This window comes from Nicotiana sylvestris, chromosome 11, assembly GCF_000393655.2.
Source record: "Nicotiana sylvestris chromosome 11, ASM39365v2, whole genome shotgun sequence".
NCBI lineage: Eukaryota > Viridiplantae > Streptophyta > Magnoliopsida > Solanales > Solanaceae > Nicotiana > Nicotiana sylvestris.
Window position 1 is genome coordinate 4,416,541 of NC_091067.1, and position 144,179 is coordinate 4,560,719.

Sequence of the window (144,179 nt, forward strand, 5' to 3'; positions counted from 1 at the left end):
TCCAAACATAACTCTAATTTTCAAATACGATTTTCATTTGAATTTCTTTTTAACTTTTCTTTTTTAAATTTTACAACTTTTATGTCCAAACGCCCACTAACATCGAGTTTGGATGGTTGTTACGCATCGTTTCATAATGTATCGGATCGTATTGTATATGTATCGTTTGGTAAATATAATGTTTGGATAGATTGTGTCGTTTGTCATCGTTTCATGATATCATGCACTAGCAATATGAAGAATAAACTTGCAATATTATAAAAGAAAAATTATGATACAGAGTAAAATTACTATTTAAAAAGGTAGGGTAAATGATAAAATAAAATAATTTAATAATAATAAATGGTGAGATTGAGAGAAAAAGACAAGATAATGACGCGACCACACCAAATCGGTCGTTGCATAAAGTGGCACATTTCGTCGTTATGTAACGACGGATTTAACGATACGATACAATAAAATTTAAGTAACAATCAAAACAAATATTGTATTTAAAGTAACAATACGATACGATACGATACAATACAATGGATAACAACCATCCAAACAAGCTATAATAGTTACGGTAAATTCAATAGTTTTGGTCAAGACTATGTATTGTGCTAAGAAATTTATTTAATATGTATAAATACATTATTCGGAATCTAATAAAGTATTTTTCTATAATCGAGAATCCATAAACTCAAAATTTGAATCCCATAATTTATCACTGGGAAAGCCATGCAAATTGTGTGTTAAAAGTTGAAATTGATTGTGTAAACCCCATTTCACACGTAAAACGCATTGCTTCTCCAATCAATGAAGCTCAATTGGAAAGCAGGTTATAATTGAAGTCATTAATTACTTGTCATTATCATTTTTATTTATCATTTTTTGTGTTACTTTTCTCATAGGAAAAATATTAAAGAGGGAGGAGGAAAAAAAATTACCCAACACTTTTATCATCAAGTTAAGAATAATTTTCATATATATATGACCCACCACATATATAAAAACTTAGGGCTGGTTTGGTACAAGGGATAAGGAATAATTAGTTCCGAGATTAAATTTAAGAAGAGTTTATCCCATGTTTGGTTGGTAGAAAACTGCAGTAGAATTAATCCCAGGATTGTAGTTTTTTTATCCACATAGAAAGATGGAATAACAAATCCCGAAATAACTAATCTCGAATTAATTAATTGTAGGATAACTTCTTTCCAACCAAACAACCCCTTACAGTCTAGTTGTACCGATAAAAAAAATGATAAAATTCCATTTTTTTTTTTGGCCTCCCTTAAAACTCTTGGCCACAAAATAAAGTTTTTATTTTTTTGTAAAGAAGATTTGCGAAAAGAATGTTCTTCCTCAACCAGAGTAGATTATATTTTGTGGGAAATATTCTTGAACTCGTGATATACAAAATCCTAACTAGAGGACTCGGCTTCGAGCTTCACGAAGTAAAATACATATCTGTAGAAAGTGCTTTACTAATTTTCAACATGAATTTGAATTAATCGGACTTATAACTTTTAAGAACCGGATGATTTGAAAAACGAGTTCCCCCTCCCCCCCCCCCCCCTTTTTTTTTGAAAATACTTGGTAGTACAAATACTAAAAAAAATGTTGTTGGATTACAAATCTTTAACGAATAAATTCCTCAAAAGAGGACCATGGTTTTAGAATCTTTACTCTTATAGGGAGAGTTTAGGATCTAATATTCTTATTTCAATTGTCAACTATTCTTTATCCACCACTCCTTTTCCTCCTCTTTAGAAGATCTTTTTTGTTTCTCAATCCGTGTGTGGTATTCGTATTGAGGCTCGATTAAATTTGAATTTCCTCTTAAAATCCCAGACGTTTTAATACCCATGACTCGAATAAAAAACCTTCAGTTAAAGACGAAGAAATACTTATCGCTCTACCAAAATAGTTCTTAGTTTAGAAATATTGATTATATGAAGTTCGGAGACTGCAGGTACTATGGATCTTCGGGCATCCAATCGGGTTGCCTTCCCGGATCTCGCCGCTGTTACATGTAAGTCGTGATGTGCCTTGAGATGACCTCTATATTTGATCATAATAAAACTAGAAAAATCCCTTTGAAATTCATGTAGTTTGACACTCACAAATCTTATTCAAGTACAAAGACCTTTCGAGAGAATCATTTTTTGTTGGTAGTTTTTAAAATTGCGACATCATATTCGATTCTCACCAAAATGTCCTTTCCAATCCATTCTCACTATATCATGGGCTCCCTTTCCTCTCCCAAAATTGGTAGTTTGACTCTATATTTTATCGTTTGATGAATATAATGTTTGCATAGATTGTATCGTTTGCCGTTGTTTCATGATATCACGCACCATTACTATGAAGAATAAACTTGCAATATTATAAAGAAAAATTATGTACGGGATAAAATAATTATATAAAAAAGGTAGAGTAAATGATAAAATAAAATTATTTAATAATAATGAAAGGTGAGATGAGAGAAAGAGACAAGGTAACGACGCGACTATACCAAATCGGTCATTCCATGAAGTAGCACATTTTGTCGTCACGTAACAACGAATTTAACAATACGATACAATAAAATTTAAGTTACAATCAAAACAAAAATTGAAATTAAAATAACAATGTGATACAATAGGTAACAATCCACCAAACAAGTTATAAATAGAACAACTAAACTTTTGCATGTAATATATTAGGGTGTTGGAGAGGAGTGATCCTTCATAGAATAATGCTATTTTTTATTGAGGGTGGAAGTTTGGAACTTTAGAATATTGACTTGAATATAATAAGGTGATGAAAACTAAATGGACAAGTATATATCTAAAGAAACCAATCAAAATCCAATAATTAGAGCATTATAAAATTAAACCAATCTCTTTGGTTCTTATAAAGTCACAAAGTTTGTAAAGTTGTGGCTCAAAGTTATATTCTGTCACCATTTTATTTCATAAAGATTGTAGGAATATTCCATAACTCTTCAACTAGAACAATTCCTATCTTTTAATCTTTCCTTCCCTTTAGTCAAGCGCGCTAGCTGCAATAAAAAATAGCGCTAACCAGCAAGAAATCGGATGCGCTAATTAGGCACAACTTCTTTATGTATATATTTTGATTTTTTTTATCCTCGTTGGGTATTCGTTGTTGTATTGAAACCTCAACTAATTCGACTTTGTGTCGCATAAAACCTACTAAAAGAGAAAACGCTCCCCATCAAATATTTTTCTTTCCTTAAGCTCGAGCCCGAAGCTTCTAGTTAATATCAAAGAAATTTTATTCATCCTTTGATGGTTATGTCCTTTGACTTCAGCTATTAGTAAATAATTATAACTCTCTATGTATTCTCAGGAGTCTATTACTCAAATGATCATTCAACTATCCCAAATTATCTCCTAAAGTCACTTTACTTTCGTTTGTAACAACAAAGTCATTGAACTATGCATATTGCATTCAGAAGGTCACTCAACTAGATTTTTCAAATTTTGGATTTCAAATACCCATTTTGCCCTCTAAATTATAAATATTTATCTTCTTTTTATTTTTTTAAACTTTTTAATATTATGATTTTTTCCTTTTTTTTTTACATTATGGAATTACCTATAGAATAAATAAATATTATTTATAAATTAAAAAAATAAAAAATATTTAAGCATATATAATGCTGGAAAATGAGCATAGCAAAAAAAAATTAATTAGAATAATTTGTTAGTAATAATTATCATAGTAATAACAACAAAAATTTAAAAATTATTTACGCAATTCAGAATGAAAGAAAATAAAGGTTGTAAAATATATATTCCATGCACGTAATATAAAATAATTATTTAAATAAAGGTATTTTTATAATATACATTATATATTCTTGAAAATTATGCTCAATTATATTATATATATTCCATGCACGACCTAACATAGCATATTTTACCCTATACATATAGTTTCCCTGCTTTCCGGTGACATTACTTTGTATCGTCGTAAAGTTGGTAGAAATATAATAATAATAATAATAAATACATGAGTGAGTGATTTTTTTTACATTTCTAAAACCCAAAGCTTTTATTGAAAAGTGTGTGCAAACAATAAATTACTAGTAGCATAAACTTTGCAAAAGTACACAAAAATAAAATAACAATAATTATGGGAATTGCTAATAATCCAAATCTTTGTTGGAATTCGTTTATTCTTCTTCTTCTTCTATTCTAATCCATTAATAGGAATTGATTCTTCCACGTTGGATCTTTGCTTTATCAATAGTCCAAAATGTGAGGGGCCACTTTGAAATATAATAAACTTTAAAAAATTAAAGGGGCTAAAATATAAAGCCATAAAGTTAATTGGGAATAGTGGTGAAAAAGAAAAAGGTATTCACCCGTGCCTTCACATTTTCAGTCCTTTGCAGTTTGCCCCCACCTTTTTTTAATACATATCCTTTAACAATTATTGATAGTATCCAATTTATTTTTCATAAATATTGTATTTTTTACCAAAGTGTTGTCTTTTTAACTTTTTCCCACTTTTTCTTGTTTTCGGAGAAGAATATAAAAGACACTATGCAAATTGCCTTTTCCTTACCTTTGGCAAAAAGAGAATGTGCCAATTCCCCATTTAGAAAAGGAAAGAAAAGAAAAGTAAAGAAAAGAAAAAAGGAAATTTTAAACCGAGTTCTAGTAAGAGTAATGTTGATATTTTTCCAAAGTATAAGTGAAAAAAAAATTAAGAAATAAAATCTAGTATTATGGTGTTTCTACTCACTACAAAAAAAAATATAATTAGCTACGAACGTCATCGCTCATCTGTCGCTAAATCGTCGTTAAGTAGGATTAGTGATGGATTTTTCTGTTTAGTTACAGAATCTGTCCGTCGCTAATTTCTGTTTTTTCCATAGTGACTTTACTTTTTGACAAGATAACTATTTTCCTTGCGATACAATAAACCCTTTTTTGCCCTAGTAATGTGTATTAGGAAGATTGGCTCTTTAGGAATAAGGAATAAGAGGTGGAGTTTTCAACTTTCGCTATGTATAGAGCAGTAGCGTACGCATGATTTTGTTCAAGTCAGATGCCACAACTTGGTTGAATGTATCTTCATCATTGGTTGTGAGTTTCCACTCAACATCATTTATATTAAAGCTTGAACTCCATCATCTTTTTTACTTCATCGTTTCTCTGAGATTTATCGAGGGAAAAAAAAATGCCAATTATTTTATTAAAATTATAAATAAGTTTGTTTTCCCTTTAAATTGATGATTGTAGGTAGTGAACTTAATCTTATGTTTACCAAAGTCCAATTTTAAACTAGGGTTAAGTACCAAGTTATACCACATGAGCTTATCATTACTTACTGCCAAAGATAAAAACCAATTAGCATGTAATAGATTACGTAAATGCATGTACTACTCTTCAATGATGAAAAAGGAAGTTGATAAATTCAAAATTATGAGATTGTGCTAGTCAAACATTAATTCAAACGTGCTATGATTGTTTTATTTAATGTCTTACTATCATATATTAACTTATTTATTTTTTCTAAGCATATTTGTTTGTTCAAGCTAATGTTCTAATAGTTTTGATTTTTAGAGTGGAGGCACAAACACTACGTAATTTCTTCTCATCCATCTAAGTTTCAGTTCTTGTGCTGGTAGGAGGTAGCAAGTAAAAGTTGTAATCTAGTGCATAAAGTATCTCACATTCACGCAGGTGCACGGGAAAGAGCCGCATCATAAGGGATGTGATGTAGACAACCTACCCTAAACATTAGTGGTTGCTTTCACGGCTAAAACTCGTGACTTATAGGTCTCACGGAAATTATATTACCGTTGCACCAAAGCTCTCCTTTTGATATGAGGTAGCATGTATCACGTGGAATTAGTGCGTCCAAATTGGTCTGAATATCATGGTTATAAAGAATCAAAGAATTTTGATGGAAAAAACTACACAAGATGAAAAAAGAAAAAGAAAAAAAACCAACAAATCTTGAAATTCCGTTTCCTTTGTTCTCACTCGAGTGGTTTAGGATATTAATTCCCTTTATTTTTGCTTTGTGATTATTTATCATACTTTGGCCAATGATAATGCTCCTAATTTCTTCCTAGATGGTAGGGTGTATATACTTGTCATAGTATTTTACAATATATAGAGATGGCAGCGGGCGGGGCGGGGCGGTTGCGGTGTGGGTTAAATCTTAACCCGCAAAGATTTCAACCCGTCCCGCCTCGCCCTGCATAACAAAATTTTCAGTTTTCAACCCACGCCAGCCCCGCCACGACCCGCATAAACCCGCCCCGTCCCTCCCGCATAACAAAAGTTTTCTCTTTTTTTTTTTTCAATTTTAATGAGTAATTTTTGCCCTATTATTATATTACTAGTGGTGCCATTTTCCCTTGGCAAGAGTAAGAAATCAACGTATTAGTATGTAATTTTTTTTCTGTATATGGTCAGCTTTTAAAATTTTGTTGTACCGTTTTCCTCGATTAGTATTTGAATATTCGTCTATGATTATACAAATGTCTAAAGCTTCTTATTCTTATTTATATACATCAAAAGATCACTGCAATCCACTACGAGATCTATACTATCTAAGAATTTTTGGTGAATTGCAGAGTTTTTTTTATACAAAAAAATGAGATTTTGGTGGGAGAAATTCAAAAATAGTCTGATTTACAACTGGTCGTTCAAAAATAGCTCAGTTTCAAAAGTAATCAAAATTTAGCCACTTTTCATGTAAAAATAAATCTGAGCGAAAACACAGTTCAAAATCCGGAAAATACGCCAGTATATTATACTGGAGTTCCAGCATAGTATGCTTGAACTCCAGCATATTATAGTGGAGTTCCAGGATAAGTATGCTGGAACTCCAGCACAATATGATGGAGTTCCAGCATAAGTACACTAGAACTCCAGTATAATATACTGGAGTTCCAGCAAGTATAATTATCCAGTATAATATACTGGAGTTTGGAGCACCGGTACTCCAGTCTCCAGTATATTATAGTGGAGTCAGCAAAGTATACCGGTCCAACATAATATGCTGGAGTTCATACACAGGTGCACCGAACTCCAGTATATTATGCTGGCCCGGTCTCTGTTGCAACAAAATAGTGGCTATTTTTCATTGACTTCGTAAACGCTGACTATTTTTGAATGACAAATCAAAAATTTGGCTATACCGTGCTATTTTTACAATTTTGGTGGCAGCTGAACAAAAACAAGATTTTGTTCATGAAAGTCTATTAATCATCTTTCAAAATTTTAAGTCTTTCTTGTCAAATTAACATTTTTATTATTAAAAACAGTCAATTATATATGACTGATAGCCAATGGAAGAACCATAATTTTGTGAGAAAAGCAGCAAATTCACGATGGTATTTGTCAAAAGTACCTCACCCACAATCGCCCCGCAACCGTATCAAGATTTTAAAAAATGTTTGCACCCGCCCCGCACCAGCATAAGTCTAAACCCGCCCCGCCTCGCATAAGTTTAAACCCGCCCCGCCCCATTGCCGTTCCTGTCAATATATAATTTTGCAAAATAAACTTAACGTAAATTCTGAATTATAAACTTTACCCATTTCTCTTGAACCTAATATATTGTTTGATATTTCAATCTTCCTTCTAATTTGCACGGTCATGGGCCAATTGTGTGCTTTTCTGCAGAAACGGCCCACGTACTTTACTGGGCCCTGATCCTCTCAGAATAAATCGGGGCATTTACATTTATACCCGTTTTTTGTGTCACATTTTAACTTGTGCCCGCTTTGTAAAAAAGATTGCAAGTGTACCCGCTTTTTCACATAACTTCAGCATACGGGACTGAAGTAGCAAAGGCAATCACGCAAAACTTCAGCATTCTAGTAGCCGGCTCTGAAGTTCAGCTCTAGAGCTGAAGTTTTTGTGTTGTAACTGGAAACTTCAGCTCTAGAGCTGAAGTTTTATTTTATAAGTTTTTGTTAGTAACCGAGAAACTTCAGCTCTAGAGCTGAAGTTTGCCAGTTATAAAATAAAAACTTCAGCTCTAGAGCTGAAGTTTTTGGCATATAGGGATTTGCCTTTTTTTTTTTTGGTTTTTCTTTTTCCCTCACCTTTACGTATGCCCTGCAATATCTAGTCTAGTACGCAAACACTGTAAAGTTCCTCCCCAGCTCATATTTCGAAAAAATAAGCTACGTACTCTTTATATTAATGTATGAAAATGTACTGTATTTCCGTGCTTAAGTCAATCCATTAATAATTTAAATAGATGTGCAGTTGAAACAACACGTAAATTCAAGTGGTCATAAAATAACAGAGGCATTGATGAGTTTAAAAAGTAAAGTTACGGGTATGGATTCGATGGAATCAGATAGTAGAAGAAGAAAAAAGAAAATGAAGGAGGAGAAGGGGAGGAGAAAGGGAGCTGAAGTTTTTTAACAAGTGGGTACAAGTTAAAAAATTTTAAAAAAATGGGTATAGATTAAATGGGGGCGACCAAATAGGGTTCCCGTGCAATTATATAGAACAAATCCAGGCCCATTTACATCTTCTTGCCTAATATAGGCCCATCTTGTTTTAAGAACGCAGAAGCCGTTCTTTGAGTAATTAATTTAATGACATTTTTTCGTTCCTATAAAATATTTGAAACTTATTTAATAAAATTAACCAAATTTTACATATTAACCGCCCTAAATAAGATGTGCTTACAATTTGTATATAATCTATTATTAGTGTCTTAAATTAGGGGATTCAGTTACACTTTTTTTCTTTTTTCTCTCCTGTCCTCTTTCCCTGTTCTCTACCGCCTCTTTTCATGTACAATCCTTTATTAATGCCTTAAATTAGAAAATTTTATTATGCCCTAAAATTTCACCAGGAATAATGCTCTCCTCTAGACAAGAATTTAATATATGAGAAATCATCTTCCTGATTTACTGGGTAGGGGTAAGGTCTCTCGGAAATAGCCACTCTATTCCCTTGGGGTAGGGGTAAGGTCTGAGTACAGACTATCATCCAGACTCCACTAGAGAGATTTTACTGGGCGGTTATTGTTGTTGTTGTTGTTGCATCTTCCTGATTTAAGAGAAAATGCCAGCATCTGTTATGGTGGAATTACCCTCATTTGAGACTACACAACATGTTTTCTTGCACATATAAATAATTTTTTTTATACAATTAATTATATAGTATACAACTTATTATAACTTATTTATAATTTTTATACATCATTTTTATCCAGTTAAATACAATCAGAACATCATATAACTTAAATACAATTTTCATAAAAATGTTATACAATATGTATTTTGTATATGATTTGTATATATTTTGTATATGGTGTATTCTTCTTCGTTTCTGAAATTCCAATCAAAACTTTCTCTCTTAATACAATTTTGATACATATCAATAATTTTATGTAAAAAAAATAATATTTATAACTCAAACACAAATTTCATACAATGATTTATATATTATACAATTATTTTTCAACTTTCATACAATATTCAAATAAAAAAATATAACTATAACAAAATACAACCTAAGTATTATTTACATACAACGTTAATATAATTTTGTATGTATATTGTATGTCATGTCTTCTTCTTCTTCTTCTTCTTCTTCTTCTTCTTCTTCTTCTTCTTCTTCGAGTTTCAATCTGATATATAGCCAAAATCAAGTCTAATCTTCACCAAATACCCTCAAAATTAAAATATAAACTCCAAAAAATATTCCAAATTATTTGCAACAACACCCAATCCAAACAAATAATATTTTTTAAAAATTCAAATTCGATTTCAAAGCTTCGACGCTCTTTAATGGCTGTCAATGGTGGAGAGTTAAACACCTTCAAATTTTATTGACTGACAATTTCAATTCGAATACCAATTGTACAACATGAAAGGAAATTGCTAAGTTAAAACTCTGTAGTAAAATGATTGAAATCCATTGATGAATTTCATTAAAACTCTATACAACATGAAAGGATAAAAAGCAGAGATAATCGAAGGAAAAAAATTGGGGAAAGAATAGAGAGAGAGAGAGACTAATTAATATTAATTTATATATAATTGGTAAATTATATATCAACTTATAATTAAGTTAAAACCTAAACAGCGAGAGTAAATAAATTTCCAATATAGTACATATAGAAAAAAAATCTCTAATATATTGTGCAAAAAAAGGTTCGGTTGAATTCTTTTGTCTGAAAATTTTATATATACTAATTACGCGGTACGCATGTTGTATATGTACCCTATATTTTCTATGAACAAAGAATGACAATCAAATATTGGGCAAGTACGTCAAGAAACAATATGTTCATAATCTATATGTTAAATATTTTATTATTATATTTAAGAAAAAGATAATTTAATTTATTTTCGGAGGCAAATCTGAGCTTTGGTGTTGAGTCATTAAATTAACACAACAACAACAACAACAACAACCCAGTATAATCCCACTTAGTGGGGTTTGGGGAGGGTAGTGTGTACGCAGACCTTACCCCTACCCTAGGGTAGAGAGACTGTTTCCAAATAGACCCCCGGCATCCTTCCCTCCAAGAACTTCCCACCTTGCTCTTGGGGAGACTCGAACTCACAACCTCTCGGTTGGAAGTGGGGGTTGCTTACCATCAGAGCAACCCCTCTTGTCGAGTCATTAAATTAAGGCGAGCAAATTTTCTTACTAGACATGCACTAATCTGTTAAATAACTTAACACAATTCACCTTCTCATCTGAAATGTAACAACACATTTAGGAACCTTTTACTTGTGGTGTAATAAAATTTTGACATTTTGCATAAGTTTACTCTGAGGAACCTTTTAATATCACTTTAATACTCTGTTTGGTTAGCAAACTAGGTATAAGTTATCCCGGTATTGATTTTAACACCGGAATAACTTATACCTTATAGAGTGTGAGATAATTAGCGCCGATATAAGTTATTGCATTCAAAATCTGAACCTAACTTCAGTCTAATTGCATTGAATCTAGATATTTTAAGAATTCAATAAAGTGAAAGATTTTCTTTTACTAAAGAAATATTGACATTGGATAACAACATGCAAGAGGAATTGGTAAATTATTGGTCATAAATTATTTTGGATAAGATAAGCCCAAAACAATTGACATTATATAGCCAAGTTTTAAAAAAACATACTTCCTATTTATTCTCTCTGTATAATCGTCCCCACCCCCACTCTCTAACCTACGTATTTTTTCCTTTTCCCTCTCCTTTTCTCTCATTATATTTCTTCTTCTATCTCTTCTCTTTCGCTCTCATAATTTAGCATAAATTCTCGTAAAACTATGCAAAAAAATCAGTGGGATGAAAAGGCAAGGTTGATCTCACATCAGAGAAAATCAGAAGCAAAAACTAAGAGAGAAAAGTACATTTCAACTTTGTTTTTCTTCTCGCTTCTTTTTTTTTTTTGTGTGTGGATGGATTGAATGAGTGGGTTGATTAAAATTGGTTGAAAATCGAGTCTATATACAAAATTTTAAGCAAGATTAGAAGTGATTTAGACTAGTTTCAGGTAAAAAAAAGTCAAACCTAAAAATCCAATTGCGACATGTGTATATCGCATTGTATATCGTGTATATCACACACATGTTTTTATGGACGTCTGTATATATCACTTTGTATATCGTGTATACAACACAAATTGTTTATGCATGCCTGTGTATATCACATTGTATATCGTGTATATAACACAAATTTTAATGAATATACACAGATACACATGATATACATGAGATATCATTGATGTACATAGAGATATACATGGGAAACAATTGGGGATACACATGTGGAATCGTCTTGAAATTGAGTTTTCAATCTGAAATGTGTTATACAAAGAAGGAAAATAAAATTTTTATATGCACATTATTATTATGTTATACACTGTGATATACAAATAATATAATTATTATTGTGTTATATATATTTAGATATACAGATAAATAAACTAGAAAAATAATTAAAAAAATATTTGGGAGTTTTTTTGGATACTACAGCAAGAAATGGAACCTAATTTCTAGGATGATGATTGCTACGAGAAGAGAGAGAGAGAGGGTTTTAAATATTGTTTGCTATTTTTAAGGAAAATAATTTTGATGGGCTTATTTTTGGGATGATGGTTAGAACTATTAGAAGAGAGAGAATAACTTTAGGTTACCATATGCCAAATCCTAAAACGTTGGCTTTTTTTATGCCAATTATTGGACTTAGTTGTCATGTCATGCCAAATCTCCTTACTAAAACCAAAGTTTGTAGCAATGAAATTCAACAACGTTCTTGATAGGGGTGACAATTTGAGCCCAAACCCATCCAAACCACCCAACCCGCCCAGAGATTAATGGGTTGTGGTACAAATATTTTAGCTTATGGATCTATTTGGGCTGAGCCCAAGTTAACCCATCATTTTTGTAGCCCATTCTGACCCATGAAGTAGCTCAAATACAACCCATGAAGTTCATCCAAAAAGGGAACTCAACCCAACTGAAAGCGTGTTTGAAAATTTACTTAGTTGCCCCATCATTAATTTCTTAATCTAAGTTTAAAAATGAGAATCAAGGAATTTAGTCTTAATATAAATATGAATAGTTTTGTAATTGAGTTGTGGTAAAATTTACTTATTTAGAAATAACATAAAAGATATTTTCAAACTTACAAATTTTAAATACTAATTTATTATTTAAGAAAATATATTTTGATTCTCAAAATACTAATATTATTGTTTTTTATCTATGTATAAAAGGTAAAAGGTTTTGTTTATGTAAGATAAGCATGGTTCTAAAATATGGGTCAAGTTGGATGGGTTGAGCTATGACCCGTTGTTTAGCCCATCTTGACCCAGCCCAAATACACTATGGACTGAGTTGGGTAATGACCCATTTATTGACCTAACCTATTTTGACCTGCCCAAATTCAGCCCAACCAGCTCATTTGCCACCATTAGTTCCTGATTACTACTCTCATAGATTTGACAATACAAAGGCTTGAAAAATTGCCAATGCATAAAGTACTCTGATGAAGGGTTAGTGTTCGAGCAGTTGGCAATCATCAGGGGCGGCCCGACCAATTTCGTGGCCTAAAGCCAAACTTTATGAGGAGCCTTAACTTTTTATTAATAAAAAATATTTTATTTTTATTTGAAGTCTATTTTTCTACTTTTTTTAGATGCAAAGCTATTATTAATTTTTTATAATTAATTTCTCCTAATAAGTCTTTCTCAATTGACAATATAGCTAATTCATTTAATGTCTTTAAGACACTGTTAATCTTAGGTAGGGGTGTGTGAGCACGTGATTTTTGCCCTAAATATGATTATTCCCAAAATCCCAAACAAAATAAATTTTATTTATTTATTTATTTATTTTTTAATTTTTTTTACAATTGTTGTGCATTTTGGTGTCATTTTCTGATGATTGTTGCATTCTATTTGCGCATGTTAATTCTTATAAAAAACGGAATATGCATTTGCATTTAGGTTTTAATTTTCATATTTAGTACCAATTAAGGGATAATTGGTTTAGAACAAAGCATGAAAAATCACAAAATTAGCCCACTTTTGCATTTTAATGATTTTTATTGTGAATTTGTCATGAAATAGCTTTTGAACAATTTTAGGAATTAATTAGTCTTTGTTTTGAAATAACTAGGATTTCATGTTAGTTTTACATCTCCATAAAAATTAGAAAAATTATAAAAATTGTAAAAGTAAGAAAATAAAATAAAAAGAAAATAAGAATAGAAATTTGGTCTTAATAGAAGACCCAAATTTGGGCCAATTTGTTGGATTTTTCATGCCCAAGCGCCTTAAATCCGTTCCAAATCAGTCCAGCCCAAACCCCCAACCCGGTCCGGTCCCTAGTAAGTCCAAACGACGTCGTTTCCCCAGCATTCAACCACGACCGTTGGATCTCATCAATCCAACGGTCCGGATCTAACTAGGTTGTTTGTATATAAATGTCCGAAAACTCCCCCTACCCCATTTGCCTCATCTTCCTCACCCTACCTATCCTCAGCGAACCCTAATCCGCGCCGCCATCAAACCCCTCGCCGGCGGTGAACGTCACCTGCACCGTTTAAGCCCAAAATTACACTACTCGTCCTCCTCACTCCCCTCTTTCTGTTCCACCCACTGGTTCCCTTCGAATAAGGCCGGAGCTCGTCGAATCTTCGACTAAAGTTTCCGATCAGATCACAGGTTGATCCAAACCAGCCCAAAGTCATACCACACAATCCCCGGTCTTCCCTCAACACTAATCCATGATTATTTTCCTTCAAATCTCTGTGAAACGGCTCGAATCTTAGATCTAAGAATTTCTGGCCAAAACCCTAAACCAAAATCTTTGTGATTTCGAACCGTAGTATCCTTAACCATGTGTTCTCTTGTAAGAACACATGGTTAGGGATGTTACGCGTCAAAAATCTGAAAGGATTCAGACGTTAGTGATTGGCCGGAGTTCCTCGTGCTTCTGTGAGTTTTTCTTGTTTCTTTTATTCGCATGGTTGAAGTTTTAGTTACAGTTTTTGTTTCATTAAGTGTTCTGTTAATTTTATGATTTATTTGTATTAGTATAGTTCTGTCAATTACTGTTAGTTCTGAGTTTGATATTTGAATGGTCGATTGTGAGTTTATTGGCTAAGAATTAGTTTAACTTCGATTAACGTTGATCATGTTAGCTTAAGCCCTGCTTTGATTGATCCTAGCTTCTGGTTTGTCTTAGTTTGATTAAGTGAGTGTATTTGAGCAATTAGGATTGGTTAGTTTAATTAGTTGATTTCTGAGTGCTAATTAATCAATTTCAGTTAGTTTTAGATTAAATTAGGGGATTGGTTATAGCTGTTAAGGATGAGGGTAGGATCAGTAACTTAGAGAAGCCTTCAGGGGTAGTCTGGGTATGGAAAAGGGTAGTTCTGATAGGAATAGTAATTTCAAAGCATATGAAAGGGCAGTATAGGTATTGTATGGGTAGAAGAATACCCTAGGGCCTTCTAGAATAGGATTTTAGTGCACATTTCAGCACAATATGGGTGTTTACTTGTTTAGTAAGTCAAGAATAGAGGGACTAAATTGAAATAAGGGAGGGACTAAAAAAGAAGGCCTAAAATCTGATCTATTCTCTTTGGTTGCCTATATAAGGGCATGAAATGCCTTGGAAAAGGGGGTTCTTCTTCTTCCTTCAGCTCCAAGCTCGAAAATCCCCACAAAAGGCTCTCCTCCCTGCTTTCCATTCCAGTTAGTAGGTCCAGTCCAGTATTCAAAAAAAAAACATCAAAAAATGAAGAAATCAAAAACAATCTTACAGTTTCATTATTAGTTTTGGATTTCAGTTGGGTTTTGGGTTTAGCAGTATTACATAGGTGCTTAGGTTCAGCTGTGAGGGCTAGGAGTGCATTTGAAGTGTGTGTTGAATTGATCTGTGGAGGCTGTTTGTATTTCTGGTTTTCAAAAGCAGTTCCTGGCATGTTCTGTGGTATATATTGTTGAGTTTGTTATTGTTGCTATTCAAAGTAGTTGACTCCTTTCCTTCTCATATTTTCATTTATCCAGGTACACAATTGTACCCCTAATGAATGTGAGCTCAAATAGGCAGAAATAAATTATTTGAAGAATGAATGTACATGCAGAACTGAGTTCTGATTTAGCTAACTTCCAGATCTAAGTATTCAGTGTTCAATTCATGGATATTGCTTAAAGTTTTGCTTGCTTTAGTGCTAAATGGACTATATGAACTGTTATATTTTAGAGTCATGTGAATACTATAAAGTGAACACCAGTGTTAGTTGATTACATGATAGATTGATAGCAATGTTGGCATGAATTGATTCAGAAAAAGCTCATTTGCTTCATGTTATTGAAATTGTGTTTATAGCTTGGTTTTACCTTGATGATGTCTAAGAAACTCACCAGAATGTCATTAGATGAATTAACATGTATATGAAGTGGGAATTCAATTGATTAACTTCCTTCTAAGTTAAGTAGATATGTACTATTTCCCCTTGGCTGATTATTGAATACTTGCAATGGCTTAGAGATAATTTCAAAGGGTTGTCGGGGTAAGCAAATCAAAGCCTCGCCGGGCTCAACGATAAGCCATCTCAGGCTGTTACGCGAACAACCTTCATGAGTTTGGGCTTCTCAAGGGATTCGATCTCAGGTGCTGAAGTCTGTCGCTTGGGCCTCCCTTTCGTTTGCCTGACCCAAATTTTGGGCCATTTCTGAGGCCCATCAGTGGTCCAGTCCATTGTAGAAGTTGGGCCACTGAACTTTTTTAGTTTACATATAATTAAGTTCTATTTTTAGGGATATTTGATCATTAGAAAATTGTAAGTTACTTTCAAAATGGTTTTTTTTAATGTTAGAAATGAACTTCGCTCAACACAAATCACGTATGCGGGTTGTCAACAATTGGTTATTAAAATGATTAGAATTTGGGATGGCCATTTAGCAAATTCCACGGTCTTCCCCAAAATAATGTTACGTTAAAATCTTTAGGCGCGATTTTAATTAAAGTACCTTCTTAAACTCGGGTGCGCATTGATGCGACCCAAATCCAAATCTCGACGAAGTCGAAATGTGTTGACAACCACGGGTGCATTGATTGCGACGTGGATCGAAACGCGTTTTCACGACGTTGTAATTCTTTTAAAATAAATAACAATAAAAGCGGTTTACGAATAAAAGGCACATGAGCTAGCATGTATTAAGATTAGATACAATTAAATACAATAGTTAAGCGACCGTGCTAGAACCACGGAACCCGGGAATGCCTAACACCTTCTCCCGGGTTAACAGAATTCCTTACTTGGATTTCTGGTTCGCGGACTGTTAACAGAGTCATAAATTTTCTCGGTTCGGGATTCAACCGGTGACTTGGGACACCACTAATCTTTCAAGTGGCGACTCTAAAATTTTAATAATCAAATCCTGTTCTGATTGTCCTTTAAATGGAAAAACTCCTTTACGCCCTTACGGGTGTAGGTATAAAAGGAGGTGTGACAGGGTGTTCATAAAAACCTGAACCGACCAAAAAAATCGATATTTTTTTGTTTGGTTTGGTTTTGGTTTTGAATTTTAAAAACCGATCAAATTTAGTTTGATTTTGGTTTTAATTAGAAAAAAACCAAAAAAAATCGAACCAAACAGACTATAGGAGTAGCTATTTCAAATTTATTATTGTATGTATATTTTTATACAAAATTTTAAAAATTTAATGGTAAATGTTAATAGTTTGCACTTTTAGTATAATACTTTACCTTTACATTCTAGTTTGATTGGTAGTTTTCTTTTGTTAAGTGTAAGAATCCATTTCATGTTAAAAATAATATATTTTTAATTGAGCCATTAAATTAGTCATCATTATTTGATTCAATTATCATTAATATATCTTGGTAAATAATAGATTTCTCAATGGACAATTAATTTGATAGTGTTACGTTGAAAATGTGGTCGCCTGAATATGTGTTTGATAGTGTATGTTTTATATTTAAGAAAAAACAACAAATAACCGAAAAAACCGAAAACCGACAAAATTCGACACAAACCGTATCGAGAAAAAACCGACTTAATTGGTTTGGTTTGGTTCTAATATTTGAAAAACCGACTTACTTGATTTGGTTTCTTTTTAGGGAAAAACCGATCCAAACCGAACCATGAACAACCCTAATCTCAGGTAAAATTTTATCAATTTTAATTTTGAAACACTTTTTTCCGCAGAAGCAACGGTAATAGGAGTTATTAACATTATTCTATAAGTAATATAGGCATTTGAAAAATAATCAAATCTTTTTATTAGATTGAGTATATCAATTAAATTGTTATCTTCTAATTGTAATATTTTCCTTAATATTTTTTAATTCAGAAAATAAATCTAAACTATCAATATCTGGTTGATTATTATGATTTAAGGAACATTCAAGATGAAGGCAATATTTTTTCAAATTTCCATCATCTAGTGCTCTCAGTTTTTACCGTTAAATAGAAAATCAAAAATATTTTCATATGTCTCTAATTGTTTAAATCTATTTTAAAGTGAAAAAATAACCTTGTCTACTACTCTCTCCGGGTCTATAATAAGTGACTTTTCGGCTTTTATTTTGGTCCAAAATAAGTATCTTTTATATAATCGAGAAGGAATTAACTTTATTTTTCCAAAATTTGCCCTTATTTACATATCTCAATGTGTCAAGTTAACAACATATAAATTTTAATTAAGGATAATCAGTCAAAATACATTTTTGTTCTAGGAGGCAGTATTTTTTTAAGGGGCATAGCAAAGGATAAAAACTCTATTTATTATGGACGAGAGGGAGTATGTATAAAAAGTAATCAATTCTAAAGGACTCTTCTAGAGATTTTGAGATTTTACTATTAACATTCTCCTCAAATTGTTTCTTCCTATATATTACACCTTTCTTATGAAATTCGGGTTCAATATTAATTTCAAATGCAATTTCCTTGGTCGGAATCAAAGCAGTTGCAAATCCTTCATCTCTTTCTTTTTAAATAAAGAAACCAAACCTTTTCAATTCACATAACTTTTTTTAAAAATATTTATATATAATCTATTAAGTGTAAAAAAAAATGGGGCCTACTTTATGGACGGGTCGCCCCCGGCAATCATATATAAGTCTAGGGCCTATATGACCAATCATAACACAGCCTAAAAAAAGCCAATAAAACCTCATGCAGAATAATCCGAAGAAAATCTAACATATACAAATTTACTACGTATTTATTTATCATAAACCGGAACATAACAAAAAGAAAACAAAATGAGAAAAATATAGAAGAAGAAACAAGGATTATCCAATAAAAAGAAATGAAGAGCATAGGGTAGAAAAGTCCATTCTCACTTATCTTAATGAAAAAATGGCTATTTTTCAACTAATTTTCAAATGGCGATTAAATAGTAATTAGCGCCACAAAAACTAGCTAGCCTACGCTATTTTTACAATTTTATCCGTCCGAAAAGAAGATGTAAAAGCAAAAACATAATTTATATATGGAAGCAAAAACACTTGAAAGCATAGTTTATTACTTATGGAAATTATTTCTTGAATTTATTTTGTTTATTTCACTTTGATCTTAATTCTTAAGTTGTTAGTTCTATTCCATTAAAGGGTGTATTTAGCATCCACAATTGGCCTTTTCCATTTCTTTTCTTTTTCTCACGCTTTTTTTTTAAAATATATTTTATTTTCAATAATTAATTGTAGGATCAATGCCTATAATTCTATCCATACACCTAGTAAGCAACACGTCTGATTTCTTAGTGACTTCTATCCTCATATATTTGTGAAAATGACCAATTATACTATTTAAAACCGTCATTATTCTCGAATAATTCATTATTATAGGGAAAAAGAATTTAGGGTGGGGAAACTTTTATTTTATTTGATAAAAAGAACGAGAACATATTTAAAGGGAAAAAAGGGTTTTTGCATCTATACCCGATTTTGGGGTCACAATTGAACCTATACCTATTTTGCAAAAAAGTTTGTAAGCGTACCCACTTTACGATCAACTTCAGACTTATCGGGTTTGAAGTTAAAAAAAAATGCCTGAAGTGAAAAAATTGCACTTAAGGCTAAATAGGTTTGAAGTGTAACCAATGATTTCATGCACTTAAGAGTTAAGACCAATAAGTCTGAAGTGAAAAATTGCACTTCAGATACACTTAAGAACAAAAGGTCTGAAGTATAACAAACGTCTTGCTACACTTAAGGCTAATAAGTCTGAAGTGCAATTGCACTTCAAATGCACTTAAGGCCAAAAGGTCTGAAGTGCAACAAACGTTTTGCTACACTTAAGGCCAATAAGTCTGAAGTGAAAAATTGCGCTTCAGATGCACTTAAGGCCAAAAGTCTGAAGTGTAACAAACGTTTTCTTTCACTTAAGGCTAATAAGCTTGAAGTGAAAATTGCCCAGAAACGGAAATTTGTTCCACGAATTATGACAATCCAATATATGATTTAGTACCTAAATCTGCTCCAAATGAGCTCAAATTTAAAACATAACCTCCAAATATCATCAGGAACAAACCCCAATCTTCAATCTGTCAAAATAACAATAAATCTAATGAACCCATTTTGCAATTAAGAAAAATAAGAAGAAGAAATCCTAAGCAATAGTAAAAAATAAAGCGTCATAACATCTCACCATTGTAAAACATCATAAATTACATTAAAATATATTCGCAACCACAATATAAAATTATTATCACCCGAAGAAGGAGAAGGAGAAGGAGAAGGAGAAGAAGAAAACGTAGGAGGAGAAAGAGGCATAGAGTTGTTTAAAAAGTGATTATAAATTAAATTTTTTTAAAAATTGGATATAAATTAAATAGGGACGACCAAATAAGGTGTCCATGCAATTTTTACAGAAAAAAGAACGATGAACACATGAAAAGATTGTTGCTTAAGCATGCATAATAAAGTAAAATCAACGCTAACTATAATGAAGCACGTGCCGGACAACGTCCGCTACCAATATTAAGGCTCGACTGATTTTAGATTCGCGCCGGAAAATTTCATATTTAGGATCAGTAGCGGATTTAAAATTTTGTGCAAACAGGTTCAATCTTAGAAGTACATAACTTTAGTCGTAAAATAGTAGTTGTCAAGTGGGTTCAATAAAATATTTATGCAAAATTTACGCAGCTTTAATCGTAATTTATACATATACACAATATTATTTTTTGATGAAGCGCGTTCAATCTTGCCACCACGTGCGTCCACCACTGTTTAGGGTTAAAGCGATTTTTAACAAAGACGACTTCATATATACTCAGGGCTCAAACACGAAATCTCCGATAAACCAAATTCTCTTCACTAAATACAATACTAAAATTCTAATGAATTGCTGCCTTTGATCCAATATGTATAATTTGAATTGATTATTAACAAAATTTGGATATTTTTAGCTTTTGGTGTTAGCCAATTGGCACCATTCTTTGTGAGTTTATAGAATTGTTTCCAGACTAGTGACTACTTGCCAATAAATATAATCTTTTCTCATATTGGAGATTAAAGTCCAAACAATTATTATGACAGCTCCATATTCTTGAATTAGATAAACTGATTTTAAAATATTAAATTCCCTATTGTTTGCAAACTTGTGCAATATTACCTAAGTGATTATGTCATAGTTAAATGGAAAATTACCAGTTATGTCCATTTATAGGTAGCTTATTACAAAAATTGGCTAATTGATAAAATATTACTAATATAAGCCAAATTAGCCAATTAGCTATTTGTAGCAAAAAAATATCAAAATTTTGCTTTGTTTTGAGTGGGTGTTATTAGAATAGATTGGGCACAACTCAAGGAGCTTGAATCTCAGTTTTGGGATGATTTGGTGAAGTTTTGAGGTGGTTTGAATTGAAAATTCGGTAAAAACTGAACATGAAAAAAATGATATGTGTATCACACTGTGTATCATTTGTGTATCACATATGTATCATATTTGTATCTATTGTGTATCACATGTATATCCATGTATACCTGTGTGTGAGATACATGTGTCGCAAAAGACTTTTTTGAACTCGATTTAATTACGAATTTTGATACAAAACCAGTCCAAATCACCTCCAATCTTCCTCAAATTTTGTATATTGACTTATCTATATATTTTAAATGAATTCCAACTATACCCGTAGAAAAAGTTCTTTTTTTGTTTAGATTTTTGGAATATTGTATATATTTTTTATATTTCATCACCTTATTTGCTACCTCATCCATAAAATTTCATTTTCGTCTTGTATCTAGTGTTGCTAATCACGCTTAAAAATATGGAAGATGATTTTTGCATGTGATTCTTTGAGAGAAAGAACCCTATTATTTGGTTTTTTAATTTTTATTGGCAAGTTTTGGTAATCTATGATTAATGGCTAGAAGTTGATAAGTTGAGATTTATTTGGGAAATTTGTGTAAATTTTCCTAGTTAAAATTCTATTTTCTGATTTGTGCATTATTTCATTAAAAAAGAAGCTGAAAAAGATTTTATAAATCAATTCATATTCACACTGACTCGATTAATTAGGGGTATTATTTGAATAAAGGATTAACGATGAGAGCAAATTATTTCGAAAAGTATAACGAAGGTTAAATGTAAATTATTTTAAAGGTACAAAGATAAATTAGACTATTTTCCCTATTTAGAAAATAAAGGGGATAATATCACTAACCCATAAGTTGGGAAAAAAAATAATTAATTTTTCAATATTTTAGAAAAGTAAAATATACTTGCTAAATTAAAGAGGAAGGGAAAAAAAAATAGACAACTTTTCAAAGAAATGTACAAATTAACCAATCAAATCTTAATGATTAGAAATATATAGTGGAAGATGAGTTTGTGCCTAGGAGGATGCACAATATAGAACATGAGTGCTAAAAATTATAAAGAATTACATTATATTAACTTAGTGGTCAATAAAAAAATTATGAGATTTCATGTTAGAATTCAGTATATATAGAGACAAAAATACTAGGTGATTTCATTTCATCTATTCAAGCCTTAGTATACTTAGTAACTCGGTATTTATCGCGCTGGTGGGAGATAGCAGGTACCTCGTAGAATTAGTCGAGGTGCACATAAGCTGGCTCGAATACCACGTTTATCAGTGAAATATTTGAAACTATATTAACTGCATAGACCATGCGATTAGGTTATTAACTTATTATTAGGGGACACAATTAGCTATGGTTGACTTCAGACTTCATAGTAATATAAAACAAATTTAATAATAATAAACTTAAAATAAGGAGAGAGTATGCAATAAATTTCTTGATTAGCCTCGTGTGTTTCCAAGATCTCCTTAAGAAACTAATTATTCTCTTTGTTTTCTCTTATCTCAATGATTAAAAGTAAATAAATAAAAATTATATTCAAATATTTTTATGATTAAACATAAACTAATATTATAGAAAAGAATTTTGAAATTCAAATAGCTTATTTGAAAATTCACATTTAAGTCAACAAATAATTTTGCCTAATACTTGTCCATAGTGTATTGGAAAAAAAACTGAATTTATATTAAAGATGATGTGACATGACACGTGGATTAGTTGAATGGTCAAAGAACAACAATTGACTAAGAGGCACGGTGAAAACAACCACGGGAAGAAGAATTTAAATAGGCACGAGACGACGTATAGATACGAGTCTCGTACCAATTTAAATTATTTACAGCCAACGGATTAGAAGGCATTGAAAGCAAGGATCAGATGACAGAAAGGAGTCCAAATTCATTATTAAACGTTTGATACGTTATAAAGTTGGTATTTAATAGGAATGATTGTATAACGGCTTATTTAATGTCATTTATTGCTCATGATTATATCATTAAAGCTGAGGCTTTATTCCTTTACCTAGAATGATCTATAAAAGGAAGAAGTATCATCATTTGTAAGGACACGAAATACTATTGAGAATTCATTGAAATACTTATCTATTTACCTCCTACCGTTGTTCTCAAAAGTATTTTATTTTTTGTCTCCTGATTATCAGTAACCCGAATTTCTTTTTTAGCTTTGACCAAGGACTCAGATTTTTGGTTAAACACATATATGTGGTACTACTTACCTATATTGTGAAATCGATATAAATAAATCAGCAAGCCCTCGAGACATAAACAAATAAATAAAATTTATGGGTTTTGAACTTGTATCAAACTCATATTTATAGTAATTAGGTAAGCTAATTAATTAAATAATAATACATATTTTATGAATTTTCTTGTATACCACAGAATCTAAATAAAAGCTAATAAATTTCTATTGTGATAGAAGAAAAGGAAAAATGTATTAACTCAGACTTCCCAAACTTTGATATTTAAAAAATAAAGTTATATAGTCCCAACTAAACATTTTCTTAGAGCTAAGATTAACATTTAGGGTGTGTTTGGTACGAAGAAAACATTTTCCGGAAAATATTTTCTAATTTTACCATTTGGTTGGCTTAAATGTTTTGGAAAATATTTTTCTCCAATTGGAGGAAAATGTTTCCCTTCAATTGGAGGAAAATGTTTTTCTTATCAAGAGAAGGGAAAATATTTTCCAAAGCTCCTTCTCAACATTTCCCACCCTCACCAACCCACCCCACCCCCTCTCCAAAAAAAGGTTTTTTTTTTCTTCAAATTTTAATTTTTCCGTCACCACCCACCCTATTACCCCTCCATTCCCTCCCCCCACATAATTTTTTTTTTTACTTTTTTTTTGTAATTTAAATTTCTGTTTTTTTTTCGTTTTACTGTCAAACCCCCCGCCCCCTCCCCCTCCGGAAAAAAAATAATTTTTAAATATATTTTTCAGTTTTTTTTTTCGTTTTGCTGTCCCCCCAGCCCTCCCCCTCCTCCCGATTTTTTTTAAAATATATTTTTCAGTTTTAATTTTATTATTTATCGGTTTAAAGGCTCAAAATTTTATAAGTTCCAAAATTATGAGTTCGGAGGTTTATGTGTTTAGAAGTTTACGAGTTTAGAAATTATAAAGTTTACGGGTTCGAAATTCCGCGATTTTGAAAGTTTAGCGGTTGAAAAGTTTGTGAAATTTGTGAGTCCGGAAGGTTGTTGGTTTGAAAGTTTATGGATTCATGTTTATTATATCTAAATTATATATGAATACTCTTGAGAAGTCATTTTCTTTAATTTGCGTACCAAATATCGGAAAATGAATAAGATTACTACTTGTTTTCCAAGAAAATATTTTCCGTTATACCAAACACACCCTTAATGTGAAATAAGAAAAGGAGAGGCCTATGAATTTTAATTTTCCACAAAATTTGTTTGTAGTATAATTTATTGGGCACAATAAATTAAGTAAGTAATTGTGAACAAGCAAGAGGAAATGTATATTAAATTCTTCTTTCCACAAATAGTAAAAGGAAAAAAACAGTTAGATACGTGTCAAAATATTGAAAGACATGCAGAACAAAGAGATGTGACTATTACAAGGAGACAAAATTAACCTCTCTCCCCGCTCAAGAATTTCGGATTCGGAAAATTTTATTTTGTGTCTTATACAACTGACTGTTTGTTACTGTCAGTTGTATGAGACAACGTTTTTGTCTCACAGTTTTATGGACCCGGATTTCTGTGAACTCAGAAGTGTAAAATTGGGGTCTACAAATTTGTGAGATAAAAGGAGTCTCATACAACTAGTTTAAATTATACGAGACACAAAATAAAACTTCTCCTCAGATTCACACTCAAGTTTAATATCTTTATTGTTATTTATATTAGATCAAATAATTTAGTTTTAGAAACCAAAATTTTAAGCGGTAGAAATTAAATAAAATACTTATTGCACTTGATGTTTATATTAAACGATATTATTTGACATTAATAAGTAAAAATTAAAGAAAAATGCATAATATTTCACCACAGTTAAGTGATACGTGTTGTATGAATGTTGTATGTTTTATATCCTTTTGTATATGTAAACATCGAGTAAGTCTCTTCACCGAAAAATTGGATAAAATTAATTAAGCCATGCTAGATATTATATGTAAACCAAACGAAATAATTTAATTTTAGTAGTTAAAAATTAAAAATAAGAATACATAACTCTTAAGCGTCTCTCACATACTCCATAGATTAGAGTCTCGTCTATCTTTCGCGTAATAGATGTAAATTTAATTTTTTTCTTATTATAGTGATTCTTTTTTAAAAGTTCTATATACTTATGCATGCGTGCTTCGAGCCGATGATTTATCGAAAATAGTCTTTCTACGTGCATAAGGTATGAATAAGATTACGTACGTATTCATCCTTCTCAAATCTCACTTGTGAGATTATACTGAATTTATTATTATTGTTATTGTTGTTGATTCTTTTTGAAAGAATAGATAAATATGTGGTAATTGACTCATTTTAGATTGTAATAAAAATGAGATTACTTATCCAAAAAATAAAAAGGAAAAATGAGTAATTGCAGTCCTAGTTTTTTTTCCCTCTCCCCTATCTATATATACTCTCACTCCCTTCATTTCTCTTCCTCACCCAATTTCCAAACAACAAATTCCTCTTCTTTGCTTTATTTTGCTACTTTCACATCGTCCTTTTTCCCTTCTTGCATAGCAAAAAAAAAAAAAAAAAAAAAAAAAGAAAAAACCAGAAAAAGGAAAAAAAAAAAGTCTGCCCTCTAATCTTCAATCAGAAATGTAAGACTTTTTTTTCAAACATATCCATGTTTATTCCTTCTTTTAAATTAATGTCTAAAATAATTGAGGAAATTTTATATTAATTTGATATGAAATTTATATTGATAAAGTTCTTGAATTTTGTTGCAGAAAAGATTGATGTTGTAATGGAAACCAAAGGTGGTAAGAAGAATTCTTCTTCCAATAGTAGCAGTAATAAAAATAATAAAAATAATAGCTATATCCGATACGAAGCTCCTCTTGGTTATATTATTGAAGACGTTCGTCCCAACGGTGGCATCGAAAAATTCCGTTCTGCTGCTTATTCCAACGTAAGTTTATTTTCCATATTCATATAATCTACGGTAAAAATTTACTCGCATTCGCTGTTTATATCAACTATTAATACACATAACATGTATTTTCACTTAACACTTCTATCACTATATATACCTTATGTTACTCAGACCTCGAAAATAGCGTGTCGGATCCTCCAAAAATAATGTATTTTTGGAGGATCCAACATGGGCATACGAACCCTGAGGGGTAGCTCGGCTGGTAAAGGCTTGAGGACAAAGTCCTTCAGGTCGCCGGTTCGAGCCCCAGTAGGGCCACTGGAGGCATTACAAACCGGCCGCGTCTCCAGGGTCCCGTAGAACTAACCGTGGTGGACCTGCCTTGAAACAGCGGGACCCAATAAGTACAGCTAGTCGGGTTCGCAAAGCGACACCCGAAAACCACGGCAAAAAAATAATAATATGGGCATACGATATTCTGGAGAGTCCATGTAACATATACTCTACCATAGTTAGTTAATATTTTTACTTTGATTTATTAACTAACTATGGGGCATTAATATGTTTAGATAACTCAAATGAATACATGACATGTATTTTTGAATACACAACTAACACTAGACCATAATTAATTAAAATAATATTATTCTTATTTTGATTTATTAGTTAACGGTACTAAATTAGTATATTTGGTGTATATGCGGATGCGATAAATTCTTATCTAGAATCTACATCATTTTCTATTTTCTAATTTTTTTTTTTTTGTGTGTGTGTGTGTGTGTGCGTGTGTTAATGCAGTGCGTGAGGAAGCCATCCTGATAATCCCTTTATTTCAATTATTTTCACCAATAATCCATAACTTTTTAAAATAATTCTCATTTTTTAAAAATTCTGGTTTTCATCTTTTACTACTAAAATGACTGGTGCTACTACTGTTTCTGATATTGGTTTTGAAGGCTATGAAAAACGCCTAGAAATTACATTCACCGAGCCACCCATGTTCACTGACCCAAACGGGCTCGGTCTCCGAGCCCTGACTCGGTCACAACTCGACTCCATCCTCGAACCCGCTGGTTGCACCATAGTGTTACACCTCTCCAACATTGAGTTCGATTCTTACGTACTCTCTGAGTCGAGTTTATTTATTTATCCTTTAAAAATTATTTTAAAAACTTGTGGGACCACAAAATTGCTTTTGTCAATTCCTCGGATTTTAAAACTCGCCGAGGAACTTTCCCTCGGCGTTAACTCGGTAAAGTACTCACGTGGCACCTTCATTTTTCAAAATTCCCAATCGGCCCCTCACCGTAGTTTTTCTGAAGAAGTGGCGTTTTTGAATTCGTTTTTCAAAAACGGCCATGCTTATGTACTCGGCGATCTCAACTCGCCGAGTCGGAATTGGCATGTGTACGTGGCAAATGTGGGTCCACGTAAGTTGACCAATCAGACGGATGGGATTACTCTGGAGATGTGCATGACGGGCTTAAAAAGAGAGAAAACTGCCGTCTTTTTCAAAAAATCGGGAGAGGATTCTTGTGAAATGACCAAAATGTCCGGGATAAGTGAAATAATACCAAGTCATGAGATATGTGATTTCGAGTTTGAGCCTTGTGGATATTCTATGAATGGGATTGATGGTGCAACGTACTCTACGGTGCACGTAACACCAGAGGATGGGTTCAATTATGCCAGCTATGAAGCCATGGGGTTAGACCCTGGGTCCATTGGGCTCGAGCCGTTGATCAAGAGGGTGCTTATGTGTTTCGAGCCAGCCGAGTTCAGCGTGGCCATCACGTGCCATGGTGGGTCCCGGGGGGATATTTTTGCTGATGTGGAAGGGTACTCATGTGACAATTGTATCAACCAAGATTTGCCAGGTGGCGGGTACATAGTCTACCGGTGTTTCACTGTGATAGCCGAGGCGGAGAAAGGCCGCACGGTCCACGTTGCCACCAACTCCGATTCCAAGATGGTGGCGCGTTGCTTGAAGGAATTGTCGGAGATGGCAGGCGTTGGTGGTGGGGTGGCAACCCAATCAGATTTGTCAGTTATGGTTAGGGTCTAATGACTAGCATGTTGTTATAGCAAGAGTTTGTTAATATTTTCATTTTAGTTTAATAAAGTCCTTGTATTTTGGAGTAAATGGACTGATAATCCTACTTAATTAAGTCGAGTCTTCTCTTTGTAGTATTTGGTCTTTGCCTTTGATATGAGGCTACACAGCAGAGACGAGCCAGGATTGTAAGTTTATGAGTTCGAAATTTTAATCTTCTTAAATCATTGAGGTCTAAATTAATAATATATACATATTTAATAAATTGTTTAGACAAATACAGAATTCGAACCAAAGCTATCGAATTAAGCTGAACATGCTCTCGGCACTCTAGCTCTGCCCCTGCTACTCAATTAGTATTTTTATGGCAAAGACTGCATATTCTCATTTTTCTAGAGGCCCAGTTTAGTGTCACGTATCAAATGAGGTGACACGCCAAGTTAAACGGAAGAGCCAATAAGAGCATGTCACGTATCAAAATGACAAGGCATGTCAAGTCAAATTAAAAGGCCAATGATATCGAGTCATATGTGCAAGTGACATGTTCTGACCAATCAAATGCTACATTGTCACTGCTTCAATCTGATTGGTCAATCATTCAAGTCAGCCAACTAAATCACATAGCCACACACATCCCACAACTATAAATAAGGGTCTTCATAACTTAGAAAAGGGGAAAAATTCATTATAATAATAATAATCAAGAGGGAACTCGTGGATCAAACACGATGGATTTCTCTAAAAGCTACAAGCATTAAGTGTTCTAAAGATTAAAAGATCAAGACGAATACTTAAGAACAAGCTGCAAGCCCTTGGATTAAAAATACGTCAAGATCAAGATCAGATCTCAAGCAATTGGATTAAAATAAAATAAAATTTAAGATTAAGCTCGAAGGCACTTTTATTTACTATTGGAAAGAAGAATCAGACAATTTATAGAGATTGTAATGCTCATATTGTTTGAAATAAAATACTATGATTGTTGCAATAATTTTTTATCTCGAATATTTTCTTGACGCAAAATTATTGTCTACAACTATATATTGAATTTCCTTTTTTTTTTTGGTGTATTTTTATTTTTATATTTTGATACCCCTAGAGAAATTTCTGACCCCGTCAATTTATAAGATATGGTTATGACAAAAATATCGGGTTCTCAAAATCAAGTGGTGTATTTTTAACAACTTCATAAGTTAGTTAGAAAATTGGTTGAAAGGTGAAGAATACAATAAATGCATGTATCACATAATTAAACGTGGATATTCCAATGTTTATAGATTCTTTTAGGTGAAGTTTTTAATTTTAAGAAAATCTAAAGTGTATTCTAAGGAGTTTGAGCTTCAAAATATGAGGAGTTGTTCCTAATTAATATCATGAATTAAACAAAGAAGAGAAAGAATAAATTCCCACTTTACCAAGTTTGAGGTGTTGTAGGGTGCAGAACAAATATTTGACTCCTAAATATGAGGTTCTTTTTTCCTTAAATTAGTATCACTTCTTTATTAGGTTGCTTATTCAAGTTTCTTGATGATGTGCCTTTTGCAAGTGGATATATATATATATATATATATATATATATATATATATATATTATTATTATTATTATTAATCGGTAGTCAATTTTTGATATATTCAACATTTTGTCACTTCCCTCTTCGATTAATCGGAAAGAGATTTCCTTTCATAATTTATCGAAACAGTCCAAGAATGGAACAAATCCACTTTTGGAAACATATTCAAACATAAAAAAAACTCTTAGCTTATCTGGCGGGCATCCAATCCTCCATCAATTACCCCACTAGCATATTTCTCCAAGAATTAAAATGTCAATTATTATTTGATTTTAAACAACTCCTTATGAAAGAAGAAGGCTTTTGGAAATTAAAATCGTGTATAAACTGGTTAAATGATGGAGATACAAACACAATTTTTTTTAATCTCTCCATTCTAAATCGTAGACACCATAATCGTATTACGACTCTACAAGACCTAGGTGGAAATTGGATAACTTATACCCACCACATTAAAAACCATATTACAAATTATTACCAAACTCTCTTTACCACCAAATCGATTATTTCCCATAGAAAAAACCACATGCACCCTTCTAATACATTAAGTCCGGCCAATCAATTTTCTCTGGATAGCCCACTTTAAGATAACGAGATTTTAGAAGTACTGCAGTGTTTACAATAACAACAATAACGACCCAGTACAATCCCACAAGTATTGCAGTGTTTCAAACCCTTAAAAGCATCTGGTCCAGATGGACTATACCCATATTTCTACCAGAAATATTGGGACACTGTCGGCACTTTAGTCAAATATTTCTGCTACAAAATCTTTAATTATAATTGGATCGATCCTTCAATAAACAACACTCTCATTTTCTTAATTCCCAAACACAAACATGCTTCTTCTATGTCACAATTTCGTCCAATAAGTCTTTGCAATACTATTTATAAAATTATTACAAAAATTATTATCAATCGCCTAAAACCGATTCTGCAACATCTTATACATCCCATCCAATCCAGTTTCCAGAAAAATAGACGAGTTGCGGATAATGCAATTATTGTTCAAGAACTCATGTCTCATTTCTGTAAAATGAAAGGGAACATTCCTCATATGCTTCTCAAATTAGATCTTGAGAAAGCTTTTGACCAACTAGAATGATCATTCATACAACATACCTTAGTTTCACTAAATTTTCCATCAAATTTCATCAAACTCATTATGTCTTGTGTCACAATCACCTCCACCTCGATCCTAATCAACTGTAATCCTACTGAATATTTTCAACTATCACGAGGCATTCATCAAGGGGATCCACTATCACCATACCTATTTATCCTTTGTCTGGAAGTGCTCTCTCGAAGTATAAATATGGCAGTGGACTATCGATCCTTGCAACCCATATCCCTAGCTAGTAGAGGCTCGCTAATGTCCCATCTTTTCTTTGCAGATGATATTATCCTCACTGCAAAAATCACTACTCATACAACAATTCAATAATCGACACTCTTAACAATTTTATAGCCCACTCAGGATAAAATATTAATTTTAACAAATCCAAAATCTTCTTCTAAAAAAATTGCTCAACGACAACAAAAAATTCAGTATTACATCTTTTTTATATGCAAGAAGGGAGAAATTTTGAAAAATATTTAGGATTCCCCATATTTGTTAAGCAACCCTCAAAATCAAATTTCCAATTCCTATTGGATAACTTCAAGAATAGACTTGCAGGGTGGAAAACAAAATTCTTGACAAGGCAGGTTGCACTACTCTAATCCATTCTACCCTCAATCACCTACCGAATCATATCATGCAATATATAACAATCCCCAATAATATTCTATCCCAACTCAATCGTTACCAAAGAAATTTTCTTTGGGGCACAACATCCCAAAAGAAAAAACTACACCTCCTGAAATGAAATACGGTTACATTACCAATAGACCAAAGCGGTTTGGGCATCCAAAACCTTTGCACAAAAAATAACGCCCTCCATGCTAGCCTTGCTTGGAGACTTTTTCATAATCCCACTCAATTATGGGCACAATGCATCCTAAAGTAGCTCCTACAGCTGGGTAACCCACCTCTCCATCATATCTACATGGAGCAAAATAGCGTAGCAGATAGTTTAGCTAAATATGGTGCCAAGCAGGCAGATGGTAGCAATTGTCTCCTTTTTGCAGCACCACCACTTTTTGTCCCGGAATTGCACCATCATGGCCAAGTAGGAACCAATCATCGGAGGCTTGTTAAATCCTGTTCTTCCACCAGCTCTTCGACGCCTACCCTGGAAGCTCCATTACGGGACACAATGGCCTCTTCCTTAAATAGTTTTTCTAGTAATGTTTTGGCTTGTAACGTACCCTGTGAAGGTGTGCAACTAGTAGACTCTAATATAACTAGCTTAGTTACTTTGGTGCCTATAGTGCATCCTGCTCCCTGTACTGCTACAAACCTTTCATTTATATATATATATATACATTATTTTGGCTATTAGTTTTGCAGCGGCTATACAATGTCATGTTTTCTAATAAAGCAGAAGGGAAAGGATTGACCACCCACGGAGTCAGAGGCTGAGCTGGTTTACATGTTACGGATTCGGGCAAACATAGTAACTTAAATTCATACTTTATATTTGTCTTATATTTTTTTATTGAAATTGATAAATTCTTAATTTAGAACCCAATAACTTAAAAGAATTACAATTCCAAACCCAAATAACTTAAAATTCTAGTTCCATCTATGTATGAAGTGTGATGTCATGCATTGAATAAAATCTCTTCAATTAGCGATTAGTGTCAAAGATAAAGAAGAGGTCCAATTAAATCCCTTCATCCATAAATTACATTGTGCAAGTAGTAATATATATATATATATATATATATATATATATATATATATATATATATTTAGGGAAAAATGCATAAGTACCCCCTCAACCTATGGCCGAAATTTCAACTATACATATTTCCTTTTGGAGGATCCTATTACCCCTTGAACTATTATAAAGTGAAATATTGTCATCCTAAATGCTAACGTGACAAAGTGTGTGTGTTTCACTTTCTTTGAGAGGGGGAGAAATCCAAAAATTTACTTATTGGTCTTTTTTTTTCTTAATCTTTTGTCTTTTACATTTTTTTCTTCTTTCCGAGATGACAACCACCATTTAAACGCATTGAGCTCCATTTACAACACCATTCCTTTGAAAATTTATTTTTTAATTTTAGATTGGTATTTTTTCCTCAATTTTTTATGGGTTATTTTTATCTTTGCACTAGCAAGAAATAAATTTAAATTTAATTATATGTACATGTGTCATCTTTTTATTGGATATTACACTTAATTAATTATGACAGTAACTTAAAAAATATTTTTTTCTTTTTTTTTCCCCGAAATATACAATTCTTTTCTTAAATATTCGGTAGCAACGATGACCAAAGAAATTATCATTACATGAATATTATTTTTTGACCGAAATCGATATCGGAGAATTAAAATTTTGGACTTCATTAATGTCATGTTGCTACTAGCCATGAAAGAATAGAATAATAGATCAAAATAAGGAACATAACGAGAGAGAAAATAAAAGAGTGACAAAATATACATTGGCAGGCGAGTGTGTTTCACCTCCCAAGAAACATCTGGTTATAACATTCCAAGAAAAGGTGTGTAGTTGAAATTTCTGTCATAGATTGAGGGGTACTTATGCATTTTCCTTTCTTTTTATATATAAACTATTGACTCCCCCCTAATATAAGTTTAATATATTTGCATTATCGATCAAAAACAACCTCTCTACCTCTCCAGATAGGGGTAAGATCTGCGTACACAGTATCCTCCCCAAACTTTACTAATGAAATTATACTAGGTATATTATTATTGTTAGTATATATTTGCATTATTGAATTCAATTGTTAGGGTTCTTGACTACACCTTTATCACCCTCCTTAATTAAAACTCTTGACATCATGCCTTGAAATTAGTTGTACTAAAAAAATATTAGATGCATATAGGGAAAAAAAGAGAAAAAAGAAAGGAAAAAAATACACAATAGAACTGCTTTAAAAATAATAGTCGATAAAATATATATCTTTTGTGTATTAATATAACATAAACATATATATATATATATATATATATATATATATTCAACTAGAGGATAGCACGTACATCCCCAATTGGCCCACATAGATTTCCTCCGTGACATCAACTAACTAAACCGTGTTTTGAAAAATTCCATTTTCCAAAAAATAAAAAGGAAAAAAATAATTCCCTTTCCTTAATCTTTACAAATCTCAGCCGCCGTATCTCCGTTAATCATTCTCCTCTCTCGCCGCCGTCACTGGCGCCGTCTTTCCCCCCTTTATCCCCATTCATACAAACATTTTCGTGCCTTTTTAGGAGCAATAATAATAATATTTTTTTTTTGTATTGAGTAAAATAATGAGAGTAATTATTTTTGAATATATCCAAATTATATTTCAAAGCTCCGATTTTCGCGGGAAAAACCGACACTTAAACAAATTCAGATAAATCCACAGTTTTCTCCTTAGGAAAAATTAGAGTGAAAAAATTCAATAATAATTCAAAAGAAAAAAAAATGCATTCTCTTTGTTGTAACACCGACGTAGCTGATCAGAACACGGCGGCAGCAATGCCGGCGACTACATCCTCTTCCTCTAATAATATACCACTAGCCAAATTCCTCGACATGCAACCGCCGCGATCACTTCCTTCTCATACTTCCAAATCACGTGCGGCCGTCAATAACGGCGAAACCGAATTCTCCGGCGATCAACTCCGCCCGTCCAGCACGACGTCGTCGGAATTTCATTCGGCGAGGATGAATGATATTAATTTAGGCAATGGCATTTCGGGAATTTTATATAAATGGGTGAATTATGGAAGAGGATGGAGACCGCGGTGGTTCGTTTTACATGACGGCGTCCTTTCGTATTATAAAATTCATGGACGGCATAAGATTGTGACGAATTTGGAAACGGAGAAAGGATCGATGATCGTTGGGCAAAAGTCGTTTCGGAGGATTAATACTTCGCCGATGAGCAGCTCTTCGCGATCTCACCGGCGAAAACCGTTTGGAGAAATCCACCTCAAGGTATTTAATTATATATCCATGATATGAAGCTTTTTTGGAGAAATATTTAGTTGTAATTAAATCATATAAGAAGTTCTCATTTAATGTGATGTTGTTCGAATAATAGTAAAGTCTATGGGGACAATTTGAGTTAAATTTTTCCTTCGGCGTCCAAGGGTGGGGCCTAATGGTCAACGAAGTAGATTGAGATTCCCATCTGTCCAAATCTTGATGGGGACTGTGGGGTTACCTGGTACCTGCTGTTGCTGGTAGGTTAGTAGAGGCCCGTACACCATAGTTATCAGAATGAAAAAAGAAAATTTCCTCGGGGCTTTGATCAAGTGGTAAGAGCATCGTGCATGATGTGTGAGTTAGACTGACGTCACGAGTTCGAATTTTTCCGAAACTTGGTATTTAAGTGGAAAATGGTAGAAAGACGGACCTATTATTCACTGAGTTTTGAAACTTGCCCACGGGCCTCGGGGATTTTTCGGTTATCAAGATAAAAAAATGAGTTAAACTTTGTGGCAAAAATTAGCTGTTAAACTTTCTGTTTTAGGTTTATCTGAATGAAAACTTTTCCTCTGCATTAATCCAAATTCTAATTTTTTTCAACTTTCAAAGTATTTTTGGCACCTACTTTCTACACAATTTCAATTTTTTTTTCAAAAAAAAGTCAAATTTATCTTCATGTGTAGAATCACTTTTATCAAACATAAGTAAACTTTTTTCAACTGTTATCTTAATAATTTACGTCCAGATCAAACGGGAGAACTAAATTGAACAAAGGGAGTCATTAATTAAGTAGTGTGTTGGTATAATCTTCACATTACTGTGTAAAGTTAAATAGTTGAAAAGGTTTGAATTTTAGAAAATTTATCTTCGGGAACATCAAAAATAAAAAGTGTCATATAAATTGAGACAAAGGGAGTACATTATGGACGCGCGTATCAAATATGCCTGAGTGGCTAATAAGAGCGGAATTCCTATTTGTAGAAGCTGTGCTATTTCTGAATTTTTGTTAGTGTGCCATATAAAAGATCAACTTGTAACATGGATGTTTGTTTTGTTTGTCCAATTGCTTTGATTTCGGAGTTGGAAATTCTACTAACCGGTTAGTGTTTTTATAGGTCTCATCAGTAAGGGAAAGTCGATCAGATGACCGGAGGTTTTCTATAAATACTGGCACAAAGAGGCTGCATTTGAGGGCAGAAACAAGGGAGGATCGACATACTTGGTTGGAGGCATTGATTGCAGCAAAGAAGATGTTTCCGACAAGCGATCCTGTTCTCGAGACACAAATGAATGAGAATGTGGTCGTATCCACTGAAAAGTTGAGGCAGCGACTCTTGGAGGATGGTGTAAGTGAGGCTGTGATTCGGGACAGCGAGCAGATTATGAGGAATGAATTTGTAGCATTGCATAATCATCTAATGCAGCTAAAGCGGAAGCAGATGCGACTGCTTGACAAATTGGGACAGTTGGAGGTATGACCTGCTAGAAAATGACATGTTTTTGCTATTGCTGATGCAACTTCTACATGCTAACCATTTTATACATTTTGCCATTAGAAAATAACACTTATGGACTCAAATGGTTATCGAATGAAGTATTACAGTTATCAAAAGGCAGCTCTTATTCACATTAGTGCGTCTCATAATATAGAATAGCCTACAAGGAAAGCTCTGTATGGAATCTTAACTAGTAGCAGTATAGAGCAAAAATCATTCACTTGAAGAGTCTCGTGAGAATTTTATTTTGGTCTACACCAAAGTGAATGACTTCAATTTGGCTTGAAGAGTTGTATAAACATTAGCTTTTCTCATAATAGAGTATAGCTTACAACAAATGCACTTTAGGGAAAAAATCTAAAATACTAGTAGCAAATAGAGCATAAATCCTTCACTTGAAGAGTCTTGTCAATGAGAGAAAACTTTAAGCATATCTTGAATTCCATTTTGTTGTGAAACCAAATAGGAAAACTTCAATATCATACGAAGAGTTTGGCTTATGAGAGATAAACTTACTACGCTATATTGAATTGAACTAGTCTAAGAAGTTTCTTTCTTGGCTCTACAGCATATTGTAAGAAATTTCTCCAGCTGTACTCTTGTTGAATCTCCATTCTAGCTGACTTAGCTACTTAACTGATGAATATGGTTCATGCTTTGATTCTGCCTTAATAATAAAGCTGGCAGTCTTCAATTACTGGGCTTTCTTTGAATTACCATCAGGCCTGGATTACGATTACATGCTAGATGAGAAGAACTAAATAAACATTTCTGCAGAAGTTGATGAGCTTGAATTGCAACAAGATGGTCCTACCTATTTAGTACAGATTCTTCACGAGAGTTTGTTTCGGAGTAACATTAAGAAGAGCACTTTGAAGTTCCAAGCAGTGCCACTTCTGGTTATGAGGATGGTGCAATCAGATTATCACTACAAGAAGAAGCTTCTGTTATCTTCAACTTCAGGAGCTGACTGGAGTACTTACACTGTTAGTTCTGTTAATAGAACGCAATAGAAAGAAGAAAAATGCATAGCGTAGATACATCATTTCTTGGGGGTCATAATTAGGGGAAAAATTAGAACAGAACGTGAAGACAGGAGTGAATCTTGACTTTAAAATGAAATATATTGTAGTGGCTGGAAAAGTTAGACAGAGAAAGAATGAGAAAACAATGACGAAAGACCAGCTGAAGGAGAGGAGAGGAAGTGGAAAGTGTATGACTTATTATTTGCAAAGGCAGGATAACATCCTTCTATAATGGACTAAAAGTTACTAAAATTTAAAGCTTGTCCGAATATGTCGTTGCATTGCATGGGAAATCATCAGGTGCCAGATTAGCTTCTTTGTATTCAGCAAAATGTAAATGCTTTTCTCTGTCTAATAAAATGAAAAATCATGATTAAGAAGTTATTTGGAACATACCAGCATTTTTATGACTTACGAGAGTTTCGGCTGAATAATGTCTGCTTTGGTGTGTACTACTACTACAATTTAGGTAACAAAAGGTTTCTATGCATTTGACGTACAACTGGAATTACTAAACATCAGATCTCAGATAAGCAATACGAGCGCATATCTTCTCTCTTTACGCCCCAAAATGGTTCTGCTTCTATGTTTTCAGTAATACCAGTTGAACTTATTTTTTATTTGATTTACTTGCCGAATCCCGTTGTTGGTGTCAATCTGAAAGCCATTACAACTTCTTATGATATTGAATTTAGGTTGTAGTTGAGGGACTTGCAGTTTGTTTGTTGAATTCTGCTTAGTTGAATCTCAGAGTCACATATGAGACTCATGTGCTTTATGATACACTAAAACTGCTCTTATTCTGCCCACCCACAGACAGAAAAAGTCGACCTCGAGAACACTCTCATTGATGAGGGTCACAGACAAGCAAAAGATCATCAAACTTCTTCTGAAGTATCCCTGGATAAATTCAGAGGTACGCATAGTTAGACATTTTTTCTCATTGCTGCAGTGCAACTATTTGAACTTCACTTATTGTATTTTTCAATTTGTATCTCTTACCATTTGGAGAAAGTTTACTTACTAAATTTCTTTCATCTGGTAGTATTTCTAGGAGGAAGTGTAAGTGGATCTGACAACGAAGAGGAGGAAAGTGATGATGATGTAGACGCTGATAACTTATTTTTTGATGCTAAAGATTTTCTTTCTTCGAGTTCCACAAGAAGCACCGATTCTGATGATGGAAGATCATCATTTGATTCTGCGGTCATAGAGTTTCATCCTTCTGAGGATGGTCTTAGTTCTGGTACTAGATTTGCCACATCTGACTATCCTTATGTTAAGCGGAGAAAGAAATTGCCAGAACCATTTCAGAAGGAAAAGGGAGTAAGCCTTTGGTCAATGATCAAAGATAACATCGGCAAGGATCTAACTAAAGTTTGTCTACCAGTGTTCTTCAATGAGCCACTCTCTTCTTTGCAGAGATGTTTTGAAGATTTTGAATACTCTTACCTTCTTGACCAAGCTTATGAATGGGGAAAAACGGTAAGCATTTTGTGGGATTTTTATCTCTATGTTTATCTTTCTTCGTTGTTTCTATGCATTTATTATACATCATATATTCCTTGTTATTGTTGAAGTTTGGCAAATTTTTTATCCCACATAGGTGGGCTCTTGAGTTTGGGAGGATTTTCCCCCTGTAAAAGAAGACCTAATGTTTAGGATTTAAACACACCTCTCATTTGCCTTCTCATCTGTTTAAGACATTTGTATCTTCTCTCTTTAGTATTATTTCACTTGTATTTTTGGAGTGGAATAAAATATTGGTTGTGTCCGAGGAGTAGGCAAAATTAGCCGAACCTCGTAAATTCTGGTGTTCCCTTTATTGTTGCTTTATTGTCTTATTTATTATTTGGTGGCTGTCATAATTTTTGGTATAGTAGTTGTGACTTATTCACACTATATACATTTGGCTTCCGCAACAATTGGTATCAGAGCCAAGGTACTGTCTAAGTATGCTCTGTGGTTGCAGCATAGTCTGATCTTCCACATCAGAAAAGATTTATCTTGGTAACTGAGTCAAGGTTCTGTCTGAGTATGCTCTGTGGTTGCAGCTTAGTCTGATCTTCTACATCAGAAAGGAAATAATCTTGATTTGTGTCGTCAGCTATTAAATAATATTTGTGTCAAATATGGGAGACAATAAACAAGAAGAATCTACATCAAGTGTCAACAATACGTCATCATTGGCATCTTCGCTTATGACAAGAATTGTGTCAAATGCGAAATTTGCGGTAGAAATTTTTGACGGGTCCGGGCATTTTGGGATGTGGCAAGGCGAGGTTCTAGATGTCCTTTTTCAACAAGGGCTAGATCTTGCCATTGAAGAAAAAAGACCAGATGTTATTGGAGAAGAAGATTGGAGAATTATCAACCGTGTTGCTTGCGGTACCATTCGATCCTACCTTGCTAGAGAGCAGAAATATCCATACACAAAGGAAACTTCTGCAAGTAAATTATGGAAAGCACTGGAGGATAAATTTTTGAAGAAAAACAGTCAAAATAAATTGTACATGAAGAAGAGACTGTTTCACTTCACCTATGTTCCTGGTACCACGATGAATGAACATATCACCAGTTTCAATAAGTTGGTCACAAATTTGCAAAATATGGATACAACTTATGATGATGGTGACTTGGCCTTGATGTTGTTGGCGTCACTTCCTGATGAGTACGAGCACCTTGAAACTACTCTACTCCATGGAAATGACGAAGTTTCTCTCAGAGAAGTTTGTTCGGCTTTGTACAGCTATGAACAAAGAAAGCGAGAAAAACAGAAGGGCGGAGAAGGAGAAGCACTATTTGTGAGGGGTCGTCCTCAAAATCAAACGAGGACAAAGAAGGGAAGATCCAAGTCAAGATCCAGACCCAGCAAAGATGAATGTGCCTTTTGTCGAGAAAAAGGGCACTGGAAGAAAGACTGTCCGAAGTTGAAGAATAAGGCCAAACATAACAATGGAAAGGCCATTATGGATTCAAATGTAGCTGATTGTGATGATTCAGACTTCTCATTAGTTACAACAGAGTCATCAACATCATCAGACATATGGTTGATGGACTCGGCTTGTAGCTATCATATGTGTCCCAACAGGGACTGGTTTGTGGAATTTCAAGAAGGAGAATATGGAGTCATCCACACAGCGGATAACAACCCTCTTACCTCATATGACATTGGTTCAATACGATTAAGGAACCATGATGGAATGATCAGAACATTAACAGATGTTCGATTTGTACCGGATTTGAAGAAGAATCTTATCTCTGTAGGAGCCCTAGAATCAAAAGGGTTCAAAATCATTGCATAAAATAGAGTGATGAGAGTATGCTCCGGTGCACTAGTGATAATGAAGGCTAATCGGAAGAATAATAATATGTACCGCTATCGTGGCAGTACAGTTATTGGGACAGCGACAGTGACGACAAAGAGGCAGAAGCAACCAAGCTATGGCACATGCGCTTGGGACATGCTGGAGGAAAATCCTTGAAAACTCTATCAGATCAAGGATTGTTAAAAGGAGTAAAGGCTTGCAACTTGGAGTTTTGTGAGCATTGTGTCAAAGGGAAACAGACAAGGGTTAAATTTGGTACAGCGATCCATAATACTAAAGGCATTTTGGATTATGTACACTCTGATGTTTGGGGTCCTTCCAAAACACCTTCATTGGGTGGGAAGCACTATTTTGTAACCTTTGTTGATGATTTTTCTCGAAGAGTGTGGGTGTATACAATGAAAAACAAAGATGAAGTGCTGGGAATTTTTCTCAAATGGAAGACGATGGTGGAGAATCAAACAGGCAGGAGGATCAAGTGTATTCGCACAGACAATGGAGGTGAATACAAAAATGATCATTTCAATAAGGTCTGTGAAAATGATGGCATCGTCCGACACTTCACTGTTAGACATACACCACAACAGAATGGAGTGGCAGAACGTATGAACCGGACCTTGCTGGAGAAGGTACGGTGTATGTTGTCCAATGCTGGCTTGGGCAAAGAATTTTGGGCTGAGGCAATTACATATGCATGCCACCTCATTAATCGTCTACCATCTGCTGCTATTGATGGCAAGACACCATTTGAAAAATGGTATGGAAAGCCTGCTGTAGATTATGACTCTTTGCACGTGTTTGGCTCAACTGCATATTATCATGTGACAGAGTCAAAATTGGATCCAAGGGCAAAGAAGGCTATTTTTATGGGAATTACTTCTGGAGTCAAAGGATATCGCTTATGGTGTCCTATGACAAAGAAAGTAATATTCAGCAGAGATGTTACCTTTGATGAATTTGCTATGGTAAATAAGGTAACAGAAGATACCAAACAAAATGAAGGTGCTTCTAAGCAGGTGGAGTTTGAGGGAAAATTTATTTTTCCTACACAAGAAGCAGAGGAGGAAACAAATGAAGATTACCCTCTGGAAGGAGAGCCAGTAGAGGAGATTCCAACTCAGGAACCTCAACAACAACTTGAATCAATAGCAACCAGCAGGCCAAAAAGAACAATAACGAAACCTGTTCGTCTCATAGAGACGGTTGCTTGTGCAACCTCAATTGTAGCTGATGATGTTCCTACCACTTATAAAGACGTTGTCCAAAGTTCAGAAGAAGATAAGTGGAGGATTGCCATGAATGATGAAATACAGTCCCTTCATCAGAATCATACATGGAGATTGACCAATCTCCCGAAGGGAAAGAAAGCAATTGGGTGCAAATGGGTATTTGCAAAGAAAGAAGGATTTCCTAACCAAGTAGATGTTCGCTACAAAGCAAGATTGGTGGCCAAAGGATATGCTCAAAAGGAGGGAATTGATTACAATGAAGTGTTTTCTCCAGTTGTAAAACATTCCTCCATTAGAATTATGTTGGCTTTGGTAGCACAATTGGATTTGGAACTAGTTCAGATGGATGTAAAAACTGCGTTTTTACATGGAAACTTGGAGGAGGAAATCTACATGACTCAGCCAGAAGGATTCAAAGTTGCTGGAAAAGAAAATATGGTGTGCAAACTTGAAAAATCGTTGTACGGATTGAAACAATCTTCTAGACAATGGTACAAGCGATTTGACGAGTTTATGTTGCGGCAAGGGTACAAGAGAAGCAAATACGATCATTGTGTGTATTTGCACAAGCTTAAAGATGGTTCCTTTGTATATCTTCTCCTATATGTTGATGATATGTTGATAGCTTCCAAGAATTCGGAAGAAATTGATAAGTTGAAGATTCAACTGAAGAAGGAGTTCGAGATGAAGGATTTGGGTGAGGCAAAGAAAATTCTTGGCATGGAGATAATTAGAGATAGACGTTCAAAGAAACTCTGTTTATCTCAAAAGGAATATTTGAAGAGAGTACTTCAACGTTTTGGCATAGATGACAAGACTAAGCCAGTTAGTACTCCACTTGCTTCCCATTTTAAGCTAAGTACTACTATGTCGCCAATGGATGAAGCTGAACGAGAGTATATGTCAAAGGTACCATACGCAAATGCTGTTGGTAGCTTGATGTATGCAATGGTTTGCACAAGGCCTGACATTTCACAAGCTGTTGGAGTTATTAGCAGATATATGCACAATCCAGGGAAGGAGCATTGGCAAGCTGTGAAGTGGATTCTACGGTATATTCATAATACTGTAGATGTCGGGTTAGTTTTTGAGCAGGAAGACAATCAGTCTGTAGTTGGATATTGTGACTCAGATTTTGCGGGTGATATGGACAAACGAAGATCAACTACTGGTTATGTGTTTACTTTTGCAAAGGCACCAGTTAGTTGGAAGTCTACTTTGCAGTCAACAGTTGCTTTGTCTACAACAGAGGCAGAGTACATGGCTATTACAGATGCTGTGAAAGAGGCAATTTGGCTTCAAGGATTGCTAAAGGAGCTTGGTGTTGAACAAAAAGGTATCACAATTTTTTGTGATAGTCAAAGTGCTATTCAATTAGCGAAGAACCAAGTTTATCATGCAAGGACGAAACATATTGATGTTCGGTATCATTTCGTACGAGAAATCATAGAAGAAGGAGGAGTCACGGTGAAGAAAATTCATACTACGAAGAATCCTGCTGATATGCTGACAAAGGTGGTGACTGCGATCAAGTTTGAACATTGTTTGGATTTGATCAACATTGTAGAACACTGAAGATTGAAGATTTAGACACAATCAAAAATTTGAAATTTGTTATTGAGAGAAAATTGAAGATGTGGAATTTTGCCAAGGTGGAAATTTGTTGAAGTTTGACAAATTTTTTGTCCCACATCGGTGGGCTCTTGAGTTTGGGGGGGATTTTCCCCCTTTAAAAGAAGGCCTAATGTTTAGGATTTAAACGCACCTCTCATTTGCCTTCTCATCTGTTTAAGACATTTGTATCTTCTCTCTTTAGTATTATTTCACTTGTATTTTTGGAGTGGAATAAAATATTGGTTGTGTCCGAGGAGTAGACAAAATTAGCCGAACCTCGTAAATTCTGGTGTTCCCTTTATTGTTGCTTTATTGTCTTATTTATTATTTGGTGGCTGTCATAATTTTTGGTATAGTAATTGTGACTTATTCACACTATATACATTTGGCTTCCGTAACAGTTATATTTGGCAGTATCGCTGTTAAAAATTCATCCAACCTAATGCTTGCAGCTCAACGGATTAATAAAATGTTGAGAAATTTGTAATTTATGAAATTTTATTGAGTTGTCTTCTTTTCCCCTTAGTTTGAGGATCCCCATATTTCAGTTGGCATACTCGCAATGATCGCTTATATCCTCTCATTCTAGCCTTTCTATTGCTGTGCTTTATTTAGGAAGAATCGGAATGTTTAGTGATAGAAGACAATATTCACAAAAAGTATTCATCTTTTGTAAATTTAAAATTGAACATGTGGAAAAGTTTACTCGCTGATGCCTGCAATCAGTAGAAAGATAAAAGGTATTTGACACTTTTTCTCTTAAAGTATTTTTCTATTTTCCAATCATTAGATTGGAAATCAGGAACCTATTAACTCGTATTCAGACGATAATTAATTAAGCAGTACGCTGTGGCTATAAATACTTTTTCTTTTTTGAGTTTCTGTCACCTGTGATGCATGTCATAGTTTGCCATCTTTTCCCATATGAAAATGTAACCACTTTTGTTAGCAAAACTTTGTAGGGAAATAGCATTATGAGGATTCTTAGCGTTGCTGCTTTTGCTGCATCTGGATATGCTTCCACCGATGGAAGAATTTACAAGCCATTTAATCCGTTACTAGGAGAGACATATGAAGCTGATTACCCAGACAAGGGAGTACGTTTCATCTCAGAAAAGGTACTCTTAAAAGTAGCTGCTTTTAAATGGTCTCCTTTTACTTATAGATATCAGTCTTTTGCTTATATTCTCCAAATATGGACTTACTATACACATGTAGAAACATGCAGCAGGCTAAAAGGATTCTTTTCCTGATACAAACATCATTTTCTGAATGTTAGCTGAAGTAGTGTTATATATTTCATTTTACTATCAAATTGTAGCATTCAATTCCTGATAGTTTTCCGAGGATTAAATAAAATTTCTTCCCAAGGTTGTCATTTTGCTCCTCTTGTTTGCCTTCAGCGGCACCTTGGAATTTTTCTGTTGATGTCATTTTGTAGTAGTGTCTAACAGATAAGTAAAAACGGAGGTGCATCTAAGGCAAGAGATCGGACTAGAGTTGAGGCAAAGAGTAAGATCGAAAATTAGAAGAGTGGAAGGATTAGAGGAAGAGGAGAGGAATAAATTGGAAATTTTTCTGATAAGTCCATATTGTGTTCACATTTGGTCAAACTACAAGGCAACTAGAACTATTATTTGTATACCATTCTCAAATCTCCAATGCTCATTATTACTTAAATTAGCAATAGAAAGGTTTGTTCATTTCCCTTTTGCAGCTATCGGTTAATCATTATGACAGAAATTAATGGCACAAGGGAATAGATTGGCATGCTTTCTTTTCTGAATGTGTAATAAAGTATTTCCTGCTGACATAGGTTAGTCATCACCCCATGATTCTTGCATGCCACTGTGCTGGTCGAGGTTGGAAATTTTGGGGAGATGCGAATTTAAAAAGTAAATTCTGGGGTCGATCAATTCAACTTGACCCTGTTGGTGTCCTTACCTTGGAGTTCGACGATGGAGAAGTTTTTCAGTGGAACAAGGTATGTATATTATACTGAAAAGACTGCAACTCCTTTTTGTCACGCTTGCTGCTGAACTGTTAAACTGAATTATATCAGGTTACGACTTCCATCTACAACATCATTATTGGAAAACTCTACTGTGACCACTATGGTACGATGTATATCCGAGGGAATCGAGATTACTCCTGCAAGCTAAAATTTAAGGAGCAGTCTATTGTGGAAAGGAATCCTCACCAGGTGCAGCATCTCCACTTTATTAGTGCTTGTGTTCTTCCCACACTATTGCATTCAGTTCAATAAGTGTTCTAGTGATATTCTGCTGGACAATGATTTCTGAAGGTTATAATTAGGGAATATTTATATTTGTGAATGAATGGAGAATTTAAGTTTTACCTCTGGCTCTTAGAGGACATATATTGCCATGATTTGAAATGTAATGTGTGTATAGTCTATAGGAAATTTGAGCTCGTTGGTTGCTCTCAAATGGATTATGTTATTCAAAAAAGAATGGTTAAGGCTCCATTAATCATCGCATATCAAATTGTTTTTGCAGGTACATGGACTCATACATGACAAGAGTGGAAAAAGAGTGGCAACAATATCTGGAAAATGGGATGAGAGTTTGCATTACTCCATGGGCGATAGTTCGTCAGAAGATGTAGGACAAGATTCTGAATCGAAGTCACATTTGCTTTGGAAGCGAAGCAAACCATCAAACTACCAAACAAAGTACAACTTTACGCGTTTTGCAATCACCCTGAATGAGCTCTATCCTGAGCTTAAGGTAAAGGGATATTATAATAGATAGTCATTTTCGTGTCCTGGACATCTGTATCTTTCAAATGTATTCTAATATCTGTACTTTTGTCTCTGCAAACAGCAAAAATTGCCACCAACAGATTCAAGGCTGAGACCAGACCAAAGGTTTCTTGAAAATGGAGAATATGACATGGCTGATTCAGAAAAGTTGCGGTTAGAACAGAGGCAACGCGAGGTGATACAAATAATTATTTTCTTCAATACTAACATTCTAATAAGCATGGATAGGCTTTGGGTTTTGTCTGATATCAGTTGTAATTACCAGCTTGGTGTTTAATATAATTATATAAGTATTATCTTGATTTATAATGTGGTAACAAGGTAATTAACATGCTTAAAACCTGGTTATATTTATGAGGCATCCAAATGAATCAGTATTTACTCACTTAATATTCTATGGATATACAATATCAAGCATGGAGGAACTTACTAACTCTCCAACTTGGATCATTCCTTTTATATGTTTGCTTCACATCTAAGTCAGAAAAGCATCTTTTACTCAAAAATTAGTTACTAACCAACATCATCATTTGCTTTACAATTTTTCACCATTCTGGATAATAATCCATGTTTGTATCTCCAAATCTTTAAGCAATTGTTTCTTTTTCGTTGGAATATTGCGAAAGTCAGAAAGTAATCAGACCTAATGAAAAATAGGGCATAATGGAAGAAAAAGATTTCTACAGACGATACAGATTAGTTGGGATTAAGCTTTAGGCATGATAGTATGTTTTACAGAGGCGTATGTAGTGTTATAGTACCTGGTTTATCTGAACCCACTATTTTCGACACAGAATGTAAATTTAGTTTAAAAATTCACTAATATTGCAACATATAGTGGATCTGAACCCATAAATTTAAAAATATAATATGTTCAATACTAAGAACCGTAAATGTTGAACCTATAGAATTAAAATCCTGGATCCGCCTCTACCTCTGTATGATTAGTATTGATCCAATGTTTGCTAGTAGAAAATATTGAGAAATCTTTGTGCCAGAGGAATTTTTTCTTTTTTCCGAGAGTTTCTTCATTTTATTAAAAATAATGTTTTATATTATATTGGATAGGATGAGCCTAAATAGAGCGACATGAATAAATAGAGCGACATGAATAATGAAGATATATTTGGCCGACCCTAACTTGCTTAGGATTGAAGCGTTGGTGTTGTTGTAGTATTCAGATAGTAATCAAGATTTTGTACATGCAGGCATCAAAGATGCAGGAAAGAGGCTGGAAACCAAGGTGGTTTGCAAAACCAAAAGGTAGTGATACATATCAATATAAAGGAGGATATTGGGGAGCTAGAGAAACTGGTAAATGGGAATCATGTCCAGATATTTTTGGTGAAATATCTCAAGAGATTTGACCCCTATTTCTTTCTTATGAACATCTTCTTGATCCTTATTCTCATTGTTTTAAACACTGAACAAACAAAATGGAATTGGAACTGTACATGAAAACTAAAACCACAAAATGAGAGAGAGAAGAAAAAGCCCATTTTCGCTTTTTTTTTTTGGTCGTTTTCTTTCTCTCCAAAGTCTTTTTTGTTTCCCAATTCCTTACTCTGTCCTTTTTTTAATGACTATGGTGTCGGGGCCAGCTTGTGTGTGCCTCGCTAATGGGAAGAAATCACCTAGTGCTTTTTGTTTCTACTCGGACTTGAATCTACGACCATGATTCTTTTTCAGTTCATTGACCACTAAGCGCAAATCTTCCTTAAAATCCCAAAGGAGTATTGTTTGATTCTAGGACTTGTAAAAGATTACACATTGACAATATGCAATTCTTTTTATTATACATACTTGACCATTCTTCTTTAGATTACTATAGAATAAATCTTGAATTAATCTTGTCCATTTTTGTAATAGCAACATTAGTTTATTTATCTGTTTATCTAGTAGTTTCTAGCTCTTTTATGTACATTGTAGCTTTGTGATGCCTAAAAAGAGCAGCAATTTTCTCATTACTCATACTTCCTTTTATAATCTCTGATATCTTGAGTAGCTCCACATCTTTTGGGGTGTCCACAATTCCACACATCAAATCCATGTACGTACTAAGCATGTTCAAGTATCGCGTCTTGGTCTGCAGCAGCAGGCTTATGCAGAGGCGGATCTAGGATTTAAACTTAACGGGTTCAATCATGCACTGAATCCATTGTACTGCTAAAATTATGCATTCAGATCTAACGTTTCTTAAGATTTTAGTAGGTAAACATATGTATCTCTACTTTATATTGAATGTTCTTGGTTCAGATGAACTCGTAGACAATAGGCTACATCGGCCTCAAAGTGATTTTAGGAAAGATAAAACACGAGTTGATCACCTTCCTCCTCCTCCTCCTCGACGAAGTGGTCATTTTGTATTTATGAGTTTCGAAAGATAGATGTTTTAAAAAAAATATTTATTCTCTTTTTCAATAGAAAGCGTGAATAAAAATTTTCAACAAGAAAATTTATCTTCTTTTTTTAAATTTCTGAAAAATAAATATGTTAAATCTTTTTATTTGTAATTTTAATTTATCTTTTAATTTGTTATATTTTAATATATGTAGTTACATATATACCTCATCTAGGGAGAAAGCATAAGATTTCCATAGTATAGGGGTGTAGTGTTTCATTTAGAAAAATAGAGAGTGTATATGAAACTGAGTCATATTATACTATAAGAGCTTTTGTGTAATTAACCATATTAGAATAAGTCTAACAAAGAAGAGGAACTTTGGCGTAACTTGTAAAGTTGATATCGTGTGACTGTGAGGTCACGGGTTCGGGCTGTGGAAACAACCTCTTGCAGAAATGCAGAGTAAGGTTGTGTACAATCGATCCTTGTAGTTCAGCCCTTTTCCGGACTCCGCACATACCAGAAGCTTTAGTGCAACGAACGGCCTTTAGAATAAGTCGACAAAATTTCTCTTATATTATTTTAAAGAGACTATTCCCACTTTTGGCGCTAGTGTTTCGAACATATATGGAAAGGGCAAGCAATGAAAAAAGAAAGAAAGTCAAATTTTAGTGATATACTAAGAAAGATGACAGTCGAGGAATTTCATTAAAGTCAAATCCTCTCAAGTCTTCTTAATTAGAACAGTTCGTCAATTTTCAGTATGTTGAAACAAACGGAAATTTCTTGAAAATTTAAGCTGCAAATTTTGACCACTTCATATAATTAATAAACTATATCTTTTTTCTTACGTAAATATTTACAAATATTTTACTGTTAACATACTATTATTGTATATTAACTTAAGATCGTTAGAAGAACCCTACATGATACATAATGATATCTCTTTGTCACAGAGGCGGAGCCAGGATTTGAAATTGTAGGTTCGGGATTCCAATTTGTTTATGTTACTGGATTCTAAATCAACAATTTACACATATTCAATGTTTTTTTTAGACAAATAAAGGGTTTTAGACCAAATGTGCTCACATCACATGTTATTAAACTTAATTATATGAAATATGGTTATCACTATCCGAGTCAGTGGATTATTTTTTGCTTCTTTCCATAATTCTAAATTCCATTTCACAACACGTATTTGGATAAACATGGGTACACAAAAATATTAATAACCTTTTAATAGGTTCATTTAATTTATAGTACTATTACATCTGGTTATTTCGATCATAATATGAGAATAATTGATACATAAACACAAAAACAAGAAAAGTCTAGTTCTGAAGATCATATTTTGCCAGGAATATTGATAAATTCCAACTCTCTTTTGAGGAACTTTTTGCAAATCTTTTCCAAACATTTCCTATCTGGCTCAGCTTTATAAAGCTTAGATTTTGCATTTTCTGCAAATCCACTCTGTATATATAAAGAAAAAAAAAATACAAAATTGATGAGAAAGAGAAAACATGAAATATTAACAAAACCATGATATAATTATAAAAAAATTATTCTAATTAAATTAATATACCTCAATGCAACCATTGGAAAGGAGACGATCAATGAGATTAAAGAGTATATCTTTGGTATATTCAGGGTGGCCTTGAATTCCTAATATATGATCTCCCATTGTAAACATCTCCACATTAGTCTTTTCTGAAATTGCTACTATTTCTGCTCCCTTTGGCACCTCCAACACCTATTCATAATAAATTAAAGAAATTAAACGTGACGAGTAACGTGTCATAACTCGATATCAGAAATTTGACCTTCTGGTCATTTGTATTTTCTGAGCAATTCGCACTTAGTTCAGTCGTTACATTATCGTAACAAAAATAGTTTGGTTTACAAGAGTTCTGGCTTTTCTAACCGGACAAAACTTCTAGGGAATCTAATTTCTTTCGGACCCCTATTATATTTATAGGCAGTCCTAACCTTGCTACTCTTACTTCCACTAGAGAGTGAACTTCTGCTCGTAATATACCCCTAGGGATATAATCTTACTTCTTGAAGAGAGCTACTTCAACTGCCAAAAGAGCGGGCAACTTGAGTTAGACGAGAGGCAGGGGTATAATTTCAAAGAGGCTCGACCGGATCCAAGAACGTAACACACTCAATGGGCTAAGGTGGCTTCATTCCGCCTTACCCAATCCTAGGAAAACTCCGAATACATGCCTAGATCGTTTGTACAGATCGACTTTTTTTATAGCAATTCACACTTAGTTTAGACGTTATATTATCGTAACAAAAATAGTTTTGACTTTATTATTACAGTAGGTAAAGTTCAGTGATTGTACGTGAAACTGCTCCGACGATAGGCTAGAACCCTAGAGCAAATATGATTTCACAATAGAAAAATAGAGAGATATACCTCATCTTGGTGACACTCAATGATTGAAAGAGCAAGTGGAATTTCCTCCAAATCACTAAAGAAGCTATGTGTGGAGATGTTCTTCACAATGCTTAATTTCCTTAGTCCAATGTCCCAACCATTGCAAGCCTTTCCAACTTTTCCTCCCAAAGCTCTACACAGAACCTATAAATATGAAAATTGAATATACATGTTAGATATCCAAAATCCTCTTTTTATTTGGACAAAAATAAATGACCACATCAAAGCAAAAGTCTTCCTTATAGAGCAAGATGCAAGTACTTTTTATTAAGTCGCCTTTATTACGGAGCGGTTAACCTTACGATGTGGAATTTTCTGGTGCGAATTTGAATTTAATCGCGCCTTAATGCAAGTATCGGATATCAAGTGAAAAACAAAAACAAAAAATACTACATTTTTTGTTGTTGTTGAGAGATGCAAGTACTTTAGCTGGTGCAATGTGGTCCTTTGCACTTTGGTATTTGTACTTTACCCAACTTGTTGGATGATTTTATTTGTTCTTAGAGAATATCATCACTAATTCACTATTCATTTCCAATGTCGGGGAAGGATTTTTTTTCTCTATTTTTTACATGTATATAATATAAAAAAGGGCAGCCCGGTGTACTAATCTCCCGCTATGCGCGGGGTCCAGGGAAGGGACGGACCATAACGGTATATAATACACACAACGTTAAAAAAATTATGTTAATAATTAATGAATTTTAACCTATCATAGCAACAATATGTTATCTGTCTTATTTTTCTGATTATTAATATCACTTATTATAAATGGTTATATCTAGTTATCTTTTAAGCGACCTGATATCGTTAAACTTCACTTATACTATTTTTACACCGTCAGTATATAGTAATAGTTACACTTTTGTCACATACCTGGTGGCCAAAGCAAATGCCAAGAACTTTCTTATGCATAAAAAACAAAGTTTCTAAGAGAAGACAAAGCTTAAGAATCCAATTCTCATTTCCATAGGCATCAAAAGGACTTCCACTAATTACAAATCCTTCATAATTTTGAAGCTCAGCCATATCTGGAAATTCACCTTCAACTACTCTAAATAAATCCCATTTCTCTCCTTCTTCACCTAAAGCTTCCAAAAATACATTAAAATATCCTCCATATACTTTCTTCACATAATCTGAATCCTTTGCAGCTAATAACAAGGCATATTTCTTAATCTTCTCCCCTTCAATCTTCATTCTCAAATAGACTAAAACGAGGAGTCTCAGTACTAAAAGACGTAACTTCAGGAGTTTTTCTGTAAAGAGAGTACGTAGCTTAACTCAACTACTTGACTGGAGTTTCAGTACTGAAAGACGTAACTTCAGAAGTTTTTTTTGTAAGGAGAGTAGCTTGTTTCAACTATTCGACTGGAGTTTCAGTACTGAAAGACGTAACTTTAGGAATTTTTCTGAAAAAATAGTAAGACGCCCTAAAACGGGGAGTGAAGGAGTTTTTACTACACTGTGATATGCGCTAATAAGACCACCAAAGGCCTTTGTGGCATATAGATGGTAATCACTATGTGAGTGTGTGAAAATGAGAGAAGAGAGAATAATGGATTCTTGGCTTATCTTTGGAATCAAGACAATTCTATATGATGTTTGAGAGAGTAGATAAATAATGATGTATTTATAGAAGGAAAAAAAGTGGATTCCATTTGTGTTTTTAGTCATATGAAAAATATATTATATATCTACGCGTTTTGATATCGTTACTTGAATAAGTAAGGGAATTAATAATTAACAAATAGAAGCATTATTAAATACACTAGTAAACATGCATGGTTTCGAGGAACTATACAAGAATTAAACTAATATAAAAGATGAAGGAAGTCGAAGGTTTCTTCACTAAAGTTTCTTGCAATTTTTTATTTTAATCTATTTGATTAATTTTATCTTAAAAAAATATACAGCAGAATTTGTTCCCTGGACCGAGTCTTTTTTTTTGGGGTGGGTGGGTGGGGGGGTGGGGGGGGGGTGGTCAAGGGTAATCTTGACCAAAAACACCTAAATAATCCATCTAGTAGATGTGTATATTGAAAGAAGCTCGATATTGTCCTTGCACGCCTAGGACTAGACATCTTGTATATATGGATAATATAACATAGGGCTTAACATCGGGTAAACAAAAAATAAAGATGAGTCTGACTCTGATACATATTAAGAAAACGGATCTTGAACCTTATTCAACCCCAAAAATTAGCTCATGGTTAATGATTACTCAGGAATTAATCATATAAGGAGATAACAACTCAATCTCTCAACCAATACGAGACACTTGACAATAAGAAAATGTTGAATGTTAATTAGTGATTGTCCGATAAGATATTAGAAACTGTTTGACCAAAAGTATAAAACCATTTTGTCGAACTAATTATCAGAGATATAAAAGGTAAATTTTAGCCAAACATAATTAATCCTAGATCCAAATATACAGAGTATGAAAATCGAAGAAGAACAAGAATGTGTAATATTTCTTAATATAATAATCATACATCAGATATGAATGATAAGCTTACATCTAAGACAGATTTGCACCATAATCATGGAAGTAAGGAAGGGAAAGAGAGGGAACTGTAGATGACGAAGAGATTCCCCTTTGTTGACTCTATAGGGGTAGCTATCAGGAATCCTCTCTTCTCTGGGTTTAGCTCCATCTATATATATTAACAATTCTCCCTTTTATTTAATGGTCTTTGACCGACGTACTTTCTTACAACTGTACCCTTTATCGTTCGATTGAACATTACGTTTGTTCTGCGATATAAACTTTCCGACAGTTTGACCCCGCGATAGCCGAGGTGCTCTTTGCTATCTCGCCCCGTGGGCATGATTACGGCTTGATCGACCCCTTATCGTTCCTCTCAAGGACAACCATCCCATGGTCAGATTTTGACTCATACAAAAACCAAAAGGGATTCGCTCAATTGCCGAAGTGTTTATGCTTTCAACATATACGAGTTATTGATATTAAAGATTAAATATTATTGAGAAACATGCTATGTATTTTTATTTACCGTAATTTACTTTAAATGCAAATTATTTACAAGTATAGGAATTTGATGTTTTCGAATATTTTGGATGACTATAAATATTTATATATCGGTTCCAATTAATTTGAGATTGAGACATATTCATTTTTCTGTTCCCTAAATGCCAAAAGTAAATATCAGGTCTTTCAATTAAAATTCTTCCTATCAATTTTATACTAGGTTGGATTTTCTTTATAAATTTTGAGCTGTCATTATCAAAGTAACACTAAGTTTCGTTTAGTTTTCTTCCTACGACAAGTTATTTAGTTTTATATTTATTGTTGAATTTAATTCATATACACTTGCTGAAATTAAGAAACTACACTAGCATATCACCTAAATTTACAGGTAACTTCCATAAAAGATAGAAGTATGATTACTCATTTTTAGAAAATAAGTCAAAGTTACTTGATGCAATAGGCTAAATAATACGTGTATTAGCTTTAGTATTATTAAACGCTTGTTTAGTACTCCTTTCGGTTCAATTTAGATGAAGTAATTTAATTTGGTACAGAGTTTAAGAAAAGAAATTAAGACTTTTGAAACTTGTGGTCTTAAAAACTTAAGGAGTAAAAGCTTTGTGGGACCGTGCCATTTGTGTGGTTATAAAAGTTTCTCATTAAGGGTAAAATAGGTAAAATGAAGAGTTTAAAGTTGAATTGTTTCCAAATTTAGAAATGTGTCATTTATTTTGGAATAGACTAAAAAGAAAAGTAACTCATCTAATTTGAAACAGAGGGAGTAGTATTTTTCAACCGTCATACACCTTATTCATTATTATTCTTTATACATAACAGACTATGGTATTAGCTATCATGGTTTTTAATACATGGATAAGCATGTATAAAGACAAAAATGCCATTTTAAAACCTTTAATAAACCAAACCAAACAATTGATAAGAACTAATCTTAGTATAATTAATCATCGCATTACTAATACGCAATATTCAGTACTATTCTTATATACCTTACCAAACGACCCTTGATATATACTGTAAAAAGTTTTACACGTAGAGCCAAAGTCAAGATTGAAATTGTCACGACCCAAAACTAACCTTGTCGTGATGGCGCCTATCGTGGTACTAGGCAAGCCGACACACTACCACAACCAATCGATATTTTTATTTTTAAGATAAAACTAAAACTATTTAATAATAAACCTTCATAAGGAGTTTAAATCAAAACAAAAGTGCGGAAAGAATGCCCGACATCAGGGTGTCACTAGTCATGGGCATCTACTACAACCGTCTGACAACATCAAGACTAACATAGCCTAGAAATAATCGAATACAATTAAGGGAGGATAAGGAGGGGGAAAAGCAGGGCTGCGACCGCCAAACAGCTACCTTGCTAACCCCGATGGACCTGCCACTGAGTAATCAACACCCGCTAGCAGGTTCAAAAATACCTGGATCTGCACACAAGGTGCATGAAGTAATGTGAGTACTCCAACTCAGTAAGTAATAAAAGTAAATAAAGACTGAGCAGTAGAAAATACATAAAAATCCACATCATAAAAACTCAGTAAGTACAACATACTTTCAAATCAATATATGAGTCAAATCATCTTGTTTTAAATCTAGTTTTCAGTAAAAATCATTTGAAGATGCTTTCAACAGTTTCACCAGAGGCCCAATGCAATTTAGAGTAAAAGTGATAAAAACCATAAATAGCCCCTCGGGCAAAAACATAGTTCGTATACAGCCCCTCGGCCAACATGAATCATAAACCGCCCATCGGGCATAACATCACTCAGAATCAACCCCTCGATCATAACATCACTCAGAATCATCCCCTCGGGCTATCCTCACAGTCACTCGTAAACAGCCCCTCGGGCACAATATGAATCAAGAACAGCCCCTCGGGCAAAACATCATAACACTCACTCAGGGTACCTGAGCTCACTGGAGGTGTACAGACTCCGGAGGGGCTCCTACAGCCCAAACGCTATAACAAGCCACCTCATGGCATAAATCAATCAGGCCCACGACCTCATAACAAGCCACCTCGTGACATAAATCAACCAGGCCCGCGGCCTCACAAAAATCATGAATTAATAACAACATATTGCGGTGTGTAGCCCGATCCCATAATATCCTCACAACACAGGCCCTCGGCCTCACTCAGTCAGAAACCTCTCAAGCCACTCGGGCTATTAGTAAAAAAAGGGTGCTTAGCCCAAAATATCATTTTATGTCAAAACGGAGTAATAAAGACTGAATTATGAATTCAGTAAACACAGCATGACTGAGTATAGATCTTAAATAAAAAATAATGAGGAAATAGTAGTAAAAAGCCCCTAAGGGTCCAAACAGCTTGGCACAAGGCCCAAATATGACATTCGGCCCAAATCATAGAAATTCTTTCTAAAGCATAGAAGTATCAAATAGTTTTCAGTAAAATACGCAATTTAGTAGTTGTTACGGGACGGGCCAAGTCACAATTCCCAACGGTGCACGCCCACACGCCCGTCACCTAGCATGTGCGTCACCTCACAATAGTGAAACGATGTGAAATCCGTGGCTTCATACCCTCAGACAAGATTTACAATCATTACTTACCTCAAACCAGTCAAAACTCTATACTGCGATGCTCTTGCCCCTCGACTCAGCCTTCAATCGCTCTGAATCTATTCACAACCATAACAATACCATCAATATACGCTAATGGATTGAATTTTACAAGAAAAACTATCAAATTAAACACAATTTCCGAAATCCATTAAAATCCGGCCCTAAGGCTCACGTCTCGAAATCCGACAAAAATTACAAAACTTGAAAATCCATTCACTCACGAGTCCATACATAAGAAATTTATCAAAATCCGACCTCATTTGGTCACTCAAATCCTCAAAAGTCCACTCTCCAATTTCAAGCCCTAAATTTTCAAATTTCTAGCTCAAACTTCTCAATTATATGATGAAAAAAATCATAGATTTATGAAATTTAAACCATTATAGGTTAGAATCACTTACCCCAATGTTGTACCTTCAAATCTCTTGAAAACTCGCCTCTCTCCCGAGTTCCTCAAGCCCAAAATCGAAAAATAGAGAACAAAACCTCGAGCTGGAGTTTTCTGCCTCGCACCTGCAGTCACAGTTCCTTTTCTGCAGCACCGTGCCTGCGGAATATCCCTCGCAGGTGCAGAACTCACTTACTGCACCATATCCGTATCTGCGACCTTTAAATCGCACCTGCAACCTCGCAGATGCGGCCAGTCCTTCGCATCTGCAGTCCAACCCCTGGCCTTCCATTTCCGCATTTGCGGTCCTCCTAGCGCACCTACGGCTTCGACCTGCGGTTCCCACTTCGCAGGTGCGTAAACATCAAAAAAAGCAGCTTCAGCTGCATTATTCCTCATCCAAACTCTCCGTTAACCATCCGAAATCATCCCGAGGTCCTCGAGACTTCAACCAATAATAAAAACAAGTCATATATCAACATACGAACATAGTCAAACCTTCGGAACACTCAAAACAATACCAAAACACCAAATCACCCTCGGATTCAAGCCTAAGAACTTCTGAATTTTCATATTCCACAAACAATGCCAAAATATACCAAACCTCGTCCGAATGACCTGAAATTTTGCACACACATCACAATTGACACCACGGACCTATTCCAACTTTTGGAATTTCATTCCGACTCCGATATCAAAATTTCCACTGTCGGTCGCTAAACGCCAAATTTTCAATTTCGCCAATTCAAGCCTAATTCTACCACGGACCTCCAAATCACATTCTGGACATGCTCACAAGTCCAAAATCACATAAGAAAGATAACCAAATCACAAAAATCTAAATCCGATATCGAATACTAAAAAGTCAAAACTTGGTCAAACCTTTCAAATTTAAAGCTTCAAGGTGAGAATTGTTCTTCCAGATCTATTCCGATTATTTTGAAAATCAAAATCGACGATTTACATAAGTCATAATACATCATATAGAGCTAGTCATGCCCAAGAACTGGCGAGCAAAGTGCAAATGCTCAAAAACGACCGGTCGGGTCGTCACAGAAATTTATGGGTTCTGAACTTACCACCAGAGACGAATCCAAAATTTGAAGGTTATGGGTTCCTACGGTAATCTCAAATTAATATAAAATAATAACTGGGTTCACAATTAGGTATTTACAAATATTTAGAGGATTTCTTAATATAAATATAGGGTCCACGCAAGAGTTACTGGGTTCTCGGAAACTCATACTCAATACTCTAGGTCCGCCTCTGCTTACCACCGAACTCATAACTCATCTTAGTAACCAAGTTTGCAAGTAAATATATATATATATATATATATATATATATATATATATATATATATATATATATATATATATATGTTAACTTCTCATTATTTTAGTTTTGTTCCTTTATACCACTACATAATTTGTAGTTTTTATGTGTGAGACAATAAATTGACCAACATTTTTAACTCTATCAATTTAATTTGGTTAAAGAGATGCCGGTTAATTTGGAACACTGAGTCTCAATCTTTTGAACATCTTTAACTTAAGTCAATTTCTTTCGTTTGTCCTTGTTTTATTTTTTGAATAGGTCAATCATCTCCATTTTAAGCATGTTTTTAAATAATTCGATTATGGGTCATAGGCTTATAGTGGACATATTTATCTCTTACGTTTACATTTAATTATTATATTTAGTCTTGATAAAATTTTTTACTTCCATTTAGTGTTTTTTTCCTTCCCATGGTGGTAAATAATAGTGTACAAGAAAAACCGATAAATTGCACCAAATCGATAATTTAGATTTGATTTAGAGCAGTAATTACATATTTTATGATGTGAGGACCTTACAGGATGGGGGAAAATAGAGAAAAATAAAAAAAAATTGAGAAAAATCGAGATTGAAATTATTGAGTTTTGTTGGTTTGTTTTATAAATTTAATATACAGACACTATTAATTTGGTTTAATAAATAAAGAATTCGAGGTAATTAACCCAATATATGTGATTCAATTTATTATTTCTAGGTGTTAAAAAATGTACTGCAACATATTTTCCCTTTTTGTTTATTTGGAACCAATTGGCCGATAGTGAAGACATTGTCAAAAGAGAATATTAAAATAAAAATATGAAAATATGAAACAAAGAGTTATAGAATAATATAACTAGAACAACAACAACAATAACAATTCAATAAAATTTCACAGGTGAGGGATTTGGTGAGGGTATTGTGTACGTTGACCTTATCCATATCCCGATGGAGTAGAGACGATGTTTCCGATAGATCTTTCGGCTCAAGAAGACGAAAAAGACGAAAAGGGACAATATATTAGTACCATCTATTTAATATAATGAGAACCAAAAACTTATTACTGTAACTTCCATTACTATTTAGTATATGTTGTGACCAGGGATGGAGCTATAGTATTGATTGCGAGTTCAGTTGAACTTAGTAACTTTTGTTCAAATCTAATATTTATATTAAAAAATTCAATAAATATATACAAATGATTGTGACGGTCAAAATATTCTATTGAAGGTTCAAGTTTCTTGGCTATTTGCAACATTAATGGAATGTTTCTCGAGAAACACTACCAAATCATTTTATTGACTTAGGGGAAAAAACCAAGAAAAAAGGAATTACAATAATAAAGATTTTAGGCAGTTAGTCATTCGTCTACGCATAACTGACCAAGTTTTAAAGGAAAATTTTCTTTTTGGGGTCAAGTCAAGAATGACATTAATATTTTAATATTGTATTTAAAATAACAGGATATGGAAAACACTACAAAATCATTTTTATTGACTTTGAAAAAAAAAAAAGGAATTAGAAACACTTTCGGCAATTAGTCATTTTTCTACGCCTAAACGACTAAGGAGTCGTTTGGTAGGGTGCATAAGAATAATGCTGAATAGGGTGTATTAGTAATACTAGTATTAGTTATGCTGGTATTAGTTATGCTGACATATTTCTTATTCATTGTTTGGTTTGATGTATTAAAGCATTGCACAATTTCTAAAAGAATTATTTGTTTACAAAAATGCCCTCAAAACTAGTTCACACTCTAACTTTTTAAAAGAAATATATGTTGAGAAATATTTTTATATGAAAAAGTTTACAAAAAATTATTTGATTTGTCTACCTATATTGTAAAATAAAATTAAATATTTATTTATAAAAAAAAATATGCTAAGTATTTATTGATTTATTAGGGGTATAATTTTATTTCTCACTCTTTGGATTATTTTGAACTTGCATTAATATACTAACTAGCATAAATTTTGAAGGACAATTTTGTCTTTAACTAAGCTAATGCATGCATTAAAACTCATTGCATTGCTAATACCATTGTTTTCTATGCATTAGTTATGCATATGATAATACCAAATAGGATGTATAACTAATGCTTGCATAACTAATGCATATGTTCAAAATGTATACCAAACAATGTATTATTAATACACAAAGCTAATGCATGCATTATTTTATCTAATGTATCATACCAAACGATCCCTAAGTGTTTTAGGATTTCTTTGAGGCATACGCGGAGCCCAAAATTTGAAGTTTATAGATTCACTTACTACCGACCTTTTGAAGTTGCCATATCTCTTGATGGCAAAGGCAAACCTATGCAATAGGTAGAGGAGTTATTGGCACCCGTAAAGTTCGGCAAAAATTTCATACACACACACACACACACACACACACATATATATATATATATATATGTCTTTAAAAAATAGTAATATATTAATAGTGGACACCATATATGCAAAGCAAATTTTGGTTAAATCAAAAAGTGCACCCGCGACCTTCAAATCCTGGGTCTGCCTCTGCTTGTTGGTTTTACAACAATAATAACAAACCGAGTGTGTGATGACCCAAAAGGTCATCATATGTTTTAGAACTCGATTATGCTCTTTTAAGCCTTAAAAATCTTATTTTTTACCCTTTTCGATTTGCGTGCACAATTCGGGTGTATTTTCGGAAAGATTTTATGTTGAAAGTTGATGAAAATAATAATTTTTACCTAAAATATTGATTTTAGTTGACTTCGGTCAATATTTTTAGTAAACAGACCCGGGATCGTATTTTGACAGTCCCGGTAGGTCCGTATTAAAATATGTGACCTGGGCGTATGTGCGGAATCGAATTCCGAGGTCCCTAGCTCAAGATATGAATTTTTGATGAAAATTGAAAGATTGAAAATCTAATGGTTTTAAGAATTTGGTTAATATTTGATCTTGTTGGTATCGGGTCCGTATTTTGGTTCCGGAGCCCGGTACAGGTTCGTTATGATATTTAAGACTTGTCTATGAAATTTTGTGAGAAACGGAGTTGGTTTGACGTGATTCGGACGTCCGGTTGTGAAGTTAGAAGTTTTAAAACTTTCTTGAAAATTTCATTCAATTTGGTACTAAATTTATAGTTCTTAGTGTTATTTTGGCGATTTGATCGCGCGAGCAAGTTCGTATGATGTTTTAGTACTTGTGTGCATGTTTGGGTTGGAGCCTCGAGGGCTCAGATGAGTTTCGGATAGGCTTCGGGATGTTTTAGACATAGGAAAATCTGATTTTCTGCAGCTTCAGTGATTGCTGGTTTTCTTATTCTCCTTCGCGAAGCTACTCTCGCGAACACGAAGTGTAAGCTGGGCTGGGGTGATTTTGTTCTACACGAATGCAAGGCCATGGTCGCGAACGCGGAGCACTAGGGGGTCTGCTCTTCGCGAACACGACCGACACACGCGAACGCGTAGAGTAAATGGAGGTGGGTTGGGATTTACAGGTTCTACGCGAACGCGAGCCTAGGCTCGCTAACGTGATGGCCAGGGGGGACAAACCATCGCAAAAGCGGACAGCCTTTCGCAATCGCGTAACCCATCAAGGCCAGCTCTTCACGAACGCGAAGAAGGCCTGCCCAACGTTTTAAAAACAGAACTCAAATACGGGATTAAGTCATTCTTTTACATTTTCAAAAACTAGAAGACCTAGAGGCGATTTTCAAGAGACAATTTCTTCCCCAACTTGTTGGTAAATAATTCTAACCCACTTTTTTTTCAATTACCCATTACATTTCATCAATTTTTAACCTAAAATCTAGAGTTTTCATGGTGAAAATTGGGAGTTTGGGTAGAATTAAAGATTTTGTATAATTGAAATTTAGACTTCGATTTGAGGTGTCGAAACAAATTACATAATCGAGCTCGAGGGTGAATGGGTAAATGAATTTTGGTCTGAACCTCGCATTTTGACCAAGCGGGCCCGGGGTCGAGTTTGACTTTTTGGGGGAGAGTTTGGAAAATCTAAATTTATGCATTGTAGTTGATTCCTTTAGCAATATTTGATGTTATTGAGTTGATTGTGGCTAGATACGAGTGGTTTGGAGGCGAATTCTAGGGGATAGGCCCCGGTAGAGCTTTGAATTGACCGCGAAGTGAGGTAAGTGTTGTGTCTAACCTTGACTTGAGGGAATTAGGAACTCTCAGACTTTGTGTTATGTGAATTCCATGTGAGCGGCGTATATACAAGGTGACGAGTGCTTATACGCCGCTGACTTATCTGTTTTTCCCTGATTTACTGCTTTGCCTTAATTGTTGCTTTCTCTGTCTTAATTGTTACATGCTCTAAATGCTTTCCATGCTTAACTACTACATGTTAATCAATATCTTCTTCTGTTAACCATGTTAGCTCTTTCATAGTTTCCCCTAATTCCTGCTATTTGTTTAATTTGACTTGTTGCACTTTCTAACTGTAAATTGCCGGTTTGGTCTCGATGTATAGTATTATTGGTGTAAATTCTATATCGAACAAGGTTCCTTTTCTTGGTTCAGTCAGTATTTATTTATTTATCGTAAAGGCTTTGTGATTTAGCTTGTTGAGTTGATTGTATACATTTATTGTTTGGTACTGATATGGTGAGATCGGGCTGCACGCCGCAGTAGGTATAATAAGGGAGGATTGATATGGTGGAATAAGGAAGAATATACATACATGGTGAGATCGGATTTTGCGCCGCAACATATATATATTATTTATTATTATTGATTTGGTAGAATAAGGGTGAATATATATGTACTGTGGGATTGGGTTGCACGCCGCAACAGGTGAAATAAGGGTAGAATGATATGGTGAAATAAGGGTGAATTATGATATATCGTGGGATCGGGTTACGCGATATATATATATATATATATATATATATATATATATATATATAAAATTTATTGTTATTGATATTCTTATGGTGGAATAAGGGAGGATTATGTATTGTCTGATGGGATCGGGTTGCACGCCGCAATAATTTATATGTTTCTATTTCATGAGCTGCGTTGTTTCTTTATTTTCCGGTACTTTTATTTGAGCTGACAAAGATTGGTAAATCTAGACGACACCAGTTTAATTTCGAGGTTGTGGTTATCATTTCCTGTTGGCTGTTTAATTCTGTATTTTAATTATTCTGTCATTATTATATACTGCGTAAGATTTTAGTGTAGGTGACCCGCCTTAGCCTCTAGCCTCGTCACTACTTCGTCGAGGTTAGGTTTGGCACTTATCAGTACATGGGGTCGGATTTTGGAGTCGGTTCCGGCGGCAGCTACTAGAGAGCTCGGATTGGACAACTTACGGAGACTTGAGGTACAACTGCTCAGCGCCCGCAACTCTTGGAGTCCCCTTCTATTCTTATTTAGCGGTGTAATTTCTTTTCGGACAGCTTTACGTTATTTCAGACCCTTGTATGTATTATTCTAGAAGCTCGTGCACTTGTGACACCAGGTTCAGGGAATTGTAATAGACGTTTGGCTATTTAACTTCCGTATTTATATTTAGAACATGTATGATATTTCGGTTCGTTATTATTGTTATCACTTAAACTGTTAAAAGAAATAAATTTGTTCTAACGTTGGCTTGCCTAGCAAGTGAAATATTAGGCGTCATCACGATCCCGATGGTGGAAATTTCGGGTCGTGAAAGAGTGTAATCTCACAAGTGAGTTATGGGGAGGATAGTGTGTTCGTAGAATTTACCCATATCTTGTAAAGTTAGAGACATTATTTCGGATAGATCTTCGGCTCAATAAAAGCATCGCCATAACACTGTAAAAAAGAAATACAATAATTTAAAAAAAGTAGTAGCAAGAAGCAAGATAATAAGGTAACTGAAACAAAAGAAACAACTAGTCATACTAGAAATCTAAGCATAAGAATGTACGGTAATAGTATTGATATTACATATATGAAAAAGAGATACACTTGACTAACTAATAGCTCTTACTAGATTTGAAATTTTATTTATATATTCTAAGCAGAAGTTATTAGATTCGACTGAACCGTTTCGCTCCTGCTTTGAGCAGAGGCGGAGCCAACGTGTCGATTACGGGTTCGGTCGAACCCAATAGTTTTGGTTCAAATAATGTATTTTGCTTAAAAGTTTAATTAAATACGTATAAATTATTTATTTAGAAAACCCAGTAACTTATAAAGATTAGGATCCCGAATCCATAAGTATGAAATTCTGGCTCCACCACTGACTTTGAGCTTCCTTTTTTTCAAGTCAATAATGGCATTAGTATTGTCTTTACAAAACAAGGATATAGGATAGTGCACCACTTTCATATTTGTTGTGGTCAATCGTCCTAAAATTCCTAGGGCTCCTTGACTTTTGACAATTTCTTTGTTAATTTGCATGGTTTTCTTTTGTGACTAAAAACGTCTAGGTACATTGCACGTAAATATTGCCATGAACATTAAAAAAGAAAATATTAACTTTGAAAAAATTGAACGTTTAGCATTTGTTTGGAACAAGAATTAATGACGGATAAATTCTATAGCTAAACTGAAAATGAATTAATGATAGAATATCAAAAAATTATGTTAGTTACGAACGATTTAGCGATATATTAGCAACGAATTTCATAGTTAAATCAATTTTGTTTCTGTAATAAACAAATTATACAATTTTAAGTCTAAATAATGAGAAGACAATTACCAGTACCTACATAGAGGGAGAATTGAATATAAAGACATATACCAGCATTATAATAGAATGACTAGAGCTTGTTTGGATGTGCTCGTTTTAAGTGACTTTTAAGCCAAAATAGCTTTTAAGCTATAAGTTAGGAATTCTAATTTTTTGCTTTTGGCTTATTTTTGTCATTTTAGCTTAAAAACAAGTGCTTAAAAGCACTTTTTTACTTTATCCAAACATTATAAAATGGCTTAAAAACTACTTTGACTTAAAAGTACTTAAAACAAGCCAATCCAAACGGGCTTTGAATCTTCAACCTTTGTTCCTATTAATTTCTATGTATTCTTATGTGAAAGTAAATAGGAGAAAAACTCATATCCTAATTATTTAAAGAGACAATATAAAATTGAAACAAACACACCCTTAATCTTCAAGAGTAATTCACATACAAAAGAATATAGGATCCAAAATCTAGCCTTTTATTTTATACTTGACCAATATTCTATGAGATTATTAGCATGACTTTTAGAGTGGAAGTCCTTTAAATTTAACGGCTAATTACTTTAGTATAAATATTTTGGTTGAACTTTCTTGTTTTGATTCAAAAGAGTCACGAGTTTCATGTACAAGCCATGTAAAAAATTAATAGTCTCAAAAAACCGCATATACTAAAGTCTTTGAAAATTTGTAGTATTGCAGTGTTTTACATATGGGATTTTCTCTTCTTATTCATGAGTTAAAAATTGAAAATGTTATTTGCTTATGAAATATATAAATTTCAATATTCGAACGACAATTTTATTAAAGAAATTAATTCATATGGAAGACAGAAAAAAGTCCCATTAGATAACAAGTGTATTAAGCACCACCAAACCAATAATCTCACGTCTTATATATATATATATATATCCTTCTAAAAAGAGATTTTGTCTCTTTAATTATGAACATGTTTTTGAATAATTCGATTATGGGTTTCATAGGCTTATAGTGGACATATTTTTGAAACAATGACACTGTATAGCCGTTGTAAAAATAATAGTCGAAAAAATATATAAAATTTATATATTTTTGTATATATATACATTCTGTATGTTATATACAAAAATTATATAAATTTTATACATTTATTTCGACTACCAGATGAAAATAGTTTCTGACGCAGGCTAAAAATGATCATACCCCCATATTTTTCTCTTACGTTTATATTTAATTATTATATTTAGTCTTGATAAAATGTTTTACTTCCATTTAGTGTTTTCTTTCTTTCCATGGTGGTAAATATGATGCACAAGAAAACCGATAAATCGTACCAAATCGACAATATAATCCAAATCGAAAAAGAAGAGTAATGCTTGGTTTGATTTGGAGCACCAATTACATATTTTATGATGTGAGGACCTTACAGGTGTATGAGTCAAAATCAAATCAGAGAAATTCGACATGCGGAGACAATTGTCATGAGTAACCTGCGAATCGAATTGAGCTGTCTGGCCGAGGTCGAGCAGTGATCATCAACAAGGCCAAGGTCGAGCATGGATCAACAACAAGGCCGATGTCGAGTAGTACAGATAGAAGTAACGACTAGTTTTGCTTTGGAATCTTCAAAGGGAATATTCTACTGGATATTCTCTTTAATTGTACTGTTTAGGACTCCTTGAGATATCCCATATAAAGAGTATAAGAGATAAGGCAAAGGGGGGGAGAGAAGACTGGAACAGAGGACTTCTTGGAAAATAGACTCTCTCTCTCTCTAGAAAAAATACAAACACATCTATCTAAAGAGATTAGATTGTCTGTTATCCCACACTCTCCATCAGATCCGAAAAGGATCCTAAGATTCTTGAATTTGTCTATCATTCATCTTTATCAAATGCAAGAGGATCCGCCTCACTCAAGATTGGGTGAATCTTCTCCTTTATTTACGTTATATTGCCATTTAATGTTATTTAATACACAGTCTTTTTTCATACTATTAGATCCGGCCATAATTACTGCCATGCTAGTATTTATACTCAACTATATTTTTCTATTCATGTTATCCATCTCAGATCTAGAATTAATTATCCTTAACTAGGATGTACCCTCTATCTTCTTATTTAATTAGTTTAACGAAAGGTCTCTTAATTTTTGGTCAAATAATTTGACGCCGCCTGTGGCAATTTTCTATTTAAATTTTTAGTTTTCTCTAGATATAAATTCAATTCTAGTTCTGCTTTCTGTTCATTGTAGCGTTATCTTTTCGTTACAAATGCAAACTTGAGAAATTCGTAGGCAAGCTCTTGAAATAGTTAGACCAATCATGATTGGATCTTTGCATATATATATATGAAATATTTTACAAATTTTTATTGGAATATATTGTTGCTGCATGATGCTAGAAAGCATGTTGTTTATGCTAATGGAATAAGCTTGTGACTTGTGAAGATTTTGTAAAAGTGAGAAATTAAATTATGTTTGATATCAATATGAAAACTACGTTTTGCTGTTGTAGTGGCTATAGTGTAACGATCCGACTAGTCGTTTTACTTTCTAGAATCTCGTTCGCTTAAATAAGATTTTCCATACTTGCTTTTACTGATTTATGACTTGTGGGTATGGTTGGTTCGGGATTTGGAAGAGTTTGGGTTGAAATCGGAACACTTGGTTCCTTATGGTTGGCTTGAAAGGCCAAGTTTAACTTCGGTCAATATTTTGAGTAAACGACCTTGGAATCAGGACTTGAAGGTTCCAACAAGTTCGTATGATAATTTCGGACTTGAGTTTATGTCTGGATCGGGTTTTGGATGACCCGGGAGCGTTTTGGCGCGTAATAGTGAAAATTGGTTCTTTAAGAATTTTGAAGTTCTTGAAATTTGGTTTGGAGCGGGTTTTTATGTTATCGAGGTCCGAACGGGATTCCGAGATCGCGAATAGTTCCGTATTATTATTTAAAACTTGCACACAAAATTTGAAGTCAATCCGAGTAGTATAAGTGTGTTTCGATGCATTGGATGTGAATTGAAGAACTTGAAGTTTATAAGTTTGAATCAATTGGTTTTAGGGGGTGATTCTTAGATTATTGTTTCGGGCATTTCGAGGGTTTTAGCGAGTCCGTTTTATGATTTCAAACTTGTCGGTATGTTCGGGCAGGGCCCGAGGGCCCCGAGCGTCAATCGGGAAAGGCCCGAATTGAGTTAGATAAATTTGGAAAGAGCTGAAATAAGTTGCTGTCATAACTGCACCTGCGGTTGGCCAGCCGCAGGTTCGAGACCGCAGGAGCGGTCAACCATTCGTAGGTGCGGCCAAGGGGAGGAGCCCAGGAACCGCAGATGCGGATCCTCTTCCGCAAATGCAGAACCGCAGGAGCGGCCCCCAGACCGTAGAAGCGGTCCCATCCAGCCCAGCCCAACTCCGCAGATGCAGACCTTTCCTCGTAGAAGCGAGACCGCATGTGCGGAAATCGCTGAAGGTAGTGCCTTCATTTAATACGGAAATGTATCATTTTTGACACATTTTCATTTATTTTTTTGGCGATTTGGGAGCTTCCAAAGAGGGATTTCAATCTAGCAGTTGTAAGGTAAGTCACTTCTACTTAATATGAGTTTAATGCATAGTTTAGGGGTAGATTACACCTTGTAAATTAGTAAAAATTGTGGGTTTAGAGTAAAACCTAAGGTTTTGATAAAAACAAGATTTTACCACGAAATTTGTTATAGAATAAAGTAAAAATCATATATTCTTGATCCTTAGGTTATGAGTAACAAATTCCCTCGAGAATTTTTGGAATCCGGGCACGTGGGCCTCAGGGATAGATTTTAGGAAACTTGTATTTAGGGTTGAGAAATTACTTTAATAGTTAGAATAGGAACTCTTGAGCTTGTATTGACTAGTTCTTACTGTGTTTGATTAGTTTTGGATCATTCGGCTCCGAATTGAGAGCTTGAGCGTGTTCTTGATATTGGGAGTAAGCTTTGGAGCAAAGTGAGTCTCCTTTTTAACCTTGTAAGAGGAAAATAAACCCCTAGGTGAATTAAATAAATGTATGTGATTGTCTATGGGGGCTACGTACGCACGTGGTGACAAGAGTCCGTGCGTAGCTACTATTATGCTAATTGTCCGGGTAGTTTAGGAACTGTATCATGCCATACTTGCAAATGCTTATGTTCTTACTTGTTAATGAGATCACTTAGGACATGTTAGGAATTGAAATTAAATATAAACGAATGTATGCACTTACTTGAAAACTTGTATGAATTTATTTGACTATAAATGCGCCTTTATGTGCCTTCTTGATAATAATTGCTATTTGTGGATCGGACTGATTGCCTCAGTAGGAATAGATGCATCTATGGCTCGCGCCATTTGACCCTCTGGTAGTGCACAATTATTATTATGTTGGATCGGACTGTACGACCTCTGCATAATGTGCGCATGATATTTATGTGGAAATAAACCCATGATTTGCTCTGTTTAAATGCTTTGAAGTGCAAATTATTATGTGACACGACTGAAATTGATATATCGTTTCCTCCTTGATTCTGAGATTGTTATTGTATTCATGCTAATCATGCTTAGTGTAAGACTTATATATTATTGATATTGACCTTAGTAAGTGTCAAGTCGACCCCTCGTCACTACTTCTTCGAGGTTAGATTGGATACTTGCTGGGTACATGTTGTTTATGTACCCATACTATGCATTTGTACTTAACTGTACAAGATCTAAGGTAGGTACATCTAGTTACCCCTCCAACGTGTGTTCCTGATTCCTGATCTAGATCCCACGGTGAGCTGCCCCTTTTGAGTCGTCCTGCAGCATACCAGAGTTCTCTTCTTTTGATGTTAATTATGTACTATCTATTCTATTTCAGGTAGTAGGATAGTGGTATTTTGTATATTCTACTAGTTGCGCTAGTACTTGTGACACTAGTTCCTGGCACACACTGTAGACTATCATTTTTGAGTTGCACTTTTATTGTTATGAAATTGTTGATCATCAATTAGTTAAAATATAAGTTAAGTGAATGTTGGAAATGTTTAAATAAAATAATTGAGAACTCACTAATTGTTAAGATTCGCTTGCCTAACCACGGTGTTGGGCGCCATCATGACCTGAATTGGAATTTGGGTCGTGACAATATGATATCAGAGCACTAGGTTCACGTAGGTCTCACAAGTCATAGACAAACCTAATAAAGTCTTGCGGATCGGTACAGAGACGTCTGTATCTATATTTGAGAGGCTATAGGGTGTTAGGAAAACTACTCTTTATTCATCTCCTATCGTGCAGTTGCAGGTATACTAAATTTCCTTCTTCTATTCTCTCACAGATGGTGAGGACGTGCACGGCAGATGTCCCAGACCCGGGAGGAGCTGCTCCCCTCATTGCTAGAGGCTGAGTCAGAGGCCGGGGAGGGCACCAACCCGAGGTAGGGGACGAGGGCGTCCTAGAGCTACCCCAGCTACACCACCGGTGATTCCTACGGGGAATCCTATCATTGAAGAGCAGGGAGAGGTTCCCGCAGCTGAGCCTACTCTGGTGGACTTCATGACAGCACCGGATTTCCAGGAGGTCATGGGCCGTATGTTGCGGTTCATGGACACCATGACTCAGGCTGGTTTATTTCCAGCAAACCCAGCCATATCTCAGATGGGAGGGGGAACACAAACCCCTACCGCCCAGGCTCCTGGTCATACAGCTGCAGTGTATCAGACTCCGGATGCACTACCAGTGGATGAGGCTCAGCTAGTTACTGTAGTGGTACCCGAGCCTAGACCGGCTGCAGAAGGAGATCCGCAGAAGTTACTGGATAGATAGACTAGGCTACACCCTCCCATCTTCGGAGGTGAGCATAATGAGGATTCCCAGGATTTCATTGATAGGTACAGGGATAGAGTGCACAACATGAGGATATTGGAGTCTCATGGGATTGACTTTACTACTTTTCAGTTGGAGGGCAGGGCCCGTAGATGGTGGCAGTCTTATGTTCTTGGCAAGCTAGCGGGTTTCCCTCTCATCACTTGGGGTAAATTCACATAGCTATTCCTGGACAAGTATATTTCAGAGGGAAGAGTTGTGGTATCAGTTTGAGCAGCTAGAGTAGGGTCAGATGTCGGTGACCGACTATGAGGCGAGGTTTTTTGATTATCTTGCCATGCACTTATGATACTTCCTACTGACGTAGAGAGGGTGTGGAGGTTCGTTGCAGGGTTGCATTCTGGCATTATGGCCAATATGGCCCGAGAGGTGGAGATGGAGACTCCTTATCAGCTAGTGGTGGAGATTGCTTGGAGGATTGAGGGCTACCGTCTGATAGGTAGAGAGCAGATGCACCATGACAAGAGGGCTCGATTCTCTGGAGAGTTCATAGGTGCCCCGGCTAGGGGCAGAGGTTAGTTTGGGAGGGGTCAGCCTAGCAGGCCCCCATATTCAGCACCACCACCTCCTCAAGGTGCTCCAGTGCGCCCCTATTTCAGCGTCATACCAGAGAGTTCTTACCGCCCGCCAGCTATTCAGGGTTCCTCCAGTAGGTATTCAGGTCCCCAGGGTTCTTTTAGTTCCTATTTCAGTGTTATGCCAGAGAGTTCATACCATTCACCGGCTATTCAGGCTTCTTCCAGTGGGTCTACAGGTCATCAGGGTCAGACATTAGGGCAGCAGGTCTCCGCACCGCGGGGTTATTTTGAGTGCGGGGACCTTGGTCATATGAGGAGATACTAGCCTAGGCTTCGAGGCAAGGCAGTACAGCAGAGTTAACAACCCATGATTACTTCACCGGTTGCCCAGCCGCCCAAAGGCGGGGGACAGACTGGTAGGGGCCGTCCTAGAGGTGGAGGCCAGGCAGGGAGAGGTCAGTCAGTTATTTGGAGGCCAGCTAGCCGACACTCCAACCAGATTTTATGCTTTTCCAGCTAGACCAGATGCATTGGTCTCAGATACTGTTATTACAGGTATTATTTTCGTTTACAGTAGGGATGCTTCAATACTATTCGATCCAGGGTCTACCTATTCATATGTGTCATCTTTGTTTGCACATTTCCTGGATATTCCTCGTAATTCCTTGGGTACTCCCATTCATGTGTCTACTCTTGTGGGCGATTTTGTGGTTGTGGATCAGATCTATCGGTTCTATGTGGTCACATTCTGTGGTTTCGAGACCAGAGCAGATCTCATGTTGCTTGATATGACCGACTTTGAGGTCATCCTGGGCATGGATTGGTTATCTCCATACCACATCGTCCTAGATTGCCATGCCAAGACTGTTATCTTTGCGATGCTAGAGTTGCCAAGGTTAGAGTAGAAGGGTTCCTCAGTTAGTACATCTAGTCGGGTGATCTCTTTTTTGAAGGCTCGACATATGGTCGAGAAGGGTTGTTTGCCGTATCTAGCCTATGTTCAGGACACCACCATAGTCTCCGACGATTGATTCCGTTCCAGTAGTCCGGGAGTTCGCCGATGTTTTTCCTTGTGAATTTCTTGGCATGCCACCGAATCATGATATTGATTTATGCATTGATTTGGCTCCAGGTACCCAGCCTATATCTATTCCACCGTACCGTATGGCTCCAAAATAATTGAAGGAGTTGAAGAAGCAGCTAGAGGAGTTGTTAGCAAATGGGTTTGTTAGACAGAGTGTGTCACCTTGGGGTGCACCAATTTTGTTTGTGAAAGAGAAAGATGGGACCATGCGGATGTGCATTAATTACCGTCAGTTGAAAAAGGCTACCATCAAAAACAAGTACCCGTTGTCGCGTATTGATGATTTGTTAGACCAGCTATATGGTGTTAGGGTGTTCTCTAAGATTGACCTAAGATTAGGGTATCGGTAGTTGAAGATTCAGGACTCAGATGTTCCGAAGATTGTTTTCCGTACTAGATATGGCCACTATGAGTTTTTGGTGATGTTCTTTGGCTTGACTAATGCCCCAGCGGCGTTTATGGACTTGATGAATAGGGTGTTCAGGCCTTATATTGATTCCTTTGTTATTGTCTTCATTGACGACATCTTGATATACTCACGTAACCTGGGGGAGCACGAGTAACATTTGAGAGTAGTGCTTAAGACCTTGTGAGAGCAGAAGCTATATGCTAAGTTCTCCAAGTGTGAGTTTTGGCTAGAGTCAGTGGAATTCTTGGGGCATATTGTGTTAGGAGAGGGTATTAAGGTAGATCCGAAGAAGATTGAGGCAGTTTAGAGTTGGCCACGTCCTACTTTAGTGATCGAGATCAGGAGTTTTCTGGGATTAGCAGGTTATTACCTCTAATTTGTGTAGGGCTTTTCATCTATTGCATCACCTATGACTAGATTGACCAAGAAGGGTATTCCCTTCCATTGGACCGATGATTGTGAGACAAGCTTTCAGAAGCTCAAGACAGCTTTGACTGCAGCACCAGTTCTTGTGTTGCCTTCTGGTTCAGTGATGTATACGGTATATTACAATGCTTCATGCGTCGGCTTGGGATGTGTGTTGATGTAGGATGGGCAAGTTATTGCATATGCTTCATGTCAGCTAAAGATTCATGAGAAGAATTACCCTGTGCACGACCTGGAGTTAGCAGCGATTGTTCATGCTCTTAAGATATAGAGACATTAACTGTATGGGGTGTCATGTGAGGTTTACACGGATCATCGCAGCTTGCAGCATTTGTTCAAATAGAGGGATCTCAATTTGATATAGTGTAGATGGTTGGAGTTACTAAAGGATTATGACATCACCATTCTTTATCATCCGGGCAAGGCAAATGTGGTCGCGGATGCCTTGAGTAGGAAAGCAGAGAGTATAGGTAGCTTGGCATTCATTTCAGTGGAGGAGAGGCCACTAGCTTTGGACATTCAGTCCTTAGCTAACAGACCTGTAAGGTTGTACATCTTAAAGCCCAGTCGAGTCTTTGTGTGTGTTGTTGCTCAGTCTTCACTTTTGGGGCAGATCAAGGCTCGGCATTTTGATGATCCTCATTTGGCAGTTCTTAGAGAGACGGTGCTACAAGGTAGTGCCAATGAGGTTTCTATTGGCGAGGATGGTATTCTGTGACTCCAGGGTAGTCTTTGTGTTCCTAGTGTTGATAGCTTGAGGGAGAGGATTCTAGAGGAGGCACATAGTTCATGGTATTCCATTCATCCAGGTGCTACGAAGATGTATCGTGACCTGAGACAACATTATTGGTGGCAGCAGATAAAGAAAGACATAGTTGAGTATATGGCTAGATGTTTGAATTGCCAGCAGGTTAAGTATGAGCAACAAAGGCCAAATGGCCTACTTCAGCAGATGCCTATACCTGAGTGGAAGTGGGAGTGCATTACTATGGACTTTGTAGTCGGGTTTCCGTGGACATTGTAGAAGTTTGATGCAGTTTGGGTCATTGTCGACAGGTTGACCAAGTCGGCACACTTCATTCCGGTAGTGACTACTTGTACTTCAGAGTGGTTGGCTCATATCTACATTTGGGAGATAGTTCGATTGCACGGTGTGACTGTTTCCATCATATCAGATAGAGGCCCTCAGTTCACTTCACATTTCTGGAGAGTTGTTCAGAGTGAGTTGGGGACCCGTGTGGAGCTCAACACAACATTCCATCCTCAGACCGACAGGCAGCCTGAGCGGACAGTTCAAATTTTGGAGGACATGCTTAGAGCAAGTGTGATCGACTTTGGGGGATATTGGGATCAGTTCTTGCCTTTGGCCAAGTTCGCTTACAACAACAGTTATCAGTCTAGCATCGAGATGACTCCATTTGAGGCTTTATACATCCAGCGATATCGTTCTCCTATCGGGTGGTTTAAGCCTGGTGAGGTTAAGTTGTATGGTACATATTTTGTGAAAGATGCCTTAGAAAAGGTAAAGTTGATTCAGGAAAGGCTCCGCACATCACAGTCCAGACAGAAGAGTTACGCGGATTAGAAGGCGTGCGATGTATCAGTCATGGTCGGCGAGAAGGTCCTCTTGAAAGTCTCGCTGATGAAGGGAATTATGAGATTCGGGAAGAAGGGAGAGTTGAGCACAAGGTTTATTGGTCCATTCGAGGTATTGAGGCGAGTTGGGGAGGTTGCTTATGAGCTGGCTTTACCTCCCAGCTTATCGGGAGTTCATCCAGTTTTTCATGTATCTATGCTTTGGAGGTATCACGCTGACTTGTCCCATGTGTTAGACTTCAGTACTATTCAGCCGGATGAGAGTTTAGGTTATGAGGAGGAGCCAATTGCCGTTATTGATAGACATGATCGCCAATTGAGATCCAAGAGCATTTATGAGGTAAAGGTCCAGTGGAGGGGCTAACTAGTCGAGGAGGCGACTGGGAGTCTGAGGAGGACATGCGGAGCAGATATCCACGCTTATTCGACACTTCAGGTATGAATCTAAACCCGTTCGAGGAAGAACGTTTGTTTAAGAGGTGGAGAATGTAATGACCCGACTGGTCGTTTTGCTTTCTAGAACCCCATTCCCCTAAATAAGACTTCCTGTATTTTCTTTTACTGATTTATGACTTGCGGGGATGGTTGGTTGATAACTAGGGATTCTAGCCTATTTTATGCTCCTTTTTGCTTGAGTTTTGGATTAAAAGTGTGTAAAAGTATTCCTGAATGCTAACTTAATGTGCTTGTTTGCAGTATTTGGTCAAAAAGAGACAAGAAAGTCAAAACCAGCTCACAAAGAAGTGAAACCTGCACAAGTTCAAAACCTGAGTCAAAGGAGCGCTGACAGTGAAGAATCAAGCGCGGACGCGAAGGGTCCACCGCTTCTGGGTGGGAGATGAAAAATTTGTCTTTCATGTGTGCAAATCAATGAGACAGTCGAATAGTACTAAAGTATGCTCCTTTATGGATTTTTTCACGAAGGTGATAGTTGATGATACTAGTGCCATGGTCAATATGGAGGATCCTTTAGAAACGATATTGTTGAACCTTGATGTCAATGAGGATGAAGGTCGGGTGGAGTGTGTCAATGCTTTGCACGGAATGGATTCTTATTCTTATGAGCCCCACAAGCTTTCTTTGGATCTTGAGAACAAAAAGACTCCCTCAACAAAACCCTCAATTGAGGAACCTCCCATTTTGGAATTGAAGCCTTTGCCTTCACACCTCAGGTATGAATTCTTAGGCCCTAGTTCAACTTTACCTGTTATTCTTTCTTTTTGTCTTACTAGCGTGTAGGTAGATTCCACACTGGAGGTGCTCCAAAGAAGGAAGAAGGCAATTGGATGGACTCTAGCTGATATTCGGGGAATAAGCTCCACCTTTTGTATGCGCAAGATTATACTTGAAGATGATGCCAAGCCCTCCGTGGAACATCAAAGGAGGTTGAATGAGGCTATGCAAGAGGTTGACAAAAAGGAGGTGATCAAGTGGCTAGATGCAGGGGTTGTGTACCCCATCTCGGATAGTTCTTGGACTTCGCCGGTGCAATGTATGCCGAAGAAGGGTGGTATGACTGTAGTTACCAATGAGCAAAATGAGTTGATTCCCACCAGGACTGTCACTGGATGAAGGGTTTGCTTGGACTATTGGAAGCTGAATAAAGTGACTCGCAAGGATCATTTTCCATTGCTATTTCTTGACTAGATACTGGATAGACTTGCTGGGCGTGCCTTCTATTGCTTTTTGAATGGGTACTCAGGTAACAACAAGATTTTGATTGCCTCGGAAGATCAGGAGAAAACCACATTCACATGTCTGTATGGCACCTTTGCATTTTTTAGGATGCCATTTGGTTTGTGTAATGCACCGGCTATCTTTCAGCGGTGTATGATGGCTATATTTACCGACATGGTGGAGGACTTCTTGGAAGTGTTCATGGATGATTTCAGTGTTGTGGGTGACTCGTTTGATGAGTGTTTAAAGAATCTTTACAAAGTGTTGGTCCGATGTGAGGAGACAAATCTAGTACTTAACTGGGAGAAATGACACTTTATGGTCGAAGAGGGCATTTTCCTCGGCCATAAGATTTCAAAAAATGGTATTGAGGTGGACAAGGCGAAAATTGAAGTGATTTCAAAGCTTCCTCCTCCTACTTCAGTCAAGGAGGTTAGAAGTTTTTTTGGGCATGCGGGGTTCTATCAAAGATTTATCAAAGACTTTTCTAAGGTAGTGAATCCTTTGTGCAAATTATTGGAAAAGGATGCAAAGTTCATGTTTAATGATGAATGCATGAAGGCTTTTGAACTTCTCAAGTACAAATTGACAACCACTCCTATTATTACCACTCCCAATTGGGGCTTATCTTTTGAGCTCATGTGTGATGCAAGTGACATTGCGATAGGAGCGGTGTTGGGTCAAAGGGTCAACAAGATGTTTCACCCAGTGTATTATACAAGCAAAACAATGAATGATGCTCAAGTGAATTACACGGTGATGGAAAAAGAGTTGCTAGCAATTGTGTTTGCAATGGAGAAATTTAGGCCTTATCTCATGGGTGCTAAGGTGATAGTTCATACTGACCATGCAGCACTCTGCTACTTGATGACAAAGAAGGATTCCAAGGCTAGGTTGATGAGATGGGTTCTATTGTTTCAAGAGTTTAACCTTGAGATTGTTGATTAGAAAGGGAGTGAAAACTAAGTGGTGGACCACTTGTTCCGTTTGGAGGAGGAGGGGAGGCCGTGTGATGGCCTCAAAATTAATGATTCATTCCCTGATAAGCAACTCATGTCTGTATCTGTGAATATCATGCCTTGGTTTGCGGATGTTGCCAGCTTTCTTGTAACCGATATTGTTCTGTGTGAGCTCTTTTCTAACCAAAGGAAGAAGCTCAAACGGGATAGCTTGGACTACTACTGGGATGAGCCTTATTTTTTCAAAATTTGTAATGATGGTGTGTTCCAAATATGTGTTCCGGAAGAGGAGCAAATGAGTATTCTTGATGCTTGTCATTCCTCTCCCTATGATGATCACCATGGAGGGGCAATGATAGCTTCAAAGGTGCTTAGCTGTGGATTTTATTGGCCTACATTGTTTAAGGATATGGGTGAGCTTGTGAAGAGATGTGATGGATGCTAGAGAGCCGGCGGAATTTCAAAGAAGGATGAAATGCCTCTCACCACTATTCTTGAGGTTGACATATTTGATGTGTGGGGCATTGACTTCATGGGACCTTTTGTAAGTTCATGTGGCAACACATACATTCTGGTGTCCGTTGATTATGTTTCCAAGTGGGTTGAGGCCGTGGCTTTACCCAACAACGAGGCCCGGAGTGTGGTGGCTTTTCTCAAGAAAAATATCTTTACTTAGTTTGGCACTCCTAGAGCAATCATCAATGATGGGGGTTCTTATTTCTGCAATAAGGCATTTGATACTTTGCTTGCAAGATATGGTGTCAATCACAAGGTTTCAACTCCTTACCATCCTCAGGCTAGTGGGCAAGTTGAGGTCTCCAACAGGGAAATTAAGAGCATATTGTCAAAGACTGTCAATGCAAATAGGACTGACTGGTCAAAGAAACTAGATGATGCTTTGTGGGCTTACAGGACTGTGTACAAGACTCCGATTGGTATGTCTCCATACTGGTTGGTGTTTGGGAAAACTTACCATCTACTGGTTGAGTTAGAGCACAAGGCCATGTGGGCTTTGAGAAAGTTAAATCTTGAATGGGATGTTACAACAAATCTTCGGGTGGAGCAACTCAATGAGCTTGATGAGTTCCGGTTTCATGCCTATTCCAGCTCGACCTTGTACAAGTACAAGATGAAGTACTTACATGACAAGTATGCCCGAAGCAAGGAATTCAAAGAAGGTGACTTGGTTATCTTATTCAACTCCCCGTTACGAATGTTTCCGGGAAAGCTCAAGACAAAATGGAGTGGACCTTTTGAGGTAGTGCTTGTGACTCAGTTTGGTGCTCTTGATTTGAAAAACAAAAATGGTGAAATTTTCAGAGTTAATGGGCACAGAGTGAAGCATTATCTTGGCAAGTTTGATGAAAGCCACATTATGGCAATGATCCATCTTAAATGATTGATGGTAACCTGCGTCATGCCGCAACGTTAAATCAGGCGCTTCTTGGGAGGCAACCGATGTATTTTTCTTCTTAGTGTAGGCTTTGTATTGAACTAACTAGTTGTGAGATGTGTGTAGGAATGTTTGATGCAATACAGGACTAAGCTGGAAAAATGTTGCAATACTCTGAAGTTGGACCGTTGACAACGCTCCTTTTTACGCTGTCATCGGTGGCCTTATCACGGAGGCAAGATTTGATGGCGGTCCGTGGTGATAAAAAGTCCAAAATAGGGCTTCTCTGAAGTTCCAACTGCGTCCGCGGTGCATTCTTCATGGTCAGTGGTGCCTTTCCGCTGCCGCATTGCATTTTTCGCTCTTAGCGGTAGTCTTAGTAAAGCAGGTCCTCAGTTCTTCACAAGCGCAGACTGCGGTGATTTTTCGCGGCCATGCCAGGTGAGTTGTGTGGGCCCCCAGAGTGTTTTCTACAAATAGGACCTTTTACCCTTTTCGCTCATTTGATTCTCACACTAAAATTTTCACTGTTCATCCATGCCCTAATCTGCACAAACACAATCAAGTTCATTTTTCACCACTCATCTCACATCTGGTAATTTCACTCATTCATTAGTCTTTAATTTTATACTTGTTTTTCTTTTAATTGATAGATATTATTACTTCTTCTTCTTCTTCTTCTTCTTCTTCTTCTTTTAATTTTGACCTAGGGTTGTTTAGTATTAATTGTGAGCACGTGATTTTTGCGCTGCATAAAATACTCCCATAAATTTAAAACAAAGTAATTTCGTTTCATTATTTGCAATTTTGTGGATTTTGTGGCATGTGCTGTTAATTATTTGCATTTTTGTTTGTGCATTTCGTTTGTTAACTAATGGAAAATACAAAATATGCCGCATTTGCATTTAGGATTTAATTTTTTGCATGTTTGAAATAATTAGTAATTTAGTGTTTTTTAAAACTGGAAAAATCACAAAAAATAGTTCATTTTTGCATTTTAATTTCTCAAATTTTGGTAGCTTTATTTAATTTGGTATTTAATTAGTATGGTAATTATTTTTAGAGGTTAATTAATTTAATTGATAGGATAATATTAGTTTTAATAATTAATTTAGGGTTTATTTCTAATTTTGAAATGAAAAGAAATTTGGAAATTGAAAAAAGAAGAAAAGATTCAAAAAAACAAAGGGAAATTCGAATTGGGGCCATTTATTTAAACCCCCCTTCAGACCAATTGCCCCCCCTCGTACCCGCCCAACGTAGCCCAATACCCGCATGACCCAGTCCGGATCCCCCCTCAAACGAAAAGACGTCGTTTTGATCAGCGTCAATCTGAGCCATTGATCCCCACTTGATCGAGCGGCTCGGAACTAAAGCTTGGGGAGTATTTATATGTCCAAATCCGCCCCCCTCAAAACCCCTCTGCTCAGCACCCCACCAAGACACCAAGACACCCAGACCTAACCCTAACGGAGCCGCCTCAAAACTCCATCACCTCCCCCGGCAGCGCCACCGTGAACCACCACCAAACTTACACCAAACACCCCCCTCCTTCTCCTCTCTCCAAATCTACACGTCCCCGCCCTCGAATCAACCCAGAATGGCTCGAGTCTGGCTTTGAAAGAAAACCCTACCTGAGCCGCCCCCCAAATCCCCGACCTCTGGTGGCAGCACCTACCCCAACCCTACCCAAAAGCACACCCTATAACCACCCCACTCCCCTTTTTCTAAATCCCGGACTGATTTCCTTCGAATCTGCCCAGAACTTCTCGAATATTGGGGTGTGCTGAAGGTTTCAAACCGCAACAGACTTTATTCGTGTATTTTCACATGAAAATACACGATTAAGGGCTATTTCGGTCAGAAATTTGGAAAGACCTGCAAAGTTTGTGGAATCGGCTTTCTGGTTGATGTTCATGTATCTTCTTTGTCCGCTTTGTTTAGTTGTTTATCTTTTTTTCTTTGTTTCTGCTTCATCTCCGCTTCTGGGTTTTGTCATACATGCATGATTAGTTCAGGGTACTTTCTTAATTAGTCTAGCAGTTCCGTTGATTCCCTCTATTTTGTGTCAGATAGTAGTAATTTAGTTAGGGTCTTAGTTTTAAGAAATTGGGATTTGGTCTGTTGTTGTTTTGTCCCGCAAATGTAGCTCATTTAATTTGGTCTATATCCTTGGGTCAATTTGACCCGTTTGGATTTCTGAAGTAAATATCAGAGGTCTGAGGGGTAATTTGGGGTAGCCGGTTGAGGGAATCTTTGCATAACAGAACATGAAACTTCTAGGAAGCTGGGGGAAGGGGGTATTCTGTAAATCTGATATGTGAACTGAGGTTATTTGAGCAAAATCAAAAATTGAATAAGGGCCTAAGCTAAAATTAGAATCAAAAAGGGTTTCATTTGTAAAAATCTGATTCTAGAATAGGCTTGCCCTAATGCCTTGCCTATAAAGGCATCTCTATCTTGCCTTTCAAGGCAAGGATGAAAAGAGCTGAAAAATACAGAGAAAAACTAAAAACAACTGGGATTTTCTTGAAAAATTCTGAATTCCTTACATGGTCGGTTGTAAAAAGTTGTTCAAACTTTGCTGATTTTGAATTTTTTGATTGCATTCGGTGAATAAAACTCTTGGAAACAATAGTTTCTCATTTTGGGATTTGAAATGAATTGAAAGTGTGTTGTGAAAAGTTTTGGTTCAAACTTTGTTGAGGGTTATTGTTCCATTGGATTTTGAGCTGATTTCATTGTTCTGATTACTAAATCTGGGTTAACTGCTACTGCCTACTGTTGAGCTTCTCACTTATGCTGACATTTTGCTTTCTAGGTACATGTCTATGAACTTTATTTAATGTAAGGTTGGATTTGAAGAAATGAAATGGACATGGAACCTTGGAGCAGTGCATTGAATTTGCTCATTCCTATAGCTTAGTCGTATTTTTGTCTTGTTCGTAAAAAGTCACTCAAGTCTTTGGGAAACTATCAGAATGTGTAGAGTAGTCTGATCTTCCCTTTATCATGTTCACTCTTAATTGTTTAGCTGTAAACATGCCATGTAGCACTGGTTGGATCATGGACTTTGGCCTTTGAATAAGTTCGAACTCATGTTAGTAGGACCTTAAGTTTTGTAATTGCTAATTTCACGCTAGTTTGTTATGGATTTTGGTTAGTTTTTGGCTGTGCGTTACTTGGATTCTTTGGTGTAGACGTGCGTTTGAGTTCACTGTGAAATGAGCAATTGTTAGTTTGGTTTTACTTCAGCAATATTGGTTTGATTTGTTCTTTTTTTGTAATCTTCATGCCTTTATTTTAAGTTAATCTGGAGGCTTGGAAATAAGCTGTCTACTGTTAGTTATTTAAATCAGACCTTCAAACTATCATTGCTAAACTGCATATAATCACCTATTAAGTAATCGAAGCCTGATTTTAAAGGTCGATTGAATAAGTAGGGGTGTCCCGTTGTTAGCCATTTGGACTCATGTTGTACCTAGTGACATTTTTCAGACGTTGCTGGTGTGCCTCAGGGATTCGACCTGGAATCCCCCTTTCTGTTGACGCCCAGTCTCCCCAAGGACTTGGGCTCACGCTTGGGCCCAAATTGTGTGGCCCTTTATTCATTAAGCCATCAGCTCATTTGGAGTTGGGTTAAACCCATTTGCTTAAATAACCAACCTTTGACTACACTTGGCATTTTGATTAATTAAGCTCTTATCAATAATTGGGGCGAGACATCTCTTATAACACAAGTAGTATACGACCCTCATGGATTAGTCTAAAAACTGTTTGGCTAGAATAATTTGAAGTGTGCCATGCCGTACAAAAATGACAATCGCATGGCCCTCATTTAATTGATTTTGATTTAATCCTTAAGAGTTCGAGGCACGCCATTTAGTTAAATTTTCATGGCCCTCGCAAAGCTGAAACGCGTAGTTGCTTTAGGCGCGTATTTTAATAATATTATCTTCCTAAATTCGGGTGCGCATTTCATGCGACCCAAATCCAAATCCTAAAATGTTGAATAAAATATGTTTCGGATTGCGGGTGCATTTCATGTGGTGCGATCCAAAGGCATATTTTAAACGACGATCAATCTTCTTCAAAAATCAATTAAAAGTGGTTAAAGGTTGGAAATGCACATGGGTTTAAAAGTATTTTAAAATCGGATAATAGGTCATTTATAACAGTTGAGCGACCATGCTAGAACCATGGAACTCGGGAATGCCTAACACCTTCTCCCGGGTTAACAGAATTCCTTACTCGGATTTCTGGTTCGCGGACTGTTAAACAGAGTCAATATTTTCCTCGATTCGGAATTGGAACCGGTGACTTGGGAAACCATAAATCTCTCAAGTGGCGACTCTGAATCTTTTAAAATAAATCCCGTTTCGATTGTCCTTTAATTGGAAAAACTCCCTTTTATACATCCTTTTCCGGGGGTGTAGGTGAAAAAGGAGGTGTGACATTAATTAGATTAGGCTTAAAATAGTTAGAATTGGTCAATGATTACCTAGCGGGATTGATAATGCTGATGATACTGCTAAAATGCATGAAATTTTGAAACCCTAAGTTTGCTGAGCCCGATTTTGACTTCTGCAACCGTGGTTGATTTTCCGCGGTCAGCGGTGCTTAAGTTCAGAGGGTGGGTAGTCTGATCCCCACATATCCGCAGTCAGCGATCGATTTTCTGCAGACAGTGGTGCACTTCTGCGACATGCTCAATTTTCCGCGCTCAATAATATAGTTTTATCAGAGGATGGGTAGTTTGACCCCCATACCTCCACGGTTCACGGTGCATTTTCCGCTCTCAATGGTATGCATTCTGTAGCCGTGCTGGTTTTTCCACTATCAGCGGTCTGCATTTGTTTTCAGGCACTATCAATTATACTTCTATTTTTCTTCACTGCTTCTTCTTGCTCTAATACTAACAATCTTCCACTAAATATGTTTGCAGACAATGGTTAAATCTAGTGGTGGCGGTGAGAAACAAAAAGGGAAAGTAGAGTCCTCCCGGGGTAGGGGACGAGGACAAATTAAGTTAACCCCAGTAGTCCGGCAAGCAATTGGACAGATGAGGAAAAATATCAAAGCTGCAGGTAGAGCTGCATCCCACTCCAAGGGGAGTGAGTATATTCACTCCCGGGAGGCCTCAGAGAGTAGCTCTGTCCCCACACATGTACCAGACTTCCCGGGGAGACTTAGAATGAGAAACAAGCCTACACCTCAGCCTCTTCTACTGCTCGTGTTTCTGTTCAAGTTTCATCGGAGTTGTATGATGGCTTAGTAGAGAGCAGTGATGGCTTAGCTTCAACCTCACCTACAGCTTCGTCACCTGGACAGGATGTAGATGCTGAGGTACTGGATGACGGGAGAGGGGGTGATACCCAGACTGGTGGTGTAGAAAGGACAAGAAACCTAGAGGTTTGGCAACAAAGGTTTTTCAATGAGCTGGCATACCATAAATTCAGAGAGTGGTGGCCTCAAAAGTCCCCAATTCATGAGTGTCAGTTTATAGAGCGGGATCTTCTGCCCCACAAACCCAATGTGAATCAACATTTCAGTAAAAGAGTGGGATGGGAATACTTCACTAGCACGGTGTCGGATGCTAATGAGCACCTAGTCAAGGAGTTTTACGCGAATGCCTCCCACATCAAAAGGGGCACAAAAGTGACTAAGGTGCGGAACCTGAAGGTCAAGTTTGATGGAAAAACTATCAATTATTACCTGGGATTCAATGATGAAGATGATACACTGTACTTAGAGAAGGTGGCTATGGATGAGGCAGCTCGCCCATGGTTGGCATCACTTCTGACTCTCCCAGATACTACTCCAGCATGGTTGACAATAATGGTTCCTATCTTGAGGAACACCCTAAACTTTGAGGAAAATGGTTAGGAGACCTTTATGTGCAGCAGACTAGACCCCACTACTCGCGACAGTGACATGACGGTTTCTCAGGCGATTGTAGTGGCGGCTATTATGGCGAGGTTCTCGGTCAATGTCAGAAATATCATGTCTAGGTGATCACTAGAGTGGTTAGCGAGGGTGATAGATCTTACCCCTTCCCGAACTTCCTCACCATGTACTTTGAGGATCAAGAGGTGGAGAAAAGAGATTTTGACATCATGGTAAAGCCCAAGAAGCCCTTCTCCTGGTACAGCCTTCAGGGTCCAAGCAACCCCAAATCCAAGGGATCCAAGGGTAAAGCTACTACTTCTACTGGCCAGTTTGACGAGCCAATAGTGGTAGTCACTACTCACAGCCTCCCACTACCATACCGGTCTTGCCTCCAGACCATCTGCTTCCATGCCATCCTCAGTGCCCTCCTCCTCAACATATCCATTGACTGCTCACAGGTTGAACCAAACACTCTCCAGCATCAACAACTGGATACAGGCCATAACTTCTAAGTTGTCTGTGCTATCTAGTTCAGTAGCAGCCCAGTCAGTGCGCGCACAGTCCCAGGTACCAGCTTCAGTGGAGAAGTCTCTCAAGGAGCTTCTAGACAACTAGAAGAAGCTCTTGGAGAACCAAAAGATTATCATGGATGCTCTTACAGATCAAGGAAAAACACTTAAGGAGCTGAGCAAGCAGACAGAGAAGCTGAAAAAGACTCGGGCCTCGAAGGAGTCGGTGAAGCAATTGAGGGGAGAGGTGGAGAAGATGAAGGCATTTGATCACCTACCATTAGAGCTACTATTACAGGACCATCTTCCAGCAGCTCAGACAGAGCAGGTTCAGGAGCAGGTTCAGGCGCATGAGACTGAGAGAGAGCCCAAGAGGAGGAGAGTGGTGCCCCGGGTCGATGATGTAGAGATTCAGCTAGAGGACCCTGAGGGAGGTGCTCAGGCCAGCCACAGAAGATCCAGGCACCCAGCCACAGGACCCAATGCAGACAGAGGACCCATAGGGAGTTTTCTTTACTCTCTACCCTTCTTTTTAATCTTATGTTTGGTTATTTAGCATTGAGAACAATGCTAGCTTTCATTTGAGAGGGTGTTCCTATTTTGATTTGACGATTTGATAATTGGGTTGTAATGATGATACTATTTTTTTCTTTATGCTTATTTTTTACTTTTGGTATATATAATCTTATGTATATTCGTCTACATCCCCTATTGTACATATTTAGTTTACTTTCCGCATTTTGCTTCATAACTTCTTCTGCAATTTTCCTTAATAGTATAGCTTCTTATTTCATTCAGTAACTTCTTTTTCGGTTTGTAGCTTCTTATTTTACAAGTTTTTGTGTGCAATAAGCCTTTGGTTTTCTTAATGCCACGGTTCTTTCCAAAGGTAGAGTTTGTGTGAACCGGGTGGCTCTTCCCGATGATGGATGACATGACAACCTTCTTAAGGGTTTGAGTCCATTTTCTTTTTGTTTTTGAGTAGTTAATAGCTAGTGAGAAATAGTGCCTCAGGCAAAGCTTCAATTGGGCCTAACACATTTACCTTTGACCTTATGGTTAAAAACAAATTGGTGTGTATAGGATGGTGATAGTTGTGACGTTGAGACTCTTGTGTTGACTAAACAATCATCGAATGGTTTCTCGGAACCATTTGTGTTGCTCAAATCATAACTAAGGTTGTTGTGGGCCCTCGACTCTGTCTCTTTAGCAATCCTATAGCTTGTGTAGTGAGGTATTGATTTGCAAGTCCAAGTCTCGTGCCAATAAGTCTAGAACTTGCCCTGAATGTTTGTCTAGGTGAAATCCTAAGTGTAGCTCGACTTGAGAAGTGATTATAGGCTCTCCTTGGTCCAAATTGAAGCTTGAAAATATCCACAGCATACCAAGAATGATATCCCTAGTCAACATCGTTGAGCCATAGCCCTTATTCTTTCAATAACCATGATACAAGCCTTTATCAATTCTAAAATGATCCTCTTTTGGCACCCGATCTTTCCTTAGCACAAGGCAAAAGTATAAGTTTGGGGGGAGAGATGAGGAATGCAAAAGTGATAAAAGGTACAAAATGAAGAAAAGGAAAGGCAAAAAAAAAAAGTCCAAAAAGCCAAAAAGTCAAAAAGAAAGTGAATAATGCGGAAGAAATGAAGGGATTCAAAAAAAGCAAAAGATGAAAGGCTTGGAAAGAATAAAAAGTAGAAAATGGATTGAAATGAAAAAGAAAGAGTGACAGTGTGTCTCTCTAGCCCCTAAGGAAGAAGTAAATGACTCAAAGAGTCAAGAAAATGTGAGCCAAAATGAGAAAATGAAGTGCTTAAGGAAAGATGAAACCTTCATGGACCAATATATACTACCTTGAACCAAAAGCGTTCATTACATTCCCGTAAAAGTCCTATATTTGAGTTGAGTGAGCTTACATTAGTGGTGACTCACATAAGGGGCAAGCTTATGGTACTTAGAGTCAGACTTGTGACTTTCCTTTGAGAGAGATGAGTGTGTTTTTCACAACCCTCGTTCTGAGTGCTACAATCTAAAAGTGAGGTTTGCTTATAGAGAGTTAAGGAGTATGAGTTTGGGGTTCCACAATGACCAATGTGATAGAAAGAGTTTCCTTGATGAGTTAAGTTAACTCTTGATGCTTTTGTGTCGCACTATAGCCATGGTGCTAAAAGGTTGAATGTTGTTAATGATGCATTTGAGTTGAGGGTAATTGTTAGTCCCAATTGATTCTTGATGAGGTTACTTTAGGACAACTGAAATTTTCCTTTCTTTTATCTTATGGAGATGGTAATTACTTTGTTTCTTGAGGACAAGCAAAAACTTAAGTTTGGGGGAGTTAATAACTAGGGATTCTAGTCTATTTTATGCTCCTTTTTGCTTGAGTTTTGGATTAAAAGTGTGTACAAGTATTTCCGAATGCTAACTTAATGTGCTTGTTTGCAATGTTTGGTCAAAAATAGACAAGAAAGTCAAAACTAGCTCACAAAGGAGTGAAACCTGCACAAGTTCAAAAACTGAGTCAAAAGAGCACTGACAGCGAAGAATCAAGCGCGGACGCGGAGGGTCCACCACTGAGGTGGTCTTGTTTACGCTCTCAGCGGTGGCAAAGTTCAGAGAGTTGTATTTTGGGCCTAACAAGTCACAACTGCCTGCGGTGAAATTGCGCGACAGCGGTCATTTTATCGTCCTCAGCAGAAGTCAAAGTTTAGAGAGCTACAAGTAGAGCTAAAAGTTGAAGACCGCGGTCCACGGTGGCTTTTCCATGACCGCGTAGTCCTAGCGCTACATCGGTCCATTTTCCACTATCAGCGGAACCTCCGTAAGGGAAATTTTATCCAGGAAAATTTAGTTGTGTATAAATAGTTCTTTTTTAGATTTTTAGGTCATCTATTATTTAAAGAGCACGCGAACCACCGTTTTTAGCCTTTTTGAGTAATTTTAGAGCTTTGTTAACCATTAATCTTAGATTCTTCTCTTGTAATTACTTTTTATGGGTTATATTTCATCTAAATCTTTAGTTTCTCCTTTGATTATGAGTAGTTAAACCCATTATCTAGGGTTGTGGCTCAAAACCTAGTGTGAGTATTTAATGGGTCTTCAATTTTAAGGCCTAATGTTTATGGGTGAATGATATTTGGCCTGATTTATGCTTTAAATGTTGAATTGGTGGTTGAAAACACTGATTTGTGCCTTTTGACTTAGGCTCTTCTCGAGAAAGAGAGACTAAGTCTAAGAAATTCAGGCCAACAAGGAATTGGGGTGTATTCAAGAGATTGATAACCCCAATTAAAAGGTTAAACCTAGAGATAATAATGCCCGACTTTAGCCAATTTTGCTAGCATTATTTGAATACCCAATTGGGCTTGAGAAAGCCAATTAGGGCAAAGTCACTCAAACTACCGAGAGGTATAGAGTGAGTAGTTACGTGCAATGGCTATATCATGATCCCAATTATAACAACTTTGCCCTATGTTTTAGATCCCGTTAGATGCCCACCTAAATGCAAGTCACTTCCCCAATGCCTTTAGACCAATTAAGAAAACCTTACAAAACCATCATAATTAGTTTATTTTCCTGCATCATTAGTATTAAAGTAGAATAGCAAACAAACAAAGAATGATTGGAAGTGTAATTAAGAATATCGTACACTGCTAGATCAGATAGGAACCCAACTCCAAACATATCTTAGCTTTTTGTGGATTCGATCCCGACCTTTCGGTAAAAGCTGCATTGACCACTCTTGCCACTCTATAGTGGTGTAGGGTTGGCCCTGATCATTGGCTCGAAATTTGAAAGAGTTTGGGTTGAAATCGAAACACTTGGTTCCTTAAGGTTGGCTTGAAAGGCTAAGTTTGACTTCAGTCAACATTTTGAGTAAACGACCTCGGAATCTAGATTTAAAGGTTCCAGCAAGTTCGTATGATGATTTCGGACTTGAGCGTATGTCCGGATCAGGTTTTGGATGACCCGGAGCGTTTTGGCGCGTAATAGTGAAAGTTGGTTCTTTAAGAATTTTGAAGTTCTTGAAATTTGGTTTGGAGCGAGTTTTTGTGTTATCGAGGTTCAAACGGGATTCCGAGATCGGGAATAGTTCCATATTGTCATTTAAGACTTGCACGCAAAATTTGGAGTCAATACGAGTAGTATAAGTGTGTTTCATCGCATTTGATGTTAATTGAAGAACTTGAAGTCATAAGTTTGAATCAATTGGTTTTAGGGGGTAATTCTTAGATTTAGTGTTGTTTCAGGCATCCCGATGGTTCGAGCGAGTCCATTTTATGATTTCAAACTTGTCGGTATGTTCGGGAGGGGCCCTAGGGACCCCGAGCGTCAATCGGGCAAGGCTCGAGTTGAGTTAGATAAATTTGGAAAGAGATGAATGCTATAGGTTATTGTCATAACCACACCTGAGGTTGGCCAGCCGCAGGTGCCAGACCGCAGGAGAGGCCAGCCATTCGTAGGTGCAGCCAAGGGGAGGAGCCCAAGAACCACATATGCGGCTCCTCTTCCACAGAAGCGGAACCGTAGGACCGACCCCTAGACCGCCCAGCCAACCTATCCCAACTCCGCAGATGCGGACCTTCCCTCGCAGAAGCGTGACCGCAAGTACGGTCTCCTAACCACAGGTGCGGAAATTGCTGAAGGTAGTGCGTTTATTTAATACGGGAATGTGACATTTTTGACACATTTTCATTCATTGTTTGGGCGATTTGGGAGCTTCCAAAGAGGGATTTCAACCTAGCATTTGTAAGGTAAGTCACTTCTACTTAATGTGAGTTTAATACATAGTTTAAGGGTAGATTACACCTTGTAAATTAGTAAAAAATGTGGGTTTAGAGTAAACTAAGGGTTTTGATAAAAACAAGATTTTACTACGAAATTTGTTATAGAATGAAGTAAAAATCATATATTCTTGATCCTTAGGTTATGGGTAACAACTTCCCTTGAGAATTTTCGGAATCCAGGCGCGTACCCGGAGATGGATTTTAGGAAACTTGTATTTAGGGTTGGAAAATTACTTTAGTAGTTAGAATAGGAACTCTTGAACTTGTATTGACTAGTTCTTATCCCGTTTGATTAGTTTTGGATCATTCGGCTCCGAATTGAGAGCTTGAGCGCGTTCTTGATATTGGGAGTAAGCTTTGGAGCAAGGTGAGTCTCCTTTCTAACCCCGTCAGAGGGAAATAAACCCCTAGGTAAATTAAATAAATGTATGTGATTGTCTGTGGGGGCTACATACGCACGTGGTGACAAGAGTCCGTCCGTAGCTACTATTATGCTAATTGTCTGGGTAGTTTAAGAACCGTATCATGCCATACTTGCAAATGCTTATGTTCTTACTTCTTAATGAGATCACTTAGGATATATTAGGGATTGAAATTAAATATAAACGAATGTACGCACTTACTTGAGAACTTGTATGAATTTATTTGACTATAAATGCGCCTTTATGTGCCTTCTTGATAATAATTGCTATTTGTGGATCGGGCCGATCGCCTCGGTAGGAATAGATGCATCTAAGGTTCGCACCATTCGACCCTCTAGAAGTGCACAGTTATTATTATATTGGACCGGACCGTACGACCTCGGTATAACATGCACATGATATTTATGTGGAAATAAACCCATGATTTACTCTGTTTAAATGCTTTGAAGTGAAAATTATTATGTGACATGACTAAAATTGATATATCGTTTCCTCCTTGATTCTGAGATTGTTATTATATTCATGCTAATCATGCTTAGTGTAAGCCTTATATATTATTGATATTGACCTTAGTAAGTGTCAAGTCGACCCCTCATCACTACTTCTTCAAGGTTAGACTGGATACTTGTTAGGTACATGTTGTTTATGTACTCATACTATGTTTTTGTACTTAACTGTACAGGATATGAGGCAGGTGCATCTAGTTATCCCTCCGGCGGGCGTTCTTGATTCCTGATCGAGATCCCACAGTGAGCTGGCCCTTCTGAGTCGTCCCGCAGCATACTGGAGTTCTCTTCTTTTGATATTGATTATGTACTATCTATTCTGTTTTAAGAAGTAGGATAGTAGTATTTTGTATATTCAACTAGTTGCCCTAGTACTTGTGAAACTAGTTCCTGGCACACACTATCATTTTGGAGTTGCACTTCTATTGTTATGAATATGTTGATCATCAATTAGTTAAAATAGAAGTTAAGTGAATGTTGGAAACATTTAAATAAAATAATCGAGAACTCACTAGTTGTTAGGGTTGGCTTGCCTAACCACAGTGTTGGTGCCATCATGACCTGGATTGGAATTTGGGTTGTGACGTTTGGTATGTCATGAGTGTAAATTGTTAGTGTAGGATTATGGCGATTATGTATTAAGCACGTCCATAATTCTATTGCCATGTTAATACTAGACATCAATTTATATCATGTATATACTGCTCTCTCTTTTAGAGAGGGATGATAACTTATTGTGTGCATCTTTGAAATGATAAACTTGTCCTACCTTTATGTTTATAGTATGACTTATGTATCCTTTAGTTTTGTGCACCCAAGATTACAATTGTGTTGGGATCGGGACTAGGACTCGAACTCGAGGTCCTAACATCGATGTAATTTGCCATTCTATAAGATGCCCAGATATGACTAACAATGAAGCCGAGCATGAGGCCGCAATTGCAGGTCTAAAGCTAGCACTCGAGTACGGAGTAAAATGAGTCATCCTACGGTGCGAATCTCAGCTCTTTGTCAATTAAGTCACAGGGACTTTCCAAATCAAGGAACAAAGACTGCAAAAATACCATGTCGGGATCTGCAAGCTGTTACCCGAGTTTGATGAATCCTAGCTTGACCAAATCCCTCGAGCATAGAATATCGAAGCAGACGGCCTTGCCAAACTGGTAGCCGCTACTAAAAGCATAACCAGAGAAGGGAACGTGGTCACTCCCCTCCACTCGTTGACCGATCAAATCGAGGTAACGAACGATTTTATTTGGTTTTAGCTGACTATTTCTCTAAGTGGGACAGAAGCAGGAGCATTCTCCCAGATACGCGAACAGGGAACGATCGCCGTCATATAAAAAATATTGTGTGCACCTTCGGCTTCCCCAAAAAGATCAGTTGCGACAACGGACCCCAAATCATCAAGGAGGTCATTGAATTCTCCAAGAAGTAGCACATCATAAGAATACTCTCCACGCTGTACCGCTCAGCAGGCAACAAGCAAGCGGAATCCTCCAATAAATCAATACTGAACATCATGAAGAAAAAAATCGAAGACACCAAGAGACCATATAGACTGGGACTGGATTGCCATCCAGAAAGCATGTAAATCGCTCCGATATATGTAGGCCAAGCATAAGTGCATGAAGCTCACCCGCATTTTTGCCAAAGCGACGCTGCATCAATTAAATAAGTTATATTCGACCTAGTTCGAATTAACTTCGGGTTACATTCGACCTTGTTCGAATTCACGCCCATACGACTCCCGACCATTATCAAACAAAGGTTACATTCGACCTCGCTCGAATTAACTCACCTTTGACCTCGCTCGAATTAACTCACATTCGATCTCGCTTGAATCAACCAACATTCGACCTCGCTCGAATCAACTAACATTCGACCTCGCTTGAATTAACTCACATTCGACCTTGCTCGAATTAACTCACATTCGACCTTGCTCGAATTAAATCACATTCAACCTCGCTCAAATTAACTCACATTCGACCTCGCTCGAATAAACTAACATTCAACCTCGCTCGAATCAACTAACATTCAACCTCGCTCGAGTCAACCAACATTTTACCTCGCTCAAATTAACTCACATTAGACCTCGCTCGAATTAACTTACATTCGACCTCACTCGAATTAATTCACATTTGACCTCGCTCGAATCAACCAACATTCGACCTCCCTCGAATCAACTCACATTCGACCTCGCTCGAATTAACTCATATTCGACCTCACTCGAATCAACCAACATTCGACCTCGCTTGAATCAACCAACATTTGAACTCGATCGAATTAACTCACATTCGACCTTTCTCGAATTAACTCACATTCGACCTCGCTCAAATTAACATTCGACCTTGCTCGAATTAACTCACATTTGACCTCACTCGAATTAACTCACATTCGACCTCGCTCGAATTAACCTTTGACCTCGCTCGAATTAACTCACATTCGACCTCACTCGAATTCAACTCATATTTGACCTAGCTTAAATTTGATTCATAGCTAAACCTCGTTCGAGTTAATTATGGCAATGTTTGACTTCGCTTGGACTAATCAAAGACACTCGATCACGTTCGAATTAACGCCTACCAACGATTCCTTTTAAACCATTAATCGAGGAAAACGTTCAAGAAAAAGAAAAATAGAATCAGAAATAAGCAGCAAAAGTAGCATTCCAAATCAAAAGAGGTATCAGAAAAGGCACCTTACAAGGGCCAAATCGCCCGTCCAGATCTGAGGATGCAGATGACCTCCTCCGATGCCGCCATCCTTGCCAAAGCTGCCATCTTGGCCTTGTTGGCCTTCTCCAACTCTACCGTTTTCTCGATCAACTCATCTCTTGGGTCATTGACCCTGGTCAAACTCTGTTCAAGTTCAGCCCGCAGGGATACCACTTGGACCTGAAGATCGGCACCCTCAACCGCGATCCTCACTAGTCAACCTCCCCATCCGAATTTCTCAAACTACGATTAATGAAGTCCACTCACCGAGCTCGACTAAAAGACGACCTCGATAAGCGGAGGGGCTAATTGTATGGGTCAAAATCAAATCAAAGAAATTTGACATGCGGAGACAATTGTCATGAGTAACTTGCGAATCGAATTGAGCTGTCTGGCCGAGGTCGAGCAGTGATCATCAACAAGGCCGAGGTCGAGAAGTGATCAACAACAAGGGCGAGGTTGAGCAGTGATCAACAACAAGGTCGAGGTCGCGCAGTACAGATAGAAGTAACGAGTAGTTTTGCTTTGGAATCTTCAAAAGGAATATTCTACTGAATATTCTCTTTAATTGTACTGTTTAGGCTCCTTGGGATGTTCCATATAAAGAGTATGAGAGATAAGGCAAAGGGGGGAGAGAATTCTGGAACAGAGGGCTTCTCGAAAAGCAGACTCTCTCTCTCGAAAAAAAATACAAGCACATCTCTCTAAAGAGATTAGATTATGTGTTATCCCACACTCTCCATCAGATCCGGAAAGGGTCCTAAGATTCTTGTATTTGTCAATCATTCATCTTTATCAATGAAAGAAGATCTGCCTCACTCAAGATTGGGTGAATCTTCTCCTTTATTTACATTTTATTGACATTTAATGTTATTTAATGCATAGTCTTTTTTCATACTATTAGATTTGGCCATAATTACTGACATGCCAACATTTATAGTCAACTATATTTTTCTATTCATGTTATCCATCTCAAATGTAGAATTAATTATTCTTTACTAGGATTTACCCTCTATCTTCTAATTTAATTAGTTTAACAAAAAGTCTCATACTTTTTGGGGAAACAACAGAATGGAAAAAATAGAGAAAATAAAAAAAATCGAGAAAAATTGAGATTGAAAAAAATGAGTTTTGTTGGTTTGGTTATAAATTTAGCATACACACACTATTAATTTAGATGAATAAATGGAAAATCCGAGATAACCCAACTTATATACAATTTGAGATCAAGTGATTCAATTTATTATTTATAGGTGTCAAAAAATGTATTGCAACATATTTCCTTTCTTGTTTATTATGTGGAATTATACTGGGTATATTGTTGTTGTTGTTTATTTGGAACCAATTGGCCGAAAGTGAAGACATTGTCAAGTAAGAATATTAAATATAAAAGTATTAAAATATGAAACATGAGCTATAGAATGAATATAATGAGAACAAAAATCTTATTACTCATGTAACTTCCATTACTATTTAGTACTCATATGTTGTGACCCACAGTGTTGGTTGCGGGTTCGGTCGAACCCAGTACCTTTTGTTCAAACTCAGTAGCTTTTGTTCAAATCCAGTATTTATATTAAGAAATTCAATAAATATATACAAATTATTAATTTAAAATCCAATGAACTTAAAAAATTATAATCCCGAAACTCATAAAGTTCACATTCTAGGTCGGCCTCGGATTGTGACGGTCAAAATATTCTATTGAAGGTTCAAGTTTCCTGGCTAGCTATTTGCCACATTAATGTAATGTTTCTCAGAGTACACCCCATTACAAACACTATCAAATCATTCTATTGACTTTAGGCACTTAGTCATTTGTCTACGCATATCTGACCAAGTTTTAAAGGAAATTTTTCTGTTTTTAGGTCAAGTGAGGAATGACATTTGTATTGTTAAGTACTATTGTATTTAAAATAACAGGATATGAAACTTTAATGGAATGTCTTTCGTGTATCTAAAAAAAACATTTTTATTGACTTTGGTAAAAGAATAAAAGGAATTACAATAACAAAGAATTTCGGCAGTTAGTCATTTTTCTATGCCTAAACGACCAAGTGTTTTAGTATTTTATTGATGTCGCAGGCGGAGTCTAAGATTTGAAGTTTACGAATGTACTTATTATCGAACATATGAAATCATAGCTTTTACTGGATTCGAACTTATATATTTATATTTAAATAATTTTCTTGAGCCGATGGTCTATCTAAAATATCTTCTCTATCTCTCACAAGGTGGGGATATGTTGTTGTTATTGTTATTAATATTTTAATGAGTCTTCTAATACAAATACCGGATCTAAGCAAAAGTTACTAGCTAGGTTCGTTTGAACCTGTAAGGCTGTGATGACCCAAAAGGTCATCTTATGATTTAAAAGTTAATCTGTATTCCGAGGCCTTAAAAATCTCATTTTATTCCTCCTCGATTTACGTGCGCAGTCCGGGTGTGTTTCCGGAAAGCCTTTATGTGGAAAACTGGTGAAACAGTAATTTTTGGCATAAAAAGTTAATTTTAGTTAACTTCGATCAACGTTTTAGGTAAACGGATCCGGACCCATGTTTTGACGGTCCCAGTGGGTCTGTAGAAAAATATGGGTCCTGGGCATATGTCCGGAATCGAATTCTGAGGTCCCTAGCCCGAGAAACAAATTTTTGAAGAAAATTGATAATACTGAAAATGTAACAATTTAAAGAATTAGATCTTGTTGGTATCGGGCCCGTATTATGATTCCGGAATTGGATACAGGTTCGTTATGATATTTATACCTTGTCTGTGAAATTTGGTGAGAAATGGGACTGAGTTTGACGTGATTCGGACCTTTGGTTGAAAAGTTAGAAGTTTTAAAACCTTCTTGAAAATTTCATGCAATTTGGTGTTACATTCGTAGTTCTATGTGCTATTTTGGAGATTTGATCGAGCGAGGAAGTTCGTATGATGTTTTAAGACTTGCGTGCATGTTTGGTTTGGAGCTCCGAGGGCTCGGATGAGTTTCGGATAGGCTACAGAGTGAAGTTGGACTTAAACATTGCTGGTGTCTGCAACTTCTGAGAACTGGCCTCTGATCTCATATTTGCGAGATCAGGGTTCGCATTTGCGAGCATGACAGCTTCACATCTGTGAGCTACTCATCGCAGATGCGAAGAGTAGCTGGGCCAGGCAGTCCTTGCATTTGCGAGAAAACCTTCGTATTTGCGAAGTTGGTCTAGGGAAAGGATTATTCGCAATTGCGAAGAAAGTGATCGCAATTGCAATCCAAGTACCGCATTTGCGAACAATATGTTTGCATTTGCGACAGTAGCACAAATGCGATAGGTTCGCATTTGCGATGCCTGTCTCCCGTTTGCGAGTTTCGCAATTGCGAAGCTCTGGTTGCAAATACGACATCTACAACTGTGTAAAAGAGACTTAGACGAGATTTTTCATTCATTCTCCCATTTTTCAAAACCTAAACCTCAAGAGGCGATTTTCCAAAGACCATTTCTTCCTTAAATCATAGGTAAATTAATCTTAACTCATTTCTTTTATCTTTTACTTCTTTTTACAAGATTTTATCCTAAAATCTAGGATTTTTCATGGAGGAAATGGGGATTTTTGGGTAGAACTTAGGAATTTAAAATTTTGGAGATTTAGACCTCAAATTGAGGTCATATTCCAAAATCAATTGTATATCCGGGCTCGGGGGTGAAAGGTAATCAGGTTTTGGTCCGAATATTGGGTTTGGACCAAGCAGGCCCGGGTGTTAACTTTTTCAAAAATGGCCTAAATTAAGAGATTCCAGACTTATTTGCTATGTGAAAATCCATGTGTGTGGCGTATAGGTGAGGTGACGAGTACCTATGCGCCGCCAAATTATCTGTTTAGCATGTTTTCCTTACCCATTCTTAGTATATGGTCTTCCTGTCTTAATTGCTACATGCTTATTTTGTTTCCATGTTTAATTGCTTCTTGTTAAATGTTGTTCTCCTTATGGAAGGTATTAATTATTTTGTAGTTTCATTGTATTTCATTATTGGTTTAAGTTGGCTTATCGGTGTTTCATGAAATATCTTGGTTGGTCTCACTGTGTAGTTTTAATTGATCGAGGTTTCATAATTGTATATCTTTCTGTTTGATTTGGTTGAGGTTTGAATATTATGGAGGGTTTGAGCTAAATTGTGAATTTCCTGTTCTTGTTGTGTGATTGGTACTGATATGGCGGGATCGGGTTGCGCGCCACAACAGGAGAAATTAGGGTGATATATTGTGGAGAATAAAGGTGAAATGTGATTGTATGGTGGGATCGGGTTGCGCTCCGCAATAGAAGGAATAAGGGTGATATATTGAGGAATAATAAGGGTGATTTATTATTGTCTGGTGGGATCGGATTGCATGCCACAATAGGAGGAATATGGATGGATTGATGAGGAGTATAACAGTGAATATATATATATATATATATATATATATATATATATATATATATATATATATATATATATATATATATATATATATATATATATATATATATTGATATATGGTGGTATCAGGATGAACGCCGCATCATTTATGTGTTTTCTATATTTTATTCAACTGTGTAAGATATTTCCGGAGTTTTATATTTTATTTGAGGATTGGTTAAAGCCGAGTACTGATAAGATATCGGAGTTCCGTATTTATTCCTTGCACGCTACTGTTTTATTTTATTCTGCACTTCTTTCTGCTTTATTATACATTGTTTGCAGGTCATATTGTTATTGCCCCACTGTAGCCTCGTCACTACCTCGTCGAGGTTAGGCTTGGCACTTACCAGTACATGGGGTCGGTTGTACTGATACTACACTCTGCACTTTTTGTGCAGATTTTGAAGCTAGTTGTGGCTGATCGAGAGGTCGGTTGTAGGCAATTCATCTAGGAGACCCAAGGTAGACCTGTTGGCATCCGCAGGCCCTGGTGTCCCCTCCTATATTCTACATTCCTGTTTCCTTTTCTTTCGAAACATATGTAGTTTCTTTCAGACTAATGTTTGTAGATTTCATAGTATGTTCGTAGATCGTGATACCAGTTTCTGGGTGGTAACAATTTCGGTATTGTTAATAGTATATAAATAACCGGTAAATTATGTACTTCCGCATTTACTTCAGCTTGATTTAGTTTGTTTAATTTTAATACATGAAATGTAAAGGAAAAAAAAGGTGAATAAAACTTTAACGTTGGCTTGCCTAGCGAGTACGATGTTAGGCGCCATCACGGTCCCGACAGTGAGAATTCTGGGTCTTGACAAGTTGGTATCAGAGCACTAGGTTACTTAGTGATGTTTTATACGTCAATACCACACAAGAGGGGGATGATTTGTGTGGTAACCAATTTTTCGCTTAAACTGTTTATGGAAGGACCTGGTTCTTCTATGTGTTCCAACTACTACTGTTGCGGAATAATAAATATAGAAAGTAAAGAACATAAGTATTTTTACGTAGAAAATACCTGGCTCAAAAGATGAAAAAACCATGACCTACTACTTAGTAAGATTTTTCCCAACACTTCACTAAATTACTGAGCCAAAACAACATTTACAAAACTCTTTGTAAACCTAAGGATTACCTCTAATCCCATTGTAGGAACCAACCTCTAACTATTGCGACAACTTCAAGTTAACTCTAACTTGAATACTCAAAGTACCTATTACAATTGCTTCTAGATAAAGCTGAAAAATACAATATAAAAACAACTACTATAATTGAACTAGAAATAAAGAAAGATACATAAAACTCTTTATGGAGCTGGTTCTTCAATCTGGTTCATGTAGCTTCAGGTTTGCACACTTGAATTACACACGAACTGCTTGCAAAAAGCCTTACTATTTTTCTCTCAATTCACGTTTAACTTCTATGTTTTTGTGCAACACTTATAATGTGAGAACATCCTGCAATTTATAGAGTTAGTAGATGAAGAAATAACTAGAGTTCTGATGCAACTCTTCCTTGGTGTGAAGAGTTCTAGTTGATTTCAACTTCTAACTCCTTCCCTATCTTGGATATTGTTCTCTTTGAATAAGGAGTCCTTCTCCTTATCAATTATACAACCTTTTCGATCAGGAGATATTAAATATACTAAGTTAAGCTTATCTCCTTCACGTGCAACCCACATGCTTTAATCTGCCCATTTTTGTGCACTTGAGGGATGGGCCTGGTTCATCCTGAGTTCCTTTGTCAGTCTTCAAAACTAACATTTACTTGGCCAACAAATTCCCCCTTTTTGATGATGACAAACTCTATGCTTTTCATAAGCTTAGGCCCTGTTTCAACTCAGCTCAACATCAACACAATGTTAGAAATATTTTTTCTTTTTATCACTTATCATCAAGGACCAGGTACATTAGGTTATAAACATCACTTGTTTAAAGCACAACCTTTTTTCCCCCTTTTGGCATCATCGAAAAGTTGCCTAAAAAATGTGAGATAACTAGATTTTAAAGCCTACTCATGGCCATTGAGGCTACTTCAAATGCAATCATGGATTAATCATCATAGATCAAACTAATAATTTTAACCATCAAAGAAATATAAACAAACAGTTAGAGCAAAAGACAGTGAATTTCATTGATGATTGATAAAATTCTACCACAAAGCATAAGAAGAAATAAAAATATTGAAAACATGAGCAAAAGAAACAAAAAATCCCGAACTGGGTCACTGGTTAATCTACACTAGGCTAGGAGGCTTAAGGCTGGGAAGAACTAGGTGCTTGGTTTTTAACTTGGAGGAGTTTCAGCACACCTTGAAGAATGCCATCATTCTTCTCCTTTTCTCTTGCCAGCTCAGTTCTGAGAGTATCTCTCTTAGTCTCTATCTCAACCAACCTCTTCTTCAGCCTTTCAATCTAAGAATCCTTTGCCCCACTTTCTTGCACCAAGGCTCTGACCTTGCTATTCACTGGTACCTTTTTGGATGAACTAGGTTCTTTAGGAGTGACATTGACTTCATATCGCAAGCAAGCAGAGTATTAACCCAAAAATTATCCATGCTTGTACTAACCTCCCACCTTTTCATAGGTATATTGAAATGTGCAAGCACAGTTGTGAGAATGAAGCCATAGGGAATGGTATGAGTTTTGGTGCCATTAATAACTCTATCAAGAAGTTGGATTATAGCTTTCAGTCACTTTATTCTGCAGGTCTTACGAGGGTTTCCTCTACAGATGAATAAGGTTCATCTCCCCAAACAACCATTGTACATGCGTCTTTGGTTAAACTCATAGAAGTGGGTGAAAAATCAGCCACTCTTGTCCCCTTTCCCCTCACAGTACTCCTAGCACCCTTGCTCTCATTTTTTTTTTCTTTTTTCATTTTTACCACCAACTTCTCCAGATTCTGTAGTCTCAACACCTGCTATAGATCCTACAAATCTAGTTTCCAAATCTGCAGCAACTTTAGAAATTGTCTCAGGAGAAACTTTAGAATCAGAATATACCTGTTCAGTTTCGGAAGAACCACTTTCTTCCCCCTGAGTAGGAGACTTAAAAGAATCTAGGTAGTTTAATATGGTCAGAAGTCTTGAACATAACCGGTTCACTTGTAACGGATAAGTTCACAAGAACTTTGGTATTTGGTAGGACTCTGCTCATGATCCAAATATAGTTATTTCAAATTATGCAGAGTGTAGAAAACATACCGTGTTATCTTGATGAACCAGGTTCTTCACTGTTAATTCTCTTGTGTAAGTCTAAATTTGCCAAAATAGAGAAAATATCATTAGAGATTAATGAATCATTTTAACACATGGCACAAGAGTATACTATGGAAAGTATGAGACTGAGCAAGATTTAATCTAACTATACACAATTTACATACTTTCTAACCAAACATATATATATATATATATATATATATATATATATTTCCAGTTTTTTTTCATTTTTTTTCATTTAACCTTGAACTGGTCCTTTTAGGTGATCTTAATCATCCCTAATTCTAACCTGTTCCTCAAGTGATCTCTACTTAAGACTTTTGTAAAAATGTCAGCAATTTGCTTGTCAGTAGCACAAAACTCCACATTGATCAAGCCTTTCTCATAGTTGTCTCTCAAAAATGGTGTCTAACATCTATGTTCTTAGTTCTCTTATGATGAATCAGATTCTTAGTCATACTAATAGCACTAGTGCTATCACAGAAAATAGAGATGCAACCAACTTCAATACCAAAATCCATCAACTGTTTCTTGATCCACAACAATTGACCACAATCATGAAGTAGCAGCAACATACTCAGCTTCAGCAATAGATAAGGCCACTGCATTTTGCCTTTTAGTAGCCCATGACACAAGACATGAACCAAGAAAGTCTAACATACTTGAGGTGCTCTTCCTATCCATAAGGAAACCTGCATAGTCAGCATCAACATATCCCACTAGGTTAAAGTTACTACCTTTTGGATACCAAAGGCAAAGGTCAGTAGTGCCTTTCAAGTATCTCAATATTCTCTTGACAGCAGCCAAGTGAGATTCCTTTGTATTTGCTTGAAATCGAGCACAAAGCCCTACACTGAAAACAATGTCAGGTCTGCTAGCAGTAAGATACAAAAGAGAACCAATCATTCCCCTGTACAACTTCTGATCAACAGATGAACCAGGTTCATCTATATCCAATTTTGTGGATGTTGCAATAGGAGTGTCAATTTCTTTGGATGTTCCTTCCTGGTTTTGTTACAGAGGAATAGGTTTATGGACAGGTTCCCTCGAGGTTTGAGGATCAGTTCCTCTCTAGTCAGTTCCTCATGTCATGTTGCCCTAGGTGGAAGGACATGTTCCATCACTTGTTCCTTACTACGATGCATCTTCAGACTGGACTGTGGTTTCACCATTTGAATTTCTTATCAGCTCAATCTCTTCATTATCTTGTTCCTGCCTCTCAGAAAGAATGTTAGTTTTTGAAAAAATAACATATACACTTTTTTCTACACACATAGTACTTTTACTGTATATCTTATAAGCTTTACTATGCGAAAAGTATCCCAAGAATACTCCCTCATTACTTTTGGGATCACACTTACCTAGGGAGTCTTTGCCATTGTTGTGCACAAAGCACTTGCATCTAAATGCCCTAAGATGAGATATATTTAATTTCTCCCTTTAAGTGACTCATAGGGGATCTTCTTAACAAGAGGTCTAGTCATGCAACTATTTATGATGTAGCATTAAAAAATTCAGCAAAAATTTAGCATTTTCAAATTCAGTTTCATGATCAGACCTAATTGATGCAAGTTGATTACCTAGTTGTTTCTAAGTTTTTCTAACAAAAGAAGTAAACATGTAAAATGTTTCATCTTTAGATGTTAAAAATAATGTCCAAGTAAACCTAGAATAATCATCAACAAGCACCATCACATATCTTTTACCACCCTGCTTAATATTCTTATTAGACCATAGAGATCCATATGGACCAGTTCCATCGTTCTGGTGGTGCTTACCATTTTCTTGCTTTTGAAAGAGGATCTTACCTGCTTCTCCCTTGCAAAAGCCTCACAAATTTTGTCTTCCTTCAACTTAATGTTAGGCAGTCCTATCACCCAGTCCTTGGAGACTAGTTTGTTTAGTTGACTTAGACTGGCATGTCCAAGTCTCTTATGCCAAAGGAGGGGATTATTGTCCAAAACACTTAAGCAAGTGAGTTCATTTTCTGAAAGTGTAGACAAATCTACAATGTATGTATTGTTTACTTTTTTCCCCTGCAAAACAATCTTGTTAGTGGTAAGATTAATCACAAAATATTTGGTAGAGGTGAATGCTACCAAGTTACATCTATCACACAATAGTGATTGTCTTATTAGGCTGTATTTTAGGCCATCTATCAAGTAGACATTCTCAATAGAGTGAGAATCAGTCTTACCTACCTTTCCAACCCCAATGATCTCACCTTTCTTCCCATTTCCAAAGGAGACATTACCTCATTTGAGGTCCCCAAGTAAAAGGAATTGGTTCTTGCTTCCTGTCATATGCTTTGAGCAGCCACTATCCATGTACCATATTTGGCTACTCCCCTTCACTTGGACCCACAAAAGGAAATCAGGGGTTAGTCTTAGGAACCCAAACTAGTTTGGGTCCCTTTCTATAGCCAAAAGGGTGAATCAAATTCTTCTTAACCCAACCTGGCAGCCTATTTTTCCCTTGAACAAATTCTTTATTCTTTTGACTAGCCTTTTCTTTTGCAATACATTCACTTTTATAGTGACCAGTTTTACCATAGTGTGTGCAAATTTTGTTCTCAGGAAGTGTGAGGTACTTGCTTTTGGGATCCCACTTAGGTGCAGGGGTCCCGTAGCCAAGTCCTCTCTTGTTGCTATTGTGGTGTTCGTGTAGCCATGAAAGTGCATCGGAGGACATGTTCCATTTACAGGTTCTATCTAGCTCGTGCTTAACCCTGTTTAGATCCTCTTTAAGGACTTTTATCTGCTTATCTCTTTTGTACAACTCATCTTTCATTTTTCATACATTTTCTTCTAAAGTGAGTTGTGTGTGATCACCTTTCTTTTTACCAGCTCCTAATTTCAATTTTAGATTTTCAAATCTAAGCTCTAGGACAGTGGTGTCAAGTTCACGAACCTGGTTCTTTGACTCAGTATTTTTACTTTTACTTTCACTAGCCCTAAGTTTCAGATTTTTACACTTAGCTTTCAAAATCACACACTCCTTAGACAGCTATTCCTTTTCATTATTTAAATCCTCATATTCATCAATGAAATCCAGGAGTAACTCAGATAGCCTTTCTTTAGATAAAAGTTTAATCTTGTCTTTGAGATGAATTATACTTACCTCAGATTTCTCATCGAATTCTCCAATTTCCATAAGTGCTTGTTCATCTCCATCTTCACCCACGGAGTCCTTATCTGAGCTTTCTCCCTAGGCAGCAACCATAGCCTTTGTTGATCCTTTGTTCTTCTTGGATTGAACCTGTTCCTTCTTCATGTTCCTTCATTCAACTCTTTCCTTCTTCCATTAAATTTCCCATTGAGGGCAGTTTTTGATGTGGTGATCAGTCTTCCCACACTTGTAACACCCCTCATTGTTTTGTTTTTCATGAACCCTTGGTTTGTTGTAGCTTCCACTTTTGAAAGGACCCTTTCCTCTCATTAGGTACTTCTTGAAGTCCTTTGTGATCATGGTCATTTTATCCTCCTCTAGATCAGCACCTTCAGTGATTCTAAATGCCATGCTCCTTTCCTTCTTGGGTGCATCCATCTTTATGGTTTGCCTTCTAAGTTCACAGGTAGTGAGATTTCCAATTAGCTCATCCAACTTAAGAGTGACAATGTTCTTTGATTCCTGAATGACAGTGATTTTGCTTTCCCAAGTGACTGGCAGAACCCTTGTCAACATTTTCTCAACTTTGTCCTCTTCAATAATAACCCTTCCAAGAGACTTAAGTTCATTTGTCAATGTGGTGAACCTTGTATACATCTCGTGGATGGTTTCCCCTTCCTCCATGGTGAAATTCTCATATTAAGAATATAGCAGTGTTCCTCTAGACCTCTTCACTTGAGGTGTTCCTTCATGACCCACTTGCAAAGTATCCCAGATTTCCTTAGCAGTGGTACAGCTTTGAATTCTACTATACTCGTCTGGACCAAGTCCACATACAAGCCATTTCTTCGCTTTAGCATTCTTTCCCCATTTCCCTAAGTCCTCAGCATTGCAGTCAACTCTTGTTTTTGGCACATCTACTTCTTTAGCATTCTTCTTCATGGTAGCCAGGGGACCATTAGTGATAATGTCCCATAGCTAATAGTCTTCTCCGATGATGTGATCTCTCATCCTATTTTTCCACCAAGAGTAGTAGTGGTCATTAAAGAGTGAAGACCTATCAGTGGATTGTCCTTCCCAATTTCCAGGTGGTGCGCTCATCTTGATCTGTTACTAAGGTGTTAGCCTCTTCAAGGATAACCTGCTCTGATACCAATTGATGTTTTATATTTCAATACCACACAAGAGGGGGGTGATTTGTATGGTGACCAATTTTTCGCTTAAACTATTTATGGAAGGACCTGGTTCTTCTATATGTTCCAACTACTACTGTTGCGGAATAATAAATATAGAAAGTAAAGAACACAAGTATTTTTATGTGGAAAACACCCGGCTCAAAAGGTGAAAAAACCACGACCTACTACTCAGTAGGATTTTCCCCAACACTTCACTAAATCACTGAGCCAAAATAGCATTTACAAAATTCTTTGTAAACCTAAGGATTACCTCTAATCCCATTGTAGCAACCAGCCTCTAACTGTTGCGACAACTTCAAGTTAACTCTAACTTGAATACTCAAAGTACCTATTACAATTGCTTCTAGATAAAGCTGAAAAGTACAATATGGAAACACCTACTACAATTGAACTAGAAATAAAGAAAGACACATAAAACTCTTTATGGAGCTAGTTCTTCAATTTGGTTCATGTAGCTTCAGGTTTGCACACTTGAATTACACACGAATGCTTGCAAAAAGCCTTGCTATTTTGCTCTCAATTCACATTTAGCTTCTCCATTTTTGTGCAATACTTGTAATGTGAGAACATCCTGCAATTTATAGAGTTAGTAGATGAAGAAATAACTAGAGTTCTGATGCAACTCTTCCTTGGTGTGAAGAGTTCTAGTTGATTTCAACTTCTAACTCCTTCCCTATCTTGGATAGTGTTCTCTTTGATTAAAGAGTCCTTTTACTTATCAATTATGTAACCTTTTTTATCAGGAGATATTAAATACACCAAGTTAAGCTTATCTCCTTCACATGCAACCCACATGCTCGAATCTGCCCGTTTTTGTGCACCTGAGGGATGGACTTGGTTCATCCTGAGTTCCTTTGTCAGTCTTCAAAACTAACCTTTACTTGGGCCAACACTTAGGTCTCACGATTCATGAACATGGTCGGTATAGTCTAGGGGATCGGTACAGAGACGTTTGTATTTATCTCCTAGAGGATACAGAATTTAGGAACAATTTCACTTCTATTCTTCTCTATCGTGCGATATTGTTCTCTCATTGCTAATTGAATTCTTCTACTCTTGTTCTCTCGCATATGGCAAGAACACACACCGCGTCTTCAGCTGAATAGTAGCTCCTATGAGGGGCAGAGGTCGAGGCCGAGGCAGGGTCAGGGCTCAGCCCAGAGCTCGAGCAGCAGCACCAGCAGCGGGACCTCAGGTGGAGTTTGACGATGAGGTTCCGGCCTAGACTGTTCCTATCGGACCAGCTCAGGTCCCGGAGGGGTTCATAGCTACCGTAGTACTTCAGGATGCTTTGGTCCATCTAGTGGGCCTTATGAAGAGTATTGCTCAGGTCGGCACATTTCTTGTAGCACCAGCCGTCTCTCAGGCTGGGGTGAGCCCAGACTCCCGCCACCCACACTCCAGAGCAGATGGATCCCCAGTTTCAGACTACAACAGCTCATCTAGTTGGGGTAGTTCCGTCGGGTGTTGCACTACAGACCGATGATGGATTAGCTATGTCTTCTGAGGCTTTGTGGAGATTGGATAGGTTTACCAAGATTTTCACCACTACCTACGGCAGTACATCTTCAAGGGATCCCCATGACTATTTGGACAGTTGTCACGAGGTATTACAGAATATGGCGAAAGTGGAGACCAATGGGGTTGACTCTGCTGCTTTTCGTCTGCCAGGTTCCACCAAGAAATGGTGGAGGATTTGTTATCTGGCCAGACCAGCTAGGTCACCTGCTTTGACTTGGGATCAGTTCTCTCAGTTATTTCTGGAGAAGTATCTTCTTATCACTCAGATAGAGGACTACCAGAGGCAGTTCGAGCGTCTCCAGCATGGTTTTATGGTTGTCACTCAGTATGAGACTAGATTTGTTGATTTGGCCTGTCATGCTCTTCTAATACTTCCTACCGAAAGAGAGGGGGTGAGGAGATTTATTGAGGAGCTTGCTTAGCCTATCAGATTGCAGATGGCTAAGGAGACAGGGAGCGAGATTTCTTTCTGGTGCAGCCAATGTGGCCAGGCGAGTTGGGATGGTTTTAGCTTAGGGGAGTGGTCAGGGGTTTGACAAGAGGCATCGTCACTTCGGTAGATTCAGTGGGGCCTCATCTGGAGGCCGGGGTACTTTTGGCAGAGCCCATCTTCCCAGGTCGTTTCAACATAACCCACGTATTCATACATGGAAGTAATCCATAAGTAAATTAATGAAAGCTCGGAAATAAGATGTTACATCCCGCATGTTTGTAAGTTAAAGTTTCGCCGTAAGTTAATCAACATAAGTTCAGGAGTGAGATTATTTTTGGGATTATAAGTATTATGCTATTTTAAACAAGTGATAAATAAATTCGTGAAGGTCAAAGGTTAAGCAAATCGAAGCAAATGAGTTTCGTCAAAGTTTGATATTTTGGGATAAATACGGTCCGAGATATAATACCCGATATTTATGGACTAATGCCATTCAAGGTACCACATGACCATAATAATAAGGTATATAAAGTGTATCAAGTGAGTAGTATTTTAAGAAATTTGAGATAATTCTCAATTATATGAATAATTGTTTGATTATTGGATTAGTGGGGGATTAATAAGTTAATTAAGGAAAAGAGGTGAAAATCTGGATAAGTTTAAGGGGGCTTAACGTCGCAGCCCCCCCAATTTCAGAATTTTGACTCTTAAATTATGATGAAAGGTGGCTCATTTAAGGAGATTGTGGGGCTTAATCACCCAGCATGTGGCCCCCACACCATTTAAAACATAAGACTTCTCTAAAGAGAGTTGCTTATATAAAAAATGGTAGGCAATTTGCCTTAGTAACGTGACATTCTGTTTCAACAAGAATTTAAGGATTCAAGCAAAAATTCCAACATGACATTTTTGCAATTCTAACGAAGCACAATATAATTTTTCTCCAGAATATCATACGGATTTTTCCCTACTTCAATTCGTCGTTACATGTTTTGTCGCAATCAACGTGTGTTGGATAGATTGTCAAGAGAATTGGCTCAGGTATGTTAAGGTTATCCCTTCTTTCTTTTTGGCATGATCCATATGATACAAATGAAACGAGCAAATGCACATCTTCCATAAATGATTCTATTTATTAAAATACTAGAGATGCTTATGTTCTTTATTCCCCATGTGTCCTATTATTCTATCATTTATTCATGGGTCTTAGAAAATACGTAAGTTGATAAAGTTTACTTCATGATATTAATCAAAGGCATAATGGTCTTATGACACTCCGAAAGATTTTATTGACGTACTTCTCATGCATTGCATTCATTTACATTGACCCATGACCCCATGGCGTTCACGCGTATATATGTATATATATGTATATGGGATATGGGAAAAGGTTACGACGTTATATATGCACCACCACCTGATTAGCTGGTATACATTGATGATTTTGCCCACAGTGGCCGAGATGATATGATGGGATGCCCTCAGAGGCTTGTTGATGTTATGAACACATGTACCTATGCACGACATGACATTCATACACATGTGCATGATACTATGAGTATTTCATAATTACAGAGTTATTCAGACTTACATGTCGAGTTTTTTACTCCATGTTTCTCTCATGTTTATTATTTATTGATTTTCATTCCTTAAATCCTCGATACATTATTTGTACTGACGTCCCTTTTGCCTGGGGACATTGATCATGACCGCAGGTCCCGATTGACAGGTCAAGAGTCCTCCAAGTAGGCTATCAGCTTAACGGACAGTGTTGGTGTGCTCCATTTTCTCCGGAGTTGCTTATTTGGTCAATATGGTTTGGACGTGTATTGATTAGTATGGTGGGGCCCTGTCCTGACCTTTATAGTATTGATCTACTCTTAGAGGCTTGTAGACATATGTCATGTACGTGAAAGTTTGTATGGCCTTGTTGGCCTATGTTTAGTGTACGAGTGATCATTTTGGGATTATATGCATGTATGTCTTATGTATAAGCTGGTATTACGTGTTTTATTCTAGTTATCCTACAACAGCCTTTCTGTCTCCTTTACCTATAATAGTATGATATGAAAAGATATGTTATATTGGTACTCGGTTGAGTAAGTTACCGGGTGCCTATCGCGGCCTATCGGTTGGGCCGTGCTAAAAGAGGTATCGGAGCAGTTCTGTCCTAGGGAGTCTACAAGCCGTGTCTAGTAGAGTCTTGTTTATGGGTGTGTTGTACACCACACTTATAAGCAGGAGGCTACAGGGCATTTAGAACCGTCACTCTTTCTTCTTACTCTAGATCGTATGGTAGAGCTCACTTGTAAGAATTCAGACTTCTAAATTCTTTTTTATTCGTAATACAATGATATGTACATCTAGAAGGACGGTTGGTAAGAGATATAGCGGTGGAATTGTTGAGTTAGAGGAATCGAGTTTGCATCATTCCGTGATGGATAAATGTGAGGTATTCAGCATAACATGTGTGTACTAAGACGTGTAAGCTTCTTGATAAGGAGCCTTAAGGCAAAAATATCTATACACCCTATAGTGACAGACAATGAGAGATTCAGAAGATAGATACAAATTTCAACAAGTAAAAGAAGGAAGATGAAGAAGGGTATGAGGTACCCAGTTAGTGAAGATGATCATTAATTACAATTCAGGAAGAGAGATATAAGCATTTTGAGTTACCTTCAACAGTAACAAAGGTATGTACAATCAACCACATCCATCTCAGTTATGCCCTATAGGGACTAAGAAGGATGAGATATCAAGGTCCGGCTGGGATTAGAGTAACCCAAACTGGTGAATAGATTGTTTTCATTAGTTGACGTTTCGGAAGGACATTCCAAATGTGCTAATAGACCTCCTTGTGAGACAGCCAGATGATGCACTCTAGAATAGTATAGCTGGATCCTGGATATGAATATTCGAATGTTCAAAAAAAAAATTACAAAGACATGCATTGGAATCCTGGAAGGATAAATATTACCTTAGTATGGCTCCCGTCCCTAGTAGAGCCAGAATGTTAGGCAACCCGAAGAGCCAGGGGATAGAGCAAGGGGAGCTAAAAGCAAAAAAATATCTTATTGGAGTTTTCAGAATAAAGTGATAAGCATAAATGTTAGCAGGGAAATAAGAAGAGATTTAACGAAGCATTATAAGTAAGATGTGAAACATGGATGACAATGGTAGATAAAAAAGATGACAGTATTACAGAGTCTATAGTCAAGTGAGGGAAAAGACGAGAGGTGACATGACTTGAGACAACAAAAGAGTATAGACCATAAAGTCATATCCTCATTTCGAGAAATAAGTTCGTGACTCCAACGCAACTACCAGAAGGAAAAGTTAGACCCCAGAGTAATAGAAATCAGTATGGGCTGGTGAACAAGATAAACTAAACATGAATTGGGAACTGAGTGCTTTGATAATAGTCGGCATCATGAGAATTTCATATTGCATTCCGACGATAATAGAATGGAACAGAAGAAGATTTATGAGAAATTTAGATAATGGTCATTCAGGAAGACACTTCCCTAAAGCAAGCAATGTGAGTAAAGTTAAGCTTAAGGGACTATACGTGCCAGTTACACTAAGTGTCACCCTCGCGAGTAAGGAAATTTGTTATCCTTGGTACAGAAGGAGTACCGCGAGGAGAGCAAGGATCATTGATGATGTGAAAGGACGCCAAAGATGAAGAGGTAAAAACATCTATACGTAGATTATCGTAGCACTAAATCTTAGTACTCCCCTAAAGGAGGGATATAGAGTGATATGGCATTAAGTCAGAATTAAATGGTTCTAGTAACTATGGAATGGTAAAGGAGGAATCCGATAAAAAAGAAAAAGGGATGAGATTGCACTTATTCAAAGCCTACATATATGCTACGATTCTAGAACATTATGAAAATACGACATCAAGGAGAGAAAGTAAGGGTTCCGGCTCGGGATGTTTTTGATAAATAAGGAGCCAGTGCGAGACGTAAGTTAAGGCGAAGGAAATAACCAAGAATGATTACGTGGAATACTGATATGAGAATGGACCAACGAGTAGTCAGTAGTTGATTTAGGAAAATCCTAGTTATGACTAGACAAGATGATACAAACATATCAACAGATCATGCAAGATAAACATAGTGAACCCCAACATGAGGCATTCAGTCTCGCAGATATGACATCGTAACCTTGAGAAATATTAAGATAGAAGTTGGGGTAGTAAAGGTACTGTATGAGGGTTATGGAAATAAAAGAGATTCCCACTAGGAAGACAGCCAAAATTTATGTTCAAAACCAACCCTACAAGAACAAGGGCGTGGAGATGAGTAACTACGGATAATTATATGTGAGTACGAACATAAAAAATCCCATCAAGTATATAATGTAATAAGCTTGCCGCCTTGCAAGAATCAGAGGGTCCTCCCTAAGTACTACAATGAACGACTAACTGAGGAAGTAGGGAAGGAGGCTTCAACCTAAGCTCAGCAATCTAAAGAGGAAGTGATCTTATAACAACAGTTTCACAACAACGTTGTATGCGCTCCATAAGAAAGTGGCACCTACCGTGGCTAGCGGGCGAGAAGTAAAAAAAGCAGAAGCGATATTCAAGATCATATGAGTGGTATGGAATTCCAATACGTATGTGGACCTACATATGTGCACTAAGATAAGTTAAGTATGGACACAACAAGGGGGCAGAAAGACCAGGAAAAGTAATTGCCTACGTTTAAAGAAAGTTGAGAAGGAGCGAAAGGAATTATTCGATCAGTGATCCAGAGTTAGTTACGTCATGAATGCGCTTACGATTTCGGAATATTATCCATGTAGCATATATACTAACATTCATACAACCGTAGAAGAAGAAAGAATTGAGTCCAGGTCATAGATGAATGATTGAATTATTAAAAGATTGTATCATGGATATTCTGTAGCGCCTATAAAAGGATAAAGTAATAACTAATACCAGGAGCCGCAGATCAGAAGATGGTTCAAGCTTACGTGAAGTCTGGTCAGAAGGAAGAGGTAACTAAAGAGTTATATCAACCAAGTAAATCAGGAGTCTGATTACTGGATCCAATTCTTTTTATAGAAACTGTGATTGAGAATATTGCAGAATCACTCTTAATGTCAGAGGTACAAGAGAGATAGTACAACAGCCATATTCTGTAATGGCTCTACAATAAATCCAGTTAGAAGAGTACAAGCCTTATAAGAAGTCAGCATGAAGCTTCCACTAGATTGTGTATGCACCAGAGGTGCAGGTATTATAATAAAGCTTCAAGTTGTGGATGTAAATTATACCTATGTGGAAAGGAGGTCATGAAGGAGATAGAAGATATGATACAAGATTTTAAGGCAAAGGTAAATAACATATGAAATACTCAAATACAGAAGGTTGTGAATAGTCCATACTTCGGATAGAAGGCTAGAAGCGAAGGGATTCAATATCCAGGAATGATAGCGGCATCGTCAGTGGCATATCTTGCAGCCTATGGTTTCTAGGTATCGAGAGGTCTATTTAAGATAGTAAAATAAGAGTTAGAGATGATGTGATGCCTTGCTTGATGTTCCAGAAAATCATAAGGAAATCGACCGCAAGCTAAAGTATGATAGAACGACAAGGTTTTAGAAAGACATGAGTAAGGATAAGAAAAGGGCAAGTGAGAAGGTGATGAAAATGGATAAGTCCTTGGGATTAAGCTTGTGAAAACAAGGAAGTTGATGGTTTCTCTAAGTTACAGAAAGCTCAGTATAGCCTGAATGAACTCGAAGGAGTCTAAGGCTAGTAGCATTTAGAAGAGATGGAATACTGCCTCGGTAGTAGAATAAAGGTGTAATAATGATAGATAAACAATGACATTTGGGCCTTCGATTGAGTAATGATTTGAAGAGGATTTCATGAATTGTACGGAATTAAATACCCACATATGGTGAATCACATTGGGATGCTATAAAATACGATTATTGAAGTACATTATCGCCCCTAAATGGATCAGGAAAATCACTTCAAATATTCCTCGATGCAGCATAAGCCCTAGTGGAAATGTATTACATAAGAAGTTTTAAGTTATCAATGGAAGATTGTAGATCAACATTGAGGTGAATCGACAATGGATGGATAAAAGATACAAAGTACGAGATAAGATTAGGCCATCAGTATTAAGATGAACAGTAATGAAGAAGCGTTAAAAGACTTAGATTTATATATATAGGATAAGCAATGAGAGTAACCTGGAGTTAACCTACCTTGATGCAGTAAAGTCATACGGATGGATAACGGATCTGTGAAATAAGGTATAGCAATATTCGCAAGTTCAACAAAGTACCGAGCGAAAAACTTCAGTATACCTATTGATGCCCAAAGGGACATCTTATCAAGCTCTGTATATAAAGTGAGGCCTAGAGATTGGAGAAAAACTAGAGGAAAAAGGAAGGAAGAGTCGCATAGGCGCACTTACAAGGTTAGAGTCGTACAGGCTGCATGATAGAAGGTAGTAACGGTTACGAGATTGGAAGGATTCCAACTATAAGTCGTGGTGTAAGGAAGAGGCCTAAAGGGGGAATGCCCTGGCATTTGGATTTATTTACAGAACAGTTGCCTAGATGGAACTGAGAGTACTAAAGTATCCAGAAGACATAGGTTATGAAAATGATAAATACATCAGTCAACATTTGAGGACGAGTGTTCCAAAGGGGGGAATGATATAACACCCCACGTTTTCGTACATGGAAGCACACCATAAGTAAATTGATGAAATCTTGGAAATGAGATGTTACATCCCTCATGTTCGTACGTTAAAGTTTCGTCGTAAGTTAATCAACATAAGTTCAGGAATGAGATTATTTTGGGATTATAAGTGTTACACTATTTTAAACAAGTGATAAGTAAATTCGTAAAGGTCAGGGGGTAAGAGAATCGAAGGAAATGAGTTTTGTCGAAGTTTGATATTTTGGGATAAATACGGTCCGAGCTATAATGCCCGATATTTATGGACTAATGCCATTTAAGGTACCACATGACCATGATAATAGGGTACATAAAGTGTGTCAAGTGAGTAGTATTTTAAGTAATTTGAGATAATTCTCAATTATGTGAATAATTGGTTAATTATTGGATTAGTGGAGGATTAATAAGTTAATTAAAGAAAAGAGGTGAAAATTTGGATAAGTTTAAGGGGGCTTAATGTCGCAGCCCCCCCCCCCCAATTTCAGAATGTTAACTCTTAAATTATGATGAAAGGTGGCTCATTTAAGGAGATTATGGGGCTTAGTCACCTAGCATGTGGGGCCCACACCATTTAAAACATATGACATCTCTAAAAAGAGTTGCTTATATAAAAAATGGTAGGCAATTTGCCTTAGTAACATGACATTCTATTTCAACAAGAATTCAAGAATTCAAGCAAAAATTCCAACGTGACATTTTTGCAATTCTAACGAAGCCCGGTATAATCTTTCTCAAGAATATCATACGGATTTTCCCCTACTTCGATTTGTCGTTACATGTTTTATCGCAATCAACGTGTGTTGGAGAGAATGTCAAGAGAATCGGCTCAGGTATGTTAAGGCTATCCTTTCTTTCTTTTTGTCATGATCCATACGATACAAATGAAACGAGCAAATGCACAACTTCCATAAATGACTCTATTCATTGAAATACTAGAGATGCTTATATTCTTAATTCCCCATGTGTCCTATTATTCTATCATCTGTTCATAGGTCTCAGAAAATACGTAAGTTGATAAAGTTTACTTCATGATATTAATCAAAGGCATAATGGTCTTATGATACTCCGAAAGATTTTATTGATGTACTTTTCATATATTGCATTCATTTACATTGACCCGTGACCAAATGGCATTATATGCACATATATATGTATATATATATATATATATATATATATGTATATGAGATATGGGAAAAGGTTACGGCGTTATATACACACCACCACCTGATCAGCTGGTATACGTTGATGATTTTGCTCAAAGTGGTCGAGATGATATGATGGGATGCCCTTAGAGGCTTGTTGATGTTATGAACATATGTACCTATGCACGACATGACATTCATACACATATGCATGATACTATGAGTATTTCATAATTATAGAGTTATTCAGACTTACATGTCGAGTTTTTTACTCCATGTTTCTCTCATGTCTATTACAACAACAACAACAATGGCCCAGTATAATCCCGCAAGTGGGGTCTGGGGAGGGTAATATGTATGCAGACCTTACCCCTACCCCGAGGGGCAGAGAGGTTGTTTCCAGGAGACCCTCGGCTCAAGAAAGCAATAAGAGACGCTATATGAGAGGCTGTTTCTCTCATGTCTATTATTTACTGATTTTCATTCTTTACATCCTCGGTACATTATTTGTACTGACATCCCTTTTGCCTGGGGATGATGTGTTTCATGCCCGCAGGTTCCGATAGATAGGTCGAGAGTCCTCCAAGTAGGCTATCAGCTCAGCAAAGATGTTGGTGCGCTTCATTTTCTCCGGAGTTTCTTATTTGGTCAATATGGTTTGGACATGTATTGATTAGTATGGTGGGGCCCTATCCCAACCTTTATAGTATTGATCTACTCTTAGAGGCTTGAAGACATATGTCATGTACGTGAAAGTTTGTATGGCCTTGTCGGCCTATGTTTAGTGTACGAGTGCTCATTTTGGGCTTATATGCATGTATGTCTTATGTATAAGCTGGTATTACGTGTTTTATTCTAGTTATCCTACGATAGCCTTTCCGTCTCATTTACCTATGATATTATGATATGAAAAGATACGTTAGTTGGTACTCGGTTGAGTAAGGTACCGGGTGCTTGTCGCCGCCCATCGGCTTGGGTCATGACAGTTTCATTCAGTACTTTAGGCATCTCATAGAGCTTGAGGGAGCTGTGGTCCTTATGTACCTCCTTCAGGGCAGCCAACTTATAGTGCACTACTAGCTCCTAAGTATGGGCATATCCGGAAGACCTGTCCGAGATTATTGGGTGTTCAGCCACAGCATCAGGGTTCTCGTGCCATGGTTCCGGTGCTAGTTGTTACACCGCTTGCTCAGCTAGCCAGAGGCAGGGGTCAGGTAGCCAGAGGTAGGGGTCAGACTATTAGAGTTGGAGGTTCGGCCATTAAAGGTGGAGCCCTCCCAGCTATAGGTCGTCCCAAGGATATAGTTCAGAGTGGTGGGGCCCAGCCCTGATGTTATGCTATTCTAGCCAGGCCTAAGGCTGAGTCATCGGATGCAGTTATCATAGGTACGGTTTCAGTTTGCAGTAGAGATTCCTCAGTTCTATTTGATCCGGGTTCTACTTATTCATACGTGTCGTCCTATTTTGCCCCCTATTTGGTTATGCCTCGTGATTCTTCGAGTGCTCCGGTGTATGTGTCCACACCTGTGAGAGATTCTATCATTGTATATTGTGTCTATCGGTCATGTGTGGTCGTCATTAGAGGTCTTGAGACCAGCGTAGATCTGTTGCTTCTCAATATGGTTGATTTTGATGTCATTTTAAGGATGGATTGGCTGTCACCTTGTCATGCTATATTGGACTATCACGCCAAGACAATGACCTTAACCTTGTCAGGGTTGCCTCGATTAGAGTGGAGAGGGACTCCTGGCCATTCTACTAGCAGGGTTATCTCTTATATGAAGGTCGAGAAAGGGTGTTTAGCTTATTTGGCTTATGTTCATGATTCTAGCGTAGAGGTTCCGTCCATAGATTTTGTACCAGTTGTTCGCGATTTCCAGAGGTATTTCCTGCAAACCTGCCGGGGATGCCACCCGACAAGAATATTGACTTTTGCATTGATTTGGCTCCGGACACTCAGCCCATTTGCATTCCGCCATACCATATGGCCCCGCCAGAGTTGAAAAAATTGAAGGAACAGTTGCAAGATTTGCTTGATAAGGGCTTTATTAGACCTATTGTCTCGCCTTGGGGTGCGTCAGTGTTGTTTGTAAAGAAAAAGGATGGATCAATGAGGATGTGCATAGATTATCGGTAGTTGAACAAAGTCACCATTAAGAACAAGTATCCATTGCCGAGGATTGATGATTTATTTGATCAGCTTCAGGGTGCCAAAATGTTTTCGAAGATCAGTTTGAGATTTGGCTACCATCAGTTGAGGATTAGGGCATCCGATGTCCCTAAGATAGCTTTTCGGACTCGGTATGGGCATTATGAGTTCTTAGTGATGTCGTTTGGGCTGACAAATGCCTAAGCAGCGTTCATGGATTTGATGAACCGAGTGATCAGGACCTATTTGGATTCCTTTGTGATTATCTTCATTGATGATATCTTGATATACTCCCGCAGCCGGGAGGAGCATGAGCAACATCTTCGGACTGTTCTTCAGACTTTGAGAGACAGCCAATTATATGCTAAGTTTTCGAAATATAAGTTTTGTTTGAGTTCAGTTGCTTTGTTGGGTCATGTTGTATCGGTAGAGGGTACTCAGGTGGATCCGAAGAAGATTGAGGTAGTCAAGAACTAACCCAGACCCACATCAACTACAGAGATCTACAGTTTCTTGGGATTGGCGGGCTATTACTGCCGGTTTGTGAAAGGGTTTTCATCTATAGCAGCCCCGATGACCAGGTTGACTTAGAAGGGTGTCCCGTTCAGATGGTCAGACGAGTGTGAAACGAGCTTTCAGAAGTTCAAGACTGCTTTGACTACGGCGCCAGTTTTAGTGTTGCCCACGTATTCAGGACCTTATACCATATATTATGATGCATCTCGTATTGGACTTGGTGCGGTATTGATGCAGGGTGGCAAGGTTATTACATATGCTTCGCGGCAGCTAAAGATTCACGAGAAGAATTATCCAGTTCATAACTTAGAGTTGGCAGCCATTGTTCACACGCTGAAGATTTGGAGGCAATATTTATATGGCGTGTCATGTGAGGTGTTCACGGATCATAAGAGTTTGCAGTATTTGTTCAAAGAAAAGGAGCTCAATTTGAGGCAGAGAAGGTGGTTGGAGCTATTGAAACACTATGATATCACCATCTTGTATCATCCCGGGAAAGCCAATGTGGTGGCCGATGCTTTGAGTAGGAAGTCAGCTAGTATGGACAGCCTTGCGTATATTCCAGTCGGCGAGATACCACTTGCATTAGATGTTCAGGCTTTAGCTAATCAGTTTGTGAGGTTGGATGTTTCTGAGCCCAGTCATGTTTTAGCTTGCACAATTTCTCGGTCTTCGTTGTTTGAGCGTATTAGGGAGTGGCAGTACGATGACCCTCATATGTTTGTCCTTAGAGGCATAGTGCGACAAGGAGATGCCAAGCAGGTTACAGTGGGAGATGATGAAGTTTTGAGGATGCAAGGTCGTGTTTGTGTGCCTAATGTGGATGGGCTTCTTGAGTTGATTCTAGAGGAGGCCTACAGTTCCCCGTATTCTATTCACCCGGGCGCCGCCAAGATGTATCAGGACTTGCTGCAGCATTATTGGTGGAGGAGGATGAAGAAGGGTATAGTTGCATATGTAGCTCGGTATTTAAATTGTCAACAAGTAAAGTACGAGCATCAGAGGCCTGGTGGTTTATTCTAGAGGATAGAGATTCCTGAGTGGAAGTGGGAGCGTATCACTATGAATTTTGTTGTTGGACTCCCACGGACTCAAAGGAAGTTCGATGGAGTTTGGGTCATTGTGGACAAGTTTAACCAAGTCAGCACATTTCATTCCTGTGGCAGTTTCCTATTCTTCAGAGCGGCTGGATGAGATTTATATCCGGGAGATCGTTCGTCTTCATGGTGTACCCCGTGTCTATCATTTCTAATCGAGGTACACATTTCATCTCGCATTTCTGGAGGGCAGTACAGCGTGAGTTGGGTACAAAGGATGAGCTGAGCACAACATTTCACCCTCAAACAGATGAACAGTCCGAGTGTACTATTCAAATCTTAGAGGATATGCTTCGCACTTGTGTTATTGACTTCGGAGGCTCTTGGGATCAATTCTTACCATTAACGGATTTTGCCTACAACAACAGTTATCAGTCAAGCATCCAGATGGCTCCCTATGAGGCATTATATGGTAGACGGTTTCGATCGTCGATCGGATGGTTTGAGCCGGGAGAGGTTCGGTTATTAGGTACAGATTTAGTACAGGATGCCTTGGATAAGGTCCAGATCATTCAAGATAGACTCGGTGCAGCTCAGTCCAAGTAGAAGAGCTATGCCGACCGTAAGGTCCGTGATGTCGCATTCATGATCGGAGAGAGTGTGTTGCTTCGTGTGTCGCCCATAAAGGGCGTGATGATATTTGGAAAGAAGGGTAAATTGAGCCCTAGGTATATTGGGCCTTTTGATATTCTTAGAAGAGTGGGTGAGGTGGCTTACGAGCTCGCATTGTCACCCAGTTTATCAGTAGTTCATCTAGTAATCCATGTGTCCATGCTCCGAAAGTATCACGTTGATCTATCCCATGTGTTAAATTTCAGCTCTGTCTAGTTGGACAAAGATTTGAATTATGAGGAGGAGCCGGTGGCTATTCTAGACCGGCAGGTTCGTCAATTGAGAGCAAAGAGTTATCCTTCAGTTCGTGTACAGTAGAGGGGTCAGCCTGTTGAGGCAGCTACCTGGGAGTCCTAGTCCGATATGCGGAGTAGATATCCCCATTTTTTTCCCAACTTAGGTATTTTTCTATGTCTGTTCAAGGACGAACGGTTGTTTTAGAGGTGGAGAATGTGATGACCCAAAAGGCCATCTTATGATTTAAAAGTTAATTCTGCATTCCGAGGCCTTAAAAATCTCATTTTATTCCTCATCGATTTGTGTGCGCAGTCCGAGCGTGCTTCCGGAAAGCCTTTTTGTGGAAAACTGGTGAAACAATAATTTTTGGCCTAAAAGGTTAATTTTAGTTGACTTCGGTCAATGTTTTAGGTAAATGGACTCATGTTTTGACGATCCTGGTGGGTCTATAGTAAAATATGGGACTTGGATGTATGTCCAGAATCGAATTCCGAGGTCCCTAGCCCAAGAAATGAATTTTTGAAGAAAATTGATAAGATTGAAAATGTAATAATTTAAAGAATTTGATCTTATTGGTATCGGGACTGTATTGTGGTTTCGGAGCCCGGTACAGTTCTGTTATGATATTTGCACCTTATTTGTAAAATTTGGTGAGAAACGAGACTGATTTGACGTGATTCGGACCTTTGGTTGAAAAGTTAGAAGTTTTAAAACTTTCTTGAAATTTCATGCAATTTGGTGTTAAATTCGTAGATCTAGGTATTATTTTGGCAATTTGATTACGCAAGCAAGTTCGTATGATGTTAAGACTTGTGTGTATGTCTGATTTGGAGCCCCGAGGGCTCGGGTGAGTTTCGGATAGGCTACAGAGTGAAGTTGGACTTAAACATTGCTGGTGTCTGCAACTTCTGAGAATTGGCCTCTGATCTCGCATTTGCGAGATCAGGGTTCGCATTTGCGAGCATGACAGATTCGCATTTGCTAGCTACTCATTGCAAATGCGAAGATTAGCTGGGCCAAGCAGTCCTCGCATTTGCGAGAAAACCTTCGCATTTGCGAAGTTTGTCTCGAGAAGGGATTCTTTACAATTACGAAGAAGGTGATCGCAATTGCGATCCCAGTACCACATTTGCGAACAATATGTTCGCATTTGCGACAGAAGCAGAAATACGACAGGTTCGCATTTGTGATGCCTGTCTCCCATTTGCGAGCTTTGCAATTGCGAAGCTCCGATCGCAAATGCGGCATCTGCAACTGTGTAAAAGAGACTTAGAGGGGATTTTTCATTCATTCTCTCATTTTTCAAAACCTAAACCTCAAGGGGCAATTTTCCAAAGACCATTTCTTCCCCAAATCATAGGTAAATGAATCTTAACTCATTTCTTTCAATCTTTTACTTCTTTTTACAAGATTTCATCCTAGAATTAGGGTTTTTCATGGAAGAAATGGGGATTTTTGGGTAGAACTTAGGAATTTCAAAATTTGGGGATTTAGACCTCAAATTGAGGTCGAATTCCAAAACCAATTGTATATCCGGGCACGAGGGTGAATGGGTAATAGGGTTTTGGTCCGAATTTCGGGTTTGGTCCAAGCAGGTCCAGGTGTTGACTTTTTAAAAAATGGCCTAAATTAAATTCCTTGCTATCGTAGGTAGTTCCTAAGGCTTAAATTGAATTGTTTGATAGTAATTTGCTAGATTCTATTCGTCCAGAGGCTTGCGTGAAGGGAAAATCTGTGATTGAGCTTTGATTTTGGTCGTTGAAGCGAGGTAAGTGTTGTGTCTAACTTTGACTTGAGGGATTAGAGATCCCTAACTTATTTGCTATGTGGAAATCCATGTGTGTGGCGTATAGGTGAGGTGACGAGTACCTATGTGTCGCTAAATTATCTGTTTAGCCTATTTTCCTTACCCCGATCTTAATATATGGTCTTCCTGTCTTAATTGCTACATGCTTATTGTGTTTTCATGTTTAATTAATTACTTCTTGTTAAATGTTGTTCTCCTTATGGAAAGTATTAACTATTCCTTAGTTTTATTGTATTTCATTATTGGTTTAAATTGGCTTATATGTGTTTCATGAAATATCTTGGTTGGTCTCACTATGTGGTATTAATTGATCGAGGTTTCATAATTGTATATCTTTCCATTTGCTTTGGTTAAGGTTTGAATATTGTGGAGGGTTTGAGCTAAATTGTGAATTTCCTATTCTTATTGTGTGATTGGCTGATATGGTGGGATCGGGTTGCATGCCATAATAGGAGGAATAAGGGTGATATATTGTGGAGGAATAAGGGTGAAATGTGATTGTCTGGTGGGATCGGGTTGCGCGTCGTAATAGAAGAAATAAGGGTGATATATTGAGAAGTAATAAGGGTGATTTATTATTGTCTGGTGGGATAGGGTTGCACGCTGCAACAGGAGGAATAAGGGTGGATTGATGAGGAGTAATAAGGGTGAATATATATATATATATATATATATATATATATATATTGATATATGCTGGGATCGGAACGCAAGCCGCATCATTTATGTGTTTTCTGTATTTTATTCAACCGTGTAAGATATTTCCGGAGTTTTATATTTTATTTGAGGATTGGTTATAGCTGGGTACTGATAAGATACCGGAGTTCCATATTTATTCCTTGCACGTTACTATTTTATTTTATTTTGCACTTCTTTCTGCTTTATTATACACTGTTTGCAGGTTATATTGTTATTGTTCCGCCGTAGCCTCGTCACTACCTCGTCGAGGTTAGGCTCGACACTTACCAGTACATGGGGTCGGTTATACTGAACTGCACTCTGCACTTTCTGTGCAGATTTTGGAGCTGGTTGTGGCTGATCGAGAGATCGGTTGCAGGCAATTCATCTAGGAGACTCAAGGTAGACCTGTTGGGGTCTGCAGGCCCTGGCGTCCCCTCCTATATTCTACATTCCTGTTTTCTTTTCTTTCGAAACAGATGTAATTTCTTTTAGACTAATGTTTGCAGATATTCATAGTATGTTTGTGGATTGTGACACTAGCTTTTAGGTGGTAACAATTTTAGGTGTTAATAGATAAACTTCGCCAGTTACAAAGACAAAAACTTCAGCTCTAGAGCTGAAGTTTCCCAGTTAAACACAAAAACTTCAGCTCTAGAGCTGAAGTTTCCAGTTACAACACAAAAACTTCAGCTCTAGAGCTGAAGTTCGCCAGTTACAAAACAAAAACTTCAGCTCTAGAGCTGAACTTCAGGCCCGGCTACTAGAATGCTGAAGTTTTGCGTGATTGTCTTTGCTACTTCAGCCCCGTGTGCTGAAGTTATGCGAAAAAGTGGGTACACTTGCAATTTTTTTTACAAAGCAGACACAAATTAAAATGTGACACAAAAAGCGGATATAGATACAAATGCCCCGTAAAAATATGATAACCTATTAAAGAAACACATGTATTCTAGATGTTTACACCGTGTCCTAATTGACAGGCATTTACTGTATTGCACGGACTTTGCGCTACTGAAAAATATAAGTTCCTTTGAATTTGTGCTCTAAGAATCAAAAGAAGTTATATCATAGAACATCGACAAAGAAATAAAATTACATTCAGAAAAAGACATGTGCTATTGTTTTCAGTAGATATTGTCTGGTTTTTTTCACATAAATTCCTTGAAGCAGTATATCTTGGGTTCTCTGATTCTTCAGTTTTGTCCTAACAAAGAGAATTACGTTAGAATTCATCGAGAGCTTATATAGAAATTATACAGGTCCATATTAAATTTGAGTAAGAATGCTTGAATTTATATGTGGTTTAAGGATACGTGATATAACTTGGCACAAATTAAGAAGACAAATATTAATATTGAAATTAACTGTAAAGAAATAAATACAAACCAAACGAATCGACTAGTCTTGGTCCTCGAGTTCGATCACCCTTGAACCAAATAAATGATTATGGTCCTAAATATAACACATAAAAGCAGCAACATAAACAACTAAGCAAAAAATATGAGAAATAAGCAGCTGTTTTATTTACTTGCTATATATTTGTTGATGTTTGATTAATTCATTGAATGATAATACTCCCTCCGTTTCAATTTATGTGAACCCGTTTGACTGGGCACAAAATTTAAGAAAAAATGAAGATTTTTGGAATTTGTGATCTTAAACAAGTCAAAAAGGGACCCAGAATATTTGTGTGGTTATAAAAGCTTCTCATTAAGGGTAGAATTGTAAGTTTAAACTAAATTGTTTCCAAATTTAGAAAATGGTCATTCTTTTTAGAACGGACCAAAAAGGAAATAAATTTACATAAACTGGAACGGAGGGAGTAGCTAATATGTTGTGCAGCAACCCACGATGCATCAACTCTGAGGTATAGTGGCGTACGCAGAATGTATCATAAGCGGTGTCACAATTTGAAGAAATGAACAAATAAATAATTTATTGTAGTTGTAAGCGCTGTCATTAGCAATACTGCTGCTATCCATAAACTGTAGTAATACCAGAAGCGACCATAAAAAGGCCTAGATCAAGATGCATGCACGTAGAGTTATATTTTACACTAAAAAGAAGGTACAATTTTAAGATTTCTGTTAGGTGTTGTCCTGATTTTCTTACCATAATTGGTTTTCCTATTTCATGAAGGAAAGGACAATATATTTATTATAATTAGGTTTTTTTTCGTAGAAGGAAAATATAATTCTTCCATATTTGACTAGTCCATTTTCTTGTAAGAAAAGATTTCGAGTTCTATAAATTGAAGATTTGTCCTTCTCATTCAGTAGCATCCACAATGTAGCCATATGGAGTTTGAGAGTCGTGTTTAGGGACAGGATTTTACGGGACAAATATTAGTGTGTCACTTGTGTTTGCCTCTTCTTGAGGTTGTTCTCTCGATATTTTATACTCTCTTTTATTATAGTGGATTGCTCATCTCCGTTGTGGATGTAGGTCAGTTGACCGAACCACGTTATATGTTTGTGTCACTTTTGGTATATTTCTCTTTGTTGTATGATTTATCGCCGTTCAAGATTTGCGTTACTAGTTTCTGCATGACACATGATTTATTCAATTCTAACAATTTCATTATCTAAAAACATACATATAAGTCAATTTTTACCATAGTGTACTTAAAGGAATTAACATAGAGCCTTAGCATCTTCGGAGATAACTCATAGTTAGAAATTATGTCGCTTAATTCTCTCACAAAATTATATTCTCTATTTGATTTCATTCAGATAGGAAATAGAGCATCGAAGAATGTCCAAAATAATTTACTACTTCGAGAGAAAATCAAATCAGTGATATCTTTTCAAGTTAATGTTGATGATTTTATCTAGGAACATTAACCTAGGATAAGGGTAAAAGCCATTTATGTTCATCTTCTAGATTAAAAAAATTTAACAATACATATTTTGAAGTTCATTTGGATAGAAAATTTTCATTTCTTAATCAGATGATGAAAGTACAAGCATATGTGATCAAAATGAAAAAGAAAGCTAGAATTACTATGGATATTCAATATTGTATATTACCATGATCAAAAGTCAGAGGGTAGATACGGAAAATACTTATCCACACCGGGTGTTTACACCAAACTATATTAACTCACTATGGTTAATTAATTTAATTAGATAAGAATGCATATAATTTACTATAGTGAAATGATTGAAGTCCATATGCAAGACACATGTCATGTATCTATTGGTTTGATGTAAACACCCGGTACGAGTAAGTTTTTCCCGAGTAGGGACTATAATTTCCAAAAAAAAAATCCTTGTATTTGCTACTACATTGCAAATGAAATTATGGATTCAACTAAAATAGTATGTTGCCTTCTCCACAAAGGAGTACTCGCTCCTACAACTAAAATAGTACTCACTCCGTTCCAATTTATGTGAACATGTTTGATTGGACACGAAATTTAAGAAAAAATAAATATTTTTGAAATTTGTGGTCCTAAACAAGTCAAAAGGGGGTCCAAGATATTTGTGTGGTTATGAAAGCTTCACATTAAGGGTAGAATTGAGAGTTTAAGTTAAATTGTTTTCAAATTTAAAAAGGGTCATTCTTTTTGGAACGGACCCTGAACTGAAAGTAAGGGAGTATCTACTAAAATAATGATATTCTTGTTCTCATAGTTTTTTTCTCCCAATTAGATAGTTTTTTTTATCTATCTCAAAAGCTCTAAAATTCTGAAAGTTACCTTAAAAAGCTTCTTATTTTCTTATAAAAATGATATGCTATAAATAGTAAATAAAGCCCCGATTATATCTAGCTTAGAAAGCTTCCTTATAATCTATTTTTTGGCTCTTTGACTTCAAAATTGTAATATAATAGCTATTATTAATTAAGATAAGTAGTGAGACAGAAAAGATAACAATTATTTTTACAAAACAGTGAATAAATTTCGGCTTAAATAAACAAAGCTGAATACTTTATAATGGTCAAGCTTGTTTATACCTAAATTAGAGAACCAGATGACATGTTAAAAGGAAACTGTAAAGATTATCAATGTCATAAAAAAACATACGACAAAACACCAATAAATGTATAAAATATCCAATTAATATAAGAAAAATAAAAAATAAAACATGGCACAATGACCAAGACAGAAGATGCATAAAAAATATTAGGAATCTTACACAAAATTAGAATATTTATGGGCATCAATAGCATCCTTAATCTTTTTCTGGAGTTAACACCACCTGTGATACCATTTTCTAAAATATCAATCAACAAACAAACACATTACAATCATCAGTCCAAACATTATACAATAATTTTGTTAGAGAAGTGCTGATATTTTTTATTTTAGAAGAATTCAACAACAAATACAGAAATTATGAAAATCATCAATGCTTGCATGACAAAAGGAACAAAGAGAAACCATATTCTTATTAGATGTTCATTTTCCTTTCTCAGTATTTAAGTAACTGAAAATTCACAAGAGTAATCTCAAAAGGAAACCAAAAGCAGGTAAAACATAAAATTGAAAGAAAAATAGATGGGGACTAAGTAGCTAGAGAAACCAAAAGATTGAAAATAAAACTTGGTAGAAATGAATATAGCGAACAATAACAATAATATACCAATGTGATCCCACAAACGCTTTTTTTTCTCCCTGGAACTTTTGATCCCTTCGCTCTGTTCGTTCCGAGCTCGCGCATCCCTTCCTCTCGCACCTGGTCTAGTATCTCTTAGGTCGATATCCAGTAGCTCCAGTAGCAGCAGAGGGAGAAGATCGGTAGTAGAAGGTAACGTTTACGTAGACCTTAGTCTACCTTGCGTGAGTGATGATAGGCTATAATTGTGTATTTTAGTTGCTTATTACACTCGAATTTATTGCACTTTAATTGAGTTTGAGCTTTAATCGCTAGTGTTTTATACTAAATATGTGTTTTATGCCTTTTAGGAGTGATTCCGATCTATGTAGGCATTATGGAATGAATTCAAGTGATTTGGAGCTTTGAAGTCTGAGTAGCCCAAGACATTAAGCCGGGATCGTGTTCGGAGGTCGTGTACCAAGTCCGGATGTTAAAACAGGACGAAATAAGTTCACTCTGAGAAAATTACACTGCCGCGCCGCAAGGTGCAGCAGTGTAAAATGTTGCCTGAGGCGAAAAGTTGAGGCTGCTGATAAACTCCATTAGCGCGCCTCATGGCGCGGCGCAGGGTGCAGCGCGGCTGTACAAATTTTACAGTGCCAGAGTCCTATTTCGCGTGGGAGAAGGTGTTTTCGTCTGGTCCCAACCCTACTTGGTATAAATACATATAAAAACATTATTTTGAGGACTTTGGACGGAGCTTAGCGTGGGGAGACGCACTTTGGAGCAAAAATACACACAAGAACATCTCCGATTTCTTCATCTTTTATAGTATTTTTAATTATTCAAAACTTATGCAATTGTTTGATTACATCATGAGTGGCTAAACACCCGTTGTTTGGAGTTGTGATTTAGCCATGAATATTGTTGTTTGATATTAGCTTGGCCTTGATTATAATTCACCAATATATGGTTGTTTCTTCAATTATGTGTTTAATTGCTTAATTGTCTGGCCAGCAGTTAGGTTCTATTTACTATCTATGCTATGCTTGGGAAAGCCATGTTTAGATTAGAGAAGAATTGAAGAGATCATGATCTTAACCCTTAGGGGGAGCGGATTTGTGGGTAGGATAGGAATATACCTAGTCACCATGCTTAATTATATATCATGATCTTAATGCATTCTTAATAGATTGATTTCATAGGAATATAGGTGTTAATCTATTGAGAATAAGTGAGTAGTACTTTGGGAGAAGGCTATGAGAGCATTTATCGATTAATTAGCAACCATGAGTGAATTATATGAAAGGGAGAGTTAATTAGAACACAATATGAATGGTGAATCGATCACAACCCTGGAATAGTTGTCTCTATTGAATACACAACAATCATTCTACTGCTTGATAATTTAGTTATACTTAGAATTATAGTTAGCATAATTAAACTCTTGAATTCGAACTTAGCTTGACGGAATAACAATATTGTTATGTTAGTGAGTAGTTGATATAAGTCTTTGTGGGTTCGTCACTCGACTTATTATTATATTACTTATCGACCACATATACTTGCGTGTGCGTTTGAGAGCAACATTTGTTGTGCAGGTTTAAAAAAATTATAAAAAATGCAAAAGAACCAACATGCAACCATTTTCATGAGAATGAGAACTATTATGCAGGTATGAATATATAAGAGGAAAATACAAAGAAACGAACAGAAAATCGTCTCTTAATATTTGTCGAGTTCTATTTTATTGCTTCTTAGTTGCGAGAAAAGTGAAAGTCACCATTCATAAGTTGTAAAAATGGTATAGTAGCCACTAATTAAGGGAGTCTTTAATTTTTATCCACTAATTATAATGCTCAGCAAAAATAGCCACTACTAGACAGTTTTACCTTTTCTTCAATTCTTATATTTCCAAACCCTTGTTTTATTCATTCAGAAGAGGGAAAATTTGAGAGCTAATATTTCAGGGTTTTCGTGTGTTCTTAGCATCTGTATCATCCTCGCATGCAAACGAGCTGCAGTTAATCTTTCTCCTTCTTCATCTTCTCTGTCATCTTCTTTGCATCGAACGATTGAACTGGTAATTTTTTTTCTTTTATGCACTTTTGTTTTTGTATATGTGTAATCGCGATCAATTCTGTGTTAAGTATGTGTGAAATTTCAAAAATGATCATTATAAGTTGATTCAGTGTTGGAGAAGTAGCGTATTTTTGTGATGCTGTTATTCAGAACTTTTTGGTATTGAAATGTGAAATGTGTTTGTGGTTGAATCAATATATTTAATTTTGTAAGGACATTTCATAAAAATAGTCGTAGGAATTCATAAGCTAACTGTGTTTATGAATTTTTAGTTAACTATGTTCATAAAAGATAAGGACCAAACGACATTAACTTTTGAACTTGGAAATCAAAGTTAAGGACTGAGTGTCCTTAACTTTTAAACTTGAAACTTGAAGTTAAGGACCAAGTGTCCATAACTTTGGAACTTGAAAGTTGAAGTTTAGGACCAAGTTTCCTTAATTTTCCAACTTGAAACTATAAGTTAAGTACTGCCTGATTTTACTTTTTAACCTTGTAACTCTAAGTTAAGGACCAAGTGTCCTTAACTTTTGAATTTGAAACTATAAGTTAAGGACTGCCTATTCTTACCTCTTTAACTTGTAACTCTAAGTTAAGGACCAAGTGTCCTTAATTTTGAACTTGTAAGTCAAAGTTCGGGACTAAGTGTCCTTAACTTTTGAACTTGGAATTCAAAGTTAAGGACCATGTGTCCTTTAGTTTTGAACTTGAAACTTGAAGTTCAGGACCAAGTGTCCTTAACTTTTTAACATGAAACTATAAGTTAAGGACTGCTTGTTCTTAACTTTTTAACTTGAAAACAAAAACTTAAACTCTAGAGCTGAAGTTCGCCGATTACAAAACAAAAACGTCAGCTTTAGAGCTGAAGTTCGTCAGTTACAAAACAAAAACCTGAAGTTCGTCAGTTACAAAAACAAAAAGTTCAGCAATTACAAACAAAAACTTCAGCAAATAGAGAACAAAACTTCAGCTACTATGCTTAAGTTCAGCAATTACAAACAAAAACTTCAGCACAATTGGTTCAGCACACTTGCTACTTCAGTCCCGTCTACTAGAATGCTGAAGTCTTAGAATATATAGTCCATAAGCTATAAACTACACATTCTCTTTGGAAAAATTGATTTGTTCTAATCTATAAACTACATTGTGGATATTTTTGTTGTCCTCTTGTGAGAAGTAGAGATCCTTAATTTATAGATATGCAAAACTTGTCTTCCAAGAAAAGGATAAGACATATTAAGGAGATCTAATCCTTTTCGGAGTCTTTTTCCATTCCTTCAAGAAAGAGAGTCCTAATAGATTAGAAATTCAGGGCAAATCCTAACATCATGATGTTGTGTCTTCCTACTCTTTCGTTTGTCTCTTTTCGTTTCGTCTTCTTGAGCCGAGGATCTTTCGGAAACAACCTCTCTACTCCTCGGGATAGAGGTAAGGTCTGCGTACACACTACCCTCCCCAGACCCCACTAGTGGAATTTTACTGGGTTATTGTTGTCGTTGTTGTTCTGTGGCTGTGTACTCGTGAGAAAGGGTCTTTGGAGGAGACTACTACAGAGCAAAGAGAGTCTTTGGGGGAGACTCTATTCTAATGATTGTGCAGTTCCTGATCGTGCTTCTGGGGTTTCGGTTAGAAGGGCTTTGTATTGGACGGCTCTTAACCGTTTGAGGTGCGTGTCAAATGGGGTTTTCGTAAGATAAAATGGGGGTTTGGTAAATGTGCGTGTCAATCATTGAATGGTATTTGAATGGTATTTCTCCCGGCACGTGTGTTGCACGTGTATGCCGAGTCATGTAATCTACAATATTGTAAAATAATTTCAAGAATATTAAACCAAAGCTTTGACTGATAATTGTGGATGAAAGAATAAATTATATATAAGTAAGAATTTTACGAATAATCAATGTGTATCATCGTATGGTGACTTAATTATTTATCGAGGTCAAGATGATTGGATATCCTCACACACACATATATTGGCATGATATCTTTATGAATTGAGATTCTAACATTAGAATAGCCTATGATTGTTTTATTATTTTTTTAAAAATTCACTGTCAAATTCACTAAACTTCCCTGTAAAATTACGTACGTTTGTATAATCATACCAATGTATTTAAAATATAAATTGCATAAATTACATAAACTTATCTATACAATACATCAAATGAACATTTTTTTCTTGTACAATTGTGTAATTTTAACTTATATTTCATGTGTCACTATTATGTCTTTTCTCCTGCTTGGTTCTTCTCCAATAAGTGATTTACTGATTCTAACATGCAAACTACATCTAAAAAGCATGAGATTAAAATTAAATGATAAGTATCAAGTACGTAATTATGTACAAAAATAATTCATAAATTCCTAAAGAGTTACCAAAGATATATAGTGTCAGTTACTAAAATTTTCGCCTCTACCAAAAATACAGAAACGTTAGAAAAAATTCGAAATAGAAATATTATTGTCAAGTTTTTTGCAATGGTGTTGTTACTTGTTAGTAGAAGTTTTCAAACGGCCCGTTGTATTAAATCGTATACAATCGATGAAAGTTGTATAAAATCTTATATCCCCCCCCCTTAATATGTCAATTGGTTTTGGAAGTATCCTTATGTAAATTATTCCTATTTTCAAATCAGAATATAGTATTATTTCTCTGAACTTATATTCATCAACTTATTAACCTTCAGATCTCATGTACAGAAAATTATAAGATCTCATGTACTCTCTCACTCGTATCGACGCCAATCATAGCTTGGTCTAATAGAAAATCTCAAGTTAACTTTTTGAAATTTTGAAAAAACGAACAAAACTCCTCTGGAATATCAGTAGAGAGAATTCTTTTTGAAGTGGTAAGATAATTATTTGAATAGCTGTGACTCTTCAAAAGAAGAATAAAGGTTGAGTTGGGATGTTTGTAAGTGTTAGCAAAGACAATGAGAAAATGCTGTATGAATAGTCTTGTCTCTCCTTCCTTTGGCAAGGGAAGCGAGGGTTAATATATTCCTTAATGCTTGAGATAATGCTGTATACAAATATTCCAAGAATATTCCTGGTTTTTCTTGTTCATATTTATATTTTTTTCAAAGTGATTTTTTAATTTGGTCCCCATATTTGATTCAATAAGATGGATGACACTGATTCGTATAGTCTTGTGAATGGTAATTCTTCCTTCCTGAGGAAATCCTTTAAGTCATGAGCTAATCTCAGAGTGAACTCATCTAGTATTATTGTTAGCTCTTCTTTCTATGCTTTACATTTTAAAGCAATGTGAAGGAAGAGCTCATCTATCTCCTTGATTATGACTACAGAGACTCCTAAAATCGAGATTTATCAGTACTTATTGCTTTAGAAGGTAACTATAGACGAAGCGGATGCTTACTGAAATCTTGATGCAGAAATATGTCGTTATTTTCAGGTTTTAATTTATTTGCCACAGTAGGACTGGATCATCCGCGGTAGTAAGTATAGCAGTAGTATCAAGGATGCGCGCGCGCGCGCACAAAACAAAATTTGGTTTAGTTAATTATAGAATTAGTTGTTGATGGCACAAGACATGAGTTTATGGCTTTGCATCAATTTCTTATAGTGCCTCATAATACCAAACTGATATTGTTCTGATGCTTGAAGAGGAATTCATCTGCTTCCGTGGACATGTTCTGGTGCTTCTAATGAATGGTTTCTTGTGTTTGTGCAGAGGGCCGAATCTCTGTGTCTCTCTCGATACATTTTTTGAGCAGATCATCGTACTTGAGATTTATTTTGTTTTCTCAGTTTAGTTTCTGAACATTAGATGAGTAGATGATCTGAGTAACTATTTGCATACTCATCTGACAAGGGAGGGGTTTACATTAAGGTTTTAACTATCATGTTAAAACAGCAAGATTGTTGTCCTTTTTGTTGCAGTATCAAATTTTCCAGCTTTGCTATGTTTTAGCTTATCAGATATAACTCTGCTTTTCATAACCAACACCTCTAATTGTCGATAAATTCAAGATTCAAGCCTTTGTCCTGTAGGTGATTAATGGAGAACGAAGTCGATAAGTAACAACAACAACAACAACAACAACAACAACAACAACAACATACCCAGTATTATCCCACACCGTGAGGATTGTGTAACTGTCAAAATCTTTGACTACTACAGGCTAAAGATCCATTTACCAGTAGGTAGTACTTATATCTGAACAGGTAACAATAAACTGAAAGTGAAAAACCTGCTGAATAATGGTTCAGCCTAGGAAACTTATGCTTGCAATTCTGAATATGAACCTTTAGTTTTTGTCAATTACTTAAAAGACAATTCATATTTTCTCATGCTTATGCTTTGTATTGTTTGTTTGAGAAAAACAGCATATTAATGCAATGACAGTTGTTAGCAAAATGCTATTATAAGTTTTTCCAATAATATTCTGCATTTGTCTTTAGCCTGTTATCTTTTTACTAGTGAGATAGCCCGGGCTCAACGACTATTTAGTATTGTTGTTAATATTATTTTCAATAGTCGCTCACCTCTGCACATGACTATAGAGAAAATGACTTGACTTATTATTGTATAAACTATTCACTATTCAAATGAAAGCCGATCGATCATCTATCGCTAGTAACAACAACAACAACAACCCAGTATAATCCCACTTAGTGGGGTCTGGGGAGGGTAGTGTGTACGCAGACCTGGAGGGTAGTGTGTACGCAGATCTTACCCCTACCCTAGGGTAGAGAGACTGTTTCCAAATAGACCCCCGGCATCCTTCCCTCCAAAAACTTCCCACCTTGTTCTTGGGGAGACTCGAACTCACAACCTCTCGGTTGGAAGTGGGGGTTGCTTACCATCAGAGCTACTATTTCTTTTGTAAGAATTTACATCTATCGCTAGTAAATTCTTACAAAAGAAATAGTAGCAAATCATTTATATCAAGGTACGAAGTCCTTGGAAAGTATGAATATTTTAGAAGCAATGAGTTTATTAATGGTGGCTCAAACAAAAGTAAAGTTATTATGATATAGGTCAGCAGCAAAAGAAAAGTTTAACTCACCTAGATCAGTTGTCTCCATTGCCATTAATTTACAACAGTAGTCTTTGTTGTCTTTACCACTTTTTTGGAAAGATAAGTAAGACTGAGGGAAACATATAACAGATTTAGAAAAACTTTTTTAATAAATGGCAAACAGTTCATCTAAGGGAACTGATGAAGATACTAATTAAATTTAAAGCAATTCACATTGAGTACAGTTGAATCCAAAAATAAAAATATATGTGTCATTGCTAATAAATAACAAACTCTACTCCTTTATCCGGGCTTGGGACCGGCTGTGTCGCAGTATAACTTGAACACAGGCGGAGTTAAAACATAATTTTTTCTGGAGGTAAGGATCATGCATATCAACTTTACAGAGTTACAAAATCACAGAAATATGTAATAACCCTTTGTATTTTTAAATTTGCGAACACGAATGCTTTCACTGATTGGTTCTTGAAGAGTTTTACAATATAAACATTCTTATATGTATATTGTGCATAAAAAACCTATATCAGAAGAATAAAAGTGTTACAATGATTTGCAGGTAAACAAACTAACTCTTATTTACGTCCTACCAAATTGTAGGAAAATTATTTCAAGACCCAAAGAACCCATTAGAATAAATAATAAGTAGAACAATTAGAAAAAGAAGTTATTGCTTCATTTTCTAAGAATAAGTGAATGAGGAGCAGCAATCAGCAAGATAAATATATACCACATAAGCAATATAAATAAGGAAGCTATAAAGTTATAGAAGGACTTTTTGAATTATGTCCTTATACACTATGTTATATGTAGACACCACATCATCGTTATGTGCCGTAAGTGGCCGTATTAATATTTATATACAGTTTGAACTCTTTGCTCTGGATAAAGCAACATATAATTGGCCATGAGAGAATACTGGTTCGCGTAAATAAATTTCAACATAATCTAATGTTTGTCCTTGCGCTTTATTTATCGTCATAGTGAAACACAGGTGTAGTGGGAATTATGTTCTTTTAAATGGGATAGGTAATTTCTCATCATCTGAAGATAACAACGGTATTCTAAGAATAAATACATGTGTATTCTTAAAATCACCAGTCACAATTTTAGCGCTTATAACACGACTCTAAAATCACAGCATATAAGTCGTGTACCGTTGCACAAACCTTCACAAGGATGTAAATTTCGCAACAATATAACATGACAATTTTCTTTCAAGATTAGTTTGTAAGGAGGAAGACCAGCAGGGTTCAATAAATGTACAAAATCCTCAAACTGGTTTTGATCATTCGGTTTAAAAGTCTCATAAGTGGCAACAAATGTCTTAGCATCTTTAGGAAATAGAGTTATAATTCTATCATTCAATTCATCAACAAAGTCATTTTTTGTCGTCAAAATAACACGAGAGGTTAAAAAGGAAGAATCATGAAAAGACATATACAAATCGGGATATATTATGATGAATAAGAGGTCCGGGGATTATTTTTCAGTAATATAAGGAACAATGAAAGATGTCAAAATTTTTATTTTGTCATCCGCGTTTGTCTTTTATGTTCCATTTCCAATTCGCATATAATATTCACAAAAAGAGGGATCAATTTTCGCACGCATATTCTTTGGTAATCGGAGTTTTTCAAGCTCATTCCATCTTTCGAAGTTCAATATGCTTTGACGAATGAAGTCTTCCTTTTTTTCACTTCGAACCACAGGAAGAGTTTGTCTAAAATCTTCTCCAAATACAATAACTTTTCCACCAAAAAGCACATTTGTGTCCATTATATCTTTTAGGAGAAAATCCAAAGCTTCAATCATATTCTTTTTTGACATCGATACTTCATCCCATACAATCAATTTTGCATCCCGAATTAGAGATGTTAGTGAGCTCTGCTTGCTGATATTGCAAGAAAAATTTTCATCGATACTAATTGGAATTTTAAAACGTGAATGAGTTGTTTGTCCTCCTGGCAGGATCGAAGCCACAACGCCAGAAGTTGTTGTTGCTAACGCTATAAATCCTGTAGATCTCACAGTTGCTAATAACTAATAAGGCACAATATAAGAATGTCTTACCACTTCCTCCGGGACCATCAATGAAAAATGCTCCAGATTTATTGGCAAATACTCTCTGGAGAATTATGTCGTGTGCTATTTTTTGTTCAGTATTTAATTTATGTAACAATTGTGAGCACGTGATTTTTGTTCTATATGAATTATTCCAACAAATTCAAAACAAAATAATTTCTTTAAAGTGTTTGCAATTTTGTAGATTTCATAGCAGTTTCTGTTAATTATTTGCATTTTGTCTATACATCTTATTTTGTTTAATTAATGAAAAATATAAAATATGCTGCATTTGCATTTAGGATTTAATTTTTGTATTTTTGAATTAATTAATAATTTAGTGTTTTATAAAAATGAGAAAATCACAAAATAGTTCATTTTTCGCACTTTAATTTTAATTTTTCGAATTTTTGTTAGTTTTCTTTAATTTGGCATTTAATTAGGGGTGGTGAGCATTATTTAGAGTTAGTTAATTCAATTTGATAGGATAATTTGGTTAGGAATTAATTTAGGTCTAATTTTAATTTTTAATTTTTAAATTTGATTTTAAAAGAAATTAGAAAAAAAACAAAAGAAAGGAAAATAAAAAGAGTTGGATTTAGAAGACCCTGATTTGGGCCATTTGTATTCGAAATTCCCCAGGACCAAGTCGTCCATCCCCACACCCGTCCAAACCCCCTCACCCGGCCCAAACCACCTTAACCTAGTCCGGTCTTCCCCCCCTTTCAATCAAAACGACCCCGTTTCGTTGGCGACAGATCAGGACCATCGAGGTTTGTTGGTCGGACGGTCCTGAAGTTTGGATCACCTGAAATTTAAGTGTCCAAACGTGCCCCCCCCTACCCCCTCTCATCTCTTTCACCAGACTCTCATCATCCCCGCCGGAACCGCCTGCCGGAAATCGTCTCCGCCGCCGGCGGTGCTCCGATCGACCCCAAATTTACACCCTTGATTCCCCTTCATCTCCCCATTCCAAAACCCCAAACCATCTCCCTCGAATCCCACCAAAACTCTTCGAATCTTGGATTGAAGAGGGCGATCGAAACCCTAACTCGTTCAATCGGGTCCAAAATCACACCACTCATCTTGAATCCCCACCCCGTTTGCTTCCAATCCTCCTCGAGTTTCACAAATTTTAGATCAAAGGTTCAAGCCCTAAGTCCCAAAATCAGAGTAGCAGGGTCTCGAGATTTTGAGTTTGAAATCGACTTTAATCGCGTGTTTTCAGTCGAGAACACACGATTAAAGTCTATCTCGGCCAAAAATCAGAGGTTCATTTGAAGATTACAAGATTTGTGTCCGTTCGGCTTGGCAGGTTTTCCTAATATTTTCTCTATCCCATTTTTTTTTATCTTTTTCTACTTTTCTTCTTCTTTTTTTATTGCATGTGTTTCTTTTTAAATCAGGAATAGTGGTTAGTTATTAGCTTCTTTAGTTTTGTTTGAATTCGTTAGTTTAGCTTGTTTGATTGTTCCCGTTAGTCTTGAGCTGATTAAGAGCATTTGGTTCGAAAGGCTGAATGAAATCTTAATTGCCTTTCATCTTTTTGCTTTCTAGTCTCTTCTGAACTTCTCACTTGGACCTAGGTCCAAAAGAAGGGGACTAGCCCGGGATTTTCGAAGGCCCATATCTGGTTCACCTTAGGTCAGTATTGACCCATATCCATTGGGTCAAAAGGGGAAATAACAGGGGCATGAGGGTTAGTTTGGGTATTTGGTTGAGGGAATCTCCCTGATAAAAGAAATAGGAAGCTTCTAGTGGGGGTTTCTAAGGAAATTTCAGATTTTAGGTGTTTGAACTTGGGGAGCAAGTTAGAAAATGAGGGTTCAATGAGCAAAAAATAAAGTTAAGGGAAGGACTAGAAATGAAAACTAAAACCTGGGGTCTGCCCTAGTGACTTGCCTATAAAGCCATTCTTACTTGCCTTAGAAGGCAAGGATTTTAAGAGCTAAAAATCCCTAAAAATTCCAGACGGCTAAAGCTTCAGAAAAATACTGTTTCATTGAGTTCTTCTGCTAATTTCTGAAATTTTCCTGGTGATGCAACAAGTCCTGACTAGCTGACCTTAGACATGAATTAAAATCAGCTTGGTTGAAGTTTTCCTGGTCCATTGTTTGGATTGGACTGGTTTCTGGTCGTTTACTTCAATTTCTGGGTTTTGAAATTTGATTTTAGAGCTGCTGGTTGGTTCTGTTGATTTGTTTTTGTTGCTGACCCTTGCTCTTGTTACTGCTCATTATTGATCTTCTTACCCCTCTCTTATCTGTGCTCTCAAGTACATTTTCTAAAGCTTTACTCGATGTAAGTACTATAATGAAGATGGAAATAAAAGCTAAAAGCCTGACAATCAACCTGGCGTTATTTCATTTGCGTTTTTCTTCATGTTATTGTTGTACTTTGGTCATTTGAAGTGTCATGAATTCTGATACTGTTATTTGATGAGATTGATTCATATAGTTGTAATTATATTGGGAGTATGGAACTGTTGTATGAGAAAATTCAGTCGTATTAAATGAGCCCTCGACTTGTATGGCTTTAAGTAATTTAGATCTGCCATTATATCCGAATGGTAGCATTTAAAGGGAAGTTAATATGCAGTCTGTTTTGGTAATAAGCGTGATTATGTATTTAGTGTTCTGTTACAGCAACTTTACAATTCTTAATGTGTAAATGGACATCGTATGAGTGTGGTTAGGCCTGACAGATGGTTTGAATTAGTTATTATCGTAATGTTAATTAATACTTTCCAAAAACAAAAAAAAAAGGGAAAGCTAGTTTTGATAAATTGGATTCTCCAGCTGTTAAGTGCCAATTCTCAGAAGTTGTTGATATCTCTTTCCATGAGGTTCTGAAGATTAGAGTTGCATGTTATTTAGTTATCCATAATTTAAAGTTACATGTTATTTAGTTATAGAGGCGTGGTCCTGTTCTGTGTTCCAAAATCAGTGGCATTAACGTTTGGATCTTTCATGATCAAATCAGTGTAATTCAGGGTGTCTCATGGATTCGATCCTGAGACTTTATTGCTCAACTGCAGGGCCCCTAACTTGGGCTCAATTTTGAAGCCCAATTCTAAAGTCCCGTTTGAATGAAGTCTAGGTCGTTCCTTTTATCGGACAATCAGTCCTCTGGCTCGACTCAAGCCTTTTTGGGCGTGATTGGATTAGCTGTATCATGCAGCCCAGTTTAAATGGAATATTGGACTACATTTAGTGTTAATTGAGCCCATTAATTAGGTTGGAGATGAGCTATCCCCATAACATAAACAATTGTGGCCCTCCGGATGAGTTAAGTTAATCCTTTTAATTTAAGATTTGAGGTGAGCCATAATAAGACACTTCATAATAAATGGCCCTCGTGTTAATTTCATAATATAGATATAAAATAATCAATTATCATTGTTTGCTTTAGGCACATTTAATATATTATCGTGGTCGTGGACATGTTCGCGTGACATGATTATGATTTTAAAAACAAAATTGGAGTATGCGCTCACGCAACTTTGGCCAATTTTTTCTTAATAAAGCGTTATTAATTGTGGACACCTACGCGTGACATGATTTTTGACGCGCCAAAACAAATGGGTATACGTACGCGTGACTCGTTTCAAGATAATTTTCTTAATTAAAAAGCGGTAAAGGGTAAATGCACATAGGATCTAAAGTCAGCAATTAAACAATTGTAATAAGCCAAGTATGATCAAAGCGACCATGCTAGAACCACGGAACTTGGTAAATGCAAGTATGAAAGCTTTGGCAACCCTTATATAATAACTAATTCAAACCATCTATCAGGCCTAACCACACTCATACGATGTCCATTTACATATTAGGAATTGTAAAGTTGTTGTAACAGAACACTAAATACATAATCACGCTTATTACCAAAACAGACTGCATATTAACTTCCCTTTAAATGCTACCATTAGGATATAATGGCAGATCTAAATCACTTAAAGCCATACAAGTCGAGGATTCATTTAATACGACTGAACTTTCTCATACAACAGTTCCATAGTCCCAATATAATTACAACTATATGAATCAATCTCATTAAATAACAGTATCAGAATTCGTGACACTTCAAATGACCAAAGTACAACAATAACATGAAGAAAAACGCAAATGAAGTAACGCCAGGTTGATTGTCAGGCTTTTAGCTTTTATTTCCATCTTCATTATAGTACTTACATCGAGTAAAGCTTAAGAAAATGTACCTGAGAGCACAGATAAGAGAGGGGTAAGAAGATCAATAACGAGCAGTAACAAGAGCAATGGTCAGCAGCAAAAACAAATCAACAGAACCAACCAACAGCTCCAAAATCAAATTTCAAAACCCAGAAATTGAAGTAAACGACCAGAAACCAGTCTAATCCAAACAATGGACCAGAAAAATTTCAACCAAACTGATTTTAATTCATGTCTAAGGTCATCTAGTCAAGACTTGTTGCATCACCAGGAAAATTTCAGAAATTAGCAGAAGAACTCAATGAAACAGTATTTTTCTGAAGCTTTAACCGTCTGGAATTTTTAGGGATTTTTAGCTCTTAAAATCCTTGCCTTCTAAGGCAAGTAAGAATGCCTTTATAGGCAAGTCACTAGGGCAGACCCCACGTTTCAGTTTTCATTTCTAGTCCTTCCTTTAACTTTATTTTTTACCCATTGAACCCTCATTTTCTGACTTGCTCCCCAAGTTCAAACACCTAAAATCTGAAATTCCCTTAGAAACCCCCACTAGAAGCTTCCTATTTCTGTTATCAGGGAGATTTCCTCAACCAAATACCCAAACTAATCCTCATGGCCCTGTTATTTCCCCTTTTGACCCAATGGGTATGGGTCAATGTTGACCTAAGGTGAACCAGATATGGGCCTTCGAAATCCCGGGCTAGTCCCCTTCTTTTGGACCTAGGTCCAAGTGAGAAGTTCAGAAGAGACTAGAAACCAGAAAGATGAAAGGCAATTAAGATTTCATTCAGCCTTTCGAACCAAATGACTTAATCGGCCCAAGACTAATGGGAACAATCAAACAAGCTAAACTAACGAATTCAAACAAAACTAAATAAGCTAATAACTAACCACTATTCCTGATTTAAAAAGAAACACATGCAATAAAAAGAAGAAGAAGAAGAAGAAGAAGAAAAGTAGAAAAAGATAAAAAAAAATGGGATAGAGAAAATATTTGGAAAACCTGCCAAGCCGAACGGACACAAATCTTGTAATCTTCAAACGAACCTCTGATTTTTGGCCGAGATAAACTTTAACCGTGTGTTCTCGACTGAAAACACGCGATTAAAGTCAATTTCAGACTCAAAATCTCGAGACCCTGCTACTCTGATTTTGGGACTTAGGGCTTGAATCTTTGATCTAAAATTTGAGAAACTCCAGGAGGATTGGAAGCAAACGGGGTGGGGATACAAGATGAGGAGGGGGAGGTGGTTGTCTGGTGTGATTTTGGACCCGATTGGACGAGTTAGGGTTTCAGTCGCCCTCTTTAATCCATGATTCAAAGAGTTTTGGTGGGATTCGAGTGAGATGGTTTGGGGTTTTGGAATGGGGAGATGAAGGGGAATCAAGGGTGTAAATTTGGGGTTGATCGGAGCACCGCCTCCGGCGGAGACGATTTCCGGCAGGCGGTTCCGGCGGGGATGATGAGAGTCTGGTGAAAGTGATGAGAGGGGGTAGGGGCACGTTTGGACACTTAAATATCAGATGATCCAAGCTTTAGGACCCTCTGATCAACAAACATCGACGGTCCTGATCTTTCGCCAACGAAAGGGGGTTGTTTTGATTAAAGGGGGGCAAGACCGGACCGAGTTAAGGTGGTTTGGGCCGGGTGAGGGGGTTTGGATGGGTGTGGGGATGGACGACTTGGGCCTGGGGAATTTCGAATACAAATGGCCCAAATCAGGGTCTTCTAAATCTAACTCTTTTTATTTTCCTTTCTTTTAATTTTTTTTTCTAATTTCTTTTAAAATCAAATTTCAAAATTAAAATAAGACCTAAATTAATTTCTAACCAAATTATCCTATCAAATTGAATTAACTAACTCTAAATAATGCTCATCACCCCTAATTAAATACCAAATTAAAGAAAACTAACAAAAAATCAAAAAATTAAAATTAAAGTGCGAAAAATGAACTATTTTGTGATTTTCTCATTTTTATAAAACACTAAATTATTAATTAGTTCAAAAATACAAAAATTAAATCCTAAATTCAAATGCAGCATATTTTGTATTTTTCATTAATTAAACAAAATAAGATGCACAGAAAAATGCAAATAATTAACAGAAACTGCCACGAAATCCATAAAATTGCAAACACTTGAAAGAAATTATTTTGTTTTGAATTTGTTGGAATAATTCATATAGGGCAAAAATCACGTGCTCACAACAATAAATCTTCATCGCTCACAATGATGTTTCTTTCGAAATACACTTCCTTTGCTTCATTTGCTATTTTTGAAGATGTGATCATTTCTGAAATAAAGTTGAACTCATTAATATCATGTCCCATAAAATGTAGTATGCCATTGATGTGATTCAAGACAACAAGGTGGATATCTTTTGGCCCTATATTCGCTAGGCTTTTAAAGTATATTGAATCTTCAAATTGTTCTCATAGTTCTCTCGGATTATCAGGACTGCTGTATACTAATATTTTAGAAAATAAATATCTTAAACTATATGGCATTTGATAACAAGTGGCCTCTGACATACATTCGACCAAGCTGTTATCACAATAATGCAACAATCCTCTTTTTCTGCAGATTCTCTAAATGTGTCACAACATATTTCATTTATTATAAGAAGATATTTGTTTGATTTTGGTGCTCTCACATTCATTAGTAATAATCTAAGGTAATATATTTCTCTTTATGTTGAATGACACGTTATAACGCGGCTGATAACATTACCTCGTTGTCGTCGAGTCCACATTTTATAGGTAGATGACCATACGAAATATTGTAGAAAATCTTTATAGAATAATTTAAGTTTTTTAGCATCTTTGTTTGTTTCATTCATCAAAAATAATTCTGTCAACATCGTCTTCTTAAGCATAGGATTTTTTACGATATTGCCTATTGTATCAGTTTTTTAAAAGAGACAAACTATAGTCCGTCAAGATGTAACTGGAGATGATAAACACTTGGAGTCAATTCACTAATAGGAAAGGCAAATAAGTGCCACATAGCTTCCGGAGTTGACACCCATCTAGCAGATCGATACTCTTCTACCTCATTTATTTGTAAATTTGTGTTATCTTTGTGTAAGCCAAACGAAATCTTATCATGTCCTTTACAGATATATATATATATATATATATATATATATATATATATATATATATATGACAACTTTAATATCGGAGCAAACCTCTATATTTATGTGGCAGTTGTATTTACATAGCAGATAAGGATTGTAAGTAACAACCTATGAGTTATCAAGAAATTATTTCCTAACTTTCACAGATTTACCAGTGTTTCGTCTTCTATAAATTGGGTATGAGTTCTTTCCTTCTGTTGTCTCATCAGCAAAGCTCTCCGG

The 144,179-nt window shown here is 36.4% G+C and overlaps 4 protein-coding genes across 4 annotated transcripts; 3 read left to right on the plus strand and 1 right to left on the minus strand.

Moving 5' to 3' along the window:
• Positions 1-25,986: 25,986 nt before the first annotated feature.
• Positions 25,987-28,683, plus strand: LOC104242934 (S-adenosylmethionine decarboxylase proenzyme-like). Its single transcript, XM_009798049.2, has 3 exons — positions 25,987-26,128; positions 26,258-26,439; positions 27,202-28,683. Exon 3 carries the CDS (start codon positions 27,320-27,322, stop codon positions 28,466-28,468), a length of 1,149 nt encoding a protein of 382 aa, XP_009796351.1. The 5' UTR covers positions 25,987-26,128; positions 26,258-26,439; positions 27,202-27,319; the 3' UTR covers positions 28,469-28,683.
• Positions 28,684-34,552: 5,869 nt separating this feature from the next.
• On the plus strand, positions 34,553-48,426 carry LOC104249308 (oxysterol-binding protein-related protein 1B-like). The gene is made up of 10 exons (XM_070162628.1): positions 34,553-35,090; positions 36,200-36,556; positions 38,422-38,521; positions 38,651-39,090; positions 44,740-44,895; positions 45,594-45,761; positions 45,840-45,980; positions 46,297-46,527; positions 46,624-46,737; positions 47,771-48,426. The coding sequence occupies exons 1-10, from the start codon at positions 34,575-34,577 to the stop codon at positions 47,927-47,929; spliced, it is 2,382 nt and encodes a 793-aa protein (XP_070018729.1). The 5' UTR covers positions 34,553-34,574; the 3' UTR covers positions 47,930-48,426.
• Positions 48,427-50,163: 1,737 nt separating this feature from the next.
• On the minus strand, positions 50,164-52,943 carry LOC104249304 (gamma-glutamyl peptidase 3-like). Its single transcript, XM_009805702.2, has 4 exons — positions 52,229-52,943; positions 51,332-51,496; positions 50,492-50,659; positions 50,164-50,379 (listed from the first exon to the last, which is right to left on the minus strand). The coding sequence occupies exons 1-4, from the start codon at positions 52,550-52,552 to the stop codon at positions 50,251-50,253; spliced, it is 786 nt and encodes a 261-aa protein (XP_009804004.1). The 5' UTR covers positions 52,553-52,943; the 3' UTR covers positions 50,164-50,250.
• A 24,259-nt stretch (positions 52,944-77,202) lies between these two features.
• On the plus strand, positions 77,203-79,242 carry LOC138880675 (uncharacterized). The gene is made up of 5 exons (XM_070160849.1): positions 77,203-77,669; positions 77,985-78,210; positions 78,289-78,387; positions 78,520-78,647; positions 78,756-79,242. Exons 1-5 carry the CDS (start codon positions 77,203-77,205, stop codon positions 79,240-79,242), a joined length of 1,407 nt encoding a protein of 468 aa, XP_070016950.1.
• The last annotated feature ends 64,937 nt before the right edge of the window (positions 79,243-144,179 follow it).

Coding starts and splice junctions, on each gene's coding strand:
- LOC104242934 (XM_009798049.2), top strand. CDS start 27,320: ATGACTGGTGCTACTACTGTTTCTGATATTGGTTTTGAAGGCTATGAA.
- LOC104249308 (XM_070162628.1), top strand. CDS start 34,575: ATGCATTCTCTTTGTTGTAACACCGACGTAGCTGATCAGAACACGGCG. Junction 39,091..44,739: donor CTTATGAATGGGGAAAAACG/GTAAGCATTTTG, acceptor AAAACTTTGTAG/GGAAATAGCATTATGAGGAT. Junction 45,762..45,839: donor AAGTTTTTCAGTGGAACAAG/GTATGTATATTA, acceptor GAATTATATCAG/GTTACGACTTCCATCTACAA.
- LOC104249304 (XM_009805702.2), bottom strand. CDS start 52,552: ATGAAGATTGAAGGGGAGAAGATTAAGAAATATGCCTTGTTATTAGCT. Junction 51,497..52,228: donor GCATTTGCTTTGGCCACCAG/GTATGTGACAAA, acceptor TCATATTTATAG/GTTCTGTGTAGAGCTTTGGG. Junction 50,660..51,331: donor TTGAGTGTCACCAAGATGAG/GTATATCTCTCT, acceptor TATTATGAATAG/GTGTTGGAGGTGCCAAAGGG.
- LOC138880675 (XM_070160849.1), top strand. CDS start 77,203: ATGGTCGAAGAGGGCATTTTCCTCGGCCATAAGATTTCAAAAAATGGT. Junction 78,388..78,519: donor TTGACTTCATGGGACCTTTT/GTAAGTTCATGT, acceptor ATCTTTACTTAG/TTTGGCACTCCTAGAGCAAT. Junction 78,648..78,755: donor TACCATCCTCAGGCTAGTGG/GCAAGTTGAGGT, acceptor GTGGGCTTACAG/GACTGTGTACAAGACTCCGA.